The sequence below is a fragment of the Peromyscus californicus genome, unplaced genomic scaffold, assembly GCF_007827085.1.
Source record: "Peromyscus californicus insignis strain IS unplaced genomic scaffold, ASM782708v3 Scaffold_6__1_contigs__length_162567912, whole genome shotgun sequence".
NCBI classification, from domain to species: domain Eukaryota; kingdom Metazoa; phylum Chordata; class Mammalia; order Rodentia; family Cricetidae; genus Peromyscus; species Peromyscus californicus.
This window is the reverse complement of record NW_026294584.1, coordinates 51,453,444-51,569,669: the sequence shown is the minus strand read 5'-3', so window position 1 is coordinate 51,569,669 and position 116,226 is coordinate 51,453,444. Positions and strand designations below refer to the sequence as shown.

The window sequence follows — 116,226 nt, the reverse complement described above, 5'->3', positions numbered from 1 at the left end:
CATAATTGTCTTCATATCTAAGACAACGTTCAGTGTATAAACTGCTTTCCCTTGTTTTAAGGATTTTAAAGTGGCTTGTTTGCTCTTGTAGGTAGCTTTCTGTCATCCAGCTACCATTAAAAACTTTGCACAGCTATTAGGGTAAATAAGGCATTTTACCAACGGAGCCCCAAACCGCGAAGCACCTAGTTCCTTATCCTTTCAATTTTTCATTGGAACTGACACTTAGACGATTTTCCCCATTATTTTAAAAGCTGTATTTTAAGTTTACCATGAACGTATTTTGGAGCTGACAAATGTGTTTCAGGGCAATGTCGCCATCTTTAGCGGAAAAACTACCTTTCCCAGAATGCATTTCCCTTATATCAGTCCATAATAATATCATCATTTCCCTTATATCAGTCATTTCCCATAGTTCTTTTCAGGTCTGAGAGTCAACTGGTTCTTTTACCAGACTTGCTTACAAATTCTTCCCCGGGAGGTTTGAACAAAGTTTTTTGCTTTTGCAATGGGAGATTTGAACAAGCATTTTACATTTTCAACTATGGCACATTGGGAGATTTCTATTCTCTCCTCAGCTGGCTTCAACAGGTGTCTCTCCTTCATTTGACACTGGCCCCAAATCAGAACTGCACCTGCCTCGTTAGCCGGCATTGAGGCTGGCATTTCTGATAGCAACTTTCCTCGGGGCTTGTGTTTGTCTTAGCCAGTCAGTGAAAACCAAGATCACATACAACAGCTTTTCCATAGCTTCTTCAGAGATTTTTTCCCACTGATCTATCTCATTTTGCTTGTTCCTTCCTTCCCCAGATGCAGAGCTTCAGGTATCTGTCTGCGGCTCTGTACCTCTGCTAGCTACTTTTGGAGGTAGGGGCTTTCTTCCTCCCCCCGAATCTGCCTCAAATTCTAGCAGCTTTTTCAGGTCACATTTTCTGGGGAGGATTATGTCCCTTCTGTTTCTTCAGAGTCTTTTTCCCAGACAGTTCCCAGTTTGGTCTCAGTTTGTCCCCTCTACCCCAGAAACAGTTTCTGACACTACAGTGGCGGCTTTCCCTGCTACTGAAGGTAGGGGCTTTTTGTCCATTTGTTTTCTGGGTCTGTGTGGTTTGCATACAGACTGAAAATCTAACAAGAGAGGTTTTTTTCCCCAAAATTTTCCAAGAAAAGCTTTTAGTTTGAGAAAGTTTTTTTCCCCAAGAGAGAAAGACCAACTTTTCCCAAAACTTCCCAACTTTAAACGTTTTGGCTTTTTACACCCCCATTTTTGCCTCAGGGAGAAATCACTTTCTCCTGCCACTTGGATTCAGCATTTCAGCTGTCCCCAGGTCAAAAGCTTCCATAGGAAACTTTTTCTTCCCCATAAGCTCAGAGAAGAGCTTTTTTACTACCCATCAAGACCAAAGAAAGATTTTTTTTCCCAGTTTGCGTTTATAGCCCCCAAAGTTAGAAAATGGAAGAGTTTTTCTGTCTAGTTGCCTTATTTTTTCCTACACAATCTTACACTTCTAAGTTTTTCCTATACTATATTACTACCCTATGCCTTATACTTATTTTTCACAGATAGAAATTGAGAAAGGGATAGAAGATAGAAAATTTTGACAGAAGAGAATTTCGCTGCAGCATCGGACATCCTTCCAGTCCGCTTTCCTTTTCTCTCGAGGATAAAACCCCTGCCTCTCAATATATATAAAAAATATATATTTTCCATAACACCGGCATGCCTTATCCACTGGCAGGGCTGACTCAGCACTTTCGCCAAAAACTCTGTAATAAAACTATTATTTTCCTTTATCTTTAGTCCCTATCACTTTGTCTTTAGTCCCTGTTCATTTGTCTTTAGTCCCCCCTTTTTTTTAGTCCCCCTTTTTTTCTTTAGTCCCCTTTTTTTCTTTTTTCTTTAGTCCCTGTTCGGGCGCCATTCTGTGGGGCGTTTACCCACCACCCCCACAGTTCCCCAGAGTTTTCTTGAGTGCGAGTAGCAGGAAATATTAGATAGAAGGATTTATTGCAGAGAATATCTCGGAGATAAACAGGTAGAAAATAAAGGATAGCCTTGAGAGGGCCTGAAACCTATTCCAACGGCCCCGACTGTCTCTGCCCCAGGGTTTTTATAGAGACGCCAAGGGGTGGAGCAAAAGACCTCCTCCCCCAGCACAGCCAAGTGCAGACCATCTCTGACACCTGCACTCAGGCCCGTGGTCCTAATCATCCTCTATGCTGACCTGCTGGGTAAAGCCACGAGGAACCCGAGAACGGGCTCCCACAGGGGAACCATTGCCTTCTTGAAATTTTGATTTAGTATCAGTTCTATGATTCTGACCCTGGTTCATCTTTGGAGTGACTCATAATTTATCTTTGTATTTCTCCTGGACTCTTCAAGTCCAGCTAGACTACTCGTATCTCAGTTCTACCATTTATTTTCGCTACTTTCTCTCTCTCTCTCTCTCACTCTCTCTCTCTCTCCTTCCCTCCATCTCTGCCCTGTCTTTGTGTGTGTGTGTGAGAGAGAGAGAGAGAGAGAGAGAGAGAGAGAGAGAGAGAGAGAGAGAGAGAAGCAGGTGCCCAGCAAGGCCAAAGGCATAGAATCCCTGGAACTTGATACAGTGAATTGTGAGTCACCTGACATGGATGGAAGGAGCCAAACTTGGATTCTTTTTTTTTTTTTTTTCCTTTCGAGACAGGGTTTCTCTGTGTAGCTTTGGAGCCTTCCCTGGAACTCGCTCTGTAGCCCAGGCTGGCCTCAAACTCACAGAGATCTGCCTGCCTCTTCCTCCCGAGTGCTGGGATTAAAGGTATGTGCCACCACTGCCCGGCTTGGATTCCTGTTTAAGAACCAACAGAATAATCTAGAACAACTTAATAGATATGAAATAAGCTCTCCTTGTCACACATAACAAGTTCATCTTATCAAACTATAGTTCACAGTTATCCTTTTTTGTGTTTTGTTTTGAGATGGGGGTGTGTGTGTCTCACTATGTAGACCAGGTTGGCCTTGAACTCAAAGAGATCTGCCTGCCTTTGCCTTCCAAGTGCCAAGATTAAAGATTTACACCACCATGCTTACATACCCTCCTCTTAGATATTTAAATAGTGTTTTGATTTGAATATGAGATGTCTCTCAGAAGCTCGTGCATTTGAACACTTGTTCCCCAGCTGGTACAACAGGGAACCCATCTTACATCTCTAGCACAGGCCAACAAGCTCAAACCCTATGTTAAAATCAAGCAGAAAAATCAGCCAACTGGCTCTGCTAAGAGTCACTTAGATACTTTCCATTTCATTCTTTTGTGTGCTGTATGTATTTGTATGTGCATATCTTTGGGTGTGTGTGCACACGTGGAGGCTAGAAGTCAAAGTGTGATATCTTTTTTTCTTAAGTTTTTAATATTTATTTTTATTTTATGTGCATTTGTAGCTGGAGTTTTCCTGCCTGGCCCACAGTCTGGACAAATCTCTCACCCGCTAGTCCCAAGCCGCTCAAACCCGATCAAGTAAACACAGAGACTTATATTGATTACAAACTGTATGGTCGTGGCAGGCTTCTTGTTAACTGTTCTTACAGCTTAAATTAATCCATTTCTATTAATCTATACCTTGCCACGTGGCTTGTGGCTTACCGGTACTTTACATCTTCCTTATCCTGATGGCGGCTGGCAGTGTCTCCCTATTTCAGCCTTCCACTTCCCAGCTCTATTCTCCTCCTGTTAGTCCCGCCTATACTTCCTGCCTGGCCACTGCCAATCAGTGATTTATTCATTGACCAATCAGCAACACATTTGACATACAGACCATCCCACAGCACCTCCCCTTTTCTTTTCTTAAAAAGGAAGGTTTTAACCTTTACACATCTCCAAAGTCAGCTTGGTATATTTGGGAATTTGGGCGTAGCTTCTCTTACTACTTTCTGCTGGAGGGGGGCGCTGTATCTTATGGGGACACAAAGAATATTTTAGGATTATGGAGTAGTCCGTGAGGCTGTATCATCTGAGCCAGTTGTCTTGAAACGGTTCTGGATGTTGGATCATCTGGGCCATGGTGTCATCGGAGACCTTTCAGGGGGTCTTGGCTGGTCAAACCTGATGTATCTTAATCTGGAACAAATCCATAGCCTCTGGCTTTCTGTGGGAACAAAAGCAGAATCTCCTTTCCAAAGCAACATATCCTTATATCCAAATTTTGAAGTCAAGGTACCTTTAAAATATACATTTTGGCATAACTCAACAGCTTTTGTAATCAAATGTTTTTCTTTAGTTACGAATATCAAAGAGAACATAATCCAGATTCTCTGTGTGGTAGCCATCTTTACGTGGCTTATTTTTTTATATTAGCTTGAGCCTATTGCTTTGAACTGCAGCCTTCTAAGCCTGAAACAGCGCTGGTGCTGTGGCTGCTGGCTCCGCCCACCTCAGCTTCCCAACATGGCGGCATATGCTTACCGCCAGCGCTGGGAGCCATCGTGGGTCTATGCTTTTATCCAAGCAGCGTGTAGCCCAGAAACCTCTTTTTTTGTTTTGTACTAGCAAAGGCTAAATCCACAATGTAGCTTAATGTGCCACTTGCAGAGGCCTCATTCCCGCCATACTGCAGGTTGAGCATGTACGCACGCTAGGAACCCGCCAGTAGCTCAAACCGGCAGCTGCCGTTCATTTGAGAGAGACAATTAGGAACTGTTTTTAGCTCCGTTTTAGAATCCTTTTTTTTAGTTTTTAGGTGGAAACTCTTGCCCCACGTTGGGCGCCATTTGTAGCTGGAGTTTTCCTGCCTGGCCCATAGTCTGGACAAATCTCTCACCCGCTAGTCCCAAGCCGCTCAAACCCGATCAAGTAAACACAGAGACTTATATTGATTACAAACTGTATGGTCGTGGCAGGCTTCTTGTTAACTGTTCTTACAGCTTAAATTAATCCATTTCTATTAATCTATACCTTGCCACGTGGCTTGTGGCTTACCGGTACTTTACATCTTCCTTATCCTGATGGCGGCTGGCAGTGTCTCCCTATTTCAGCCTTCCACTTCCCAGCTCTATTCTCCTCCTGTTAGTCCCGCCTATACTTCCTGCCTGGCCACTGCCAATCAGTGATTTATTCATTGACCAATCAGCAACACATTTGACATACAGACCATCCCACAGCATGCATTGATGTTTTGCCTGCATGTATGTCTGTATGAGGGCTTCGGATCTTCTGGAACTGGAGTTACATAGAGTTGTGAGATGCCACATGGGTTGGGAATTGAACCCGGGTCCTCTGGAAGAGCCGTCAGTGCTCTTAACCACTGAGCCATCTCTCCAGCTCTCAAAGTCTAGTATCTCTCATCACTCTTCCCTTTATTTTTTTGAGACAGTGTTTCTCACTGAACCTGGAGTTACTTGGTTAAGCCAGTCTGGCTGGCCAATGAGATTCACGGATCCTCTAGCCTCTCCACTGTCCTCCAACCCCATGTTGTAGACACATCCTTGGTGCTGAGGATCCAAACCCTGTTGTCTCATGCTGTGCCCCAGTTTTGGCTCATTTTAATGTCATCAAGAATGTGCTCCCAGTATTGCCAGACCCCCCAGTTTTCAAGAGATGCTGTAATACAAACAAATTTGTGTAGGTAGAGTTTTCCTGCCTGGCCCACAGGTCAGGGCAAATCTCTCTCACCCACCAGTCCCACAGCCACTCAGACCCAACCAAGTAAACACAGAGACTTATATTGGTTACAAACTGTATGGCTGTGGCAGGCTTCTTGCTAACTGTTCTTACAGCTTAAATTAATCCATTTCTATTAATCTATACCTTGCCACATGGCTCGTGGCTTACCGGCATCTTCACATGCGGCTTGTCATGGTGGTGGCTGGCAGTGTCTCTCTAACTCAGCCTTCCACTTCCCAGCTCTATTCTCCTCCTTGTCCCACCTATACTTCCTGCCTGGCCACGGGCCAATCAGTGATTTATTTATTGACCAATCAGCAACACATTTGACATACAGACCATCCCACAGCAAATTTGAATGCCTGATCTCTCCTTTTCCCTGCTTTCCTCGTGTCTGGTTCTTTGCAGTATGGGGATGGAATCCAAGGCCTTGAGCACACTTGGCAAAAGGTTAACACTGAGATGTCTCTACAGCTCTCTTTGCACTTAAAAAAAAAAAGATTTTTATTTATGTGTATGTGTGTTGCACAAATTCTAATTGGTCTTAATAATAAAATCCCGGAGCCAGATATTGGGGTAAATGCCGAAAGATCAGAGGAGACAAGCCACAGCCACTTCTCACCTCATCAAAGGGGGAAGATCCTGTCTCCAGGAATCCTCAGTCTCAATGCCCCTGAGTCCTCAGCAGAAAGGACGCTGAACTCCTGTCCCCTCCCACCTTATATTCCTTTCTCCACCTAGCCATATCACTTCTTGTCTCAACCTTCTTAGTGCTGAGATTAAAGGCATGTGACTCCCAAGTACTGGGATTAACAGTGTAAAACATCATAACCTGGCTCTGTTTCTCTTTTAGACTGGATTAATCTCGTGTAATCCAGGGTGACCTTGAACTCACAGAGATCTGTCTTCCTCTGCCTCCCAAGTGCTATGATTAAAGGTGGTATGTGCCACCACTGCCTGGCCTCTATGGCTAACTAGTGGCGGGCTCTGCCCTCTGATCTTCAGACAAGCTTTGTTAAAATACAACCAGAATATCACCACATATGTGTGCATGTATATACATACAAAGGCCAGAAGAGGGTGTCAAACCCCCTGGAGCTGAAGTTACAGGTGGTTGTGAGCAGCCTGAGTGGGCAGTGGAACTGAACTCTGGTTGTAAAAGCAGGAAGCACTCTTTTTATTTAAGATTTATTTATTTATTATATACAATGTCCTGTCAGAAGAGGGCACCAGACCTCATTAAGGATGGCTGTGAGCCACCATGTGGTTTCTGGGAATTGAACTCAGGACCTCGGGAAGAGCAGTCAGTGCTTTTAACCACTGAGCCATCTCTCCAACTCTTGTCAACTAAGTTAGTTCTCTAGCCCTTCACTTTCTCTCTCTCTCTCTCTCTCTCTCTCTCTCTCTCTCTCTCTCTCTCTCTCAGTCTCTCTCTCTCTCTTTTAAAGATTTATTTATTTGTTATGTATTCAGAAGAGGGCGCCAGATCTCATTACAAATGGTTGTGAGCCACCATGTGGTTGTTGAGAATTGAACTTGTCCTGAGTTCAATTCTGGAACTCTGGAGCAGTCAGTGCTCTTAACCTCTGAGTCATCTCTCCAGCCCAGCCCTTCACTTTCTAAAACCGGACTCACTAAGTTGCCCAGGCAGGTCTTGAAATTTAAATCTTCCTGTCTTAGCCTCCCAAGTGGCTGGGCTTACAGGCTTTGACAGTAGTCCTAGCTCAATGCCCTTTTCATGTTAGTAATCAGATAAAAACATTATCAAAACACTGGGAGTTTCGTTGGCGGTAGTTTTTGTTTTTGAGACAGGGTTTCATTCTGTTGCCCTGGCTTGTCTGAAATCATGTAGCCGAGCCTGGCCTGGAAGACAAGGCAATCCCTCCCTCCTCCTCTTTTTTTTTTTTTTTTTTTGAGACAGGGGTTGTGTAGCTCTGGCTGTCCTGGAACCTACTCTGTAGACCAGAGGTGGTAGTTTGAATGTAATTGGGCCCCATAATCTCATAGGGAGTGGCACTATTAGGAGGTAAGGCTTTGTTGGAGGAAATGTGTCACGTGGGGGTGGACTTTGAGGTTTACTATGATCAGGATACTGCCCAGTGTTACCAGTTGATTTCCTGTTGCCTGCAAGATGTAGGACTCTCAGCTACTACTCCAGCTCCATGTCTGCCTGCATACCACCATACTCCCCTATCATGATGATAATGGACTGAACCTCTGAAACTGTAAGCAAGCCACCCCAATTAAATGTTTCCTTTATAAGAGTTACTGTGGTCCAGGCGGTGGTGGTGCATGCCTTTAATCCCAGTACTCGGGAGGTAGAGCCAGGCAGATCTCTGTGAGTTCAAGGCCAGCCTGGTCTACAGAGTGAGATCCAGGACAGGCACCAAAACTACACAGAGAAATTCTGTCTGGGGGCCGGGGGGGGGGGGGGGGGGGGGGGGGGGGGGGGGGGGGGGGGGGAGAATTGCTGTGGTCATTGTGTCTAATCACAGCAATAGAAATCCTAAGACAGAAGTTGGCACCACGGACTAGGGTATCCCTGTGATAGGCCTGACCATGTTTTTGTTTGGAGGAAGTTGGACTTTGGTACTTTGGGTTATGAAAGCAGTGGAATGCTTTAAGCACTATTTAATGGGGCAAACTAGAAGAAGCATGGAAGACAGAGCTGTCAGGGGGCTCACTCAAGAGGTTTCAGAGGAGAAGAATTTTAAAATTTTAAAATGTTGCCTATAGATCGTTCTTGTGATATTTTGGTGAAGAATGCTGCCTTTTGCCCTTGTCCAAAGAGTCCACCTGAGGCTAAAGTGAAGTGTTTTGGATTAGTTCCACTGGCAGCAGAAATCTCAGAACAGCCTAGGATAGACTCTGTCATGGGGTTATAAGTGGTCACTCTAATGAAGATTTATAATGAAAAGGAGCAAGCTGAGCAGGGTAAATTACAAAATGTAAATTTTGAGGAGAAAAAGAGCACTAGGAAGTGAAACGGAGCTAAATCCTATGTTCAAGGAGATAAACTGATTAAGAAATTGAGTAAAGGCAGTGGTGTCCTCGGGGCAAGATCTCACCCAGCTAAGGTTCCAACTTTTGAAAATGAATTAAAGGAAAACTTAGAGCAGTGTATGGTGGTGCACATCTTTAATCCCAGTACTTGAGAGGCAGAGGTTGGCAGATCTCTGAGTTTGAGGCTAGCCTGGTCTACAGAGCAAGTTTCAGGGTAGCCAAGCTTAGGCAATAAAAAACAGAAAGCTGGTGAAGATGTAATTGAACAAGGGAACCATGTTCCAGCCCTAGCAAGCAGCAGAACTTGGCAGCTTTGGCCATGTGGTTCTGGCTTTAGAGTTAAGAACAGAAGAAAGGGGTGGAGTTATAGAATAAGGCTGCTGCGGCTAGGCAGGTGCTAGGTTGTCCTTGAATGGAGGCCTAGTAGAAAGAACATTGCTGTGAAGTTGAAGCCTGGATTGCCTTGGAGAGCCCAAGATGTTGCAGATGCCAGAGCTGTGGAATATCTCCTGAGGAGAACTGCTAACAGGGAGTGGAACCAGCCCAAGAGAAAGAGGTGTGTTGTGGTCAACAAAGCCAAAAGGAGTTGGAGATATGAAGAGTGCTTTGATATTAGACCTGGAGATGCAGAATTTGAAGTTTGCTGAGCTGGTTTTGGTCTTGCTTTGGTCCAGTATTTCCTCACTATGCTCCCTTCCCATGTTTTGGAATGGTAATACATATCCTGTGCCATTATATGTTGCAAGTATGTGATCTGTTTGTTTTTTTATTTTTATTTTTATTTTACAGGGAATTACAGTTAAGAGATTGAATGAATCTCAGAAGAGACTTTCAACTTTGGACTTTTAAACATCGTTGAGATTGTGATAGACTATGGGGACTTTTTAAGTTAGACTAAATGCACTTTGCATTATGATATTGTTACAAATTTTGGAGGGCTAGGGAGTAGAATGTGGTAGTTTGAATGTAATTGATTCCCATAATCTCATAGGGAGTGGCACTATTAGGAGGTAAGGCTTTGTTGGAGGAAATGTGTCACTGTGGGGCGGGCTTTGAGGTTTTCTATGTTCAGGATACCATGCAGTATATCAGTCAGTTTCCTGTTGCCTGCAAGATGTAGGACTTTCAGCTACTACTCCAACTCCGTGTCTGCCTGTACGGTGCTATGCTCCAGGAATGATGATAATGGACTGAACCTCTGAAACTCTAAGTGAGTCACCCCAATTAAATGTTTCCTTTATAAGAGTTGCTGTGGTCATTGTGTCTCTTCACAGCAATAGAAACCCTAAGACAACAGGCTAGCCTCAAACTCATAGACATCTGCCTGCCTCTGCCTCCTGTGCTGGGATTACCCATGTGAGGCACCACACCAAGCCAGAAATTTCTGATACCAGAAATCAAGCTTGGAAGCTACCCACCCAATAACTTGATGACCTGCTGTGAATCTAATCCAACGGAAACATCCCAGGCATAGTCATTGCTCCTCAGTGCTGACACGCACGGGCAGGCACTGGTCACCTGCGGTCTCAGGTATGGCTTCTACTGCTGAGATAAACACCATGACCAAAATCAACCTGGGGAGGAAAGGGTTTAGTTCATCTTACAGGTTGCAGTCTATCATCCAGGGAAGTTAGGACAGAAACGGGAGGGAAGCAGGAAACTGGAAGTGGGAATTACAGCAGAAACCATGGCATGCTCAGCCTGCCTCCTCCTCCTTTTTTTTTTTTTTTTTTCTTTCTAGAGACAGGGTTTCTCCATGTAGTTCTGGTGCCTGTCCTGGACTCGCTCTGTAGACCAGGCTGGCCTCGAACTCACAGAGATCCACCTGTCAGCCTGCTTTCTTATACAATCCAGAACCACCAGCCCAGGGGTGGCACCACCCACAGTGACCTGGGCCCTCTCCCATCAATCATCAGTCAAGAAAATCCACTTTAGGCTAGTCTATGGAGAAGTATTCTTTCAATTGAGTCCCTCTTAGCAAATGACACTAGCTGTGTCATGACATAAAACTAGCCACACACCTGTCAGGTACTCAGGGACAGTGGCTGAAGCTGGCCTCTCTCAGAATAAAGTCCGCACTCTAAAGGCATGCCTCCGATGAGTGCTTTTACTGCAATGACCTGGGTCACGTGCCCACATCTTAGTCGGGGGGGGGGGGGGTGAGAAAGCAAATATTTTACCACTTGATGAATTTTTTTTTTAAAGATTTATTTATCATGTACACAGTGTTCTGCCTACATGCCAGAAGAGGGCACCAGATCTCATTACTGATGGTTGTGAGCCACCATGTGGTTACTGGGAATTGAACTCAGGACCTCTAGAAGAGCAGTCAGTACTCTTAACCTCTGAGCCTTCTCTCCAGCACCACTTGATGAATTTTATTAAGCACCTTTTATGGGTCCTGTTCCTTGTTCTAGGTGCTAGGGAAATAAAAGCAAGCAAAGTGGCCAGCAGCTATACTCATCACAAAGCTTCCACTCCAGCCAAGCCAAGTGTGAAACCTCTCAGTGATGACATTCTGCTGTGGAGAAAAAGGTGGGGTTGTGGGATCTGGATCTTCGCAAGGTGTTCAGGGTCTTTCTCGACGATGTGATGTTGAGCACAGAGCCAACCCTCCCTGTGTGGCATACCCTATGTGGTGTTTTCAGCTGCGTATGTGTGTGAAAGACAATGCCCATACTTCTCTTAAACTGGGGGCTCTTCCCTGGGGAAGACTATTTGTCTCACTCTGAGCTTTCCTTCGTTACCTGTAGTCCTCTGTACAGGGTTGAGGCCTCATGGCTGTCCCCGCTACCCTACCCACTTTGGCATGAATGTCCTTGTTGAGCTCATGTTAGTGAGGCTTTACGGGGTGGCTTCTGACGTTAGAGCAGACACGACTCACGGCTGTAGCTCTTCCCGTTCTCTTCTTCTTCCAGTCTTTCCTGAGCTGGTGAGGGAGTTGACTGTAGATGAATCTGTTGGTACCTTTAAGTGAAGATGTCTCTCTCCACTTACCACCTTCTCGGTGAACTCACACTCATGTTCTCCATCCAGCTCTGTATAATGGTGCTCTGGAATATCGGCTTCTTAAGCCCTGAAACTAGGGAAATGGGCCACTGTAGGTTCCATGGCAGTGACTGGCTACCTGTCTATGCAGACAGGACTGGAGGGAAACTGTATAGAAGAGTTTCAGGGGCTAGAGAGAGCTCAGCTTCCTGCTCTTCCACAAGACCCCGCTTTGGTTCCCTGTGCCCACACTAAGTGGCTCATAGCTGCAGGTAAGTCCAGTTCCAGGGGAGTCTGTCATCCTCTCTGGCCTCTGTGGGCATCTACACATGTGGCATTTACACACACACACACACACACACACACACACACACACACACAAATGAAAGAAAAACTGAAGCGTGTAATGGGAGTAGACACACGTACACATCTGCTTCCTCTGACTGCGTGCCTTCTGCTTACATGCACCCGACAGTAGGGAGTTCTGGACTTCTGGACTGTGTGCCCCAAGTTTTGTACCCTTTTCTGTAGGTACTTGTGTTTTTAATTACAGGCATGTAGTAAGCACTGAACCAACATAGTATGGAGATTTTAAAGCACGCGCAAAACAGAAATGAGGGCTATTTTAAAAAATAAACAATATTTAGAAAATACTTTATTTACTAACAGTAAAAGTCCTAATTTCTCTCAGTAAAGATTGTTTTATTGAAAACAATGTAATTCAATATGTTCAGTCTTTTGAAAAATCATTCTTTAGCACATTATTTTGAACAACAAAATTACACAGTGATAAACATTCTAAACATCCATTGTCAAGTTCTCTTCATAGCATATCTTTTAAATGTCAGTTCTTATCTCTTACAGCTTAAAAAAAAAATCACCTTGAACTTAAAGAGACCCATGAAGCACATTTCTTTCTGTGTTTCAGCTAGGTAGCTGGATCAGTCAGAATCCAAGAAGAAACCACCGCACGGCTCTGAAGCAGGGAGGAGCTGAGTGCAGGGCACCAGGGCTGCAGGGGTTAGGGCCGTTTGCAGCCACACGGTGCTTCAGAGCACAGGAGCATGGTTGTTTCTGTCACCTGGGCCAGAAAAGTGCACGGATTCCTCTGTGGTTGATCTCAGCGGCCAAGTGCTGTCAATGGGACAGGAGGCCGGCCAGCTGAGAGGGTTAAGTCTACCACAGCCCCGACACTCACTGAGTACTGCCGGCCAGTGACCCCAGTCTTCCCTCTTACTTGGGACTTTGCTTGAGTGCACTGGCAGGAAGAAATCACAGCCGATACCTTGAAGGCAGAGAGTTTGGTAAGTGGAGTTTCTATAGTTTTAGTTTCTGTGGTATGCAGGGGAGCCTGTAAGGACATGGAAATGAAGGCTGGTACCCAAGCTACAGACCTGCACTACAGCATCCCGACAGCCATTGGGGGGTGGGGGGTGGAGAGCAGTTGTTATGTTTGTACCATTGCCAGCTCTCTAGAGGAGAGGCTCAGGACTACTCACCATATTGTGGTTTCTACACTTACTTTAAGATCTACATTCTCATTAATTTTGTTTTTTCCAGACATACTGGCCTGACACTCACTTTGTAGGCCAGACTGGCCTCAAAATTACAGATACTCTCCTGTTTTAATGTTACAGGCATGTGCCACCATGCCTAGGTAAGGTCTTATTTTAATAAAATCCTGTTGATAGCATCCTGTAGCATCTAAATTGCAGGACATTATAATCGGAAGAAAATGTAACTACTAACAAGCAAGCTGGACACGCTAAGTCTAAGCAGGGACAAGCCTATTCTTTCCCCCACAGTCACAGGAACTTCCAAGGTGATTCCTCTCTCTCCTGCTATAAACTGGAGGTGGTTCACACAGCTCTTCTAGAAATGCCAGACCATCTTTGGTTCTGAAGACGTCCAGTCTGTATCACATTGCAACAGCAAAGCTAACTGGATGAAATGTTTCCCTCCGCTGGCTACGCTGTCCCAGGCTGTGCTGCAGCCAGGAGCTCTGAACACAGCCAAGCTGCTTCGCTGAGCTTCTCAGTTAAGACTCTCTGCTGGACAAGCTCAGCATCAGCAGGGAGCACCCTTCATTCCTCATGCGTGCTCCCACAAATCTGATACAACAGTACATTTTTTTCCACACCTGGATGAAATTTATAGCTTTAATAGGCTCTTTTGGGTAATGAACAGGTTAAGTTTTGTGATTGTTTTTTCTTATTCTTATCATTTTAAGTCTCTTTTTCTAGGTATCAAGTCTCATATACTGTCAAATCAAAACATCAAATGTTATGTCACACTCTCTCTTCCCCATTTGCTAGCTTCTGTGCCAAGGAAGCAGAGGCCAGGTCTCCCTTGATTATTAGAGCTGGACACCAGGTGAACGGCGTTTCTAGTGACGGATTGGGAATGTTGCTTCTTTTCTTGGGTTCACAAAAGCCTCTCTAGTGTCTAGCCCCTGTAGTGGGCGCTCGCTAGTTGCATGCTCCGATTTTTGTCCCAATCGTCATTGCCCAGCAGGTCTCCCCTTCCATTGGGCCATCCCATCCCTCTGAGCACTCCCTTTGGCTGGATTCCCCCCACCTCACCCCAGCAGTGCTGGGAACTGGATCCAGAGTCTCATATGGATTTCTTGAAAATGCTCAAATTGGCCTCCCTTCCTCAGTGAGGCACATGGAGACTCTGAGAATGCCAAGGATTCCATGAGCCGCCCTGTCTTCTGCAGGCGCTGGCCGCGGACTGTTCTCATGAGCCGCCCTGTCTTCTGCAGGCGCTGGTCGGGGACTGTTCATCTGGAGACTTTTAGGGCTGCATTTGATACCAATCTCAAGTTCCTCAAACTCTAGAAGGTGTGCTGGCCGCACTGCCAAGGTCCTCTTGAAAGCCCCCTCACTGGGTTTGAAGTGAAGAGGAGCTGCTGCCCGAGAAATCCTCTCCTGGTCCATGGGATAGCCCAGAGGTAGACGCTCGTAGTCCTTCCGGACGGAGCTAAAGGCGACATGGTCTCTGAGCATGGGCTGCATGGTCATCCAGCTCCTCCTCGCCTTACAACGGAAGGACACCTATTGTTTTGTTCTCAGCCTTTGGGGTTGCTGGTGAAACTGACACAGAAAGCCCCATTTTAGTAAGTGAAGTTACCATGGTTAATCTCTCTTCCTTATGAACGCCTGCTCTTGAAGCACGTTATCTGATGGACCAGAGGTGTCACACAACAGTTTGCCTTATGAACTGGGCTGTGTGGAGATAGTTAAACAGAACTATTAACTATTTTTATATTGTATTCTTACCTGGATATTTCAATAAAAAATATAGAGGATGTATAGTTTTCACATTATGTACAATTAGATGTGCTGAGATTTCTGTCAATCTAGAACACCTTAAAGTATTTGTGAAAGCTTTAACATAAAGACCGCTTTTCTGGCTGGGCAGTGGTGGCGCACACCTTTAATCTCAGCACTGGGAGGCAGAGGCAGATGGATCTCTGAGTTGGAGGCCAGCCTGGGCTATAGAGGGAGTTCCAGGATAGTCAGGGAGGGTTACAAGAGAAACCCTGTCTTGAAAAATCAAAACCACCCAAACAACAACAACAACAAAAACCAAACCGCTTTTCTGAAGCCTGATCGAACGGAAACAAGTGGAAAGGGGGTCAGAACACCTGGAGGTTAGATGGAGGAGGGACAGGCCCTGCCACAGCATTTCCCAGCAGCAGAGGGTGGGCGGGGCTATGCATTTCAACTTGGACCTGGAAGTGAAAGAGGACTTAGCCTCAGACTGGCACAGGAGGGCAGGTAGATTCCAAAGAACGCTGGGGCTGGAAGAGCGACCTCCTTGCTGGGAATGAAAATAACAAAACAAAAAACCTGGTCATCTCTGGCTTTTTTGCTAGGATTTTTGTCACTTGAAACTCTGGGTGACAGGGTAGGGTCCTCCCACGAGAGTTCTTAATCTCTAGTATTACCCACTCACATACATTAAAATTCTTTCTATGTGGTCCCCAAATCCTGAGCTAAAAACTTAGTTTGGAGTGGTCTTAGGTTAGTAATGTCCCTAAAGCTGGAAGATGCAAACTCAGATACTCTTTTTTAAAATAACATCTTTAATCCCAGCAGAAGCAGGAGAACCTCTGAGTTCAAGGTCAGATTGGTCTACACAGTAACTTCCAGGAAGCTAGAAATCCACAGTGAGACACTGTCTCAAAAAAAGAAAAAGTAAAAAAAAATATATATAGTAACAACAAACTTTGGGGCTGAAGATATGGCTCAGAGGTTAAGAGCATTAACTGTTCTTCCAGAGGACCTGAGTTCAATTCCCAGCAGCCACATAGTGGCTCAAAAACACCTGTAATTTCAGTTCCACAGGAACAAACCATGCAGGTGGTGTACAAACATACATGCAAGTGAAAAAAAAACACCCCTATGTTTACACATATAAAAAAACAAAGCAAAACAACAACAAAACACTTTAAATCCGGGGCTCAAAGGAACCATAGCTAACATTCCAAAGTATAGAGATCTGTGTAGGATGACACAGAAGCATGGGAATGCACACTGTAAACAAGTTACAGAGAGCAGTAATCACAAAATATAGACTCGTGGTTTGATTAGTGTCTGATCTGGGGCCCATGCTCTGCTCTGGGACCCATGCTCTGCTCTGGGACAGGTCTGGTGCTCCCCACCGACTTGTTGGTCTCAGGACCTTGGCCTCATCTCTTCCTAGATATTATCATCTAAGAAAGTCCATAAACCCAGGGAAACACAGAAACAGGGGCTAAAATAACCCGTTACTTTAAACGTACAGTAACAACGAGAAAATAAACGAGCAGCACACTAGATAAACCCAAGAGGAACAGGACTAGGAATGGGCACATCTGGGCTGGGATGTAGCTTGGCCGGGAGTGTCTGCCTGCTGTTTGACCTCCAGAGGTGTATAAACCCGTTGTGGTGGTGCACACCTGTGATCTCTGTGACCCTAGCACCAAGACAGTGAACACAAGGGTAAGAGAAGATCAAAGCCAGCCTCAGTTACATCTCAAGTTCAAGGCCAGTCTGGGTACATGAGACCCTATCTCAAAATCCCAAAAAAACAAAAACAGAAGAAAAAGACATGGAAAATACGTAAATAAAAAAGAGACAACACAAAGTCTCAGCAAAACAGAAAATAGATGCAGTTAGGAGAATAAAGAAATCGTAAGTGAGAATGTTTAAAAACTAACAATAAAAATCACCAACTCAAAGGTCTCCTGGAGCACCAGAAGAACAGGGAAAAACCTAAACTTGGACACAAAATAGTGAAATTTGAGAGCACCGAAACAAAGCATTAGGATGACATTAGTTTTCCAAACAGAAACCCCGGGAGGAAAGGAAAGCAATGAAATCACACCTTTAAGTGATAAATGAAAAATAACAATTATATTCAGTTCACCTGCTATTTGAACATTAGACTTGGAAAGTTTAGTCCACAAAAAGCCCATCTGGAAACTTTCCTGAAATACATAATTTTATGATAAATTGGGACTATACTAATGTATTATACTTAATATACTACTTAATAGGCACACAAAAAGGAAAAAGTAAAACATGAGTAATAAGATGCTATTTTATAAAAAAAAAAAAAAAAGAAAAAGAAAAAAAACCAAGATGCTATTTTATACCTGTGAGGATAGGTCAGATATAACTAAAAAGTGGAAACTAGGGTCTGGAGAGGTGGCTCATCAGTTAAGAGCATATGCGCTTCTCCAAGAGGACCTGAGCTCAGTCTCACGCCTCATGCCTCCTGTGGGTAAGCTCCAGGGCAGACGGTGTCTTCTGGCTTCCATGAGAAGGCAAGGCATTGCATGTATGTGGTGCACATATATACAATACATATATATATATATATATATATATATATATATATATATACATATATACAGGAAAAGCACTCATACACATAGAAATAAACCTTTTTAAAAAATACAACCACAATGAGTATGTACTCAGTGACGTTCAGAGTTCTTTGAAAAATTAGTAAAGAGGCATAACAAGAGTGAATAAGAGAAGATGTACATAAGCAAAACGGAATGTGAAAGCTGAGAGAGACACGAAAGAGTATACAAACAGAGGGAACCGTGAGTGGATTTCTAAGTATTTTCTGTGAGCATTCTTCTATGTAAATATTATGAGAAGATACTTGAAATAATTCAACTTGTGCATATGGTCTACATTCCCAAGCACCTTTAATTTCATAAATGGTATACATCAAAACTGTACACCTGGTATGATGGTACAAGTCTGTAATCTCCGGACTGGGAGGTGAAGGCGGCTGAGGTCCAGGCCAGCCTCAGCCCATCTCATAAAACACAACTAAAATTAGAATAAGCACCACACTTAATATAGAAACTCATGATAGACACCCAGTCTAATGCTCCAAGAAACAAAAAGACCTAGATTTGGAAAGAACCCATCAGTGTTTCGATAGATCGTCTCCAGCAGGTTAGAGATGCAGTTCAGTGGTACAGTGCTTGCCAAGCATGTTCCGGCCCTACGCTCAATACACAGAACCCCACTTCTGAAAAACAACACTTAGATCTAATAAAACAAGAACAGGAATTACTAGAATATGAAAGCTTAGTGCCAGGATGTAGCTTAGGCGTCCAGCTCATGCTTTCTATGTGTGAGGATCTGGGTTCAATCCCCAATACCACAACCACCAAAATTAAAAACGCTTAGCAAAGGTGCTGGGTATATCATCAAATTTGAAAACTTAGTGGCTATTTGGGTGTGGTGGTGTAAACCTGTATTTCTAGTTTTTCTGTTTGTTTTTTAGATTTATTAATTATGTATACAGTGTTCTGCATGTCTGCCTGCAGGCCAGAAGAGGGCACCAGATCTCATTACAGATGGTTGTGAGCCACCACATGCTGGGAATTGAACTCAGAACCTCTGGAAGAGCAGCCCGTGCTCTTAACCTCTGAGCCAGCTCTCCAGCCCCAGAAGGACTTTCTGTGCACAAAAACAGCAGTGAGGGAAAGGAATCATGTATGGCAAGGGCAGGGGTGGTGGCTCAGTGGTGGAGTGTCTGAGCCCTGTTTCTAGCACAGCAAAAAAGAAGGGAAAAAAAAAAACTGAGAAAGAAAAGGGAAAGCAAAGAGGACAGGGAGAGAGGGAAGGACAGTTAATGGTAAATGAAGCACCTTGTTGCACACTTGCAGCATTCAGAAGAGGAAGAAAGACGAGGGAGGGCACAAGACCGTGCAACATGGACAGGAATCGCAGTAAACTGGACGAGGAAGCACGCAGTCTCAACAATCAGGAGGCCGACAGGAGACAGCAAAAGCCCAGGGTCGGTAGCTCCAGGTTAAATACCATGCATCCCAACTCTTTCTCCGTATCTTTCCTAGGACTTTCTCCATTAACAAAATTCTATCCTGCCACCCTCAAATCTAATGCTACTTTTGAAGAACTTTAATTATTATTTTAAGTATATGTGTGTTTTGTCTGCATGTATGTCTGTGTATCATGTGCCTGCCTGCCTGGTGCCCAGGGAGGCCAGAAGAGGGGGTGGAATACCCTGGGAGTTAGATGGTAATGAGCTGCCATGTGGTTGCTGGTAATTAAACCTGGATCCTCTGAAGTGCTGAGCATCTCTCCAGCCCGTAATACTATGACTTCCTTTCTTCCCTTATTATTTTATCTGCCTAATTGCACCCTCCCCCGCAACTCCTGCTTTGACATTTGACAGAATCTCTCTGTGTGGACAAGGTTGATCTCGAACCAGGATCCCTCTGCCTTAGCTTTTTGAGTGCTAAGGTTACAGTAGTGTGTGACCACGCTTGACTAATAACATTCTTTAACACAAGTAACAAAAATCAAATATTAAAGATTAGGATATTTTCATGAACTATACCATCAATAACCTAAATTACAGTATGTAAAGATGATGCGCACAGAAGGCATAAGCCATCTGAAAAAAATGAACAAATCAATTACCACAAAGAAATCTGTACTTATTTATTATTATTATTATTATTATTATTATTATTATTATTATTATTTTCAAGACAGGGTTTCTCTGTGTAGCTTTGGATCCTGTCCTGGATCTTGCTCTGTAGACCAAGCTGGCCTCGAACTCACAGAGATCTGCCAGGCTTTGCCTTTCAAGTGCTGAAATTAAAGGCATGTGTCACAGCCACCTGGCCTGTATTCTATTCTTAAATGACTCTACAAATTTAATTCTATCTAAAGAAAAATTCCAACTTTGTGGTGGTTTGAAAGGGAATGGCCCCCATAGGCCCATCTATTTGAATGCTAGGTCCCTTGTTGGTGGAACAGTTTTGGGAAAGCTTAGGAGGTGTGGCCTTGTTGGAGGAAGTGTCACTTGGGGTGGGCTTTGAGGTTTTAAAAATCCATACCAGGCCCAGTTCTCTCTCCACTTTGTGCCTGGGGATCAGATGTGAGCTCTCAGCTACTGCTCCAGCGCCATGTGTGCCTGTTTGCTGCCATGCTCCCCGCCGTGATGATAATGGACTAACCCTCTGAAACTTTAAGCAAGCACCAATGCTTTAAAAGTTGTCTTGATCATAGTGTCTCTTCACAGCAATAGAAAAGTAACTAAGAAAAGCTTAAATTTTTTTTTATGTGTATGTGTTTTGCCTGCATGTTTATCTGTGCACCATGTGTGTGCCTGGTTCCCCAAGAAGGCCAAAGGGCATTGGATCCCCCAGGACTGGTGTTACAGATGGTTATGAACTGCCATGTGGGTGCTAGAACTCACCCAGGTCCTCTGGAGGAGCAGCCAGAGCTCTTAACTCCTAAGCCAACTCTCTATGCCCTGAGCTTAATTCTTTAATGCAATGTGGTTTTTCTTTTTTTGAAAGAGGGTGTCACACTGTGTACCGCTAGCTATCTTGGAACTCAGTATTTAGACCAAGCTGGCCTTGAGCTCAGTGATCCACCTGTCTCTGTCACTAGAGTGCAAGGATTAAAGAAAGGCATGTGCTACCCATACCAAGCACAATGTGAATTTTTAAAAATGTGAGACTTATTAAACTTTTATGCATATGAGATTTTACTTGTATGTTTATCTGTGGACCATGTGCATACCTGGTGCCCACCAAGGTAAGAAGGGAGCACTGGATCCCCTGAAGCTGGAGTTAGAGATGGTTGTGAGCTGCCATGTAGGTGCAGCTGGGTCCTCTGCATGAAGAAGTGCTCGGAACTACTGAACCACGTCTCCAGCCCTGCACAATGTGAAATTTATATGACAATAAAAGTCCACAATTGGCTCACTTAACACAGGTGGGCAGAGGACAACTGGGGACTTGATGTAAGGCACACTCTAAACCCACAGGAATGACCAGCAGTATGGTGCTGATGCAGAAGTACCAAGTCTCATGGAGTCCCACGTTCTCAGATCTCAGAAGCAGATGCTTCTGTACATAAGCACTGGACAGAGGACAGAACTGGCACTACAGATTGATGGGGGAGGATCCCAAGGTAGATGAAATAGACAGCAGATGAGTGACAGAAAGAAGATAAAGGTAAGCCAAGTCTTCGAGGAGAAAATCAGTGTCTAGATAGGGAAACGTATTAGAAACCACCCCTGAAAACACCTAAATATTCTCATTCTTATCTCCCCAAAACCGTGTGTGACCAGATCTCATTATGCAGCTTAGGCTGGTCTCAAACTCAGTCGTCTGGCTTCAGCCTCCTAAGTGTGAGCTGCCATGCTTGCTAAATTTGACTATTAAAGAGCAAGGCTTTCTGTTGAGTAAAGGACACCATACACGAAGTTAAAAGACAAAGAGTGGATAAAAATACGACACCTAAGACTCACAGGAGAGGAGTGTCTACAGTGAAGACAGAAAGTGCAACTGAATAGCTAGCAAAGATGAACAAGCAATCCCAGAAAGGGAGACCCCCTGAGCCTTTTTCGGAGTGTCTACAGTGAAGACAGAAAGTGCAACTGAACAGCTAGCAAAGATGAACAAGCAATCCCAGAAAGGGAGACCCCTGAGCCTTTTTCGTTGTCGTTTTGTTCTTTGGTGGTAACAAGGAATTAAGGACAACCTCAGGTATCCATTTCTAGGGAATGAGCGGTTTACAGTGGGGTAGGATACACACTTAGGAAAAATGGTGCAACAGACCGCAGAAGCACACAAGTACATGGAACAATGTAGATTAACCCACAGGAAAGGCAGGAGACATTTATAGCATAGTTTCAATTGCATAGATTAAATCTGTATGTATGCAAAGTAATGCTACTTACCAAGATGCATGCACAAGGGGACATATCAAAAAAGTAATAGGTGCTTGTAGGATGGGGCAGTATAGTGTGAGGGACTAAAGGACGGACAGAAGGACAAAGCATATAATCAGGGAAGAGAATGCTTTTGAGCTGACACATTATGAGCGATATGTGCTTATACAGAGTTTGGAACTGCAGTAGCCCAGTGGCTATGAAGAACAGCCTGGGGCCAGCAGCAGGTAGGCTACCTGTGAAGAGATGGACTTTAGTGAGCACTAGATAAAGCTTCGCCTGCACCAGGTACCTTTTCAAAGACTGCTGAGATACAAAAGATTCCCCTTTGTAAGTCAGGAGTTTCTGACACCCGTGATGTCACATTTTAGCTGGGTTTTTATCCATACCCGTGTGCTAAGCAGTGATCACAGCAGATCTTCACAGGACTGTTCCACTTCTGTGTTTTAGAGAAACGGGGAAGAGGAAGCATGCATTGAGAAGCAAAGACAGGGAAAGAATGACTGCAGTCGCTGTCATTAGTATGTGCTCGGCACTCTGTTCGCTGCTCTCCACATGTCTGATCCAGCCACTCTCATGGGGGGAAACCCGCAAGAACACATCTTCAGCAAGAGTTTCAGAGTGGAGCCCTGTGAACCCGTCTGTCTAATGACAACTTGTTCTCCTTCACATATACCACCCTACTAGTAAAAACAAATTAGTGGGGGACACTGAAGGGACACACGCCAGGACACAGCAGTAAATACACACAGAAAAGGACAAGCCACGTCAAGGGACATGTGGATGACACAAGTTTTTGAGGTGACAAGACGTACTAGAATATACCTGGAGAAGAGACAACTGTCACTGTCCTTTGAAAAGCACAGGGTCTCTCCTACAATGTAACACCACTCTGCTCTTTCTGAGGGGATCTCACATAACCCTGGCTGATCTCAACTCACGGTGTAGCTGAGGATGAGCCTGAGATGAGATTACAGGCATGCATTTTAAGACGCACTATGAAGTGCTCATTTGATTTACCCAGCCAATCTTATCATGTTAACCTGTACTCCTATACGGTTACTGTAATTCTACAAACATACTCGGACTCCAATCTCTACACACTCACCCCTAAGAATTTGTAAAAGCAAAGTACCTTCATCAACAATTTGTTAAATCTGGCTTGAAACTCCATCTAGACCTTTCCTAAACCACTTTCCATTTTGTTGTCTCCATGCTGAAAGATAAAACCTGCTTCCTTATTAACAGTTTCTCTTTCTTTCTTCTGAGATAGGGTTAATCTATCCAGCCCAGGCTGGCCTGAAACTCAGTATGTAGATCAGAGTAGTCCCAAACTCAGCCTCTTTAATCCTCTGCTGGTATTAAAGGCCTACCCTAACACACTTTAATTTTTCCAGCCTAGTAACACTTCCTTCTAAACAGCTGCTCCCCATTCAGGTCTACATGGCAGCATTGGTCGAACCCACTTATTTCTTAGCTCTCTATTAGCTTATTCGGAAACCTTTTAGTTCTTTCGATGACTTTCTTCAAAAAGTTTTCTGAGTTCCATTTTCATGTACAGAAGAAATGATGAAATAAAGTTATATCAGGAACAGCGGCACACAGCTGTAATCTAGCATTTAGGAGTTTGAGGTAGGAGGATTGCAAGCTAGTAGAGGCCACAAAGAGAAACCCTGCCTCAAAAAAAATTTTTTAGTATATATGAATAATAGTAAAGCTATTATTTATTTACTGCTTTGTGTAAGACAGTGTCAAACCCATGATGGATTTTTTAAAAGTACATTTTATTTAGAGAGAGAGTGAGAGCGAGAGAACATATGAATATATAAAGGTCAGAGGATAACTTTCAGGAGTTGGTTCTCACCTTCCATCATGTGGGCAAAGCATCAAACTCGAGCTATTAGGCTTGGCAGCAGGCATCTTTATTCACTGAGCCATCTCGCTGACCCAATAACAGATCTTTTAAACACCTTAACTGATGACAACAGCATCTTTAGGGGCCGGAAGAGATGGCTCAGTGCTTAAAGAGCACATTCATTCCTCTTTCAGAGGACCCAAATCCAGTTCACAGCATCCATATCAGATGGCCCACAACTGCCTATAACTTCAGCTACAGGGGATGCAACTCTCTTTTGGCCTTTATGGACACTCACATGCACACTCATATACCCACAAGTGGACATACACGCTTGTAAACAAAAAAAGTAAATCTCTAAAAAAATATACCACAATGGCGACTTTAATACATCAACATTATACATTGACAAAAGTATGACATCACTGAGTAATTACATTTTTTTTTTTCCCTTCAAGAGAGGTTTTCTCTGTGTAACAATCCTGGCTGTTTCAGAACTTGCTTTGTAGACCAGGCTGGCCTCAAACTCACAGAGATCCACCAGCCTCTGCCTCCTGAGTGCTGCCCACCACCACTGCCTGGCACATCAAATTATTTAACTCAGGTGTTTTGGAGGTTTTGGGGAGGCATTAAGAAGTGCTTCCAAGGCCAATAAGAACGACAGCAAGACCACAGACACAGCTGTCTTTAATCGGTAGTTCCAAACAGCTGATGCCAATTGAAATTCTTAGCAGTCCTTTTCATCTTCAAGACAAGACACTGAAACTACACAATGTAAAAGGAAAATGAGTACAAGCATTCAAACCACTATTCATATTTTGGGGGTCTATGTCCCTGTCTGTATGTTCTATGCACAGATAGGTATCGTTCATATCAATATGCTGTGCATATTTTCTGTGTACAACACATGCTGTTGCCTATAGCAAGAACCTAGTGAGCCTGCATTCTAGGACTCTACCATCTGCCTTCCTCAGCTACTCAACTGTACACCTCCCAAGCACATTTACCTGCCACTTCTGGACCTGTCCTTGGAGGTCCACCTAAAGCTTTCTCTCCTTCTTGGAGCCTTCCTCTGTTGCTGTAGAACAGAACTCAAATATCCCATGGCAAGGGAACACATTTTTGTACACCAAGTTTGAATAATTCTTGACAATTGTACATTGTCAAGTGATTGCAAACTGTTTAGGAACACAACAAGCAGGCTGTACTTCCTTCCTTCCTTTCTTTCATTGCCCATGGTGCTAGATACAGTATAATACAGACTCTCAACTCCTGTGAGAGTGGAACATTTAAACCCAAGTTAGCGCAATAACACAAGAGACACGGACGTAATATTTACAGTCTTCTTTATTTAATACAACACATAACATATACAAAAGAAAAAAAAAACACACTCATGTAAGAGGTCCCGTCACAAAGGATAGACAGGAAACATCTATTCTGTCTGAATCAAGTAAGGCTCTTATTTCAAAATGGGTTTGCTAGCTACACCTGGAATATGAACAAGGCTGCTGCAAAGTAAAACAAGCAAAAATCCCTGCACTGAAGGAGTGTATCACGGGGCCAGTTTAGTAAATTCATGGTTAGGAATGTTTACGTTCTCACATATCCAATTCATCAGGAGTCTTATGAAATGTGAGGTTCTTCTGTTGTTTTTTTTTCTTTTTAAACCTGCCCTTCTTTTTTTCTTAGGAAAGTTATGAGTTCTAAAACCAGGAATTAGTGAAGTGTGGAAGCTTTAGTGCCAGAGTTTAGAGGGTGCTGGAACTAGACCAAGATGGTAACAGCAAGATGGCTGTGGAGAAGAGCTTAGGTTCTAAGTTCCTTCCCATTTGCTAGTACTGCATAGAGCACTGGAGAGGAAGGACGAAGGACCTCCTCCTTGCTCAGTGCAGGGTCAGAAGCAGCAGTGTGTGCATATTCCTGCTGAGCCGAACTAGAAATTCAACAAGCACCAGTCTGTCTTAAAAGAGCCTCACACACACACACACACACACACACACACACACACACACACACACACACACACACGTCATCACCCCCTTTTATAAATTTATTTATTTATTTACTAAAATAATACAAAAAAAGGAGACAGGTAATATTTACAAAACTCCATGGCTGGTACAGTACATAATTTTTAAGACACACTAAATGCTACAATCTTTCAGGTCCTGAGATTATTACAAATACCAACTCAAAGCTTGTGTTCAGGTCCAGTTTTTAGAGGAAAAAAAATCCCAAAGTATTAAGTCACACACTTATTTGAAATACAGCATATATTCCTTCAAGTTAGTAAAAATACACCTTCCTGCGAGCAGCGGCAACACAGTAATTGGGGCCTTTCCCCTAAAGGACCATCAACTTTTCAGGCTCCTTTCTTGGAGGCTGGCTTGCAAACACAGTCACATCTGTGCAGGGTGGAGCTGACCGAAGGGAGGAACCGTTTCCCTGGTGGGAAGCAGCTCTGTAGAGTGGACACTCACTGTATAAACAACTAGTTTTCCTTCTGTCACTAAGCAAGTCTTCCCTTAGCTAAACTTGGACATAGGGTTGGAAATCTGTGCTTCACCAGACTAAAATTCAGGCTCTTATTTTCAGGTTATAGCAAATAGGTCTGCAGTTCCACGGGAATTCTGACAATCATAAATAAACCTTGCTCACAAGAAAAGAGAGAAACCACCCGTCTCCTTGTCACCTTGGTTAGACTTATGTTCATTATTTGGCGCACAAAATTTTCACCAGCCAGAGAATATTTTCCTTTCCTTAAAAATTGACACTGTTTAACAAGAGAAGCCTCGGGAGGCTCAAATTAACACTCTCCTCCAAGAACGGTTTAGCACTCCACTATCTTCTAGAGTAAGACAGTTTTTCAATGACAGTTGACAATCCGTCACTGCCAAGCTCGGCTCTCTTCTCAGAGGCTAGCTACGAATTAGAGGAAGCCGTACGGGAGGGAAACCAAGCTCCACTAGGAGAAGGCCCTCAATCACATGTCAAAAATATAATGTATTATGGAGGCAGAGCCGAAATGTCAAGAAAGCTGACCAAACCTGGCTCAACTCTCTGTTTAAAAAAAATTCCCTTGTCAACTGACAAAAATTTATTTTCCTTTTTATATTTCTAGCTCAAATTGGGCAAATCCTTGGTAATTTTGCCAGTGTGAGGGAAAAACAATTTTCTGACAGGGCACAATGTTTCTGCAAACAGTAGAAGTAAGTAAGAATGAAGAAAAGTTTATGGTTATAAATAGAGAAAATACAATACGGTTGTGAAATTTTAAATATAAGTTGTCACACGGGCAGACAATGGCTATTCTTGGTTGCTGTCGATTCCTAAGTGTACTCTGAAGACAGATAGAGCTGCTGACTTTCACATTATCTCAGGTAAGCCATCTTATCTGGTGTCAGTCAAAGCTCTACCACCAAGCACCCAGCAGCCATACTCAGGGTCAAACTGAATTATGTAACTGTAGCAAAGGGGGCAAATGATAGTTTTCTGAGGAACTTAAAATTGGGACTAAAGATTCAATGGTCTGCTTGGCTCAGACAGACCTTAGCCAAAGAGCTCTGTTCTAGGGGAGGTAAGAAAACCAGTAAGGCCGACTGTTATGAGCCTCTAAAGAAGATCCTATTTCTTCTGATGAATCTTAAAAGGTACTGGGGTGTTGTGTAAAAATGAGATCTATTTATTGTTATTTTGCACTGCTGGGTAGGGACCTCCAGGCTTCGCAAATGCTTGGCAAGAGCTCCACCACTGAGCTGCACCCTCAGCCTATGAGATCTATTTTTTAATATAAACGAGAGGAAAAATCCCCAAGTTCTGGACTATGTACAGAACCTTAGTTGTACTTAATTGTACTACTAAGACCAGTGTGGGTAGCAGTGTAAAAAGGACACCAAGTTTGAGTATCAACTGCTATGAAATGGGAACCCATAGGAAACACAGAGAAGTAGAAACAACACAACACAAAGAGATCACAAAGAACCACTTTAAAGCAAATGGTACTTAGAGTGTGCATGAGAAAAGTGTCATTTAGCATCAGGCTAGTCAAAGGTATTTCCACTAAATTCCAAAGATAACCTATGCTTATGTCTCTGCTAAGATGTAAATGATCCCCTATACTCTGTGTTGGATGGGGACAGAGGGCAGATGGAAAAGTGACAGAGAAGAGGATGTGGAAAAAAATGACCTTTCCTTCCTGGATCTAACCACAAGCCACTTACACCGTAGTGGACAGTGGGTGACATAAGAGCTCCAAACCAAAGGCAGGAACGAAGACGAGCAATGAAGACTTCAACATGAACACTGAAGCTGTTTTCAATCAGAGCCTGAGCATCTTTTCAGCTCTGTCAACCAAACACTAACTAAACTCTCAGCATCACACCGGTGACTTCATAAAAGCTCAAACATGTTCCACGACACTAACTCTAGGTCTGCACAGGCAAAAGGATCGTCAGCTAGCTTTTTATGTCAAGTTCACATTTTAGGGCAGATGAACACAGACAACATATCTATTTTAGGCTGCTGTTACTCTTCCCCAGAGAAAACACTCATACCTTCAACAAACCCCTAAACCTTATTACTTTGAGTTGAAATTTTCACATTTGTTACTGAAGAATGGAACAAGAAGGAAATGCGGAAAATAAAGAGTATGCTTATCTGCATAGCTGATACTTGGAGGCTATCGGGAGGAGAGAAAAATAAACAAAAATCCCCAAAGTGATTTTAGAAAAACAACCACCACCAACAGAAAATCCCCTAGGACTAGAGGATGACCAGGTCTGAGCCAGTTCTGGAGTCAGCCTGGATATGTCAGCTGCTTAGGCCTAGTGCTTCTCCTAACTCACACGAGCTGGGGACCTGTTCTTCAACACCATGCGCTCTCTGTCTTTGCTGACCCTGAAGTGTGCTGTAATTTAAACTCACCCACACTCACTCTCTCACACACACCATCAGCCCTAACAAAAACTGCAGCACCCATTTGTCCCTGCTGTTTTAAAGAGAAACATTTCATGCATTATTACTCAGTATGCACAAATGGAAGGTGAGGTAAAATGATCTAATCTCCTGGGAGCTAGGGAAATCATGTCTTCTTCTCCCCTGACCATCTCTACCTCTGCGGCAGCCAGGAAGTGAATCCTGTCTTCTTTCTCCCACCTACAGCCTGAGCAGCTGATGGCTCCAACTTGTTCATGGGCTGAAGAAGCATGAACTGCAAAGTTAGAAGTACAGACAGCTGCCTAGGTGTCGGCCTGCCCCACCCCCAGGGCAAAGCTGGATAAACCTACAGACACAGGAGCAGTGTGCAGGGTCTGAGTTACTCTTAGAAACATAAAAACTTAGTTTCCATCACCAAGCAAGCACTACAAGGAAATCAGATTCAGAAGGTCTAAGAGGGAGGCTATAACCTTTAAGGATCATTTATCAGTAAACCAAACTTTATCTAACTTTACTTTCACAACCTTTGAAAACATCACACAAGTAATAACATCATAAAAGCTTTAAAAAAAAACTATTGGTAGTTAAGAAACATAGTGTCATCTCCTTTGATTTAATCTGAAACTAATAATTCTACCACACTACAAATATGGTATGTTTAAATATCAAATATGCATCTAAATTAAAATTCCAGTGATTGTTTTTTTTAAACATAAAGACCATAGGGTGCTCTTTATATCCACATATGTTTTTCAACCTCTGCAGGAAGATAATACTATAATTATATAGGATGTTCTAGAAAAACTCAAAATATTTTTGAAATAGTAAAGTCTCTGATATCCCTGGGAGGTAGGCAATTATTATTATACCCAATTGTCTCATGGGTAATCTGAGGCACGAAGGTTAAATGACATCCCCCTAGATAAAGTAGTTTAGGAATTAACACTCACTACTGATCGCAGCTGCCTGATGATAGGTCTGCTACAGGAGCTGCTTCTTTAGCCTTTCAGTCTCCTTTTCCAATTACAATATTGCTTAAATGGGATCTTTTATAGATATATTTGTATTGTTTAATTGGTTCAACTTAGTCTCTTTCAACATGTCACATCTAAAAAATAAATAAATAAATCTTAGATATTGAAAGTCATATTATTTTGCTCAAGAAAGATATTTAAATAATCATGAAATCAGAGCAAAATCTAATCATCTGGAAAATAAAGAGATTGAAAATCTCTCAAGTATGTTGCAGATTATGAGTGTTTCCTCACTATCTAAAATCTGAAGTTTATTGAAGTTTTAAAGATATTCAGCTATATAATTTCTTACAGATAATTTTCCAGAAGAAAGCACCTTTTAATATTGACATGGGTGCTAACTTCCTTCAAAGTATATTCACTACCACTGTATGGTTCTAGTTCTAGCCCTCCATGTGTTTAATCTTGTCTGCATAGGGCACCGTATCAGATTGACCCACAAGATACTCTTGTTATCCTGATGCTTCCTCACACACTACTTCTGCCAAATCTGAAGGGTAGAGAGAAGTGGATTACATCCAGAAATAGTCAATGAGTCCACCGAGTTTATTATGCTTGCAATAACCAACACACATGTTTTATATATATATATATATATATATAATGCCCTATGTATATATACACACACACACACATATATTAACTTCTACAGATACTCAGAAGGGGAAGCCAGCATCATGTGCAAAGACTGCTTCCCGATCTGCCCATCTGAATCAACTCAAAGCAATGGAATAAACAAGGCAGAAGTTCTGCAATGTCCAAAGGGCAGTGCTTAGAAAGGTTGCCACGGAACAGCTGTGCCTGGTTTTATACACACACTGTGCATCTCGTACTTGTGTCCACACATACAAAGCACAGGAAGAGTATTATAACATGACATGATTTTGGCAAGTCTGAGATTCTTTCTCCTGAATCCCCTGACTTAATCAGTATGTACTCAAGGGTGTCTGAAAAGTTTCAAAAGAGGGGAGAAAAAGAAATAAAAGGCACTTAACAAAGACAAAGGCCTGAATTGAGCATGGTTTAGAGGAGTAATATAAGCATTTTACCAGAGGTAAGAAATTATTTACAAGGAGTTAAACTTTTCCCTTAAAATTTTATAAAATAAAATTGCATAACACGTTTGTGATCATTTACCTACTACTGTACTTTTTTCTGCTTTGTTTTTACAAAACCAAAAGCAACCCCAAAGCAAAAACAAACACTCACTCACACATGTACAACTAAAAGTCAAAGTGCCCTTCAGAGAACATTAGGTCAGCAGAAGTACTCATGCTGAAGCTCAGGACAGTTCTCAAGTTTGGCCTGGAGTATAGATTTTCGTCATTCTATTTTCAATTTGAAAAATAAAACAAAACAAAACCCAACAAACAAAGGAAACAAATCCAAAACCTAGATAATAATAACAATACAGGACCAGTGTGCTTTCATAGTACACTCCTGAAATAAAGTACCCTAGTTCTTCTACACAGGGGTCAAAGGACACGACAAAATCTCCTACAAATAGAGAAGGTAAAGTCAACCAACACAGGCAAATTCATTTTCCAAATGTAGCAGCAAGTAGGACAGATAACGAGTTCTAGAGACGATCCCAAAGGACAGAGTTCTCATAACCAATGGCAGTTGCAATAACAATAGAATTTTCATTTCAGAAAGTCTTGAACCAAGTAGAGGTGGAAAGGATTGTGGGAGAGGGCAACCAGAGGAGAGAGAATAGGGGTGCCTGCCCTTTCCATCTCTGCATAGTAAACAATTTAGATCTGCTTTGGGAAAAAATATTCTGGGTTGAGATCAGTTCCAATAAGCTGTTTCCAAGCAGGTGTCAAACCCACAGTCTTTAAACAGGTATATGCCCGGCTCTTTCCCCAGTGTTGGGACCCAAATAAGCCTTATTCAGTGTCTATGACACAAAACAACATAATTTGGGTTAATAACATCCATCAAAGGGGTGGTGGGCATAAAAGAATGTACTAATTGAATCTTCTTAATTTCTTCGAAGTATAAGGACTATCTTACTATAGATTAACTTGGCTTCTTTTCCCCAAATCTTTTCTCCAGATTGTTTTAAAATCATGATTTCTCATTCTGTTCTCAGAAGCATGAGAAGAATTACAATTTAATTTTAATAGAAATTATTGCTTGCATTTATTTCGGAGGCTCTGAATGAGCTTGACACTTTGCTCCCAAACAGTCTCCAACTGAGGTCCAGCACTGCTGTCCGAGGACAGCTCTGCTGACTGTTATTGCTTGTGAATACTGAGGATCACCTTGTATGTACAGTAACAGCTTAGACACTAGTGAAGGCAATTTCAAATATAAGACAGTTGGAAACAAATAGCTTAATCTTCCTGAATCAAGTACCCCATGAATGGGATCTAAGTGTGCTGATTTACTTCTGCATTTGGATGTTGCTAATGTTCTTTAGCGATACACATTGCTCTACAGATATCCTTTCCAGTTACTCACCATTTTAAAAATAACATAATCTGACTTTAAGTGCAAAAATACAGCATGAGTCGCAAGTCTCTGTTAAAAAATAACCAACTTATATGCTTGTTTTTAGTAATAAAAAGTGTAAAGACAGGTAACCATAAAGTATGGACACCATTTTCAATGTTATGATATAGAAAGAAATGTATTTACATGTAGAAATGACTCTGATTCATCTGTATAACATGAAAGGGCTGCTGAAGTAGGGTTCTAACAGCAGTCCTTGGGGAATCAGGACTGACAGGAACAGAATATACTTTACATATTATATTCTCAGAGCCCCCTGCTTCAGGTAATTTTATAAAAAGACACAGGAAAGAGAATTACTAATCTTGTTCTTTTCTCATGATGGCAAAGAACCACCAGGGGCCTTCATATAGCATGGTTCAGAATTGATGGATTTAAGAAACTACAATTATCATTATTTGACTTTTAATAGCAATTGATTTATATGAATGTGTGTGTCTATGTAAACACACAAACACACAGGTATCAGCAGGAAGAGAGACTAATATGCCCTGACTTCTCCCTGGGTAGAGGAAGTGAAGCCCAAGGCCGCCTTCCTAAATACATCCCCAGCACAGCAGCCCAGGCAGTATGAGCAGGCATGTTTGAAAAGAAGTCACCTGGTGCTACAGTAAGCCAAGAGCTGAGCAAGCTTCTCTAAGAGACCTTTCAAATGAAACTTAACATGTTAAATTCAAGTCAAAGCTCTGCAATGTCCCTGTATTTTTCCAAAATATCTACTAGGGCTCATATAGCATCTGTATTTGTTTTATTGGTAAACAAAATTACTACAGTCAAGAAATTATAACAATGATTCCTTTCCTTTTTTTTTTTCTTTCTTTCTTTTTTTCTTTTTCTTTTTTTTTGGAGACAGGGTCCCATTGTCAGCCCAGTACAGACTAGCCTGGGTCTCACTGCTATATACTCTAGGCTGGCCTCAAACCTGAGATCCTCCTGCCTCACCCTCCTGAGTATTGGGATTACAAGCGTGGGCCAGAATACCCAGCTTCAATGGTTCTTCTGAACAATCCTTTTCCCTTACTGCAACAAGTTCTTGGAACTAAAGTTTTCAGTTATTCACTGACTTTTTGCTATGAAGCATGTCAATGTGACTTTGAAGTCAAATTATAGGCATAAAAATCTGAGCAGATCTGTGGTTGGTTATTATAGTCCTAGAGGCTTCTTGGGACTTTTGCTTATCAAAGGAAAATGGGGTCTGGTTAACACTCTTGTCTGTATAAACTTAATGGTACATGGTAATATGTAATGAGAATATGAAAGCAACCCTGTTATAACCAGGCTAGTCTGTCAATCATATATAAAGTAGTTACATCACTTAGAGCTTATGCTATTCTTAGATAATTTGAAAATACTCAGAAGCTTAAAATTCAAGGGACACTACAATGTAGTTGAGGCAAAATAAAATGTATCCAAAGAGAATTGTACGTTTTCCCCTTCACACCCTTCATTGCTTCTATTCACATACAGAAACCAGAATTAAAAAATCCTAAGTATCTGGAGGTGTACTTGAATATCAACATTCTGAGTAAATTCTAGTAAAACTTTAAGATTCCAAACGCTCAAAACATTTTTACTGCACTGGATATGGGGCATAAAGCTTCATTGTGATAGTAAAAAAGGTGATCCTTTGTGCACATCAGTATTCCTACTGGAATTCATCCCTTTAAAACAGTATACTATTTTGTATATGTTATTTGGTTGACTCCTAAAGAACCGGATGCTGTGCACACTCTGTTTATATCAACAGCTCTAGTCACCTGAAGTACCACTAGTGAAGAGCACTGTGCAGTGAGGGAACTGGGCATCTGCAGCTCTTGGCAGGCTACAAGGGAGACGAGCAGCAAAGCAGCGGCCCAACAACAAAGACCCCAAGTATCAAGAGAAAATGTGAACACTCACTTCTGCGCACCAGGACTAGAAATAAATACTAACCAGTCAACACCAGGTGACAAGGCAGCTGCAGAAAGGAGTTCAGTACCTACTTCTGAGTGGAGGATAAAATAGACCCTTTCACAAAAAGGGCATTATCAACGTTTTGTCTGTAAAGAGCAACAGGCTCACTTTCCTGACTTTAAAAATCTAAAAGATATAGTAATATATATTACTATGCTACAGCAACTTTGCTGAAGCCTCTTCAGTCTGCTGACTTACACTGGGAACTGCTACATACTGGAGAAGATTCAAGTTTGCTCAGGACATTTGAGGGTACAGTACTCTTCGGCTACTGTCTGGAGAGCATCATGCAATTGACTGTGGCAAATCTGTTCCCTACACAGACTGATTCTCCTCATACTGGGCTAATTCTACTTTTAGTTGCTTTTATTATGCACTTATATGTAGAGTGTTCAGATCCAACCCCCAGGATGGATGGTCATTTACCCATATCCTCTCAACTTCCTTCCTTCTCCCCGCAGGTTTATAAACAATCGAATTGGTACTTCTGTGGGTTTGACAGCTGAGTCTCTCTGAAGCAGGGTAAGATGGGAATAACTTTAGGAGACCAAAGGTCACTAACTTTGCACAAAGGCATTTCTTCTCCTTCCTGCACCTGGCTTTGCTCAAGTAACGTTTTCTCTCCTTTTCCGCCTCACCACAGTGCTTGGGACGAGAATGTAAACATCGACAGAAACAGCAGCCCTGTGACCACATAAGACTTTCCCATCAGGTAGGTCCCATCATCCAGCCAAATGATTCCTCTCTTGATTGCTGGGAAGTCACTGAGATTTCCGTGGTAACTTAGTGTCCCCTTTACTTTGGCCTCCATCTGAGAAAAGAAACGTTAAATATGGTTTGGCATGTTGTAAAAAAGAAAAAGAAAAAACAAGAATGTTTATTGTAAATTACATTTCTAAAAAGATAACCTTTATCTCACATGGTGATGGCATTATAGAAGTTGTTTAAACATAAGATGTAAAACTCAGTGACTAAAAACTATATTAAAAACTATTCTAGTAGGTGTTTACCATTTATTTACCTCATACCCATGCCCAATGCTGGGTTACAGAGGAACCAGATCACACACTGCTCACCTTAAGGGACCTACCTACCCCATATTTTGATTCCTTTGGAAGACTAGGTCTTACTTTCTTGTAAGAGAAATTAAATATTTTGCCATTATATGACATGTGATAATTCCCAAGTATTATGAACACATCACATTGGTAGTGAAGAAAGTCCAGCTATGTCTTTGTTTAGGTCCTAGCCTTGTGGTACAGGATGCAAGGCTGCTGGCTGGCAGCTTAGTTTCCACATCTACTGATTCTGTTGCCCTTTACTGTTTATAGAAAATACGTAACCACTCTATTTGATCCTCAGCCAAATACTTCTAAAATAACTGGAAGGAGAGGAAAAGGAGTTACCCAGGCAAGAGTAGGACCCAATGACCCAGAGGACCATATATTCATTTGTAGAGAGAAATGATTTGATCAACAGTATAATCAAATTTATAAAATGGTAAGGTACTAAGATTTTGTTCAAAGTAACTAGACTAAAATTCTTTATATCAGAGTTTAGTGTAGTATGGCCCACGGCCAAATCTGGCCTACCATCTGTTTTTGTTAATATAGTTTTATTGGAAGTCAGCTTTATTCACTTGTTTATAAATTATTTGTGGCTATTTTACATTCTAATGATAAGGTTAGGTAGTCGTAAAAAATATTATAGGATTGCAGAGCTCAAAATATTTATTATTTGTGCCACTAAGGCTCTGTGGCACACAGCATACAATGAGTTCAAGGCCAATATGATCTATAAAGCAAGTTCCTGGCCAGCCAGGTCTACGCAGTGAGATATTGTCTCTGAAAACAAAAACAAACAAAGAAAACCTTTTTTGACCTCTTTTTGAGATAAGAAAAAGAAAATAAACACTAGCCGGGTGGTGGTGCATGCCTTTAATCCCAGTACTTGGAAGGGAGAGGCAAGAGGATCTCTGTGAGTTTGAGGCCAGCCTGGGCTACAGAGTGAGTTCCAGGAAAGGCGCAAAGCTACACAGAGAAACCCTTTCTCAAAAAAAAAAAAAAAAAAAAAAAAAAACCACATAAAAATTAGCCGGGTGGTGGTGGTGCATGCCTTTAAATCCCAGCACTCGGGAGGTAGAGCCAGGCGAATCTCCGTGAGTTCGAGGCCAGCCTGGTCTACAGAGTGAGATCCAGGACAGGCACCAAAACTACACAGAGAAACCCTGTCTTGAAAAACAAAAACAAACAAACAAAAAAAAAATTAAATAAATAAAAATAAAATAACAATAAAAAAGAATAAACACTAATGGGCTCTTATTATCATCAACCATTTACCAGATGAGACTCTTTCAATCAGTTATTTTTATTAGTTTCCCATATGACATCTATTAAAAATATTTTTTTTTTGTCTTCAGTGTGGGGTAATAAAAGTGTTGGTGAAGCTTTTCCAAATTAGCAATTCTACAATTTAAAATCCAGACTTAAGTTTAATGCCTTATAGCATACTTTTTAAATGAAAAGTTTTAATTAAACTTTTGTTATTTGGAAAATACTTAGTCCTCTTTTTCCTGTTCTGGGAGAGTGGTGTTAACCAAGTAAGATAGTTTCCATAGAGCTGGAACACTGGGGTCTTTTGCTCATCAAGAATCCTGTCTGTCTTACTTCCTTGTAGGTGGTCACATTCATACCAATCCTCAAGAGCTCATGTCCCCCACTGGATCACAGAACAGGAATATATTCAAGCCGAATGAAGAGCAGGAAGGTCACAAGGGGTTTATGTTCTTTCTCTCAAGGATGAGTTTTGGGCAGCTGACCACAGGAATGACCATAAGATTAAGGACAGCCTATTTCCTCCAGACTGAAGCACAGCTCCAATTTCTGCCCAATGCTCAAAAGTAAACTGGTGTATAGTTTATTTTAGTTTTCATTTTATGTGTATGGCAGTTTTACCTGCATGTATGCATGTGTATCATCATGTGTGTGCCTGGTGTCCTCTTTTTGTGGGTTCTGGGGACAGAACTCAAGTACTTTTACCTGCTGAGCCTTCTTGTCAACTTTATGACTTTGCTTAATTATTTTATGAATCCATGCTTGGTAACATGTCTATATAATAAAAGCTTTTCCTCTTGTGTCTAGCATGTCTCATTTACCCTTTTTCTTTCTCTTCAAAGTGTTTGTTGCCACTGAGGATCCAGTCAAATGATATCCCCCCTCAACGTTTTGTCATTCCATTCCTACTGTTCGAAGGAAATTAAATCAGCATCTATATACAGTTAGAAATAATAGAAACGAGCAGCTTGCTTACCATTAAATGCTTGCTGTAAGTGTGTAGGCAGAGGTGAGTGGGAAAGTGTTGCTGCATGCTGAGTTCCCGGTTGTAAACTCTTTAGTAAATCTGAGAGGAAAATGGATTTGTCAGTGATCTTTCTGATGTGAGCCCCTTAGCTCCAACTCAGCAAGAGCCTGTCTTCTCTAACGCCAGTGTAAGCCCCGGCACCAAGAGCTTTCTAACACTACCACACATATATCGAAAAAGTTGACTTATGTAAATACAGCCATGAGCATGCTAAGAAATCCCCCACATTGACTTTCTCCTACATACTTCATTACAACAGAAATGTGGTGTGGACGGTCCATGTGTTCTTTGAAAGAGAGCCCCACTTACTCTGAGTTAGGCTGTGATGGAAAGCGGCTGAGGTAGATCCCGAGGTGGTTGTCACTCCAGCTGTGTCCGTTCCAAAGCCAAGTAGCTCCAAGGGAAACTGGAAGGGCATGGTCACTGGAACAAGGCCACCCAGCATCCCAAAAGGAGTCACAGTTTGATTTGTTACAGACAAAGGTGATGTCATGAGAGTCAGAGGTGAGGCATTAGCCAATAATGATGCTCCTGCTGTGGACTGTGTAGAAACCAGGGGTCAAAATAGATAAGAAATAAAGCATTGCACCTAAATTGATTTAACATCTTCATGGATGCAAGACTGTGTCTATCTGTTCTAACAAATGAGAGAAAAATTAACACTGAGGTGAAAAATATAATCCAGAGAGTTACTAATAATGGTTCTGAAAATCTGCAAATGACATTTGAAAATTTTTGTATACACAGCTCGTCTATCAGCACCGTAGTCTGCTTCTTAGCTGTTCAATGCTCATTCTTGCTTGTAAGCCTCGAAGTCCAAAACTTACATCTCCCTTTCTCTACTTCTCCTTCCAAAACCACAGACATGAATCACGTGGGAGTAATTCTAGCCAACTTCACTGGGACTCTTCAGGCTCTTTCCTGGCAGGGGCCTACAGCTGCTGTCCCGTCTACTGCCCCTTCATCACAGCACCTGAAAGCTCTTCAGCCTTGTCTTCCTTCCCTGTGCTTCCCCAGAGCCGAGAACTGCCCAATATAGACCATCAAGGGCTCCGACTGGACGCAGCATTGCACCTCCCTCAGGCACCTACCTACCTACCTTCCTACCTTCCTTCCTTCCTTCCTTCCTTCCTTCCTTCCTTCCTTCCTTCCTTCCTTCCTTCCTTCCCTCTCTCCCTCTCTCTCTCCAATTCCACTGTTATTTCTGCATCTTTTCCACCCCCAGCAATAATCTATGTATCCCGTTTTAAAAATCAAACCTACTGAATGACAGCCTCCATTTCCCCATCTATAGTTCCTCCAGAACTGCTAAAAGCTGGTTTCCATCACACTGTTTTTCTGAAATTAGACTTCCTAAGTATAAATTGTTTTCTTACTCCTTTATGTGAGCATTGAGGCCCTGAGTGATGAATCAGAAATCTGCTAATGTTGGTGAGCTTACAGGGGAAACTACTTAAAATACACTCTTTAAGCTAAGTCAATTCTTCCGACGACTTTCTATGCAACAATTAAGTGATTTTTCCACTTCTGGCATTTCTTCACAATGGGCACTTATCATTATCAAACATTTATTTAATACATCCAACTTTCTTAGAAGCAAACATTACACACTATAGTCCTGCCACTGGGAGTTTTCTTTTGTAGTCTGTAATGCTTCCTTAGTTAAAAATTTTATAGTTTTAACTGTGGTCAGGAAAATAGAATTTTTATTTATTTATTTATTTAAATTTAGAAACTGGAGAGATGGCTAGTGGTGATGTCACATGCCTTTAATTCCAGCACTCGGGAGGCAGAGTCAGGTGGCTCTTTGTGAGTTCTGAGGCCAGTTTGGTCTACATAGCAAGTTTCAGGCCAGTTAGAACTTCCAAAAAGCTTTTTTTAAGTTAATAATACATATTAGATATTGTTGGTTTTGTGAGTTATTTCTACCAAAATATCTCATTAATTAAGGGTTGATATTTTATTTGTTTTTCAAACAGCATCTCATTGTTTAGCTCAGGCTGGCCTGAACTCATTATGTGACACAAACAAACCTCAGCCTCTTAAGTATGGTGATTACAGGCATGCCTCAGACGCCACCATGCATGGGAAGGGCTAAAGGTTTCATTTCTCAACATGTAAGAAAATATATGTAACTTTCCCATACAGTGTGGCACACTGCATAGTATTATACACCCCAGGGTCCATACCACCGCTGAACAAAAAGTGAGGTCACTCTCCAGAAGCCATCTTATTTTGGTTCCACTACTCCATTTCCAACCTTTGCTCATCTCCTGTGTTATCACTGATATTTATAAGCTCAGTTCTGACCTGTCACCTCAATTTTAAACCTGTGAATCAGAGTTTCGTGAGTAACACCACTTGGGTTTCCAACACTCAACTGATCTGCCATGTCCAAAACTGGCGTCACCGTCCCACCCCTGCCCATCAGCAAGCACCTGTTTCCAGGAGCCTGGGGTTGCAACCTTAGTCTGAAGGCCTCACACACTGAAGGAGTGTCTTCTTCACCCAGCTTTGTCTATACACCTAAGCACTAATCCTCAACAGGTTATGTTAAGTGACATTTTGAAGAGTTGCCAGCCTTTTTCTTTACTATGCCACTTATGATACACAGTGGATGCATTTAAGAAAAAATACCCAGTTAGAAACAATACTGTTTTAAAGTGACTGGGATAAAAAAGATCCTGTATCAGTTTAAAAGTAAGCAAGAAGCCGAGCAGTGCACGCCTTTAATCCCAGCACTTGGGAGGCAGAGCCAGATGGATCTCTGAGTTCAAGGCCAGCCTGGTCTACAGAGTGAGATCCAGGACAGGCACCAAAACTACATGGAGAAAACCTGTCTCAACCGCCCCCCAAAAAAGGCAAGCAAGAATGGGGGCTGGAGACATGGCTCAGCAGTTAAGCGCACTGGTTGCTCTTCCAGAGGTCCTGAAGTCAATTCCTACAACCACACAGTGACTCACAGCCATCCGTGTGAACAGATGCCCTCTTCTGGCATAAAGTCGATAGAGCACTCATACATTAAATAAATAAACAAATCTTTTAAAAAAAATAAGCAAGAATGGTTCCTTCGTTTTAAACGTAAGTCTATTGTAGTCTCAAGGTAAGTCTCCAAGGCTGTGTCCCAAATGGCTCCCTCAGTGAAAAACAGTAAATAATGCAAATGAGTTGAACCTTTTAAAGCCTTTCTACAAAAGTCTAAGTGAAGCATTACAACAGGTGGAAAAGATAAATTAGGACAAGTTCCTATTTTTAAAATAACTTGAATACCAGCCATGAAAAAATATGCTATAAATAATGTTTTACACTTTCTAAGAATTTTCCAAATCCAATTTTGTTTATGACTAAATTAGAATGCTAGGTGACCTCCATGTTACACTGACATTTAAGAGGTACTTTCAGAAGTAGAAAATCCCATTGTTTGTAACATTTGGGAGCACAGAAAAGCTATCAATATTAGCTGGATGAGCAGAATACAGTGTCCATAATCCGACATGTTTTCTATGCTTTCTCCATTTTGAGAAGAAATAGGAACGGAAACTGCTTTTCTCAGGCAGGCACTTGATCCTATACAGCTACTCACTCTGTTGGGTGAAACGGTTGTTTCCCAGTCACCTAGAATACTATTCTGAAATGCAGCCATACTGTCCTCCTGGTTAAGACTTCCCAACAGCTTCCCTTCTTCGTAAGGAACCCCCAAACCCTTACTGTCCCCATCAGTGTAGTTTATCTCCCAGTTTGGTCACACAGCACACGGGCTTTCATCTCAGGCTCTTTCACTCAGCATTTCTATACTGTATCCCCTAGTCTATACCAATCTCCTGTCTTCTCTACACATGGCTGTGCCCCGTTCTTTCAACTCTCTTCTCAAATCAAATAGTATTTCCTTTAATAGGCCTTTTGTGGTCCCTTATGTTAGCAATAATCAACTTTCAACATTTTTTTCATAGCATATGCTTCTTTCTTTTTTAAGTAATACTGGTGTTTAGCTTGTCTAGAGGATATGCTCCACGAGAGCAGGGATAGTATGTTATTAATTCTGGGTCCCCAGCACAGAGAAGAGAGTCTGGCACATAGTACCCAGTCTGCTTACTGGGTGATGGCTTTTAGAATCATAAAGTGGCAAACACAGAGTCATACAAAGTCAGTAAGCTGAAGGGCAAGAAAGAGGAAGAACGTTCTGGAAGGAAAGTAGATAGAGATAATAATTTGGACTCAGGAATATTTTAACTTTCAGCCTTTGTTAAATGACCGCGGATAGCACTGCAGATGCCTTATAGACAGGAGGTGCCAGCTTTATAAGAACAGATCCCAAAAGTACTTCTTCATGGAGGGACATCTGCTTTAAGCACCTGGGTTCAACAGATATCTAGAGGCCACAAAAGGAGCTGAGAAGACTTCAGAGATGTTATTTCATATGGAAACAACTACCCAATGGCAGAGGCGATGTGACATTAATCAACTACTGACTTTTTCTTGAGTCATCCAGTAAGACAGAGGAAAAACAGATCAAAGAAGGCAGGAACCTTGGGGTTTCCAAGTCATACAGAGACCTGGGAATGGAAGAGTACCAGGAAGGAACTCGTCATCAACACATATTTTGTCATGCAGCTTTCTTGCTGACAGATCAATTATTCTTAAGATAATGAATGGCTTCTTATAGGATAAAGGATAATCAAATACAAGATGGCCAGATAGATTTTAGAGGTGAAAAAAGTGGAGGACAATTTAATCAGACACTTGAAGGCAATGAAGTAAAAAACAAAACATCCAATTTTTAAGTATAGAAAACTCCCCCAACATTTTATAATAAGAAAGTAAATGAAGTCATAACTCTGATAGTGGAAAAAAGACAATACTTATGTCATGGGAGATTTAACCAAAATCTGATTACTATTTCAGCAAAATGGTACAGCTACATGAGAACTATACTTCCTATTTTCATAATGAAAGTCACAAGATAACACAATGGTAACATTCATAAAATTAAGAGTTTGTCATTCATTTGCTCATTCTTCTTTTTTGAGACAGGATCTCACTATGTATCCTTGACTAGTCTGGAACTCACTATGAAGACCAGGCTGGACTCAAACTCCTAGAGATCCACCTGCTTCTGTCTGGGATTAAAGGTGAGCCACACCACACCTCGTTGTCATTATTCTTGCTAGCTGGGCATGGTGGTGCATGCCTATAACCCCAGCACATGGGAAGTAGTGACTTTGTTGAAGGCCTTGTCTCAGAAAGAACATAAGGGTGGATAGTAAGGTGGGTATAGGACCAGAACTACCACTTTTGTTAGAATTCCATTTCTTTTTTCCTTTGATTAAAGGTTACTTTTAAAAAGGATCACCTTTCTAGCAACCATGACCAGTAATGAAGACTAATTCCCAGACCTTGTCTATAAGGAACAATTTTAACAGACAATCCCCATTATCAGTGTGTTTGAGCTTTGGTGTTTACCTCTCCCTCTTTGTCTTTCCCTTCTCTTTGGGATAAGGTCTCACTATCTTGTCTAGGCTGGTCTTGAACTTATGGGCTCAAGTGATTCTCCTGCCTCAGTGCTGGGCTGCAAGTGAAGAATACCCACTCAGCTTTATTTCCTTATGATGAAAAAACCATTTTTTTTAGCAGAGACAAAACATCAATATGGATTTCAACCAATGAAGTGCCAGTAAATTGAATTTATTCTATATTAGTATGCAATCCTGAACTCATGTGAGTGCAAGAATGATAACCTGGTATTATTAAATGTATCTTCAACACCAAGTCTTATACTATACTGAATTGCACGAAGCCTCTACAAATAGCAAGGTGAAAGCTTTTCACTAAATTCCTACTCCACAAAAGAAGAGCAGCACAAAGTTAGAGCATCGCCTTAGACAACTCATTGCACAGATCAGTCATGTTCTCAAAGATTTAGGACATAAGCACTTATAAATCATAAGATATATATTTTAAAAAGGTATTTATAACATAATATTGTGTGGGACAGTTTTTTTGAAAACAGCCTTAAAACACCCTACATATAAAAGGTGGTGGGCACAGGTGGTTTTTATTTTCTTGTCTCTAAATTTGCTCACAGTGAATATATATTACTTACAGGAGGGAAAAATATTAAAGAAGCCACATCATTAATGTGAAGGGTAAGTCTCTGAAAGCCTCAAATTATAGTGAAGGTAAAGAAATGAACACAATACAAGATGATATAGAAGTCAGAGCCAAGAAATACATGAACAACAATCAGACTTGTTAGTGCACGGCTGTCACCCAGCAGTTGAGAGGCTGCAATAAGAGGACTGCTCCAAGTCTGAAGCCTGGGCCACAGAGTGAGATCCTGTCTTTTAAAAAAGGTTCTCAAAATAACCCTAAGCTAAGTGAGGTGTGGATCGCAGCACAGGCTGGGGATCTCAGCTTCAGGGTCAGGTAGGAGTGCAGCAGGCTCCTGGCCAGTCCAGCCTATATACAAATGTCCACTGTCTAAGCAAAGCACTGAATCAGAAACAATCACCAAATATAGAATAACGTAGCTTTTGTTTTTGACTGGTTACTCAGATGTAACACGAATTGTTAGACGGTTTTACTAATAAAAACAAACCCAGGGCCAGGTACTGGGGTGAACGCTGGAAGATCAGAGAAGCAGAAAAGGCCACAGCTACCTCACCTTGCCAGTTCCTCAGCTGAACCTGTTTCCTCAGACTGGAAGCCCGAGTCCTCATCCTAATGGATCTCAGCTGGACTGCTGCTCAAAAGCCTAAAAGCTTAACAGGCCCTAGTTCCTGGTCCTCATGCCTTATATACCTTTCTGCTTCCTGCCATCGCTTCCTGAGATTAAAGGCATGTGTCACCATGCCTGGCTGTTTCCAGTGTGGCTTTGAAGTCACGGAGATCCAGGCGGATCTCTGCCACCAGAATGCTAGGATTAAAGGCGTATGCCACCATTTTCTGGCCTCCATGTTTATCTATCTAGTGGCTGTTCTGTCTCTGACCCCAGATAAGTTTATTAGGGTGCACAATATTTTGGGGAACACAATATCACCACATTTCCCCTTTTTGTCTAAAATTAAAATGTTTTTTATTTTAAAAAATTCTTAAAATTATATTTATTCTTGGGTTGGGAAAATTGTGCTATTGGGTGTGTGTGAGTGTAGGTCAGAGGACAACTTTCAGGAATCTGTTCTCCTTCTACCATGTGGGTCCCAGAGATCAAACTCAAGTCATGAGGCTTGGTGGCAAGCACCTTTACCCATTCAGCCATCTCACTGACCAAGAATAAAATATTCTTGAGCTGAAAAAATAGCCAGGTCTGAGGCTCATTATGTTCTAAGTAAAAAATTAATGATAACAAGATAAACAGAGCTCTAGTCTAAGAATACTGGGGTTTAAAGGTAAATTTTCTAGCCATTTCAGCAGACAAAACACTACTTATAAAGGAGAATAAAATAACCAGCATAGCCTCAGACTTTTCTATAACCCGAAATACTAAGTTAGTGAGCCAGGAAGTCTACCCTCATGTAAGTGTTACAACATAGGAAGCAGTGATTAAGTGTGCAAAAGCAATTGTAAAGTAAATAACCGTCTATGTCCCTTCCAGCAAAGAGTCCTTGCTAATTGAGAGGCAAGTTTAAACTAAAAATTGACAAACTGGGAAAATGTGGTGTATAGGTATTCCAACATTAAGTGGACAGAATTATACACGAGTAACTAAAAAGTTAATTTGGAGCAGATAAATGCTTAAAGAAAATACAAATGTATAAATGTGATTAAATAAACAAAACAGCTGGCTCAATGGTTAAGAACACTTGCTGCTCTTTCCTAGGACCAGAGGTTGGTTCATACACCCACGTCAGGAGCTGACAACCGGCCTGTCACTCCAGCTCCAGGGAATCATTTGCCCTCTCTGGCCTTCTTAAGCACTGCACCCAACATGCACATCGTGCCCCACAAACATTTATAAGGCCAGAAGAAAAGGTAGGAAACAACTGAATATGTGTTCAATTTCTACACTACTACTTTGTCCTTGTTTTGAATAAGACAGAGTCTGTGGAGAGTTTCTTCCCCAACAGGGTGTCATACAGCCTATACTGGCCTTGAACTTGTTGTGTAACCAAGGATAACTCTGAACTTCTGATCATCAGGCCTCCACCTCTCAAGAGCTGGGATTGTAGGAGTGCCCCAGAATGTCTGGCTAAGAGATAAAGTTTGAAATATACATTCAAGTTTTGTTTGTCAAAACAAATGTTAAGGTAAATGTGAATCTTTTCCTGATATTGGAGATTAAACCTGGGTTTTCACACATGCTAGGGAGACTGTCACTGAGCTAACACCCTATCCTACCTTCTAACGTTTTACCTTTTTATTTTTAGTAAGACTCTGATGTGCAGCCCAGTCTAGCTGATAATCCCCTGTATATAACTCAGGCTGGCCTTCAACTTGAGCTCTTCCAGCTCCACCCTTCCATGTGCTAGGATTATAGGTATATGGCACCACACATACAGCCTAATATGATACTTGGTTGAAAAATAAAAAACACACAGTCCAATGAAGTTCTCACCCAGCACTATGATATCAACATTGAGAACATTTCATGGTCATAGCTGTTATCAGCCTAGTACATACACATTCTATATGTTGTATATGTCACATGAAGAGTCACCAAGGTGACTCAGAAAGCTTGCTCAATCTTACATTTATCACACGAATGCATAGTACATACATACCTGCACGCTGGCTGTTACCACTGAAGACCCTGAGGCAGAGGCTGGTCTATGTGGAGTAGACAACGGTTTAGTAGCACCCTGTGTTCCACTTCCTGTTCCCCCAGATAGACTAGTCCTATTAGCTCCACTTGAGTTAAGGTTGCTACCTCTGCTGGCAGGTACATTCATTGGAATTCCACTCAAGCTGTTCTTCCCAACAGTTCCAGTGGATGATGAGTTTGTTAGTTTAGAAGGGGCCTGAAGAGTTTTTGTAGATGGAAGGCCAGAAGTGCGATTTGAGGGCAACAAATTCAGAGTGGGAGACTGTCTGCTGATGTTCATTCCACTGGGCTGTTTATGGACAGGGTTGTTACTAGTGGAGTGGCTACTCTGAGCTACTAGTGTGTTTGGACTGGAAGAAGTTGGGCATACAGCAGGCTTGGGAGTTGGGTTGGATTTAGAAATAAGTTTAGTTGATATTGAAGGCTTAGCTGACAGAGAGGGCTTGGGTGAGGCAGAAGGCTTAGGTGAGGGCAAAGGTTTGGGAGATGTGGCAGGTTTGGGAGATGCGGCAAGTTTGGGAGATGCAGCCATTGAGAAGGGAGATTTGAAACCCTGCGTGGAGATTTGTGACACCATAGCCTTGGCTAAATAGTTACTGGAGGTAGTGGTGCTCGGTGCTGTCCTAGAAACCAGGGGGTGGGGCCCCTGAGAACCATTTCCGGGTGATGGGGTAGACAAAGGGAGGCGATACATCAGTGGCTTATCTGAAGTCTTGAGTAGTTGGGACGAACAGGAAAGTTGGGGGTTATTACTTAATTTCACGACTGGGTTGGTCTGTGATTTACTAATGGTGGCTTGTAATGGAGACACATAGTTCTGTTGGACAGTTGAGTGCTGGTGCACCTTTGTTGCTTGTGTTAACGGAGAAGCATCTTGGGCCTCTGATGTTCCCAGAGCCTGAGAGGAGGCAGCAACTTGGGCTTGGGAGGAGGAGACATGAGTCTGTGAAGAGGAAGAAGCATGTATCTGGCTTGACCTTTGCAATCCTTGCTGGAGTAGCCTGGCTGGCAAAGGTTCTAAGGAAACTTTTGGGTTCTGAATTGAAGAACCAGCAATAAGGCCTGAAGAAATGCCAGTATGAGCTAAATCCTGGGGTTTCTTTGGTACTGGCCCCGTGTGACCAGCAATAAGACTTGACGAGTGTGCAGTCTGAGTAGAGTCTAGTTTTTTGGGAGTAGCCAGTGGTAACTTACTCATGATACTTGCTAGTTTTTCTTCTCTCAGTCCTGGACGAGGCTTTGTAGTTGGCACATTTAGCCTTGAGCCACCTGAGGGGCCCTTGTTCCCATTGTTGATGACAGCTAAAGCTTCAGATACAAGATCCAGTGAAGATGAGTGGAAAGAAAGGTCTTCATCCAGGGAGTCATCAAGGCAGATGGTTTCTTGGGCTGGTGCTGAGCTAGAGCTGGTTGAGGCAATGATGGCTGTGCTGGAGCTCGTGGAAGGACCACCAACTGAAGCCACCAAAGATACAGGAGCCTTGGCGTCTTTTTTTGGGCTACATTCCTAGCATAAGTAGCATCATATTGGAAAAAATACAGAGAGTTAATTACAAATTTTAAACTTAGTTTTTACAAGATTAAGACATTCTTATGATGACTAAAATTATTTTTTGGCTATTTTGTTTATTTTGACACAGGTCTATTTATAGCCCTGTATGTCCTGGAACTCCCTATGTAGATCAGGCTGGACTTGAACTCACAAAGATCCACCTGCCTCTGCCTCCTGAGTGCTGGGATTAAAGGCATGTGCCGCTGTACTGGACCTCCTTTTTTAAAAGCTAGAAACCTTGAGAAGACTGTCAAAACCAAAATAATGTTGAGAGACAGTGCTCTAATCAGTTCTCCCCATAACTGTGTGACACACTACGTTACCATGTCCTTTCAAGTCATCTTACTAGGACCTGAAAATGGGGCTGAAGGGCACTGACTGAGGGACACATCACTCGTGAACTCTACTTTCACCAAATATTCAGAACCGACTTCAATCCCAGTTTCTCAGAGCTTTTATTCTCCTTGGAAGGGACTTCACCTCTCTATCAAGACTACACCTCTTGTCTAATAAGGTCTGCAGGGAGGCTGATTCTTGTTCCTAGCTTCCTTGTATTTCTTTTTTTTTTTTTTTTTGGTTTTTCGAGACAGGGTTTCTCTGTATAGCTTTGCGCCTTTCCTGGAACTCGCTTTGGAGACCAGGCTGGCCTCGAACTCACAGAGATCCGCCTGGCTCTGCCTCCCGAGTGCTGGGACTAAAGGCGTGCGCCACCACCGCCCGGCAGCTTCCTTGTATTTCTATAGCTACCTACCACCAGTACACCGGGAAACTAGTGAATTATTCAATCATACTTAAATTATATTTCTACTCATTATGATGGACATTATTTGTAATTTATCAAATAAATGTTTAGTGTCTCCTACTGAGTAAGGTTCTGTCCTAAGAAAATTAAAGATATTAGTAATTAAAGTGCTAAACATCTAGGTGAATATTGTCTGTTAAATTAACTTTCTTAAAATTCAAGGAAGAGTTAAGAGAATTATAGTTTAAAATATTCAAAGAGTAAAAGAAAAACATTAGCAAGTTAAAGAGCAACCATTTATTTGCTGGGAGTAATAAAAGTACTAGACTAATAACTTCATGTTTAAGATAAAGACAAAACTACTACATAGATCCATACATCATTTCAGAGGCTCTATTAGTTCCTCAGAAAGAAAAGGTCCCAAACCCAGGGTCTTATATACTGATGTATAGAGCCACATCACTTACCTTCAGCATAGTGGGGAAAGAACGAACAGGAAGGGTCTTTACCATCACCTCCTACGGTGTTACAGTAAGTAAGCTGTTAAGAATGCTGTTACACTCTAACTTCTATAGCACTTGTCCCAAACTTTTATTCTAAGAACTCAATCTTGAAAACCTCACTACCTATAGAAGCATGGGTATGATCCCGTTAAGGTCACACTGTCGGCTAAAAGGAGAGGGTAACAAATGGCATGTATGCTTGCACATGTTGACAATCCAAGTACACTATTACCAAAACTCCATCATTAGAAAGAATATTGAACTGACGTGGGGGCAGGAAATAGTAAAGGTATTACCAGCACAAAGTTTCTATTTTAATTATATTTTGGGGGAGGCAGAGTCTCATATATCCCAGGTTAACCTCCAACTCCTTATTAAGCAAAGGATCATGCTGATATTTCAATCTTTGCTTGAACTCCTGATCCTCCTGCCTCTATCTCTTGAGTGCTGGGATTATAGTCTTGCACTACAATGACTGCTTTATGTGATGTGAGGGTTTCAAGTATGCTAGGCAAGCATTTATCAAATGAGTTATATTCATAACCAAACTATATCTGCCTTTTAGGGATATTTTTATTACCTTTTCCACCTCAAATTTTAATTTTAGCAGTGAAGGAAGACTTGTTCTTGGCTAAAGAATAGAAGGAATGGAGGAAGGCTCACAATCCTGCTTCTCCTAAGCACTGTTAAGATTATCTTATGTTTCCTTTTCTTGGGGGTAGGAACAGGTTGAGACAGGTTCTACGTATCCCTGAGTAGCCTGGAGTTATGTTTGAGACTGGCCTCAAACTTGCTGCAATTCTTCTGCCTCTGCCTCCAGAGTGCTGGGATTACAGATATGTATCACCATGAACGTACCACCATGAACGCCTAGGTACTTTATGTTTTTTTTTTTTTTTTTTTTAAGATTTATTTATTTATTATGTATACTGAAGAAGGCGCCAGATCTCATTACAGATGGTTGTGAGCCACCATGTGGGTGCTGGGAATTGAACTCAGGACCTCTGGAAGAGCAGTCGGTGCTCTTAACCTCTGAGCCATCTCTCCAGCCCGGTACTTTATGTTCTAAACTAACAAATCTACCACCTATTTGTGGTGGATTTAACTGTTTGTAATGTCCACTGACTCTAACCTGTACTAATAAATACACTTAGACTATATTTCAGACAGCAGACAGTAAGCTCATGGGTTTTGTTGCTCTTTTTGTCTGTTGTTATTTGGGGCTTTTTGTGGTGCTGGGATTATGCCCAGGTCCTCTGGCATGCTGAGTATATGCTTTGTCTGAGATCTACCTACAGCTTGTATGTTTGACTTGTGCTATAAATAGGTAAGCCTAGGATGTGGAACATTATATGGCACAGAATCTGCTTTTGCCTACCGCCCTGGGTCACTGCTGAATCAGTAAATTACTCTGCCACCTTGTGCAAATAATGCAAATTAAACTCCTAACAAAGGGGACATTTTCAGGCAAGACTGTCTTTCTCCAATCTAGAACCCTTGGCCAAGAGAGAAAATTTTCTCTGCTGGTAGGTAGATGCTTCCCCTCCAGGTCATTAACTAAAGACATCATTCTTTCAGGGCCCTGCTTTACCCAGGCTTCTGTTCTATTTCTGACATACTAATCCCAGAAAACCCTACCTGATATCTGAGAAGACAGTGAAAAGAAACCATAATGTGATGGCTAGTTCCTCCAAGGGCAATGAAGGCCTCAGCAACAGACCATTAATGTGGTAGGTCCTCTTTGACTCTGGAATTTCTCTTTTGTATTAATAATTTTAGCTATGTTTTTTAGGACAGGGTTTATCTATATAGCCCCGGATGTGCTGAAACTCGACCAGTCTGGCCTCAAACTCAGAGGTCTGCCTGCCTCTGCCTCCTGAGTACTAGGATTAAAATCATATGCAACCATGCCCAGCGGGCAATTATGTTTTAAAGAACATTTGCTACATTTTATTCAATATTTCTGTGTAGAACTAATGAATGCAAATCCTCACAGCTCCACAACAATCTACTTTTCAAATGGGCTTTTACCATGTTGAAAACAAGCAACTTAGCATAGCACCTACTAATCTTTGCTAAACATCCTATGTCCTCTTCTCTGAAGAATCTATCCCAACACTCAGCAACTAGGACCAACTACAGATTTGCGGGACTCTTACCTTGACTTTGGGTTTTGATGTAGGAATCACCTTTTTCTTTGCCCTAAGAGAAAAGATGAAAATGAAGGTCACTTCAGAAGCAGTTATATGTTATGAATTAAAGCAGACTATGCACGGGGATAGTTAGCCATATTTTTCTAATCAGAGTGACTAGCAGGCCAAATAATTACTAAAATAAGAAATATAGATAGGGAAAAAAACATATATAAACACATAAAACATAAAATGACTTCAAACAGGTTAGCCTAAGAAGACTTACTTCAATGGATTGATAAGAACTCAATTATTTGTAGGGAATAGCTTCAAGGTATGTCATACTCAAATCAGGGCAATGGGTTATTAATGACATTTTGCTTAAGAAAAAATTTTAAGGTTTTATCGAAAATTATTCTTAATTGCAAAAATCAAAAATTGTTAGAATGATAACAAATTAACTAATGAATTAAAAAGCAAGAAGGAACCTTCTTGAGTTTGAGGTCACCCTGGTCTACAAAATGAGTTCCAGGCCAGCCAGGGCTACAAAAAACAAAAAACTTTGAACATTTAGGAAGCAGCATGAAACACCTGTCAATGTGCAGTTTCAAGAAGGCAACAGTATTCTCCATGCCTTTTCGGGAGGAAGCCATTAGATCATTAGAACAGCCATATTTACCTATGCTATTTTCTGATTAAAAAAAAAAAAAACCAAACTACTACTATTAAAACAAAACACAAAGGTAGCAGTAACAATGGAACTCTTTTTAAGAGCTGAGCAGAGGAGTAGGATGTAGCTCAATGGCAGAGTACTTGTCTGGCATGTATAAAAGCCTAGGTTCAACGCCCAGCATTGAGGGGAGCCAGGCATAGTGGCATGCACTCAAGATCCGACCTACTTTAGATGTAGAGGCAGGATCACTTGGAGGCCAAGAGTTTAAGACCAAACTGGGCAACAAAACAAGATTCTGTCTTAAAAGAGAAAACGAAGAATAATAACTGAAACAACAACAGATCTCTGATGATATATTAACAAAATGTCCTTTCTAAAACTAAAAATATCCATTTCTTCTAACTGTATATATAAAGAAGAGGAAGAATTTTATAATATCATCCCCAAAATGATAATCTGATCTCTTAGCAGAATTACAAGTACATTGAAGTGCTTTAGCCCATTATCTATAACTCACTAACTTTATATATTTCAATACTTTTTTTAAATGCTGGAGATGGAACCAAGGGCCTTAATGCATGGTGGGCAAGGACTCTACCAACTGAGCTGCATTCCAGTATGATTCCAGTATGTACCCCTAAAAGTAACTACTGGCATCTTTCTGTGATTAGGAGAATAAAGGTTCATTCTTCAATGAAAGTTTCACCGGGCTGGGTAAGTAGCTCAGTAGAATGCTTGCCTAACACATGCTGGACCTGTGTTTAATTTCTGGTATAAACATTTTTAAAAATTGATTTATTTGTGAGTGACTGACTGCATATGTGTAAAGGGGGCATAGATAGAGGTCAGGACCCCACTTTCAGAAGTTGGTTTTCTCCTTTTACCATGGGTTCTAGGGCTCGGATTCAGATTTTTATGGCAAGTGCTTTTATCCATGGAGCCATCTCACAGATCTAGAAATCCACGTTATATTTTCTATAGCCAGCTGTGCACAGAGAACACTAGACGCTTGCAAGCAGGGGAGGAGTGTACATGAAGTACCCTGTAAGCTCAGCCCATCAATGCAGTTACCCATGGAGACAGTAAGAACAAGGGAGCAAGCCTGAGCTCCGTGCTGGTGGCTCCCTACAGCAGAATCCCAATCTAGACTAGAAGGTTTGGAGAACATCTTGGGACTGTTTCCAAAGTCAGCAGTCAAAACAAACAAAACAGAAAAGGGGGCAACACAGAGATGACCTAACAGTATACTTAAGTCTTACCTACGTCAATGAGTATTTTAGTAAGTAATGGTTTTGTTTCTTAAAGCCATAACATGAGCCAGGCAGTGGTGGTGCAAACTTTAATCCCAGCACTTGGGAGGCAGAACCAGGTGGATCTTTGAATTCCAGGCCAGCCTAGTCTACAGAGTCCCAGGACAGCCAGGGCTACATAGAGAAACCCTGTCTCGGAAAAAAACAAACAAACAAACAAACAAACAAAAACAAACAAACAAAAAACCCAAAAGCTATAACATGAATAAAAAACACATGGAGAAATCTAGAGTCAGTATTTACTCACGGAGCAGAAGTAAGATGATTATGTACACTCCGGCTTTCCTTAAAAAGCATTCTAGAAAAATCAGAAAGACAAAATCATTTTTTAGAGCAGATAACATGGCAATCGCTTCACTTTTTATTTTTGTTTTGCACACAAGATCTTGCTGTGTGACTCAAACTAGCTTCAAACTTAGTATTGTAACTCAGGCTGACCTTGAACTCAAAATCATTAACCATTTGGTTTTTGCTTATTCACTAAGCAAAAGTAGCAACAACTTTATTCAATAATGTATTTCATGAAAAGTTTTATATCGTTTCTATGTATTTAGAAGTTTTAACAAATCAACAGAAAAGGTTGTTTCTGTTACTTTAAGGATGACAGATTGATAGCCAAGTTTGTTTTTTATTCTCTTAAAATCCTCCAGCCAGGCATGGCGACACATGACTTTAATCCCAGTACTCAGGAAGCAGAGGCAAGCAGATCTCTGTGAGTTCAAGGCCAGCATGAACTGGTCTAGGTAACCCCGGCTGGCTTTGAACTCACAGAGATCTGCTTGCCTCTGCTTCCCATGCGCTGAAATGAGAGGCATGCACTACCATGACCGGCAATTTTGTTTAAGATGAATTTCACCGGGCTGGAGAGATGGATCAGAGGTTAAGAGCAGTGACTGCTCTTCCAGAGGTCCTGCGGTCAATCCCCAGCAACCACATGGTGGCTCACAACCATCTGTAATGAGATCTGGTGCCCTCTTCTGGCCTGTAGACATACATGCAGGCAGAACATTGTATAATAATAAATAAATAAATATAAATCTTAAAAAAAAAAAAAAAAAGATGGATTTCACAAGATAGCTCAAGCTGATCTGGAATTCTCGAGTACAGGCTGGCCTCAAACTTGCAACCCTTTATATTCTCATCAGCGCCAGGGTACAAATGTGTGCTACCACATCTATCTCTGCTCTAAATCCAGCATGTGGTTCCTTTCTATCTGTTAAAAAACCCTCAAGTTTACAACCATCATCTCCCATCCTTTTTCCTTATTACTAAACTCAGAAGCAAAATAAGGAAAAATGGTTTGACTTAAAAACAAAACAAAAGAATATACCTATCTTATTTCTAGATCCACAAGACATGTTTTGTTAAGTGCTGATGATCTGAAATACTACACACACACACACACACACACACACACACACACACACACACACACACACACTAGTTGGCTTTTGTTTTGTTTTGAGATAGGGTCTCTTGATATATTAATAGAATGTTGAACATGTCAGTTCCCACTTTAAATAATTTGAGATCATCATTTCCCCCTTCTCTTTCCTCCTTCCAGCCTCTCCCATGCAACACTCCCCAAACATGTAAGTTCTTAGCAAAATCAATGTGATGTGTGTTTGTGTGCAAATATATCTTTAATAACAGCAAACTAAGAAACTACAACAAAACCCGGAAAGGCACATTTCTTACCTTGCCTGCATCCAGCCCTTAGGCCACAGTGGCTTCACTTCTGTCTCCATGAAGGATTTAAGATAATCCTCAGCAGACTGGCTTTTATTTGGCTCTAATTCATAGCATCCCAATTTGATCTCAACAAGGTTACATAACAAAGTTCTAAACAAATTAAAAATATATATTGTTACAGAAATGTGAAATGTAAAACTAAGGAAAATACGATTCGAAATGGGTATTTTTGAAGCATGTAAATATGGTGGCAATAAAGAATGTTAAGTGAAGTATTCAGACAATAAGAGAAGTAAGTTCTAACACTGATCATTCAATGCACTACAATCAACCCCCACCATGAAACAATGAATGGCCTTTGGTACCTTTCTTTAAGTGAGCAAAGATCAAATGGGATAGCTGTCTCCCTGGGATACAGTAAGTATACAGTTCACACAGGTATATCATATGCTGGTCCTGATGCAACCAGAATGACTTCACTCCACTCTTAGAACAGCTGATAATATGTGTTATATGAAGCCCAAAGCACCAGCACCCTGAGGCGATTACACCAGATTACTATTCCTGAGTATGTTTTCTTAAGACACTTATCTTTGGTTGCTTCTGATCTAGTCTAGTGGGTTCCTAGATTCTTCTCTCATCTTTGCCTACAAATGAAGACTAACTAAGCTCACCTAATGGTGTCATCCCAGTGGAATTTCTTTCGTGGCCCTATGACTCGTTTCCCTGGTTTCTCATCATCATCATCTTCAGATCCATTTTTTTCCCGTTCTTCATCTGTTTGCAACCTAAAAAATGAGTAATATTTTATGAAGCAAAGTTTTAACCCTGAATTCACAATCCTAGATTCTTTAAATACTTCAGTTGCTCAGCCAAATGTTTATTCAAAACATTTCCAAATATGGTGAACCAGTATAAAGTGGATGAGCAAATAAGGACTCTGAACTATACTATAGAGGTACAAATGCTCATCCTTTAGATCAAACTCTCTGTGTCTAGCCTCAGCTGAGTCAAATTGGTCAACATGTGAAATGCCTAACCAGCATTAGCTTTTAGCCTTATTTTTTAGACAGAGTCTCAGTATGAAGCCTAGGCTAGCCTAGAACCTGGATCACACTGCTGAAACCTCCTAATTGCTATTATAGGTGTGTCCCATTATGCCTGCCTTGACCCTTGTTTTGTTTACCTCCATACACTAACCAGACAAAGCCTTTTGCTTTTGACAACAAAGCAGTTTGAGCAGGAAGTGACACATCACTTAGAAAACATTCAATTACATCCTTTCAATGGTACACATGGTTTTTAGAGAATGAGGACTGCTTAAGAACATCAACTAAGAAGGGGAGTGGGGGAGGAGGGGCTTGGACCTGCCTCAACTGAATGTAGCAGGATCTGCTGACTCCCCATGGGAGACCTTGCCTTGGAGGAGGTGGAAATGGAGGATGGGTTGGGAGGTAAGGCTAGGGGGTGGGCGGGGGGAGGGAGGACAGTGGAATCTGTGGTTGGTATGTAAAATGAATAGAATATCTCTTAATAAAAAAAAAGAAAAGAAAAAGAAAGTGTGGTGATATATTAAAAAAAAAGAAGAAGAAGGGGAGTGGTAGCGCACACCTTTAATGCCAGCATTCTAGAGGCAGAGGCAGGTAGATCTCTGTGAGTTCAAGGCCAGCCTGATCTACAACGTGAGTTCCAGGTCAGCCAGGGCTACACAGAGAAACCATGTCTCGAAGAAACCAAAAGATAAACTGAAAGAACATCAACTAAATGTCATTCTCAAATTCTAAAGCCAGCCCACAGCAGAGGTACATACTTGGCACACTTGGCTTGACTGCGAGCCTGGCAGTCTTCCTGGTATTTAAACAGCTGTTCAGGCATGACGTTGCTAACAGCCAGCTTCAATTTCTGCAGAGGTTCTCTTAAACGATCATCCTGAGGGGTAAATACAGTTGGAGTTTTTTTTTTCTTCAAATATCCTAACAAAACTTACTCTATAAGCAGAACACACAATAGGTGAAATCACATTCTACATACTGATTACAGACCTGAATGTTATCTAACATGGTATGTCTTCTACAGCCCCAACTTGTCCAAGGCACACTGGATGAAAAATTAGGATGACTGTGTTTCCTGCTACACCAAGCAGAATCCCAGTTTTTGCCTGCTGCCCCAGTAACAGTGTTCCTTCACATTCTGAAGGATGAGTCCAAGTTTTGCCCAATAAGCTTTATGAATGAATTGTAATACAAATAACCCAGAGAATGAGAGAGACATTGCCCAGACTACTGTTTAACTCCTGCTGTTGAAAAATATACCTAAAGAGGACACTACTCTGAAATACTACAACGCACAATCTGCTTTGGTGACTACCAACAGGATGTGAGCATCCTGCTCTCCAGTTGTTGCTAGCAATTATAATTTATGGTGCAAGCAAAAATTAAGTTCAAGGGCAAATGAAAGAGGAAACTGAGAAACCCTTCTCCATATGGATTCAGCATAGAAAGGAAAGTAAGAATTTTGTATCTGACAGCTCGAATCAGCCAACACCATTTTCATCTTGCAAATAACATATACTTAAGTCCTTAAAATCTTTATCATTGTCATAGGTCCAGAAATACCTTAACTCTTTCTTCGCTGAAGCAAAAGGGTTTTGCTTGTTTTTTATAATGTAGATTGAATTCAAGAGACTCAGGCATACTAAGTAAGCCTTTACCTGAGCTATACCCCAGTCCCCCAACAAGTCATTACAACTTTTGATATTGTATTTAGAAATGAAAATTATGACTAGAAAGCATTTTAACCTATTCCATGAATACCAACTAATAAACTAAGCATGTAATGGTATCTAGAATAAAAATCTTAACACTTAGTATCAAAATTTCTTGAAGAATTAAGTAGATAGCCCTGGAAAACTTCAAATATTCATCAACAGTGAAACTGAGAAGCTAAATGAGATACACTCATACAATAGAGAGCTATACACACCAGTAGAAATCAATTTCTACTATGTCGACATCCATCTGAGGCACGACATAGTGCTAGAAAGCTAGTTAGAGAAGAAAACAATTTGTTTCTCTTTCTATGAAGCTCAGACAATATAAAACTTACAATACAATGTTTAGGGATATGAATGGTATGACAAAGCTTATATAAAGACCAACAAGGACAAGACAGATGATGCCTTTCTCTCATGTCCAATGGGATAGGAAATAACTTCAAACATCAAACTCAAACGTTTCTCTGAAAATATTTTATTTTGTTATAATTTTTGTTGTCGTTTTTTTTTTTTTTTTTTTGGTTTTTCGAGACAGGGTTTCTCTGTGTAGCTTTGCGCCTTTCCTGGATCTCGCTCTGTAGACCAGGCTGGCCTCGAACTCACAGAGATCCGCCTGCCTCTGCCTCCCGAGTGCTGGGATTAAAGGCGTGCGCCACCACCGCCCGGCCTTGTCGTTTTTTAAGGCAGGGTCTCACTATGTAGCTCTGGCTATCCAGAGCTCACTATATAGACCAGGCTGGCCTCAGATGATATTTTGTTTGTGTTCTGACAAATAAAACTTGCCTGGAGATCAGAGCGTAGAAATAGCCACTAGTTAACCACAGAGACCAGGCAGTGATGGCACACACCTTGAATCCCAGCACTAGGGAGGAAGCAGAAAAATCAGGAGTTCAAGGCCACCCTGGGCTACACCTTTAATCCAAGCATAATTGGGAGGTGGAGACAGGATCCCATTCAGTCTGAGGATTCATAGACAGGACGCCCATTTGGTCTGAGATTTCGTAGAGGTAAGAGGTCTCCAGTGGCTGGCTGCTCTGCTTCTCTGATCTTATAGCTTTCACCCTAATAGCTGACTCTGGGCTTTTAACTGTTAAGACTAATTAGGATCACACTTCACTCTGCCTTCAGAGTGCTGGGATTAAAGGTGTGCACTACTATAGCTGGCCCAAAATATTCTATAATCTGGTACTACGGATGTAGCTCAGTTGGTTCAAAGTTTGCCTAACACGCATTAAGTGTGTTTGATTTCTAGAAAAACATAAAACCAGGTGAGTTGAGGCCAATCATGGGTGTACATGCCTTTAATCTCAATATTCAGGAGGCAGTGGCAGGCCAGTCTGATCTACATAGCCAGTTCCAGGCCAGCCGGGGCTATCCAGATTCTGTTTCCAGAACCCACATGGCAGTTAACAACCCTTAACTTTAGTTCCAAGGGAGCCAACACCCTCTTCTGGCCTCTGTGGGTACCATGGACATCCACAGTATACTGATGTACATACAAGCAGAATACCCATACAGAAAATAAAAATTAAAAACACAAACAGAAACAGGCAAGGTGGTAAAGGTCCACAATCCCAGCACCCATAAACCCTGCTGTATCTGGGCTAGTCTAGGACAGAATACCTTCTCAAAAAGGAAGAAAAGGTGTTTTATACTACACAAAATGGTGTTTTTCTAGGCTAGGTATAGTGGTGCCTACCTTTGCATTGCTGGTGGATCTCTTTGAGTTTTAACATCAACCTGCTGTACATAGTGAGCTCTAGACCACATAGTGAGACCCTGTCTCAAAAACAAAAACAACAAAAAGAAAACCTAAAAACTATTTCTACTTCTATTTTTTAGACCCCCCCCACCCAAATTTCAAGACAGGGTTTCTCTTTGTAAACCTGGCTGTCCTGGAACTCTCCCTGTAGACCAGGCTGGCCTTGAACTCAGAGATCCGCCTGCCTTTGCCTCCCAAGCTCTGGTATTAAAGGCGTGTACCACCAGGCCCAGCTTCTAGTTCTATTTTATCAGTTACCCATTTTTGTCATTTGAATTTTGGCTCCGATTGCCGATGTCTGAAGTTGCCAACAAAAAGACAAAATATGAGGTGGGAACACAATTTTTTTTGTTCATTAACCTGCTTTGAATCAAGAAGGAATTATAATTTTTTCAACTCAAAAGAAGCCTTTGTTAACAGATATTGGTGTCTTAATAAAGAATTCTGTTTGTGGTACCTACTACACTGACTTTCTAGAGCAAGAATCCATGCCTTAGGAATCAGTACTTTTCATCTAGGCCTATCAACTGTTGAAGCAAATAGTTTTTAAATGGTGTGTGTGTGGCTGTGTGTAGTTGCTCATGCTGTGGTATACTTGTGGAATTCAGAGGACAATTTTGCCAGGCTTGCTCGACAAGTGCCTTTACCTGCTGAGCCATCTTGCCAACCCTGAAGAAGGGGCTCCTAATCAACTTTAGTGACATCCTGTGGTTATTAAACATATGTAACAGAACTGTAAAGTGATGAATGTGCAAAGACTCTGAGCAAACATCTTGTTGACTGGTTACAAAACCTAAGATATAGATACTATTCTTCCACTTACCTGGACGTTAAGGTGTAACTTCTTTAGACGTTTTACCAGCGTTTCCTTATTGCATGGCACGAATGCTTCAAGATGGGAGTAGACACCACTACGAATGACAGGGCCTAGTTCTTGTAGCTGTAACTCGATGCTGACCAAAGACAAAAACAAAACCACACAACAGTAAACAACATCCAATCCTTTTTACATAGCACCATATAAGCCAGAAAATAGCCAGGTGGTGGTGGTACACACTTTCAATCCTAGCACGTGGGAAGGTCTGCAGAGGCAAGCAGACCTCTAAGCTCGAGGCTAGTCTAGTCTACAAAGCGAGTTCCAGGACAGCCAGGACTACATAGAGAAACCTTGCCTCAAAAAACAAACAAACAAACAAAAGGAAGGAAGGAAGCAAGCAAGCAAGCAAAAGCAGATGTTCCCCAGGCCCTATGGCACTCTCCCTTAAGGTATCTGAAAAGGCAAAGCCCTTCACACCCAGCTATATGCACATGCTATTTCCTCATCTTTGTTTTCCTTACTATGCCTGTGACACAGCTGTGTATTTAATAGTTTACTCAATTTACTGTAAGTGATTAGTTCTCACTTCCCTTTTTGGGGCAGAAAATTAATTGTTAAATTTTATTTTGCCAGTAGCTATTTCCTTTTGATGAACTAGCCTGACTCCATCTCAAGTTTAGAAGCCATCTTGTTATAAGGTAGAAATAAGTTCCTCCCAGTTTTCTGTGAAACTTAAATTTTAGTATGTCTTTACTCATTTTCTGGAATTTAACATGTCCCACACCCTATAATCTGACCTCCATTCTGATATAAGATGTTCTGCCAAATAATTCTGAGATGTTCTACCAAGTTCTCACATAACCAAAAACCCTTGGAAATCCCCTAGCATTGGAGGCTTTTTTGGCTATATAAGCTCCACTTTCTCCTATGCTCATTGCTATTTTCTCAAACCAGGCTTTAGGGAGACAGCCCTGTTTGACAGGAAATAAAGCTTGCTTAATTTGACCAAAAAGTTTGGTTCATTGGTCTTTATTCTTGTTCAGTGGGATTAATATTTTCTCTTCTCTATTTCTCTTTTAAAAGTAATGCAGTAAAATTTGTAATAATTGCCATATTTTAGCAGAGAGCAACTATTAACAGAGTGTCTCTCAAAATTGAAAAGACTGTATTTGGCAGCTGCTACTGAAGAAAAGTAACAATAGATGTGAGTTTGAAGGCCGTTATCAAATTGGGGCTCTTAGCTAGGCTTGATGGTGTGCATTTTTAATCCTATTCAGAAACAAGAGGCAAGGAATGCTCTGAATCCCAGGTTAGCCTGACCTATGTAGGCACCTTAGGCCAGCCAAGGATACATTGTGAAACTTTGTATCAAATCAAAAAACAAAAAGTAAAATAATTGGGGTTCTTGGCAACAAATTATGCCCAAGTCACCACAGATAATTATAGGAAAGTGTACAGGGACACTTAGGAAACCCTCCCATATTAAATTAATTTATCATCTCTAAGATACACTGTAATTTCAGCTGGACAGTAGTGGTGCCTGCCTTTAATCCTAGCACCCAGGAGGCAGAGGCAGGTGGATCTCTGGAGTTTGAGGCCAGCCTGAGGTCTACAGAGGGATTTCCAGGACAGCCAAGGCTACATAGAGAAACCCTGTCTTGGAAAACAAACAAAACAAAAACAACAAAAAAGATATACTGTAATTTCAGAAAAAAATAAAATAGACAAAAATCATGCTTTTTAGAACTTGTAAAAGAAAATCCCTAGTATTAGAAAAACTAAATAGTGAATAGACAGTTAAATGCAAGAGCCTGCAGGGAAATAACGTCATGGTCATGATGAGTACTATGCAGAAATGCTTGGCTGGTAGCATTTGGCTAGACCGTTACTAAGGGCCTGGGCTCTGAGTAGGATTTCTGGACTTGTCTTATCGTTAAAAAGCTAGTTGAAACTGAAAATAAAATACAAACTCTCCAAGTACTAAGAGATGTTAACAGACTCAAGGAAATAGTTTAAAGTCACTGGCTTCCAAAGGTTAACTCAGACAAGGAAAAGCTGACTCCCTGAGCAGAAACTAACTGCTAAGTCCTCAGTATACCGCCATTCAGTCACTACTCATTCAAGGAGCACCAAGGAGATGGCATGAAGGTCTCACAGGGAGTGTCCAGCAAACAGTCATGCCTAGTGTAATATGAGTAGAATTCAGAATGCCTGCTTCAGGGAACAGAGAAGAAAAGTAAGTGTATTGTATACTTGTTCATTCAGGTCCAATTCAACTATGGAAAAAAAAAGGTGAACCAGAAATTCATCTTTTTCTCCTCAACAAAAAGAAGAAATGGTGAGGCCAATACACCTGAGTAATGTTAGTCATGGGATTATACATGCTATTATAACAGCACTCTGTCCAGAAGCGTAAGGCATGTGAGTTTAGGACAGAGAACAACAAAAAGTGACTTTAAAGGAAACCATCAACTCTGAGCCTAAGGCCTTAAAGAAACTGAAAGCTCACCTTTTGTGAAATGAAGAGCAGATGTGTGTCTGTTTGTGTCTATGTGTGTAGGTGGAGAGATGGTTCAGCAGCTAAGGGCACTGACCCCCTTCTAGAAGACCGGGTTTGATTCCCAGTACCTATATGGTGTCTAACAATTGTTTGTAATTTTAATTCCAAGGGATCTGATACCCTCTTCTGACTTATGCATGGTGCAGTTAAATATATGCAGGCAAAACACCCATATACATAAAATAAATACATCTTTAAAAAAAGTAGCCAGAGTAGATGGGCTCCCCAATTTAGAGATTTGTTTGTGACAGACAGGGAAGGGATGGAGGGAAGCCTATTAATGGCACTCTAATTTACCTGTGTTGCTAGAGCACGAAGATGGGCTCTTGATTCTCCCAGGGGAAAAACAGACTCCCCTTCTTATAGAAGAGTGAAATGGAAAGGAAAGGAGGGAGGGAAGAGAATGAAAGACCGGTCTTAGCCACGAGGAAAGAATTGCTCTAGTACCAGGGGAGAGAAAAAATGGCTAGTGAGATGGGATGATGGAATCTGGGACAACTCTGAGATGAGGGACAGCTGCTGCACTGTCTAGTGACTCTGGAGCTCAAAAGCCACCAGTAAAGGTGGCAGCAGGAATGTGAAGAATCATGTACCTCTTCCATCACATGCATTCAACCTGAAAATCCAGGCTAAAACAAAGAGCTCTTCAGCTACTCCACTGGAAACACACTGTTACGTTTGAGGAGTCTATTTTTTTTTAAGTCTTTAAGGATCACAGAGATAGTAACTATAAGTAATGAAAAAAACACCCTTTTCTATCGAATATCTCTATTGTGTATTTAGAAGAAAGGAATCACAGAAATATTATTTGCTTGTATCTTCCTACCTGGTACTATTAAATGCCAGAGCAGACCAATTGTTTTCATCATACAAGTAAGATCTGCTTCTTTCCTCATGATCACACTTCTGCCTAGTTCTGCCTGCAGTCAACTGAATTCTTATATCCTATAACCAACAGTTAAAACCATTTACAAGTACAGCTCATTTGGCTACAGCCTTCAAAAATGCAACTTGGTTAGTATCAAACACTGAGGGTAAAACTGATACTAAATCTAAAAATCTGCTCATTTTAATATAATCCATGTCATCTATGAGCCCTCACCTTTTTCTCCCAATCTGATGTCTGTAGTTTTCATATAAACTTACAGCCAAGAATTCTTTGGTTTTTTTTTTTTTTTTAAAGATTTATTTATTTACTAGGTATACAGTGTTCTCCTTGCGCATATGCCTGCCCACCAGAAGAGGGCATCAGATCTCATTACAGATGGTGAGCTACCATGTGGTTGCTGGGAATTGAACTCCGAACCTCTGGAAGAGCAGCCAGTGCTCTTAACCTCTGAGCCATCTCTCCAGCCCTTCTTTGGTTTTTTAAGACAGGGTTTCTCTGTGTAACCCTGGCTGTCCTGGAACTCACTCTGTACACCAGGCTGGCCTCAAACCCAGAGATCCACCTGCCTTTGCCTCCCAAGTACTGGAATTAAAGGTGTGTACCACCACCGTGCCTGGCTCCAAGATTTCTTCCTTGAACCATAGTTTTCATTCGGCTATAAATTTTGCACAAATTATAATTAACCTCACTAAATAATCATGGAATCATGTCTCAATTCTGAGTAGTAGAAATAGGTGGCCAATCTGAATAAATACTCTGACCTTTCACAGACATTTTTCATATAGGTGGCACAAAATACACCTAAGACCAGCTGAATGGTCAACCTGCATAGTGGTCACCTGCTCTACAAGCTAGAAATATCAAAGGCTGTACCTATTGTTAGTAGTGTGGAGAACAAATACAGTTTTGCTCAGGAACAAATATTATAAAAAACATGCTGCAAAGCAGAACAGGAAGAATGGATGACTGAGACCAAAACCTCTAATTCACAAATCGATTAAAAAATATTTAAAAGTAGTATTTGTGTATGTGTATGTGTGTGTGTGTGTGTGTGTGTGTGTGTGTGTGTGTGTGTATGTACACTTATTAGGTACCATGGAGCACCTGAGGAGGTCAGAGGACAAACTGTAGACTTGACTCTCTCCTTCAACCATATGGGTCCAAGGGACCAAACTCAGGCCATCCGATTTGGTGGTAAGCACTTTATCCACTGAGCCATCTCATTGGTTTTCACAGGCCAACTGTGTATATGTATGTGGAAAAAGTCCCAGATAACCCAGGTTGGCCGATAAACTGTATAACTTCATGTTATTCCTGAGAATAATCTTGAATTTCCTAGTCTTCCTGCCTCCACCTCTACAAGTGCTGAGAAAATAGGTACAAAGTACCACACCAGTTTTATGCAGTACTGGAGAATCTGATGCAGATCTCCGTAAATTAAAGGTAAGAACTGTACCAGTTGAACTATATATATCCTCAGCCCCTCAACTACTTAAACTTGTAGTTCTCTTGCCTCAGTCTCTTGGTGCTGGGATTAGAGGCATGTACCACCACTCTCGGCAAAGTTTTTATTAATTAATTAGTTTATTAATTTATTTGAGATAGAGTGTCAAGTAGCCCAGGCTGGCCTTGAACTCACAATGTAGCTGAGGATGACCTTCAACTGTTCATTCTTCACCTCCAAAATGCTGGGATTACAGAGGTGTACCACACCACACTCAGTTTATGCAAATCCAGGGCTTCCAACATGCTACACAAGCACTCTACCAACTATCTACTGCCTCAGCGGCCTGCAAGGTTTTTGGTTTGTTCCTTTTTATTTGAGTTAGGAATTGGACTTAGGGCCTCACAAATGCTTGGCAAGTATATCACTGAGATTATTCCCAGTCCAAGTTTAAAAAGGAAAGATAAATCACTTACTCCAGAAGAATATTATTCATATCTTGTGTGAAGAATTTTTTTCTTCCTTCTTCATCAAAAAGTTTGGCAGCCTAGAGAAACATAAAAAAAAATAAAAAGGACAATATAATTCAAATAAACCATTACTGACATAAATTATCTAACAACAATATTACTACTAATAATAAACTTCACTATCAGTAAAATACCACAAATTTTGAGCCAGAGTGAGGCAAAGTCATTTGAGATCCAAATCAAACACGCTATCACACATGTCTGCTGCAGTGGCTGTAATCACTAACACACACTTAGTGGCTCACAAAGCAGAGGCCTAGTCTCTCACTTGGGACATTCAAAATTAGTGCCACTGGGCTAAAATCAAAGTGACAGCAAGGCTAGGCTCTCTATCAAAGAGCATTAAAAAAAAAAAAAATCAGAGCTAGACCCTCTAAAGAGGTTAAATGTAAAGCATAGAGTGAATTAGTGTGGCACATGGAACTGGCAGTACCACTTAAAATAAAGCAACTTCCCAAGGGCCATCTAACTAATAACTACAGGGAAATACTATACTTAGCAATGTGAAAGTATTAGCACTGCCTATTTTTAGACTTAATCATCATCAAAGGTCATGAAAGGTATTAAAGTGAAAACTGAGTGTCAATCTTGTGACAGAAACAATGCGTGCCAAAATGCCTAAAGTACAGAACGGACATTGCCTTTAAGTGAAACACATGTAAAGAACCCCCGCCCCTGTCTGTCTGTCTGTCTGTCTGTCTGTCTGTCTCTCTCTCTCTCTCTCTCTCTCACACACACACACACACACACACACACACACACACACACACACACACACACACTTTTTCTAAAGACATAGGCTCCCTATGAAGCCCAGGTTAGCCACGAGCTTGGCAGCCCTATTGAATCAGATACCAGAGTATCACCCACATATCACCCAGGTATCACCCAGCACCTGAGGACTTCTGCAGAATCCTGTGATTATGTCCACTTTAAACTTGATAATCTTAAACTGGGCAGTGGTGGCGCAGGCCTATAATCCCAGCCCTTGGGAGGCAGAGCCAGGTGGATCTCTGTGAGTTCGAGACCAGCCTGGTCTACAGAGCTAGTTCCAGGACAGGTTTCAAAGCTACACAGAGAAACCCTGCCTCAAAACAACAACAACAAAAAACAACTTTATAATCTTAAATGTTAAATGTGATTAAAAATCAGACTTAGTATTCAATGTCACAAATATGTATCTATCTAAACAAAATACCAGGCAATAGTCATTTCTGCTCCTGTCTTTGATGTGCTAGGACTTCCATTAAATTTCATTATTTGAACTTCTGGATTTATCTACTGATATGGCAACCCACATTACTTTTCCTGTACCAAGAGACACCAGGACTCTGTGCATGTTAGGTAAGTTCCCGAACACTGAGCTAAGCTCCCAGTCCTCAAAACACAATTTTTAAAAACAAGACTATTTTTTGTTTCCTATAGAATAAATTCCTTGATGGTGGGTCTATGAACTTTTAAACTTTGTATTCTATTCTATTCTATTCTGTATACTTATTATCATATAGAATCTGCATAAATAGCCAGAGGCTGGTAGTATTTCCCCCTAGTCTTACAAATAAGGAGCTGAAAACTTAGAAGGGTTACGGAAGATGGCCACAAATCAGTTGCTAGTACGTGATGCACCCAAGATTTAGATTAAGGCCTTTGTAAAGTGCAAAACTGCCACACGGCCGGGCAGTGGTGGCGCACGCCTTTAATCCCAGCACTCGGGAGGCAGAGCCAGGCGGATCTCTATGAGTTCAAGGCCAGGCTAGTCTACAGAGCGAGCTCCAGGACAGGCACCAAAACTACACAGAGAAACTCGAAAAACCTGCCACACAGCACAGACACTGTCTGACTGCAGTAGTCTGGCTTCTATATAATTAAAAGCAATACAAAAATTATCAAGGAATAAGCACAAACTATAAGCTTGAGAATAACATTGCCACACTGTATTTCCTCTTAACCTGGTGACCAGAAGAAAAGGGTTTTTAACTTGGAAACTCTGCCATAATCATTTATTTATAGACTGGGAAGTCAAAGGCACAGTTCACATCAGGAATCGGGAGATGCACACTTAATGGACAGAATTGATAGAAGAACTTAAGCACACCAGGGCCACCTGTACCAAGCTACCAAAGTATGTGACAGATCTCTCTGCCTCCTGATTTCACACAGGGATGTAAGTTCCAGATACTGCTCCAAGTGCCATGCAGCCTGCCATGATGGCCATGGACTCTAACTCTCTGGAACTGTGAGCCCCAAGTTAAATATTTTCTTTTAAAAGTTGCCTTGGTCATGGTATTTTGTCACACCAATAGAAAAGTAACATAAGGTGGGACAGGGTGGAACATGGCTTTAATCCCAGCATTCACCCCAACCACACATATACATGCATAATTAAATAATAAAATAAAAATATTTAAAAAAACATTTTCTCTTTTCTTGCTTGTTTTTATTGTTGTTTTTTGTTTGTTTTTGGGTCTTTTTGTTCTTTTAAGACAGGGTCTCACTATGCAGCTCTGACTATCCTGTCGCTATGTAGACCTGCTGGCCTTGAACTCACAGAGATCCACTTGTCTCTGTCTCCCGAGCACTAGGATTAAAATTGTATGCCATCAAGCCCCACCTTACAGAAGATATTTTCAACAAAATCACAGGAAAAAAAAATTCACAAATCTAAGAAAAAAGATGCCTACCAAAGTGCAAAAGGCATAAAGAACACCAAATAAAGAGAACCAAAAAGACAACATGTAGTAGTCAAAACACTAAATGTTCAAAACAAAGAAAGACTATTGAAAGCTACAAGAGAGAAACAAAGTCATGAGAACAGCATCTGATTTTTTAATAGAGACTATAAAGCCAGAAGGGCTTGGACAGATGTTTTACAAGTCTGAATGACTACTGATTCCAGCACATTTATCTGTGATAATCAAAGGAGAAAGGAGAACCTACCAAAATAAAAGGCAAGTTAAAGGAAATTATGATCACCAAGTCAGCCTCACAAAGGATAAGGTCAAGTAATACTTTGGATGGAAGAGTTAGGCATATTCAAGAAGTAACGAGAAAACCTAAGAAAAACAATAAAATCAACAAAGCAACAGCAATCAATATACATCTTTCAAGAATAACTCTAAGCATCAATGGTCTTAACATTCCAACTAAAAGACACAGGCTAGCAAACTGCTGCCTCACCACCAGAGATAGAAACCACTTCAAAGTGAAAGGATGGGCAAAAACACACCAAGAAGATAGTCTTCAAACTAAAATAAAGAAGGACACTTCATATGGACCAAGGGGACAAGCCATCAAGACATTACAATCTTAAATATATATGCACTAAATTTGGATGCACTCATCTTTACAAAGCAAATACTTCTATATGTAAAGTAACACACACACACACACACACACACACACACACACACACACACACACACACACACAAAATCAGTAGGTAGCTTCAATACTTTCACCACCCCTCTCACCAATGGATAGATCATGTAAAAAAAATGAATAAAAAATTAACTAAATGATATCATAGATCAAATGGATCTAACATATGTACAGAACATTCCAACCCAACCACTAGAGTGTATACATTCTCAGTACATGGAACCTACACTAAAATATTGGGATACAAAATACATCTAATAAATAAAGAAAACTGAAATAATTTCTTGCATTTTATCTGACCACAGAGGAATAAAACTTGATTATCAACAGAAAATAGACCACACATGGTGGCAAAAGCCTTTAATCCCACTGGCTGGAGAGATGGCTCAGCAGTTAAGAGCACTGGCTGATCTTCCAGAGGTCCTGAGTTTAATTCCCAGCAACCACATGGTGGCTCACAACCATCTCTAGTGAGATCTGATGCCCTGTGTTCATGCAGATAGAGCACTCACACACATAAAAATAAATAAATTTAAAACAGCCTTTAATCATAGAAACTAGAGATACAAGGGACAAAACTCAACATAATAAAGGCAAAGACAACAAATCCACAGCCAACATATGTTAAACAGAGACAAACTTGAAGTGGTTCCACTAAAATTAGGAACAAGACAAGGATGCTATTTTCTCCACAAGACAAGAAAAGGAGATAAAAGGGATACAGAGAGAAGGGACGAAGTCAAGTATCCTTATTTGCAGATGATATGATTCTATACATAAAGATCTTAGAGGCTTCACCACAAAACTCCTACATGAAGCAAAGCAGCAGGATACAAAATCAACACACAAAAATAAGGAGCCTTCCTATATACCAAAGACAAACAAGCCAAGAAAGAAATCAGGGAAACAAAACCATTCACAACAACTTCAAAAAACAAAAATCCCAGACTAAATCTAACCAAGGATGTAAAACACTTGAACATGAGTCACAGGAGGGAACTTTATAAATAGAACTCTGGTAGTACAGGAATTAAGACAATCAACTGACAAATGGAACCTCATGAAACAGCCAAGGGCACCATCATTCAAATAAAAAAGGCAGTCTGCAGAATGGGAAAAGACCTTTACCAGTGATACATCTGACAGAGAATTGGTATCTAGGATATAGCTGGAAATAATCATTCTAAGGTAATCCAGACCCAGAAAGATACATGGTCTCTCTGTATTTGTGTATACTAGCTCTGAATTTTCAGATATGTGTTCAATTTGGAGTAACCACAGAAGTCAGGAAACTAGTAACTACAGTTCCAGGGGATCCAATGCTTTCTTCTGGCCACCACGGGCACCTGTACACATGTGTATACCTTCTCCATAATTAAAAATGAGGCTGGAGGGATGGCTCAGAGGTTAAGAACACTGGCTGCTCTTCCAGAGGACCTGAGTTCAATTCCCAACAACCACATGGTGGCTCACAACCATCTGTAATGAGATCTGGTGCCCTCTTCTAGCGTGCAGGCATACATGCAAGCAGAATACTGTATACATAATAAATAAATAAATATTTAAAAAAAAATGAAATAGGGGCCTGGAGAGATGGCTCTGTGGTTAAGAGCACTAACTGCTCCTCCAGATGACCCAAGGTTCAAACCCCAGCACCCACAGGGCAGCTTATGCCTGTCTGTAACTGCAAGATCAGACACCATCACACGGACAAACAGGCAGGCAAAACACCCATGCACATGAAATAAAAAATAAAAATAAACTGTTAAAATAAATAAATAAAAAATAAAAATGAAATAAAATCTTTAAAAAATATAGTCAACACAGGCAATGAGTTCTTTTAGCATACTTCCTCTACCTTCTGCACTGAGGAAGGAAACTCAAGAAAGTGAAAACAGAGCAGCTATTAGTAAGCCACAACCTTAGAAGAAACGTGAAGTAACAAAAACAGGAGTCAGCAAAACAGAATCAATCAATAAAACCAAAGGGCCAGCTGACAAAATGAACTCTTACTTACATTGTGGAAGTGTACCTAAACTTGCTTGGTCCAAACTATTTTGACATGTAGTTGTTAATTTTGTTAATTATTTTTGCAGTTCCAAAAGATCAAGTCATGGGCTTCTTATAACCTACCCAAGAGTTCTATCCACTAACTGGGCAGTGGTGGTGCAGGCCTTTTAATCCCAGCATTCGGGAGATAGGCAGGTGGATCTCTGAGTTTAAGGCCAGCCTGGTCTATAGAGCAAGTTCCAGGGATAACCAGGGCTACAAAGAAAAATCCTATCTAGGGTAAATTTAAAAGAGTTCTACCACTGAGCCACATTGCGAGTCCCTAGTTATTTTAATTTGTTTTTGTTTTATTTTTTGTTTTTTGTTTTTTTTTCAAGACAGGGTTTCCTTGTGTAGTTTTCTCTGTGTAGCTTTTGCGCCTTTCCTGGAACTTGCTTTGTAGACCCGGCTGGCCTCGAACTCACAGAGATCCGCCTGGCTCTGCCTCCCGAGTGCTGGGATTAAAGGTGTGCGCCACCACCGCCCAGCGAGTCCCTAGTTATTTTATGATCTACTTTTCTAGCTAATCAGCAACTATAGTAAGCCTTAGTTCTATGCCCCCTATGACAGCTGTCACATTAGGTTCCTCCTCATACTCGGACTCATTTGTTAGTTTGATTAGCTACAAACCCAGTCTCACACATCCCCCTTTTATCTGAGATACAGAATATCTTGTGTTCAATTTTAGCAGACCTGGCTTAAAATTATTTTTGATTACTTTGGCATGTCTGTTTGAACCCATGCTATATTTCAGTTATTTTGAATTTTCTTCCTGATTATAAAAGTAATATTAAACCAGGTATAATAGTGGATGCTTGTAGTTCCAGCACTGGAGGCTGGGATTGGAGAATCAGCCTAGCCCATCTACTATAAGTAATATAAAATGTACTTCAGGGGGCTGGAGAGATGGCTCATAGGTTAAGAGCACTGGCTGTTTTTCCAGAGGTCCTGAGTTCAATTCCCAGCAACCACATGGTGGCTCACAACCATCTACAATGAGATATGGTGCCCTCTTCTGCCCTGCAGGCTGAACACTCACTGTATACATGATAAATAAAATCTTTAAAAAAATAAATAAATAAAATGTACTTCAGGCATAAGAAAAAACACATTATTTTATATTCCTTACCCTTAGCAGAAGTAGCCACTGTTAAACTGGTGTTTTTCTGGATTTTAATTCACGAATTTGAAGACATTTTTACTAAAAAATCATTCTGCATAATGTAATGTATGAATTCCTCTTTAGTCTGCTTTTTTCTTCTAAGATTTCTCCATTTAAACCATCCCTATGCTTATGCTTATTCCCTCTCATTTTTTGGTTTTGCTTTCTTTTGAGACAGGGTTTCTCTGTGTAGCTCAGACTGTCCTGAAACTCACTCTGTAGACCAGGCTGGCCTCAAACTCACAGAGATCCGCCTGCCTCTGCCTCCCGAGTGCTGGGGTCGTGTTTATTCTCTTAACTCTTTAAATGTCCTCTGACCTCCACCTGTGCACTATGAACATATGGGTGCATGCACACACACACAAATAACCAAATATGAAGAAAACTTTATAAGGTACACTGAAACAAAACAGAACCAGCTACAGAGCTTAGAATGTGGTTCGGTGGTAGAGTGATTGTCTAACGTGTTTACAGCATTAGGTTCTATCCCCAGCACGAGAAGAATAAAAAAAACAAGTGTATAGTATATCCATGTTATAACTAGAGCTATTTAAATTTCAATAAAAACACATGTATGTATATACAGCCAATGTCTACAAGAGGCTATGGAAATAAGTTGTTGGGACTGTGGATTGTTTTGTCTTAAAACTTTAAACTACATGTTTGTGCAGTGAATAAAAACCAAGAGCATCATTACACTTACTACACGAAGGTCCTCAATACGTTTCTCAAGGAGCACAGGTAGACCATCTGGAAGTGTAGGTACCACCTTGGGCATAACTTGAGAGCTGAAGGTGGGCTGGGTGATGTTTCCATTTTCTCCCCCTGACTCAGAGAGGGGGCTACCATCAGAAGCAGCATCCAGTAATCTGTCAAAGTCAAAGTCATCTAGCATTTCTAGGGCATTTTCAGCTTCCTGAAACAATTCATGTTCATTTGTGCTAACAAAAATAGGGAGGTCTGGATCAGCACTGTTCAGACTTAAGTCTGGGATGTCATCCCCCAGGGCTGTGGCAGCACAGGAGGGCTTAGTCAGAGAGGAAGTTGATAGGGTCACAGGGACTTTAGGGCTAGATTCCTTCTTTAATGCATCCTTTTCTTTTTGAAATTTTCGTATCATGGCAGCCAGAGAAAGGGAATCTTTATAGCGCTTCTTCTTTTTTTCAGACTTGTGTGAATTGAGAGCCACAACTCTGTGAAGGAAAAAAGACTGGTTAGGCTGTGTTATTTTAAAAGTTAATCCCCAGCCGGGCGGTGGTGGCGCACGCCTTTAATCCCAGCACTTGGGAGGCAGAGCCAGGCGGATCTCTGTGAGTTCGAGGCCAGCCTGGGCTACCAAGTGAGTCCCAGGAAAGGCGCAAAGCTACACAGAGAAACCCTGTCTCGAAAAACCAAAAAAAAAAAAAAAAAAAAAAAAAGTTAATCCCCTATGTAAGTGAGTAAAATAATTAAAATATAAAATAATTAAAATAATCATGTGGGAGATGGAAGAATAAAATAGTCTTTTTAGTTTTGTATTAAATTATACTTTCATGATAGCACCTTCTTCAACATCTTCTGGATGATATGGCAGGGTTTCACATAGCCCATGCTGGCCTCAAACTCCTTACATAGCTTAGGATGTCCTTGAATTCCTGCTTCAACCTCCAAGTCCTAGAAATACAGATTTGTGCCACCACTTCTGGCTTAAGCTGGTTCTTTAAGATTAGGGGCTGGAGCTATGGCTTAGTGGTCAAGAGCACTGGTTGCTCTTGCAGAGGACCCAGGTTTGATTCCCAGCACCCACATGGTGACTCACAACTGTCTGTAACTCCAGTTCTACAGGATATAATGCTTCTTCTAATCTTCAAGGGCACCAGAAACACATGTGGTTCATATATATATACACACACCACATACAGGCAAGACATTCATACACATAAAATAAACAAACCTAGTTAAAAAAATAAAAAATAAAAAGTTGTAATAAACAAGATAGTCAATGAAAAATCTGTAAGTGCAATCTGAAATACTATACATCTCTAAGATGACAAAGCCTCCTGCTTATTAATAGTACCATAATATTATTAAAATGCAGTAGGTCATTATCAAATTAGACAACTAAATACATTAGTGGTGAATATATATTTCTAAAAGGAAACCATAGTATTGTGGTACTAATTTCCTATCAGGCTTAATTTAGCATACCCCAGTTGTTTGGGAACTTTTTTCCTTGGCTTCTTCTCTTTTTCCCCTTCCTCTTTCCGCTTCCGCTTCTTTACCTCAATATCATCTTCTTTTATTTTGGGAACCTGAAAAATGATAAGAGAATATATCATTTATCCAAGTGTCAATATTTTCCTCTTTGATGTTAGCAATACAGCATCTAAGGCAGGCAGGGAGGGGTCTTTTAAAGTGTCTGCTAGAATTACTTGCTGAAAGTGTAGGTTCTTGGGGCCGAAGAGCACTCTTGCCTATGTTCTGTTGCTACTGTTGTGTATGTGTTTAGGTGGGGGAGTCCAGATGCATGTGAACCAGAGGGAGTCACTGGGTGCCTTCTTCATTGTTCTCCACCGTACTTCACACAGGCTTCTCACTGAACATGGAGCTCACCAATTAAGCTAGACTGGCTTGTGGGCAAGCCCAGATATCCTTCTGTCCGTGCCTCGCCAGTGTTTGGATTACAGGTGTGTGCTACCACGATAGGCTTTTAGATAGGCACTGGGAATCCAGTTTCAGTTCCTCATGCAATGGTGCAAACTCTACCAATTGAGCCATCTCACCAGCCTCTCAACCGTGACTTGGATACAGTTCCCTGGGCCTCAGAGTTTACATTTTAAGTAGGGATTTTAGTGATTCTGGTACACAGAGTCTTTGACCCCACAAGGAAACACCTGTGGACAGTATTCATTTCTCAGCTACAGTACAACAAAAGAAGTCACCAGAAATTAGATATGAGGGAGCTCATGGCTATGAATGGCTCTGGTACAGAAAATCCTACTTTCTTGTTTGTTTGTCTGTTCTGCTGTTTTAATTTTTGGAGACAACATCTCACACTAGCCCTGGCTGGCTATGTAGACTAGGCTGACCTTGAACTCACTTAAGATCCACTCGCCTCTGCCTCCCAAATGCTGGGATTAAAGACTATATGTTTGGGTTTTGTTTTGTTTTTTTTTTCTTTTAAACAGTGTGGCAATCAAACCCAGGGCCTTTTGCATAGGAAGTAAGCACTCTACAATTAAGCTAAATCCCCAGCCCACACCAACATAATTTTAAACATATAATTAAGTAAAATTTCATCAAACAAGAGTATTTTACTTTTCCTTATGTTCATAGTTGTGGCACAAATAATATTCAAAAAGTCTAACCTGAGGCCAAGTGTGGTGGCACTGGTCTTTAACCCCAGCACTCAGAAGGCAGGTGGATCTCTGTGAGTTTGAAGTCAGCCTGATCTACACAGTAAGTTACAGCCAGGGCTATAGTGTGAGACAATGTCTCAAAAAAAAAAAAAAGAACTTCTGGGGGCCAGCAAGATGGCTCAGCAGGTAAAAATACTTGCCATGCAAGCCTAATGGTTTAAGTTCAATCCCCAGAGCTCATGGTAGAATGAGAAATCCAATTCTCAAAAGTATGGCATACACATGCCCACACTCATATATACACATATAATAATAAAAAAGGAATAATCAAAAAAATATCCTGATCTGGTGGTGTAGCTTAGAAGTAGAATGCTGATTTAGCATACAAGAACTCCTGGGCTCAATTTTCAGCACAGCAAAAATGTAAAAAAAATAAAACAGAAGGCATACAATATTAATTTTATGTTCTCCATACTGCTGAGATGTCAAACTCACCTTGGGCTTGTGCTTTTGGTTATCTGTAATATCGTCTTCTTCAGTATCTGAAGCTTGGCGAAACTGAAGAGTGCCAGTGTTGATGTAGAAGCCTCCATATTTTGTTGTTAGAGAAGCAGGGACTAATTCGTCATACTAGAGTAAAAGAAGTTTCAAATATATTCTCATGTCTATAATTCTATAAACATGTCAAAGAACAACATTTACTGACAATTTCCTTAAATACTAACTGCAAATGCAGTAATCCCACTACTGGGCACACTCCCAAAGGGCACGAAATCAGTATGTCAAAGAAATGTTATGCTTCTGTGCTTACAGCAGCATCATTTGTAAAAGCCAAGACACTGAACAACCTAAGCGTCCATCAGCAAATGAATGGAATATTAATATGCAGTGTATTTATTTATACAATAAAACATTATTTGGCATTAATAAAGCATTAAAAAAGAAAGCCAGAGCTGCTGGGTGTGGTAGCTTATGTCTTTAGTCCCACCACTAGGGAGGTGGAGGTAGGTGGATCTCTGTGAGTTCAAGGTCAGCCAGGTCTATAGAATGAGTTCCAGGACAACTAGAGCTAGATAGTGAGATCCTGTCTTCAAAACAAACAAACAAACAAACAAACAAACAAAGGTCAGAAAATTCTGCCATTTTCAATGTGTGGAAGACATTATATTAAGTGAAATAAGCCAGAACAGAGAGATCAATATCACACACTATCCTTTGTATATGGACTCTAAATATGCTGAATTTACACAAGTTCAGGCTACAATGTTAGACAGCAGAGGTTTGGGATGAGGGCAGAAAGAGATGAGGGAGACACTGGTTAATGAACTTTGTATTTCAAAATGGCTAGGAGAAAAGGTTTTTAATGTTCTCATCCAAAAAAAAAAAAGTGTTTAAAGTGATTATCCAGGCCAATTATCCTTATCATATGATCATTAAAAATGTATACATTGGGCTGGAGAGATGGCTCACAGGTTAAGATCACTGGCTGTTCTTCCAAAGGGACTGAGTTCAATTCCCAGCAACCACATGGTGGCTCACAACCATCTGTAATGAGATGACTCCCTCTCTGGCCTGCAGGGGGGATACATGCAAACAGAACACTGTATATACATAATAAATAAATAAATCTTTAAAAAATTATTCATTAAAAAATATTAATATCAAAACCCAGCATACACACACACACACACACTGAAAATGACATCATTTTGTTTTCTTTACTGTTCAGGGCTGGAGAGATGTCTCAGCAGTTAAGAGCACTAATTTGCCAGATCTGATTCCCAGCACCTACATGGTGGCTCACAACTATTACTTCAGTCCCAAGAGATCTTATATCTTTTTCTGACCTCTGCAGACATCAAGCATGTATGTTGTGCATATAGAGACACACAGGCAAAACAATCATACACATAATAATCAAATAAATAACCTCTAGTCACATGGTCTAAATTGATACATAAGTCATATATTAAATCTGAAAAGTACTTTATTCAAATATTCTAAATACTACAAATGATATTAAAAACACTATTGATGAAAAATCTACTATATGATTTCCACTATAAGGCACAAGTCAAAACTGAGCCGGGCAATGGTGGTGCCTTTAAGATCAAAAGGATCTGAGTTCAAGGCTAGACTGATCTACAGAGCGAGTTCCAGGACAGCCAGGGCTACAAAGAGAAACCTTGTCTAAAACAAAGTCAAAACTGAAGACATTAGATAGAGGTTGTCATAGATCAGGAGGGTAGGAGGGATGAACAAGCAGAGCCTAGAGAATTTTTAGAATGAAACTACTCTTTAGGGTACTATAATGTGAGACATATGTCAGTAAATATTTGTCTAAATCTACAGAATCTGTCATACCAGCAGATACAGACTATGAATTTAGGTGAGAAACAGTATATTGATGTAGGTTCATCAACTGTAACAGGTGCACCACATTGGTACAGTATGTTGATAGTAAAGGAGGGTGTATGTGTGTGTGTGTGTGTGTGTGTGTGTGTGTGTGTGTGTGTGTATGTGTGCGCGCGTGCATGCGTGTGTGTATTCATGGTGGATATGGAAGGGTGTATGTGTATGTGAGTGTGTGTATTTAGGGTGGATATGGAGGGTTTGTGTGAAAGTGTGTGTGAGTGTGTGTGTGTGTAGTCAGGGTGGATATGGAAGCTCTTTGTATTGTCTGTTCAGTTTTGCTGTGCATCTAAAACTGTCCCAGCTGGGCATGGTGATGCAGGGAGATTTCTGTGAGTTTGAAAGTTTGAGGCCAGCCTACTTTACATGGCATATTTCAAGGCATCCAAACTTATACACTAAGACCCTACCTCAAAAAAATTCAAAAAATAAAAAATAAAAACCTGTTCTAAAGCACAGTTTTATTAACTTATTAAGTTTATTAACTTAAAAAAAAAAACATTTGTTCAAAAGCATGAGTACATGCAATTTCCATTACTGAATTTCCTTTTCAGTAAGCCAGAATTTTAAATCTACATATTAGCATTATTACTAATGTTTGATACTTGTTAATGCTCTTTATCATATTTAAATTCACTTTATTTGAATCTCAACGTAATTCTGGGAGACAGTAATTGCACAGAAAACTGGGTAACACTAACATATGTTTTCTTGATCAAATGTCAAATTAGGATCTTATATAAAACTAGAATCTAGACTTCCACACTGAGTTCCAAATAACAGTCAATACTCTAGATAGAAACATCCCAATCTTAACTTGTCAACGGCTAACAGTTTTAGTAATGACAGGATCTCTACTCTAAAGGACACTGCTAATATGCCTTGCTAAGATACAACAGGAATTTAGGAACATGATGTCCAGAGTGCATAATGCTGACATTCATTCCAATCACTCTTACCAGTTTAAACTCTATCTGTCACCATCTATGTATGCAACCAGGCAAAAGCTAGACTAATTTGTCAATCATAAAATATTTAACTAGTGTCATTTTCTGAATACCCCAAGTAATCACTGCACACTGCAGAAGATGATATCATAATCCTACCCATTAGCATTAGAGTAATCTAATACCCAGATAAGAATGGAAGAACACAGACTTTACCTACTGTAAAACATGATAAGCCTTAATTCATGTGCTACAAGACAGAGTACTAATAATTCTTACATGTTGTCCTAAATTCATCCTCCTTTCATAAGAGAAAATAGATGCTAGAGTGATCAAAACATACTAGTGATAATGGCTGGTGTTTACCATACTGACACTGTAGTAAGGTGTGCAACAACACCAACAGCAACTAACTAAATATGTTTATAGGTATCTGCCAAAAAGACTACCTGGCTCTCGTTTTATAAGTCATTCCAAAATACACCTTCCCAACAGAAGTTCAGTATATGCCCATTACTAAAAAATTCCTAGCAATTTGAGGCTAGCAATTTGCCTCAGCCACATATTTGAACTCTATATAGCCAGGTGGTGGTGGCGCGCACATCTTTAATCCTAGCACTTGGGAAATAGAGGCAGGTAGATCTCTGTGAGTTCAAGGCCAGCCTGGTCTGCAAAGTGTCCAGGACAACTAGAGCTGTTACACAGAGAAACTCTGTCTCAAAAATTAAAATTAAAATAAATGAAAATATCCTGAATATGTATTTATTCAAGTAGATGAATGCAAGACAAGACGCTCAACTACCTGCAAACATAACACTGAGAATTAAAATTACATTAATTAAAATCAGTTAAATATACATTAAAATCAGCATATCTGTGCACTAATATATAAATACCATTAAAATGTTGAATTTCAATAAAGAATATTTAAAATACATAAATTTTTTTACAAAGATATACATGCTGAATGTTTATTAGACACAGAATTTTTTAATGACTACAAAAGAAGTTTCATGTTTACTTTTTGGTGGAGGACATTTGGCAAATACCTCGTACTTCATACCATCTTGTGCTTTATTGCTGATTTATCACAAGCATAACTGATTTGTTTATGTATTGCATGTTGTCTGTATGTGTATGAGAGTGCACTCGCCTGTGCATGAGTGTATGGAAGCCAGAGGGCTGTGGGTCAGGCTTCATCTTCTTTTTCAAGACAAGGTCTCTCACTGAAACTGGAACTCTCGGACTTGTTCAGACTAACTGACTGTTGAGCCCCAGAATCTGCCTGCCCAGTGCTGGGCACTGTAGTGCCTAGCTTTTAGGAGGGTGCTGGAGATCCAAATTCAAATTCTCATGCTTGCATGGTAGACACTTTTTCAACTGAGCCATCTACCCAGGACCATAAATAATTCTTTAAAAAGCTAGAAAAGTAAAACCAAAGAAATCCTAGTAACAAAAAATTTCCTGTTTAAGCCTTATATCCAGAAATGCTAATTCAATAAATGACAAGGATATCAGGAGGCTGGAGAAATGGCTCAGTGGTTAAAAACACTTATTGTTCTAACAAAAGACCCAAATTTGATTCACAGCACCCTCATCAGGCAGCTCACAACTTCTGAACTGCAGCCTCAGGGAGCTGACACCTCACTTACCTCCTTGAGCACATACACAGACACATACATACATACACATGAATAATAAAAATGCACGGGGGGGGGGGGGGGGGGGGGGGGTGTGCCCTGGAGAGATGGCTCAGAGGTTAAGAGCACTGCCTGGTTTTCCAAAGGACCTGGGTTCAATTCCCAGCACCCACATGAAGCTCACAACTGTCTGTAATTCCAGTTCCAGGGGATTTGACACCCTTACACAGACATACATGCAGGCAGAAATCCAATGTACATAAAATAAGAATAAATAAATCATTTTAAAAAATTAAGACAAGTGTATCAATGTTTTCCATCCTTGATTAAGCTCACTAGAGTTGTTTTCAGCGTCTGGTCAGAACTTTATCCCTTTCCCAGTGTGGGCTTCTTCCTGTGTGTACTAGTGACTGCTCCTGTCGGTGCGCCTGGCTCTGCCCCCAAGGGCTGGGACTAAAGGTGTGGGCCGCCACCGCCCAGCTGTGTGCTCATGGCTATAAACAGGATCTCAGATATTAAAACAGGTCCCAGACTACCCTCAATTACTATGTATTCAAAAATGACCTTGAGCTTCTGATTTCCCCGTCTCTACTGTACCAATTCTGGGACTGCAGGTGTACAACACTATGCTTTTTTCCTTTTTTGAAACTTTACTTCCCACTGGGTGGCAGTGGTACATGCCTTTAATCCCAGCACTTAGGAAGTAGAGGCAGGTCTCTGTGAGTTACAGGACAACCAGGGCTACACAGAGAAGCCTAAGACTAGAAAAAGAAAAACAAACAAACAAATAAGTATTATTTCTTAGTTTAGGCAAGGAGTAATGATTTCTCCAGGAATTAATGCTAACTACACACCTGAAAATAAGCAACCATTAGTGTCAGAAGATTCTCGTAGGATCGGAAAGCTCACAAACTACATGTAACAGTCTACCACCTTATTGGCAAACAAGGACTTGCATGCTGTGGGATGTTCTGTATGGCAAATGTGTTGCTAATTAGTCAATAAATAAAACACTGATTGGCCATTGGCTAGGCAGGAAGTGTAGGCGGGACAAGGAGGAGAATAAAGCTGGGAAGTGGAAGGCTGAGTCGGAGAGACACTGCCAGCCGCCACGATGAGAAACAGCATGTGAAGATGCCGGTAAGCCACAAGCCATGTGGCAAGGTATAGATTAATGGAAATGGATTAATTTAAGCTGTAAGAACAGTTAGCAAGAAGCCTGCCACAGCCATACAGTTTGTAACCAGTATAAGTCTCTGTGTTTACTTGGTCGGGTCTGAGTGGCTGTGGGACTGGCGGGTGACAGAGATTTGTCCTGACTGTGGGCCAGGCAGGAAAACTCCAGCAACACTTGCAGCCAAGCTCAGCCTAACAGTTTGTCACTCCACCTGCCAGAAAGGAATTTTGCATTTTCTAACTGGTGGGAAAAGCATCAGATTAAGTATAATATGATGCATGAAAATTACATGAGTTTAAATCTCACAGTCTCCCAGTAAAGTTTTACTCTTAACAATGCCACACTAATTCACTTACATATTCTCTATGACTGCTCTCATTCTACAGTAGAACAGCTGGAACAGACACCATATGGCCCACGGTCTAAAATATTTACCACACGGCCCTTTATAGACAGTTTGCCAAAGCCTGGCCTATGACAGCAATATAGTAACAACTTACCATGAACAAGTCAACATTACAAAAATGTCAATCTTAGTATTAAAAAAAAAAAACAACTTAAAGCTATGAAAACAGCTTTTAAAAGCACAAATAAAAAAATTCATTGAAATATTTTGTTACTTTGCCTTGACTTCTATTGCCAAGAGTTTACTGCCATATTAAAGATATATACTCACAGCCTCTGAGTTATCAATAAATGGATCTGTCTCATCATAGCCAAAGCCTATATCAATTAAATCTTGTAGCCGATCCTTCCGGTGTTTACGGACTTTCCCACCCTGCAAAGAAGAAATACATTAGACTATTCAGTACCTGTACTGTTTCCATAAATTTAAAAAACACCTAGTAGAATAATTCACATAATTTTTGTAGAGAAGCCCTCTGTAGGCAACCGGGTCTCCCCACACCTTGCATGTAACTACACTTAGTGACTGCTACCTCAGAGCAGAACAAGCCAGACAAAGTAGCTGAAAGGTGGAAAATCTGTCAACACTTCCTCAGCCATAGTCAGCACTATCAATGGTAAATCAATTGATGGCATCTATTCTTGACATAGTAAAAATTACCATTCAACTCTGTAGTCTTCCTTTTAAAAGCCTGTAACCCTTATTCAGCCATGAGGCTACAAAATAAGTGCTCAGTGTTCTTCAGAGCCATCACGATTACGAAAGCCAAGGGAAATATTAAGAAACAGTCAATCTTGCTGGACATAGTGGCACACACCTTTAATCCACACGTTTGGGAAGCAGAGGCAGGTAGATCTCTGTGAGTTCAAGGCAGCCTGGTCTATATAGTGAGTTCTAGAATGGCTAGAGCTACCCTGTTTCCAAAAAAGAATAGAAAACCAGTTGATCTAGATCAGCTTAAGGAGAGAACTCATTCTCAAATTATCCTCTGACCTCTACATTTGCCACACGCGTAAGAAAGAGGCTTGTGTGCACATAGAAACTAAGTAAAAATTACTCTTTAAAAAATAAGTTTTATATCTTGTATGTATGAATGTTTTGCCTGCATATATGTATGTGCACACGTGCATGCCTGGTTTCCCTCAGAAGTCAGAAGAAAACATTGGATTTTCTGAAATTGGAGTTAATTACGGGTGCTAAGAATCTAACCTGTGCCATCTGTAAGATTAACAAGGGATCTTAATTAATCACTGAGCCATCTCTCTCCAGTCTTTGTTTTTTATTTTTTAAGACTTCTTTTTTACTTTTAGTTGTATGTGTGTTGTGTGCCTGTGTGTGGATATATGTATATACACACACATATGTATGTATGCATGCATGTGCAGTGCCCTCAGGAGCCAGAAGAGGGCATCAGATCTTCTAGAACTGGTATTACAGAGTTGTGAGCTACCTGATGTGGATGCTGGAATCCAAATTCAGGTGCTCTGCAAGAGCACTACATTCTCTTAGTCACTGAGCCAGCTGTCCAGCTCCCAAAAATTATTCTTAAAGTTATACCTAAATGTTATATAGCTACACACACAGACATGCAGGAATATGAAAAACAAGCATAGACAGGAACTGATAAAGTCAGATCAAGATCTGTTGTCTAGCCTATTCGCAAGTGTGCTGTGCCAAGGTCCACTCTCCAGTTCTGATGACTGCAGTTATGTGAGGTATAACCCCTGGGAGTATCTAGCTAGGTGTTGAGAACAAGAGTCTCTTCTACTGTATTTGAAACTTGTCAACCTATAATTATTTTTAAATGAAATGTTTCTAAACCAACTATGATTTGTAAGCATCTCTGCACCATCTCCCCATCCTGTTTCTCTTTCTAGTCAGTGATAGGGGAAAGGAAAGCAAGGAAAAGAAGAAGAGGGAAGAGGAGGAAGATGAAACTGTGCCAAGGATCGAGCTTATCAACATGTTCCTTCCAAGCCACAGCGGGCTTTGCAGAAAGGATGAAAGGAAGATGCGAATCTCTACTGTCACTTGGTTCCAGTTCTCACAGGGTGGACTTCAATGTAAATCAAGTGTTTAAAGATTGATACATTTAAGGCAATGTGTCTTTAAAAACTAAATGCAAAGACAATGGTGCTTGAGGGGGAAAGGGCTACCCTGGAATTATGAGCAATGTCTCTAAGGCAGTGCCTCCCTTCAGGCTAACTTCCAAAGGTAATTCTAACTAAATGCTGTTTGCCATATATATACTGACACTGAAACATCTAACTTGTCTCAATCCATGCCCAATCCCCAAAAAATCCTCAGTGGGGAATAGTTAATAAATCAAATGGGGTTAACAACACCTATTTCATTTACTACACTATAAACTTCAAGATTTTAGAAAAATGGAGAAGGATGGGACTCATCAGACACCGCTAGAAAGACCTCATCAACCAACTTTATAGAAAGCAACGTGAAAGTCTCAGTAAAACATTTAGTAATACAATTTACATTTTTCTTTTGCTTATTTCCCAAATTTCCTATGTATGAATCATTACTATCAAAATGGGAATGTGTTAAAACTTTTTAAATTTTCATTTTATTTAACTAGTAATTCTACTAAGAATTACATACTATATTTCCAATCACTAAAGAGTTGAGAGTATCTGTTAAGGCAGAGGGCATGCTTAGCATATGTGCAGTCCTGGTTCTCTTTCTAGCAGTCCTCCCAAAACATATGTCAGGAACTTAAGCTATAGAGAGCATGCCTGCAATTCCAGTCCTGGGGAAGCAGAGACAACAAAACTGAAAATTCAATGCCACTCTTCTACACAGTAAGTTTAAGAAAGCAATATGCTAAAATATCTGACATGACTAAGTTCTTTTAAAGCTTTTATTTATACTTACTTTACGCATCTGAGTGTCTTGTTGCATGTATATATGTGTACCATGGGCATGCATGGTGCCCACAAAGTCCAGAAAGTGGCACTGAATCCTCTGGAACTGGAGTTCTAGACAGGTATAAACTGCCATATTGGTGCTGGGAACTCAACCCAGGTCCCCTGCAAGAGCACAAGTGCTCTTCACCACTGAGCCATCTTTCTAGTCCCCAGAATTTAAGTTCTTTCTTTCTTCCTTCCCTTCTTCCTTCCCTTCTTCCTTCCCTCCTTCCTTCCTTCCTTTCTTTCTTTATTTGGTTTGTCGAGACAGGGTTTCTCTGTGTAGCTTTGCGCCTACTCCTGGAACTCACTTGGTAGCCCAGGCTGGCCTCGAACTCACAGAGATCCACCTGGCTCTTCCTCCCGAGTGCTGGGATTAAAGGCGTGCGCAACCACCGACCAGCCAGAATTTAAGTTCTTATCCCCAAAGAACTAGAAACAAGATAACCACTTCAAGCAATTTACCAAGCACCCACCCACAGGTGCCAGCCTTTATGGACTGAATGGTACTGTAGCCAGAAGGAAGATTAATGACTACACCAATTATAAACAGTAAAAAGGGAAATCACATGAAGGTTGTATGGAGTGCTTTCTAACAGATGACTAGACAAGTCCTTCCTAAGACATTTCTTGTGAGACAAGACAAATGCAGCTATACACTTGTGGAAGCCCTTGAGTAACTCCAGATAAAAGTTTAACAGAAATCACTTGGCTATCACATGGGGAACAAACCTAATTAAACTAGTTTCAAAGGAAAAAGTGAAGCAATCTCAACATCAGCAGTTACTGGAGGCATAAAGTGTGTATTTAACTCCCCTAATATGTAATTAGACCATGACGACAACAGCTACTGATCACTGAGTGCAGATCTGCACCAGATCTTACCCTAAGCACATCCATCTTTTATTTCACATTCCACAAAAAAGCAAAAAACAAAAACAAAACAAAAAACCCAAAGCTTAGAAAGGAGAGGTAACTTGTCAACGGTCACAAAGACTTGTTTCTATCTAGAAAAGTTGTAGGAGAAGTTACAGAGCTTGTGGGGTCACTTTATGGCTAGAGCCTTCAACTCAGTGTCAGAATTCAAATCAGTGTCCACTGCCACATGTCTCCAGGTTAGCTTCTCCCACCCAGTTCCCCATTGGTTTCATGCTTACTGTAGTGCGCTAATGAGATGGCTCAGAGGTTAGAGGAGCTTGCATACAAACTTAATCCTCGGATTCCACTCGTGGCAGGAGAAACATGACTCCCAAGAGCTATCCTCTGACCTTCACCTACTCAAGAGCACACATACTTCATTACCTGATAAAAGTAAGAGTGAAAATAGCAAGTGTTAAAAAGGATGTGGAGGAACTCAACACTTGTGGAGATAGCAAGGGATACAATAGGCAGGTGTGAATCCTACACTTATCATTCCAGCACCTGGGGAAGATCATGAGTTTGAGACTAGCCTTGACTATAGAGCAAGATAGTGCCTCAGAAACAACAACAACAGGCCAGGCATGATGGCACACGCCTTTAATCCCAGCACTCAGAACGAAGAAGCAGGAGGATCTCTGTGAGTTCAAGGCCAGCCTGGTCTACACAGGAGTTCCAGGACAGCCAGGACTACACAGAAAGACCCTGTCTCAAAAACGAAACAAAATAAAACCACCAACCAACCAAAGTAATACAGCCACTTTGTAAGAAGGGACACAGTGTTACATGTGTGGAACACCAGTACAGGGAGGGAAGAGGGAGACAGATCCCAGAGCTCACTAGCTAGCCAGTCTAGCCAATCAATTCCGTCAAAGATCCTGCTGCAGAAAGTAAGATCCTGCCCTCATGCACACCTGAGGGCACACACACGTGCACATAACAAACACAAACATGCACACCACACGAAAGAGAATGCACAGTAAAAATGTATGGTCTTTGTTCCTTTCACATTATTTCTGTGTGGGCCCATAACCCAGAGAACAACCTGCAAAAGTTGGTTTTCTTTTTCTACCATGTGGAAGGTCATCTGGCTTGGCAGCACGTGCTTTTACCTGCCAGCCATTTCATTGCCCACACATTTATTTAAGATAAGCTATCATGCCAAGTAGTAGCGCCATATGTCTTTAATCCCAGCACTCAGAGAGGCAGGGGCAGGCAGATCGAGGCTAGTCTGGTCTATAGAGCTAGTTCCAGGACAGCCAGGGCTACCCAGAGAATCCCTGTCTCGGAAAAAAACAAAACAATAGAAAGGTAAGTTATTACTACATAGCCCCACGCTACCTTTGAACTTACTACATAGCCCAAGAAGGACCTGAACAACTGTGACAATCCTCCTGCTTCAGCTTCCCAAGTGCTGAGGTTACAGACATGAGTCACCATGCCTAGACTGAAAATGTATGTTAATATAAAATGTATACTGTGATTTTTTTTAGAGCAGCTTTATGGGTAATAGTCAAAATCTGAAAACTGGGGCCAGTGAGATGGTTCTGCATGTGGAGATGCTCTGCAGCCAAGTCTGGTGACTTGAGTTCAATCCAGGAAACCAGCTCCTGCAGGTTATCCTCTGACCTCCACATGAGCAGAAAACAGAAAAATATGCTTTATAAAAATAAATAAAAACCCTCAAACTCTGAAAACATCACAATATCCCTCATGTGCTGAACGAATAAAACACTGGAATACTCACTGATACATAAGACACACAGATGACTCTCAAAGGCACCATGCTAAACCAAAGAAGCCACACACAGGAAAAGTTCATTTACAGGAAATGCTAGAAAAACAAAAACGTACAGAAACAAAACAGACCAGAGGGTGTCAAGGAGGTAGGACTGTCTGCGAAGATAGACAAAAAGACTTTGTGGGAAGACAGAACTGGCCTACACCGCGACTGTAGTGGCACTTAGAGACTATATGCATTTATTAAAATTCACCAAGCTGTACAACTAAAATTATTAAGTTGTAGTTAAATTATACCTCTAATTTTGATCTTCAAAGTGTCATTATTCTTTTTTTTTCTTTCTTCTCTACCTACCTTCCTTCTCAATCTCTCCCTTCTAATTTTTTAATTTTTGCTAGAGTTGGGGTCAAAATGAGAATTATTATTTCTTTCTACTTCAAGTCTTTCTCAAGAACCTTCGTTGGTCGGTTAGTCACACCTTCAGCTTCCTTCCCACTCTAACTGTCAGGTCTAGAAAGCTAGTCATTGTTTTTACCTAAATGTATTCAATCCCTTGGTTTGCCTCATGTCCCTCAAGTTTACCCTTACTACATTCTAATGACTATTTCAAAAATACAACTCCCTATAATTTTCTGTCCCAGAAACATCCTTATTACAAGACAAAACCAAAAGCCTTAATATTCGCAAATTCAAGGCTATCTGCATGCTCACTTTGACTGCCTACCCACCTTTCTTTTAAAATGTTCTGACATGAGCTTTTTAGACCACTGAAATTCCCGTCCTAACCACATGTGCTCATCTTTCCTGATGCTTTCCCTTTATACGGATTCTTACTCGTCAATGAATCCTGTTGCCTCTCACAGCTCAGCCCGAGTTTTAAATTGTTCTCTAGGATGCTAACTATAATCGCAACCACTCTTTTCTGCTCATCAAATACTTTCAGGGCAGGGGATTAAGTGACTACAATTTGCCTGGGGAAATCTAAAAAAATACAAACAGCAAATCTGTCTGTTGTGGTGAGCAAATGCAGAAAGCAAACAGCTTATTGGTAATTAGATTTAGGAGCATGTGTGTCTAGTCAAGGTTACCAGCTTGTTGCCACTAAAAATGACTGTTGTTAATTGTTAGTGCTCAATGGAGCAGGATGGTAGTGCTGTTAAATAGGTGTGAATCTTTTTAATTTTAAGTGTGAATCTTAAAGAGATTATCAAAAAGAATTAACTAAAGCTTTGACTATAATAATATTAATCTGTAATCTCATCAAAAATCCTACCAATAACAGCATCAATGACATAACTATAAATCATATCAACTATGGTATAGCCATTCAATGCTAACAGCCATTAAAAAAACTGTGGCAAAAGACTATAAATAAATACAGGGAGTAAGAAAAACAATTTGTAAAATATGTTTACAACTCAGGTTATTCACAGAAAGGACATTAAGAGTATTCATTCAACTTCTGAGGGCCACCAGTGATGGCTCAGTGGTAGAGATACTTGCTGCCAAACCAGACAACAAAGCTTGATCCCCAAGACCTACATAGTAGAAGGAGAAAAAAGATAGTTTTCCTCTGATATCCACACAGTGATGTGCATGTATGCACCCGCACACACCACATAAAATACATATATGTACTTTTTTAAATTTAAAAACGGGGCTGTAGAGACGGCTCAGCAGTTAAGAGCACTTGTTGCTCTTGCAGAGGATTGATTCTAGCACCCGGCAAGGCAGTTTACACACATCGCTAATTCCAGCCGCATGGCTGGAACCTGCTATGTATCCTAGGCTGGTCTTAGAACTTGCTCTCCCTACCTCAGCATGCACGTACTAAGATTACAGGCATGCACCATCATGTCTGGCTTGGAACATATTCAGATGCCCAAAAGGAGCACATACACTGTGAATTTAAAACATTAAAATTTTACATAAAGGGACTCAAGACAGATTGGCAATGTGTCCTTCCTTCTACCCACACCTATTTTGAATCACTCTTTTTCAGGATCTTTAGGACAACTGTTCTTGCAACAGAATCCGTCTTAATTCATAATTTTCTAAACCCTTTTATACTGTACAGTTTACACATTAAGTAAACCTTATAAAAATCAAAATTTATTTCCATAGAAATTTGTATGGAAATGAATTTTAAAAATCTTCCATTTTGAGCTGGATGTGGTAGCACACGACTTTAATCTCAGCACTCTAGAGGTAGAGGCAGGCAGTTTAAGGCCAGCCTGGTCTACAAATATAGTTCCAGAACAGCTAGGGCTGTTACACAGTGAAACCCTGTCTCGAAAAACAAAACAAAACTTCCATTTTGTCATATCTCAAGTGAAGAGCCCTCTTTAAAGCTCTTTTTCCAAGCACTCCATAATGACTCAGACTATTACTTACTGAGTCATTAGTACTGGCTTAACCTGATAATCAGTATCTCAGGCCAATGCTGAGGAATTACAGCATTAGGAAACTGAAATACAAACACGCCATTCCTAGCATAGGACCCCAATGCCATTGACAGTAAAAGACATCAACAGTCACTGATCACTTATGGCAGACAGAAGAAGCAGGATATTAATTGATAAGACTCCAGTCTTACAACCAGAAGAAAACACCTTGGTTACAAAACTTCTTAACTTGTACCACAGCCCTCTACAATTGTACCTTTTTATATCCATGCTGATTTCAACCTTCCTATTGGATAGAGCATAGTTTTAAATCAGTAGAAACAGTCAACAGTACAGAAACACCAACACAGACTTTGACAACCAACACTTATAGGTGTACGATCTTCCACATGTCCTAAAACTGCTGTTTCACAATAGGTCTTCAGGGATTTAAAGTTGTTGAAGCCTGGTGTGGTGGCACACGCCTTTACTCCCAGCACTTTGGAGGCAGAGTTTGAAACCAGCCTGGTCTACAGAGTGAGTGGCAGGACAGCCAGGGCCACACAGCAAAACCCTGTTTCTAAAAGCCAAAAGAAAAAAGACTACCCTCTTCCTCAGAGTTGTTTTTAAAAGGTCATTTTATGATTTTAATATGTAACCAACCCTTTATATCCTGGATTGGTTCCAGGACCCCTAACAAAATCTCCAGATGTTCAAATATCCTATATAAAATATGGTAGTGTTTATATATAACCCACTTGTATCCTGCATACTTTAGCTCTAAATATTTATAATATCTAGCTGGGCGGTGGTGGCGCACGCCTTTAATCCCAGCACTCGGGAGGCAGAGGCAGGCGGATCTCTGTGAGTTCGAGGCCAGCCTGGTCTACGGCGCGAGATCCAGGAAAGGCGCAAAGCTACACAGAGAAACCCTGTCTCGAAAAAAAAAAATTATTTATAATATCTAATACAATGTGAATGTTATATAACCATGAACCTGTATTGTTTAAGGAATAAAACTAAAAAAAATCTTCACATGTAAAATACAGGTACATGTTTCCTTGTTTTTTTTTGGTTTTTTTGAGACAGGGTTTCTCTGTGTAGCTTTGCGCCTTTCCTGGAACTCACAGAGATCCACCTGGCTCTGCCTCCCGAGTGCTGGGATTAAAGGCGTGCACCACCACTGCCCGGCATGCTTCCTTGTTTTGAATATATCTGATCTTCAGTTGGTTTGATCCATGGAGGCAGAATCTACAACTATGGTGGACTGGTTCCACACTATTTTTTTTGTTGTTTCATTTTTGTTTTGTTTTTCAAGACAAGGTCTCTCTATATAGTTCTGGATGTCCTGGAGCTTGCTAGGTAGACCAGTTTGAACTCACAGAGAGCTACCACATCCGGCCTGGCTGCAGGCCAATGTTAGTCTATATAGAACACTAAATTTACTGGTATCTATGTTTTATGAGTAGAATTCAATTGTGATCTTAACAAGCTTGCCCAAACTCTATGCAAAACTTTACCAAGCTGAGTCCTAGGGACCATACCCAATAAAAGGACAAAAAAGAGGAAAAAACAGACTTGAGGAGGCTCACCAAATGCTCTAACTTCTCAGAAGTTATAGCTCACCAATGAGTGATACAATTCTTAAAATGATTACAGGCTTTTATAATATCCACTTCCCAGTACCCTGAGGAGACTGTTAAAGCATTTCACAATTGATTGTGACGTCACCCAACAAAATGTATAGAATTATTTAAGTCAATCAATCAATTTATTTATTTTTTGCTGTGCATGGTGGCATACAACTTTAATTCCAGCACTTGGGAGGCAGAGACAAGGTGGTCTGAGAGTTCCAGTGAGCTAGTCCTGCCACTTGCTCTGTAGACCAGGCTGGTTACTAGCTATATAGTAAATCCTGCCCAAATAAATAGATAGATAAATAAATAAATAAATAAATTGATAGAGAACATTTTTACATGTTATTTTGAGAGAAGAGACATGTACACATGATAGAAATGTGAAGTTCAGAGGACAACTTGCCAAAGTCAGATTTCCTATCATATGAGTTTCAGGAATCAAACTCAGGCCCATAGGGCTTGGCAGAAAGTGTCTTTACCTAATGAACCATCTTACCAAGCTAACATATATTTGTTTTACAATCAATGCCAAAATAAAACCCAGATTTTTTAGAAACAGAGAGAGACAGAGACACTCTGGTGGTAGTCCTAACCTAGAACTCACTATGCAAATCCAATCTGCCTGGCCTAAAACTTGTGTCAACCCTCCTACCTCTGCCCTCAAAGACCTAGGATTACAGGCATGCTCCAGACCATGATCAATTCAACTATTTTATTTATTATGGCTCCTCAGAATTACTTTTCGATCACCAAATTTATCACTATCCCTTTAAAAACAAAACAAATATTAAAATAAGAACTAATACGTTGTTGCATGTAATATAGGATATACATGAATATTTACGGTAAATATAACACAAAGAAGTTTTATACTGATCCTGATAGACTCTGAACCAAGAGGCTTACTCTCTTAAGAGGGAAGAAGGGCGATGAACAAGAGAACATTCTCCACAGTGGGGGTGGAGCAGATTAGAGCTACACACAGCTAGATTCGCTGCCTGCTCTTGACCCTCTGTAACCATGGACCAGTCACATAACCTTAGGCTTAGAGCCTCATTCTGTTCACCTGTGAGGTATGGTTAAGTGTTACTTACCTTATAGTTTGTATTATAAGATTTGTTAAGCAAACTGCCTAGATTCTAGGACTATAATGAATGCAGCCTACTAACACAGGACAAACCTGTAAAACTGTCTGGCTGTCAAAACCATTCATTCAGCTTCAATTTGTGAGATCAAGATAAGTAAGCAGTTGCTATTTATAGGCCCTCCCAACTAGCTGCACAAAGAAAAGAGGCCAACAGGGTAAAATGACCTAGGTGAACACTACTATACTCACATATTTCATTTCAAACTTCTTAGCCAACATTTCCACTTCTTGCCTCTCCTTATGCTCATCATTAAATGGGTCTTCTGTATGAACAAGCTTCTTCTGATTCAAAGGAAATGGGGAAAGAAACAGAAGTATTAGAACTACTTCAACTGGACTGCCATATACTAATCATATAGCAACTATAGTTCAGTATAACTGACTAGCATATCAAATAGGTATTCAATACTATATATTCTATAACTACATCCATTATATTATTTTCCCGACTTGACTCTCTCTTTAAATTTCAATTAGCCAATTTTTCCTAACAAATAGGTCAAAAGCATTAAAAGCTATTTTGAAAAAAAAGATGGTTCACAGAAGGAAAGTATCTGCAGTTAATAGACTTACACACACTGTACAGTTTTTTGATGGTCAAGAATTCAACATCAAAACTGACTCCACTTGCAAAAGGACCATATGGCCACCCCATCCCAAATAAAGCAATCTCTCTCCTTAGACCAACATAGGTAAAAATGAAAATACAAATTTTATTTTGATATTATCCCTAAAAAGGGCTGATTTAGCTATGAAAGAGCCCTAAAAAGATATCCAAATTATTCATTATAGAATCAAGATTCGTCATATGCTTCCTTCCAAGTTATTATTTGAGTATCTGCAGCTGCCCTGGCTTTCTGCTGAAAACTGAGAATCAATAATTTCTATATCTCCTGTCTCCTGTCAATGGATATCCATTTAAGAAATACATAAAGCTAAAAAAAAAAATATGCAATAGCTCACCATGGCTTCCTTCTAACAGTGTAGAATAAAACATTGTTCTAATATAGTTTAAAACACAGACACATTCACACGCTATAAGCAAGGATCCTACATTCACCACCCACTTGCCAAAACAGACAAAATTGTATCCTTTCCTGACTTTACCATGTTTTCAAAACAATTTTTAATGTATTATTATTATGTGCTGCATGATGGGGGGTGGGGTGGGCAAGTGCATACATGTGGAGGTCACAGGGCAACTATGTGAAGTTGGTTCTCTCCTTGCACCTTTCTGTGGATTCTAGGGATTGAACTCAAGTTGCCAGGCTTGCACTGACCTGAGTTTACTATTTCAGCAGATATGTCTTACATGTAATGATTTTCAATAAAAAAGGCTAAGAACTACCTTTAAAAAAATACTTTTTTAAATCCAATTTCAGAAAATTTACTTTGAAAGTAAATTTGGTTTGTTGTTTGTTTTGTTTTTTGGAGACAAAGTTTTACTATGTAGCATTTGACCTGGAACTTCCTAGTTGGACCAGGCTAGGCTCTAACTCAGAGATTCTTTTATTATTCAGAGATCCTTCTGATTCTCCCTCCCTTGTGCTGGGATTAAAGTGTGCCCAATCACACTCATCTGAAAACAAATTTTTAGAGTTTTTTTCTTTTTCTTTTTTCTTTTTGTTTTTTGAGACAAGAGTTTCTTTGTATGGCAGCCCTGGCTGTCCTTGAACTCATTTTGTAGACCAGGCTGGTTTTGAACTCACAGAGATCCAGCTGCTTCTGCCTCCTGGGATTAAAGGTGTGAGGGTTAAATTTTTAAGCTTATATAGCAGCTTCAAATAATTAAAACCAAGACAAAGACCTGAATTTGGTACTAACGTGCTTCATCCTAGATATAAAGACCTACACATAATCAGCCTAAAAAATGACAAGAAAACATGGACAGGGGGGTTGGAGAGCTGGCTCAGAGGTCAAAAGCACTGGCTGCTCTTCCAGAGGTCCTGAGTTCATTTCCCAGCAACCACATACATGGTGGCTCACAACCATCTATAATAAGATCTGATGCCCTCTCCTAGCATGCAGACATACATGCAGACAGAACACTGTACACATAATAAATAAATACATAAATCTTTAAAAAAAAAAAAAAAGGACAGGATGAAGACAGAGGGTTGGTTCATCCTTCCCAGCACATCAGAACGAAGGGGAGAGGGGATTCCTTAGATTTTAAAGAGTTGATTTAGAATAAATTTTTAAATGTAATAATATTTATAGAATCTCTTATCCTAACCGGCATTATGAATGAAAAACAGAAACAACCCAAGGGGAAACAAACTAGCAAAGTGAGTCTGGTATGGAATAAAACGCTACATTTGGGGTATAGTGACTCTGATGCACAGAACTGCAGGCAATCAGCATATTTTGTTGTTATAAATTGTCCCCTCCCACCACTGTGTAGTTCAAATACTAGGTCCTTATCAGTACGATAGGGGTTCCATGACAGTTTTATTGAACCCAGAGACTTTCACATTCTAGGCGAGAGCTCTACTACTGAGCTTTCTCCCCAATCCAGCCTGACTTATTTTATATATGCAAATATAAACACAAAAATTTGTAATTTTTACTAAGAATCACCATTTTTTAAAAGATTTACTTTTAACTTACATTGGGGTTTTGTCTGTATATGTGAGGATGCCAGATCCCCTGTGAACTGCAATGTGGGTGCTAGGAATTGAACCTGGGTCCTTTGAAAGAGCAGCTAGTGTTCTTAACCACTGAGCTACCTCTCCATCTCACCTTTAAATGTCATTCTAAAATTTCTTTCAAGATCAGATTTCACTACACAGTCTAAGTGGCCTCAAACCCACAATCCTGTCTCAATATCCTGTGTATCACCATGACCAGCCTATTTTAAAATATTCTGTGTACTTTATTATACAGGCATTGAAATCTAACTCTTGTTTACATGTGGTGTATAAAATTAAAACAAATTCACTTCTCCTTTACAGTTAAGAATAATACTTGCAGCCGGGCAGTGGTGGCACGACCTTTAATCCCAGCACTGGGGAGGTAGAGGCAGGTGGATCTCTGCGAGTTTAAGGCCAGCCTGGTCTACAAAGTGAGTTCCAGGACAGGCTCCAAAGCTACACAGAACCAAAAAAGAATAATGCCTGCAATCCTAGCACTCAGGAAACTGAAGCAGGAAATTTGACAGAAGTTTGAGGCTAACCTGGGCTACACACATCCACAAAGAATCATCTCTTTTCCCAATAAACCCTTAAGAAGAATCCCCCCAGGTGAAACAACCTGCAAATGATCAGTTACCTATGAGTAAAGTCAACCAATGATTTTCTCCTTTGATCTTAGCAGCATGTTCAAATCTTTCATAGGCCTTATCCACACGAGGTGACAAGCAACAGAATCCACAGAAGTCCGTGACAGTACAGTTACAGCAGCACCATTATCACTTGTTTTCTCTTTACAGGAAACATTTAACTCCTTATGTTCTCAAATGGGAGCTCAGGTTGTCTGATTCTTGGTCTGCTAAGAACTGCACTTTTTTCTTATGTATTTGTCACATCCAAAACTTACTTCACAATGCACTATCACCAGCAATACTAATCAGGATATGAGTGTCTTTTTTTGTTTTTTTGTTTTTGTTTTTTCAAGACAGGGTTTCTCTGTGTAGCTTTGGCGCCTTTCCTGGAATTCACTCTGTAGCCTAGGCTGGCCTAGAACTCAGAGATCCGCCTGGCTCTGCTGGGAGTAAAGGCGTGCGCACAACCACTCAGCTTCAGGATAGGAATGATTCCAAGGTCTCAGTCACCACCTGCACCACCATAATTATAGCATAATAAATACCACAAAGAGAGAACAAGGCAAAGGGCGGACCTAATCTGCAAGGTGATTTTGCTTTTTAAGAGTAGCCAAAATATGCTTTTCCTCATAAATACAGAAAAACTCCAACTGTATTTCCATTCATTGGGATTGCATTCTTCACTTATCAGGTAGGAAGGGGTTTATTAAATGTATATAAATGTATTTAAATGTACTTATTTAAATGTATTTAAATGTGCACATAACTTTTTTGTGTTTTTTGCTTTTTGTGTTTCTCTGTGAAACAGCAGTCCTGGCTGTCCTGGATCTCACTCTGAAGACCAGGTTGGCCTCAAACTCACAGAGATCAGCCTGCCTCTGCCTCCCGAGTGCTGGGATTAAAGGCGTGTGCCACTACCGCCTGGCCACTTAATAATGTTTTTAACAGCCCATAGCTACCAACTTTCAGTTAACAAATCTTGTTCACTGACATATAGCTATTTTAAAAATTTGGAGACTGTTTCTTCTAATTCTACTTAGCCTATTACAGGTTCTAATTAATTCTTCTAATTCTACAGCCTATTACACTATTTAATGCCAGTAACTCAAATTTAAAATTATTTTGGAAAGATTATAACTCTAAAAATAATCTGCGCCAGCTACTCAGTAACCCCAGCTACTCAGGAAGCTAAAACAGCAAGATCATAAATTCAAGGCCAATATGGGATACACAGTAAGTTCAAGGCCAGTTTGAGCAACTTAAAATTGTCTTGTCTCCAGAACAAAGAATGAGGTTTTACTTGGAGTCATGTCAGTGATATGGCATGTCACTGTCCTAGCATGTTCAAGATCCTTGGCTTAATTCTCAGCACTGGAAAAATAAAAGTCAAAGACTTCCTGGAGGAGGAAATTTGGGGCTTACCACTTTCCAGACATTCTCATGTTCCCAGTTTTGCTTTCCTAGGGTTGGTCACTCTTCTAGGATTTCTATGGAACCATGACAATTCACTTACAACGGTATTATTTATACATTATTCAATAATAAATATATTAAGTAGGACTAATCATAGGAAAACGTGGCAAACTTTTGCTACAAAAGTATACCGCATAAAAAAAAAAAACGGAGTAACAGCCTGGTCTACAGGGCATATTCCAGGGCAACCAAGGTTCCACAGCAAAACCCTGTCTCAAAACAACAACAAAGAAAAAAAAAACCAACAAAACAAAAAACAAACACCAGAATAAAATCTTTTCTGGAATTACAAAAGATATATGCTTGAATATATGATAAAAATTTGGATCAATAAATCCCTAAATTGATAGTATGTACAAAACAAACACAAAAATTAAACCCAATTTACCTGTCTCCTAAAACACGAAAGTATAGTCATGATCCAGGTTCAGAAAAGATCACATACACAACAATAAATACCACAGAGCATAACCATATAGCAAATTAAATGGTTAAGTACTATATAGCTAACTATATAGCTGGTTAAAACACCTAGATCAGCGGGGTGCAGTATGAAACACCTTTAATCCCAAACACCTTTAATCCCATCACTAGGGAGGTGGAGTCAGAGGGATCTAAATTCAAGGCCAGCCTGGTCTACAGAGTGAATTCCAGGACAGAACAGCTACACAGAGAAATCCTGTCTCAAAAAAGCAAAACTAAAAAAACAAACAAAAAACCCACCTAGGTTAGTGTAGGTACTTTCTACAGTGTTTGTACAATGGCAAAACACTAACTAGTAGTATGTATTTTTACCTAATGATGGTTTTTGTCTTGCAGTTTTGTTATACTTATTTGTATGTGCACACCTTGCAGAAGATGGTTCTTTCCTTCCACCATGTGGATGGATCCTGGAGATGGAACCCAGGTCTTCAGGCTTGGCAGCAAATGCCTTTACCTGCTGAGCCATTTTGTCACCCGGTTTTTGTTTTTTGAGACAGAGTCTCACAATATGGCCCTGAACTCTCCATCCTTCTAACCCCAGTCTCCAGAGCACTGAGGTCACCGACTAGCACACCCATCTACAAAACGTTTTGAATCTGTAACTTATGCAAATTATAAAAATTGAACACCTACTTATATTAACAAGTCAAGTATAATTTCTTTGAAAAATGTTCCAACTTAATAGACAAAAAAAAATGGCATATTTAAAAAAAAGAGAGAGAGAGTTCTGAAGGGAGTCTACAGAACAAATGTTATGTGAAAGTGACCAAAATGGTCTCTTCCCCTAACAATTCAATTTCTCTGAAAACATTTAGTAATGATGGCTGCACAATACTTGTAACTAGCCATCCAAGAATTATCTGGCACAAAATGAACACAGACTAATGATATTATTCACCGTGAGACTTTTGATTAAGAGTCCTTCGTTGCAACAACAAAGATAGTTGCTGAAAGGAACTAATGAATTCTGGAGTCCATTAGACCTGCTAGAAAGCCCAGGCTAATAAAAAGCATAGTCGCTAAACTAGAGGACAATTGTCTGTCTGTCTGCCTCTGTCTCCCTCCCCCTCCTCCCTCCTCAAGATCACCAACCCACAACAATAAAAATTACAGTCACCGACAAACCGCTGCCCTAATCCCCATTGTTCACCGCTTCCCTCAAAGGCATACCTATGTATTTTCCTAAGTTTTTTTTTTTTTTTTTAATTCAAAGCCAACGTTTTTTCCATCATTCTCCAAAAGACTACATCGGACAAATAACCCCAATTCGAACTAATGATAGCCACATCATATGGTTAGACAGCCACCGAATAAGACAAGAGACCTTTCCATTCAAAGACAATATGCACAAACTCAACACACACACAAAGCTAACAATATTTACCAACACGAGTGTAACCACATTAACGAATCCACTTTTTCATTCCTAACGTGGAATCTTTAGTTTCTGAAAATGTTTAATTTCTCTTAAATCCCCTTCAATCAAGGAAAATAAACCACCCGGCCACGAGCCCATCTCAGCAGCCCTGGTGCCCGGTACAGCTGGGTTGAGGAAGGATGAGGATGAGCCGAGAAGGGGTCACACAATCTCTCCGCTTCAGACCGGGGGGCGTGTCCCCCAAGGTTTTTCGCTTCCCTTCTACCGGAACGACAGATGGAGTGCCACAAGAAGCTAGCCGCACGGCTCGCGGGGCCTCGGGATTTGGTGTGGGGAACAGAAAGGAAAAGGAGGAAAAAGCTGAGGTTTCGAAAGGTGCAGAGGAAAACCGGCTCGCCGCGGTGTGGAAGGGGCAGCCTCGGCCACCTAGGTGGGCCGAACCGCGCAGCTCCCGCCCCGTCTAGCCGCCCGGCCCCCGCCACCCCACCCCCGGGGCGAGCGAAGTGCAGAGCAGCGGCCGGTCCGGAGGCACCCGAGCTGTGTGGGGCGGCCGGGAGGGAGGGACCCTCTGTACCCGTTGTTCTCCGCACAGCAGCAGCTCCGGGTAGCTGAACTCCACGCAGCTTTCGTCCGTGGGGTCCTTGAGCACCAGCTCCAGGCGAACCGTCTCCTTCGGCGGTCGCGGCGGCGGCTCCGCCCGGGAGGCCGACTCCCGCGGCGGGGCAGTCTGCAGGGGCAGCGGCAGCGGCGGCGGCGGCGGCGGCGGCGGCTCGGGCCGCGGGGGCTCGCGCTGCAGCGCCATGGGCGGCTCGGCGCGGCTGACCTCGCGCTGGGGGAGCGGCTTGTCGCGCGCCGGGTGCTGCGCGTCCGCGCGGGGGGCCGACTCCGCCCGGGCCGGCTCGCGGTACGGCTGCGGCTCCAGTCGGGGGGGCTCGCGCTCGGCGCCCGCGAAGTCGGCCTCGCGCCGCCTCACCGGTGACAGGCTAATGAACGCGACTCTGCGCGGCTCCGCCATCCCCACTGTTCTGGCCCTCGGCGCTCGCTCGAGCCGGCTCTCGCCTCGACGCCGTACGGCGTGCCTGCCCGCCTTTCCTTCCGCTCTCCGTCGCTTTTCTTCCCTCCAGCACCCTCAGCCGTCTCCGCGGACGCCACCGTGAGTGCGGACCGGGTCCCCGTCCCCGCTACTACGTTCTGATGGGCTCCACCGCCATCGCCAGGGTCGCCGCAGCCGCCATGTTGGGTCCCCCACATAAATAGAAGCAGGCCGCTGAGCGGGCGCATGCGCACACCGGAGACGCTCGCGTCCACAGTCGTGGCTGTTGCTCAGTTTTCCTCCCAACAGTCTGGAGTCCAGACAGCCCGCCGGAAGTGACGTCACAGACGGGCCTGTCTCCGTGGTAACGCAGACGCTAGCTGTGCTTTGGCTCAGAAGGAGGGGTTTGGGGTTCCCGGAGTAATTTCCTCTTCTCGTCCGGAAACCGAGGCGCGCTCGCGGATCCCTCAGGGTGAGCGTTGCGATGTGCCTGGGAACGACCCAGACATGGCGCCGCGTCCCGCCCGACCGTCGTCAGCCTCTGGCTCTCGGCGCGGGTAGGGGGGCGGGGTAAGGTTGTCAACGGAGGATTCCAGGTGGACCCTGGAAAGAGGTGAGGGACTCGCGGCCGGGCCGCCGGGCCTGCCAGCCCGGTGCCCGGTCGCCGGAGGTGCCCAGGGGTAGAAAGGCGAAGACTAGACTCGCCCCAGACCCCTCCCGAAAGCGCCACGCTGCCTCCCACTCCGCTGCCTCCTACACTTCTCCCCAGCCGCTTGGCGCATGGCGGTGAGACGCTCCATGACGCGCCGCAGTTGGGAAATTGAACTGGCAAACGAACAGTTCTTGAAGACTTGAACGTCTTAGCAGGTTTTGTTATTTTAGGAGACTCGCTCTCAGGAAAAAAAAAAAGAAAAAAGAAAAAAAAAACGTTAGATGGCCCATTTCTGAGTGGGAAGGAGCGTGGGTTAGGCTCCGTTGGCGTACCCGTGGGAACCGAATTGGAATCCAGGTTTTAAAGGATGAGAATTACTGGCTCTTTTAATCTATTTAGTAGAAAGTGAATTTGAGGGCCCGCTTTCCACATCCTCAAGGAAACCCAAGCTTGTTAATTGCCTTAGCTGTATTAGATGCTGAGGAGCTGAGTCAAAGTGACGTCATAGACTTTTAACAGGCTGATTATTAGCTCAGAATTCTATTCCTTTCCAAAGATGGACCGAGCGGTGATGGAATGTGCATCCCAGAAGTCCCTCCTAGTTCTAAGCCAGGTGTGGAGGTGCGGGCTGGTTGACTTCAACATGGTCTACATAACCAGCTGCAGGCCAGCTGGCACTCTTTAATGGTGGTGGTGGCACTCCAGAGCCAAGCGGATCTCTGAGTTCAAGGTCAGCCTAATGTACTTAATGAGTTCCAAGCCAGCCAGAGCTACATAGTGAGACCCTGTCTGGAAAAAAAAAAAAAAGAAAGAAAAAGAAGAAGAGGCCGGGCGGTGGTGGCGCACGCCTTTAATCCCAGCACTCGGGAGGCAGAGCCAGGCGGATCTCTGTGAGTTCGAGGCCAGCCTGGGCTACCAAGTGAGTTCCAGGAAAGGCGCAAAGCTACACAGAGAAAACCCTGTCTCGAAAAAACCAAAAAGAAAAAAAAAGAAAAGAAGAGAAAGAAGAAATAAAGTCTTCTAGCTCTAAAATGCTGCAATATTTCCTTGACACCACGTTTTACTTCCAACATTCCTTCCCGGTTTTGATTGGAATCTCATATTTTGGACTTAGTAGCACTTAAATGACTTTTCTGCCCTCAGACTCTATTTCTGCCAGTCTTACAGTGGGGCAATTAATGTTTCTGAAACACTTTGTTGCATCATTCTCTATCCCAGCTACAGTTGTCCTGCAAAGTGAGCTCTATACCTGTATTCAGGATCTACAGTTTATCCCAGAGATTTCACTCAGTCTGTCCGTGAGCCAACTGTCCTGTAGGCATGCTGCTCATCCAACATTATCCTCTGCCGGGTGCTTTCCCGATACTGTGAACTTCAGTTCACAATAAGAAATAGATTCTAAGCCTTGACATAAGCACTAATACCAGCACTCAGGAGGCAGAGGCAGATCTCTGTGAGTTTGAGGCCAGCCTGGTCTATATAGTGAGTTCCAGGACAGTCAGAATAATGAGACCCTGTCTCAAACAACAAAACAAAAAGAAGATTCTTTGTAACTCAGTGTACACACACACCTGAAGTATAAGTTCCCTCACTGTGAGGCATAGAGTAGGACCAATGGTGGAGGTCAAAGGACGACTTTGTGGAGTCTGTTTTCTCCTTCCAGGTGGCCAGGCTTGCATAGCAAGTCCTGTATCTGAGTCATCTTGTTGACCTAGAATTATTTAAATGCTCACTCCTAGTATTGAATATATTTTCCTACACAGACAGTAGTAATGATATAAAACTGGTTTGCACCGGGTAGTGGTGGCGCACACCTTTAATCCCAGCACTTGGGAGGCAGAGGCAGGTGCGTCTTAGTGAGTTTGAGGCCAGCCTGGTCTACAAAGTGAGTTCCAGGACAGGCACCAAAACTACACAGAGAAACCCTGTCTCGGGAAAAAAAAAATAAATAAATAAAACAAACAAAAAAAACCTGATTTGCTACATACATCTAGCATAAAAGTGTTCTACACCTTTTCATTCTAAATGTTCTATTGTAATAGTTTAGAGTGTGACATCACCAAGAACAAGGGTTTTTTTTGTTTGTTTGATTGGTTTGGTTTCTCAAGGCAGGGTTTCTCTGTGTCGCCCTGGCTGTCCTGGAACTAGCGCTATAGACCACACTGGCCTTGAACTCAGAGATCCCCTGCCTCTACCTTGAGTACCATAATTAAAGGCATGTGCCACCACTACCCAGCCCCAAGAACACGTTTTTGATTTATTAGCTTATTTCTCAAAAAGTACTATATCCACCAATGCTGAATAAAGAAGTTTTTATTTTGTTTTTCTCTTTGAGACAGGGTCTCACTATGTAAACCAGGCTGGCTTTGAACTCAGAGACCCTCCTGCCTCTGCCTCCCTAATCCTGGGATTAACAGTGTACAACAATATGCCTGACTGGTTTTCCTTTTTGTTGTTGTGTCCCACCCCCCAGACAGGGTTTCTCTGTGTTGCCCTGGCTGTGCTAGAACTCTCTCTGTAGACCAGACTGGCCTTGAACTCACAGAGATCTGCCTGCCTCTGCCTCCCCAGTGCAGAGATCAAAGGCATTCCCCACGATCAACCAACTGCCTGGCTGGTTTTCAACCCTAAAAAAGATCCATTTTTTAGCTCCAAAGCTACACAGAGAAGCCCTGTCTCAATTTAAAAAAAAAATCCATTTTTCTTTTGCTACATCAGAAGGCAATTAATACTGTCTTTCTAAACTTTGCATTGACTGAGAAGATTAACTTTACATTTTAAGGTCATATTTAAAAGAGCTGATTGGACCAGCCTGGTCTACAGAGTGAGTTCCAGGACAGGCTCCAAAGCTACACAGAGAAACCCTGTCTTAAAAAAAACCAAACAAATAAAAAAATAAAAGAGCTTATTGACAGTTTCATCCTAGAGAAGTTTCAGGGGTTGCTTTGTTTTCAAAGTCGTATAGCTAAGACTGTCTCTGAACTCCTGACCTTTCCAATTCACCTCCTGAGTGATGCGGTTGTTAAAAGTATGTCCTTCCTTCCATATCCAGCTAGCTTATGGATTTTGAAAGTATTAAGCTTTGCCAGGTAGTCACACCTTTAATCCCAGCACTTGGGAGGCTGAGGCAGAAGATCTCTGAGTTCGAGGCCAGCCTGGTTGGCCAGGACTACACAGAGAAACCCTGTCATGGAAAAAACAAGTAAGCACATTTCTGTATCTTTTCACTTTCCAATTTCTCTCTCCCCGCCCTTTTCCTCCCTCCCTCGTTTTCTTCCTCCCTCCTTTCCTCCCTCCCACCCTTCCTTCCTCCACTTTCTCTTTCTCCAGGTTTCACTGTGTAGTTCTGGGTTTCCTGGAACTGGAACTCACTATGCAGACCAAGCTGGCCTCAAACTCCCAGAAATCTGCCTGCCTCTGCACTGGGATTAAAGGTGTGTGCCACTATGCCTGGCTTCTATTCCTTTTTCTAATAAAATATTCTCTTTGAGAGCAATTTATAGTATTTTGAATAACATCGTAACATACACATATGATATTGATGACATCCTTTTCCTAAAATGATAAGGGATTTTTTTTTCCCTCCTGAAACTCAATAGAAAGTTCTGAGTGTTTTGCCAGCAAACGACATTCTCATCTGCTTAACTGCATATGTCCCAGGGCATTGTGGAACTGTAAAGTTTGGTTGTCTGTCCCAGAATGAACCCAGAACTTGCCTTTCACGAGCCATATCCCTATGCTCCATACCCTGGTCTCTGCAGCTCTCCTCTGAAGTTCTAAATAAGGACTGGTGTGGCGTGTACTGATGTTTTCTCCTAAGTTCTATTGTAGTTTGCTTTATTTGTTCTTAAATGATGCTTGTAACCCCAGAACTGGTTTCTGAACCCTCTGGTTGGTTGCAGTTCTGAAGCTGAACTAAGTGTGCATCTTAGCAGTTAGAGACTGAACGGGTCAGGAGAAAGTAATTTTGCTCCTAGAGACTCGGGGTAGAAGACAGATACATACACATTCCCGAGAGAACTTAGAAAATCCTAACTGATGTAGCTGAAGAAGGGGCCCTTAAAGAAGCTAGGAAGAACTGGGCGGCGGTGGCGGCGCACGCCTTTAATCCCAACACTTGGGAGGCAGAGGCAGGCGATCTCTGTGAGTTCAAGGCCAGCCTGGGCTACAGAGTGAAATCCAGGACAGGCACCAAAACTACACAGAGTAACCCTGTCTCAAGAAGAAGAAGAAGGAGAAGCAGCAGAAGCAGCAGCAGCTAGGAAGAGGTTATAGGCACATCCTAGTGAGTGCCAAGTCAGTATTTTATATAGTTAAAGTTTTATATACTGTAACATCAGATTACTCTTGTTTTTAATATTTGTGTATCCATGTAACAATTATATATCCTGAGAGATCAAGCTACTAAGCTCCTCATACCTTATCTGTCAGTGTGTATGTGTATTGTATGTACATGCTTATGTGTGCACATATGCTTGTGAGTGTTGATGTTGGATGTCTTCCTCAATCACTTTCTACCTTATTTTTTGGTTATTACATTTATTTTGTGAATTTCTGTATTTGGGAGGGGTGGTAGGAGGTGTACATGTGCCACAGTGTACATATGGAGGTCAGAGAACAACTTGCAGGAATTGGGTCTCTCTACCATGTTGGGTCTGGGATTGAAACTTAAGTCATAAGGCTTGGTGGTGCCTTGCCTGTCAGGCCATATCATCAGTTCATCTTCCTTATATTCTGAGACAGGTCTCTCGCTGAACTTGGAACTCATCAGTGTGGTTAGTCTGGTGGGCTAGCAAGTTTCAGGGGTCCACCTGTCTGTTTCTCCAGTACCAAGAGTAGAAACTGGAGGCACCGGGCCAGCTTTCTACATAGGTGCTGGGAGATCCAAGCTCCGGGCTTGATGCTTGTGTTGGCAAGCAGTTTACTGATTGAGCCATTTCCCTGGGCCCCATGCATACCTTCTTGATAACACTTGTGTGAGGAACTAATGTCTTGCAAAATTCTGAAGGAAGAAATTTGAAGAAAGAAAATTTAGGTGTAGCCTCTGGAGGGAGTGAGCTGGAGTTTTGAAAGAAAGGTGGAAAAGCTAGAATATAGAGATGAACTCCAAGTAGAGTTGATAGACCAGGTCATTAAGTATTATTAACAATGGAACCAGAGCCTGGAAAATTGGCTCAGTGTTTAAGAGCAAGTATTACTCCTGCAGAGGACCTGAGTTCACTTCCCAGCACCCACTTCAGACACCTCACAGCTGCCCATGACTCCAGCTCCAAGGGGTCTGACATCCTACTGAGACTCCACAGGCACCTGTACCCACATACACAAATGCACACATAATGGGCACTATAATTAAAAGTAAATCTTAGATAAAAATGAAACCAAAAGCCAATGGAAAAAATTGTAAAGTGACATAATGAAAGTCAGCTAACTTTCTAATACTGTGAACAAGTCTGCTTATGTGACAAGGACTCTACTGATTATCTGTGTCCCTAGCTCCTTTCTCTTTTATTTTTAGCATCATTATTGGATAGACCAGACCAGATTAAAGACTGGAAACTCCTACATCTAATTCCAAAATCCTAGGGGAGAACCAGTGATTGACCATCAGTGCCAATCCTCAAATCAAGGTCTGGTGATCAGGCTCTTCTGCTGAGGTAGATGGAGTTTAGGCAAAAGGATGATGTTCCAGGAAGGACCAGGAGCCTGACAGGCAACTATTCTGAGGCCCACAACACAAGACAGTAGGACAAAATTGTCCATAATGCCTCGTGTTTTAAAAGGTGATGTTTTTTTTTTTTTTTAACTCACAGAAGAAAACATAGGTACAACATAACTCACGAAAGGAAAGAAAATCTAAGCCAAATCAAGAATGCTGTTGCTGGGTGACTGGCAGTGCACACCTTTAGTCCCAGTATTCAGGAAGCAGAGGCAGGAGAATCTCTGTGAGTTCCAGGACAGCCTGGTCTACAGAGGGAGTACCAGGACAGCCAAAGCTACACAGATTAATCCTGTCTTGAAAAAAACCAAAGGAAAAGAAAAAGAGAAAAGAATGCTGTCAAAGAGCTGACCTAAAACAAGACAGACCAGCAAAACACAAAGACTAGAGACTAGACAGTTTCGTGGGAGAGTTCAGTCAAACATGGTAGGAAAGTAGGTTTCAGAGTATTTAAATTGCTGCAGCACAGAAGAGGAAATGTCTGCTCCCCAAAACTTTGCTTTTTTCAAATATCAAGTGAAATGCTGATTCCAGTTCCAGCATAAACCGACTGCAACACTAAAGGAAAAGCTGTCCTGAGATGCTCTTTGGTCTCTAGGTTGATGAAGGAGTTAGAAATGGATAGCACGGAGCTTCTGGGGATGTGGGGAAACAATCACTTCCTTTCATGGCTGGGATAACCTTTGTGTGTGGCAATTTAGAAATAACTGTCAAAGGTACACATGCTTTAACTCCCATTTCTGTGAGTTTATCAAAGAGCTATGTTTTATTACATTTTATTTAGGTGTGGGGATAGGGGTGGGGAATGGAAAACATTTGCAAGAGTGGATTCTCTCAGTGTGGTCCTGGGGTTGGAATTCTAAGTCCTCTCAGGCTTGGTGGCGGCAAGTATCTTTACCCACGGAGCCATCTTTTTTTTTTTTTTCTTTTTGGTTTTTTCAGACAGGGTTTCTCTGTGTAGCTTTGCGCCTTTCCTGGAACTCGCTCTGTAGGCCAGGCTGGCCTCGAACTCACAGAGATCCGCCTGCCTCTGCCTCCCGAGTGCTGGGATTAAAGGCGTGCGCCTGGGCCGTCATCTTTTTTTTTTTAACTTTCTTTTTTATTTATTCTTTGTGTCTTTCACATCATACATCCCATCCCACCCATCTCCCGCCCCCTCGAGTCAGCCCTCTACCTCTGCAACCTCTCCCCCCCCACCAAAAAAAAAACGAAATTTAAGATAAAAAGGGGGGAAAAAAGGAAGAAAGGGAAAATCTCATCATGGAAGCTGCAGTGTGACACAGTGAATCACACAGTCAACCCTTTTATCCATACATCTTTACGTACAGGCCTTCATTGCAAAAAATCATTGGTTTGGTTAGAGGCCCCTGGTCTCTGCTACACTGTCAACACTGAGACTCTTCCTGGAAATCCAGTTGTTCCCCTGTGTCCTGGAGACCCTGAAGCCCTGGGTTGGCAGATCCACGCACCCCTCCCCCCCATACACACACAACTGTTTTCCCGCAGATCACAGATGAGGCAGATATTGGGGTGGGCCAACACTTAACCCTAGGTCAGGGCCTGGGTCGTTAGACAGCTCTCCGTCTTCACCACCAGGGTGAGGTCTTGAGCACTGCCCTGGCTAGTGCATTCCTTGCAGCGACAAGGAATGGAGGGGCCAGTTCTCTGGCTTTTGCATCCACAGGGTCGGTTCTCCCACACCTGCACCTTCAGGGCCAGCTGTACTGTGTTGCCCAATCAAGGTGGCCACTCTCCCCAATGCTGCAGCTGATGAGGGATAGGGACCGCTCTCCTGCTCTTAAGACCTTGCTGTGGGGGGGTGGGGGAGGGGGACCTCTCCACTCCCCATTCAGCCATATGACAGATAAGTCCAAAATTCTGTATGTTTTTGTTCTTTTCCACCTTGATTGGTGAGATATAAAGGATTTTTCATCTATTTTACTGATTTAAATTATTTTTGTTTATCTTGAAATTCTTTTTCAAAACCAGCTCTTTCACACATTTGTTAGTAGTGTCAGTTCTCTATTTTCTTTGAGACAACATCTTACTGTGTACAGTCCAGACTGGCCTCAAGCTCTCATCCTCCTGCCTCAGACTTCTGAGTGCTGGGATTCCAGGCAGGCACCACCATATGGCTTCTATTTTTAACTTAATTAATTTTGGAGTTGATTAGTCTTTCATGTGAAGTCTTTATGCATATTTCAATCATCTTTTGATAACTCCTCAAGATCCCAATGTCAGCTCATTTTCATTTTTTCCTGGTTTTTAGTGTAAGGATTCAAGACCTTGTGTCCTGAGCTTTAACGTGACTCTAGTTTGGATAGCCTCTTTTACTTAAAAGTTAGGACAATTTTTGTCTAGGCATTTGTTATTGTTTTTTTTTTTTTTTGTCTCTTTAGTTTTATTTATTTATTTTAAATGTTTTAGAACTGGGAGGGTAGTTTTGTGGCAGGATGTTTCCAAGCATTCCAGAAGCCCAGAGTTAAATGCCTAGCATAACAGAGAGGGAAATTTGCTGATGGCACAGTAAGTACCTAGTTCCTTTGGTTTTAGTATTAACTTCTGCTTTCTATCACTGTGATTTAAAAATCCACATAATGGGCATTGGTGGCACACGCTTTTAATCCCAGCACTCGGGAGGCAGAAGCAGGTGGATCTTTGTAGGTTTGGGACCAGACTGGTCTATAGAGGGAGTTCCAGGACAGCCAGGGCTATGCAGAGAAACCTTATCTTGAAAAACCAAAAATAAATAAATAATGCGATCTGGGAAGGGAATTGCAAGGGCAGAGGGTGGATACAAAGTACAGGGAAATGAATGGGATCTAAATGCATGATGTGAAAGACACAAAGAGTAAATAAAAAGCAAGTTTTAAAAAAATGCACACATTGGTTCTGTTGAGTTTACTGAAGAGGGTCTCTAGTGTTGAGGTTAAAACTACAGGGTGGGAACTAGGCTGCTGGGTTGGGTCTAACTCTACCTCTGCTACTTACTATCATACCCTCTCTGACCTTTACACAAAGTCACTTAAGCATTTTGTATCTCAGTCTCCCAATCTGAAAAATGGGAATAGTAATAATATACATCATTTAAAGCACTGGTGTTGGGGTGGGTGAGTTGGCTCATTGGTAAAAGTGATTGCAACCAAGCCTGAGGACCTGAGTTCAGTCTCTAAGACCCACATGGTTGAAGAACAAAACCGTCTCCCCAACTTGTTCTCTGATCTTCACACATATACCATGGAACACATGTCCCCACATATACACAAAATAAATGCATGTAATAATTTAAAAATGGTGTTTGAGCCGGGTGGTGGTGGCACACACCTGTAATCCCAGCACTCGGGAGGCAGAGGCAAGTGGATCTCTGAGTTCAAGGCCAGCCTGGTCTACAGAGCTAGTCCAGGACAAGCTCCAAAGCGACAGAGAAACCCTGTCTCGAAAAGCAAAAACAAACAAAAAAAAAACAACAAAATAAGGTTTTTGAATTAAGTGGGCTAATGTTTGTGGCATGCTTAGAACAGGGTGTGATAGTGTGATACATGGAAAATGATACTGTTTTCTTTGTGGCATGATGTGCAGTCAATTTTATTGAATGGCCCATGGGTCCTTGAAGGAGAGGGCTGTTCAGTGGCGTATTAATCTCCTACTTATTCCTGATAAGGTTAGATTACCTGCAGGCTTTACTTACATTTTTATTTCACCTTTCATGGGCCGCCATTGTCTCTCATCATTTTCGCTTTTTGAATATTGGTTCATTTCCTTTGTTGCATATTCATAACCATTGTGGCTATATCAGGAAACAGAGCCTTTATCATTCAGTGTGTTTCTTTGACTTGCTTAATGATTTTGACCTGAATCCAACCTTGCTTGATTATGGCACCTGCTCTCTCTCGATTTGCATTTCCCCAGTTGTAGCACTGCGTGTCTTTTTCCTGGTAGTGTTCATGAATGCCTGTGTTCTCGGGAAGAGCAAGCAGCCCAGAGTTGGGTTTCACTTCGGGATCCGGTCTGCCAGTCCTTTTGTTTCAATAGACAAACCCATACACAGTTTTGAACAAGAGATGTTGGAGCAGACCAACATTACCACAATACCACATTAGTCTATGCCATTCTTTCTCCTTTACATTTTTCAAAGACTCCTTGACATTGTCTAATCGTTTTGTTTTTGTATATGTTGCTTCTGATCATTTGAATGGTTATATTTTTGTGTAATGAGGTAAATTTAAAATGACCTTAATTCTCAATTTCTTGGGGACATTGTCTACAATGTTAGTGTTATTTTTCTCTGTACTTTAACTTGTTATTATAAAGTACACCCATGCCTGTGACTAGATTTGTTGCTAGTAAATGACATTAATGTACTAATACTACTGTCTACATTTCTGTTCAGAATAAAATGCTTTGTTACAACTTTCACATACATGTACCGATTTTCAAGTGATAGCTTAAAAGATGTATTTGATTTGATTTATGTGTGTGTGTGCGAGTGTCCCATGTATTTTGTGTGTGTGTGTGTGTGTGTGTGTGTTATGTGTATGTGTGTGTGTGTGTGAGTGTCCCATGTGTGTGCAGGTGCCCACAGAAACTAGAAGAGGGCATCAGACCCCTTGAAGCTGTAGTCACATGCCATTTGAGTCCAATATGAATGCTGGGAACCAAACTCCGGTCCTCTGGTAAAACAGTAAGCATTCTTAACTGCTGAGCCATCTCACCAACCCTGATCATTTTTTTTTTCTTTTGGTTTTTCAAGCAGGGTTTCTCTGTGTAATAAATAGTACTGGCACTTGCTTTGTAGACCAGACTGACCTAAAACTCACAGAGCTCTACCTACCTCTGCCTCCCGAGTGCTGGGATTAAGGGTGTGTACCACTACTGCCTGCCCCCACCCCCCTCTTAATCTTGGTTTTATTATTTTTCTTGTTTCTCACTTGTGCTCATTTCCTTCAGACGATACGCTGTGCTGCATCTGTGGTTTGGTTACTCTTCTTTGAGGAACAGGAGTTTTCCCAGGAAGCTGCTGGTGGGGCACATGGGATTCTGTGTGCACCTAGCAGGCATGCATCCTCTGACCCTGAGGTTGGATTTACTCTTCATTTGATAAGCAGCTAGGAGATGCTCTGGGCAAATACTCTGTGTCTCTCCTGTCCTGATCCTTCCTCAGAACTATGTCCAAGGAAATTTGATGTTAAAATGTTGTATTCATCATATTGTAATCAAACAGGAAGATTTTGTATTCTTTCTGTGTGTCTATCTCTCTGTCTGCCCCTGCTTTGTCTCCCCCCACACACCCCCCCCCCCCCCCCCGACACACACACCATGTATACGTGTGGTCATCTCCTAACACAGTTGAATCCATCTTTGGTTGAGTCAGTGTTTGTTGCTTACAGTTGTTCATTGTTTTTTTCAAGATTCATTTGTCTTACGTATATGACTGCATAGTCTGCATGTATGTGTGTGTGCTCCATGTGCATGTCTGGTACCCACAGAGTTCAGAAGAAGGCATTGAGTCCCATGGAACTGGAGTTAGTAATAGTTGTGAATCACCATGTCAGCGCTGGGAACCAAATCCAGGTCCTCTGCAAGAGCAACTAGTGCTCTTAACCCCTGACCCGTCTCTGCAGCCTGTGCATACAGCCTTGTAAACCACATAAATTATTTTTACAGCTGAACCATGAAGTAGCAATATTTTTCCTTCCCTAAACACCTTTAAGTTAGCCGGGCAGTGGTGGTGCACACCTTTCATCCCAGCAATCGAGAGGCAGAGGCAGGTGGATCTCTGTGAGTTTGAGGCCAGTCTGGTCTACAAAGTGAGTTCCAGGAAAGGCACCAAAAGCTACACAGAGGAACCCTGTCTCGAAAAACCGAAAACCAAAACAAAACAAAAAACAAAAAAACACCTTTATAGTTGTTTTCTTTACTTTTCTACTTAACCTACCTCCAATCTCTCATCTAATCTTCTCAGTGTGTGCATGGGTGAGTCTAATCTTGCATGGTCTTGGAGCTGTATGTTGTGATGCTGGGACTGTTGTACAGTTGTCCTGAAATCTGCTTCCATCCAAGCATTGCTATCACCCTTCTCTTAAGTTAGAGCCCGTTTCTTATGTGATGGGTCTTTCACCTCTGTTCCCATGTTCTTAGAATGTTCACACCATGCAGGAGATAAATATATATTTATATATATATGAAAAGAACATCTGTTCATCTACATATCTGCATGACAGTCTCTAACTGAAAATTTTCTCCTCAGAATTCTTCAGGAATTTTTTTTTTAAATGTGCACTGGTGTTTTGCCTGCATGTATGTCTGTGTGAGGGTGTCAGATCTTGGAGTTACTGACAGTTGTTAGCCGCCATGTGGGTGCTGGGAACTGAGCCCAGGTCCTCTGGAAGAGCAGCCAGTGCTCTCAGCTGCTGAGCCGTCCCTCCCGCCCCACTCCTCAGAATTCTTGACACTGCAGTGTATGTGTAGAGCTGCAACTGAGGGGTCGGTCCAGTGTCATCTATTGATCTGTTCATCACTTGTTACACTCTCTCCCCACTCTGCCCACCAGACCCTTGAGTTTCCATTGTCTCTTTCATTCTGTTGAGACCCTGGATGGATGCCTAGACAGAATCTCAGTCTCTCATAGCTGTTGTCATCACACAGAGAGCAAATGCTTACAACCTCGGATTCTTGTTTTTGTTTTTTAATCAACATTTAAACATTTATTATTGTGAATGTGTGTGATTTATCCATGTGAGATTGTACTTGCCATACATGCATGTGACGGCTGGAGCAGCACCACACATGCTCTCCTTCTACCTTCACATGGATTCCAGGGATGGAACACAGGTCACCCGCCAGACTATAGAGACGTGCTTCCCAACCTATGTGTCGTGACCCCCTTGGGGTCAAACAGGAACACAGATCACCTGCCAGACTGTAGAGACATGCTTCTCAACCTCTGGGTTGTGACCCCTCAGGGTCAACCCACTCACAGGAGTCACCTAAGACCATTGGAAAACAAATACTTACATTTCAATTCAAAACAGTAGCAAAATTACAGTTATGAAGTAGCAACAAAAATACTTTTCTGGTTGGGGGTCACCACAACATGAGGAGCTGTATTAAAGTGTTGCAGCATTAGGAAGGTTGAGAACCACTGCTTTAGAGGCAAGCACCTTTACCCGTGGAGCCATCTTGCCAAGTTTCCTTTTTAAAAATAATTATATTATGCCAGATGGGGGTGATGCACGTCTTTAATCCCACACTCAGGAGGCAGACAGATCTATATAATGAGTTCCAGAATAGCCAGAGCTACACAGAGAAACCCTGTCTCGAAAAACCAAAAGAAAAGAACACAACACAAAACAAAACAAAACAAAACAACAACAAAAATACCCTATATTATATGATATACCCTTAAGCCCCAAATCTTAAATATAATTCCATGAGATTTGGCAAATGTGCAGTCGTGGTGAATATGCATGTACCTTAACTTCCCAGCCATTTTGTCAAATAAAAACAACAAACTTTTCCAGTTCAGTTACTACTAGAGGGGTAATGTTTTCTCTTGTTTTGTTTTTTTACATGGGTTCTCATGTGGCCCAGGCTAACCTTGAACTCACTATGTAACTAAGGATGACCTTGAACTTACCTTTCTGCCTCTACCTCCCAAGAGTACTGGTATTAGAGGAGCAAACTATGGTGATATTTTATTTGTGCTGAAATGTGATTTTATTTGTATGTTAATAAAGTTGCCTGGGGATCAGAGCTAATAGCCAGCCATTTAGCAGAAGTTGGGCAGTGGTAGCACATGCCCTTAATCCCGATCACATGACAGGCAGAATCTCTGTGTGTTCAAGGACATAGCCAGCATGGAGACACACGCCTTTAATCTCAATACCAACCATAGAGACATGGAGGTCTGTATAGACAGGCAGTGACGAGGAGGTCATGTGGTTGGGTTTACAACCAATGAGAAGGCAGAACAGAAAGTCAATAAAAATACAGACACACAGGAAGTAGGTCTCTTTCTCAGGGGAAGGACGGCAGCAGCAGTGGGTGGTAAGAAGGTGGTCTCATCTCTTAGCTACTGCTCTCTGATCTCTGGGCTTTTAACTCTGCATTTGGCTCTGTGTTTCTTATTTAATAAGACCGTTCAGAATTACATCTACAGCAAACCATTGTGCCCCAGTTTGTACATGGCTGGAGGGGATGAATCCCAGGGCTTCATGCATGTCTGGCAAGCATTCTTCCAACTGAGCTATATCCCTGGCTCATAATAGAGGCATAATGGTTATTAGCAAAAGTCCAAATTTAACTTTGTAGGGCAGACTCTTGAAGTCTCTGCGCATGTACATGTAAATACACAGGCATGGAGTCATGCCTTTGTTTTGTGCTACTGTGTACAACTGGAGACTGGGTAGTTTACAAATAATGAAACAACAGAAACACATTTTCTCATAGCTGGGGGTCCAAGTTCAAATCGAGGTGCCTGTATCTGGGGAGTTTTTGCTAGCCCCTCCCTCCCACCTTTGGTTCATCTTACTTTATGTTTGAGACAGGTTTTTGCTGTTTAGCCCTAGCCCTGGCTGGCCTAGAATTTGCTATGTAGACCAAGCTGGCCTTGAACTCACAGAAAACCCACCTGTCTCTTCTCCATGCTAGGATGAAGGGCACGTGTCACCACACCTAGCTTTCCTTTAGCTTTAAAGATCTCATGGGGCTAGAGAGACAGCTCAGCAGTGAAAAGTAAGTACTGTTTTTGCAGAGGACTCGTTTGGTTCCCAGCATCTATATTAGGCAGCTCATAACTGCTTGCAATTCATATCCCCAGGGGATTGATTCCTTCCTCTTACCCCCAAGGGCATCTTACTCACTTGTGCAAACCAACACAGAGACACACATATATACAACATGTAACTTAAAATAAGAATGAAATCTTTAAAGGCAGGGTTTCATGTAGTCAAACTTGTTATATAGCTGAGAATGACCTTGATCCTGCCTCCGGCTCCAAAGTGTGTGCCACCCTGCCCCGGGGCTGCTTGTTGGTCCTCATTTGGTGAAATAGGACACAGTGGATCCACTGGTGAGCTCCTTTCACAGCATCACTAGTGCATCCTTAGGGTACATTCCCACATAAACACAGGCGAAGGCCCACCTACCACAGCTGTCCTGGGGACTGATACCAGCATTCCCAGTGATACACTCAAACCAGGGCAACAGCACAATGTTATTTTGTAACCCACTTTTTCCGACTCGGCAATGTGGCCTAGAATTGTTCAATAGAGTGCTCGTTTCCTGTGGCCGCTAACAAATTACAGAGAACACTGACTAAAAGCA

The 116,226-nt window shown here is 41.5% G+C and overlaps 1 protein-coding gene across 4 annotated transcripts; it reads right to left on the bottom strand.

The window, feature by feature from the left end:
• Positions 1-25,038: 25,038 nt before the first annotated feature.
• On the bottom strand, positions 25,039-101,983 carry Ubn2 (ubinuclein 2). 4 transcript variants are annotated; one of them, XM_052720884.1, is made up of 18 exons: positions 100,076-101,983; positions 93,095-93,187; positions 82,428-82,529; positions 76,071-76,205; positions 74,425-74,528; positions 72,941-73,430; positions 65,595-65,665; positions 60,232-60,361; positions 56,684-56,802; positions 55,548-55,661; positions 54,880-55,023; positions 53,429-53,479; positions 51,226-51,268; positions 49,031-49,081; positions 46,229-47,776; positions 37,821-38,052; positions 37,461-37,550; positions 25,039-34,962 (listed from the first exon to the last, which is right to left on the bottom strand). In XM_052720884.1, the coding sequence occupies exons 1-18, from the start codon at positions 100,514-100,516 to the stop codon at positions 34,913-34,915; spliced, it is 4,008 nt and encodes a 1,335-aa protein (XP_052576844.1). In that variant the 5' UTR covers positions 100,517-101,983; the 3' UTR covers positions 25,039-34,912. The 4 variants fall into 4 exon arrangements, with proteins under 4 accessions (XP_052576844.1, XP_052576847.1, XP_052576848.1 ...); XM_052720887.1 differs by lacking the exon at positions 100,076-101,983 and adding an exon at positions 99,508-99,957 and having other exon boundaries at positions 72,935-73,430; XM_052720888.1 differs by lacking the exon at positions 100,076-101,983 and adding an exon at positions 99,508-99,957 and having other exon boundaries at positions 72,935-73,430; positions 93,095-93,184.
• Positions 101,984-116,226: the final 14,243 nt, after the last annotated feature.

Coding starts and splice junctions, on each gene's coding strand:
- Ubn2 (XM_052720884.1), bottom strand. CDS start 100,516: ATGGCGGAGCCGCGCAGAGTCGCGTTCATTAGCCTGTCACCGGTGAGG. Junction 93,188..100,075: donor TGCTGTGCGGAGAACAACGG/GTACAGAGGGTC, acceptor CCTTTGAATCAG/AAGAAGCTTGTTCATACAGA. Junction 73,431..74,424: donor AAAGTTCCCAAACAACTGGG/GTATGCTAAATT, acceptor TTTCCTTCACAG/AGTTGTGGCTCTCAATTCAC.